The sequence below is a fragment of the Bos taurus genome, chromosome 4 (assembly GCF_002263795.3).
Source record: "Bos taurus isolate L1 Dominette 01449 registration number 42190680 breed Hereford chromosome 4, ARS-UCD2.0, whole genome shotgun sequence".
NCBI lineage: Eukaryota > Metazoa > Chordata > Mammalia > Artiodactyla > Bovidae > Bos > Bos taurus.
In genome coordinates this window covers 61191341-61304593 of record NC_037331.1, presented here as the reverse complement: position 1 = coordinate 61304593, position 113253 = coordinate 61191341, and the positions used below count along the sequence as shown (strand labels likewise).

Genomic DNA, 113253 nt, shown 5'->3' with positions numbered 1-113253 from the left:
AAATGGAGACTTAAGAAACAGTATCAAGATACAAAATGAGCTGTTTTCTTAGATAAAATTTTTATTAAATTACTTGGAAACATTTCAACTATAGAAAAGAGTACAGAAAATAATTACAATTTAACATTCATGTATCCTTTGCCCACCTTTAAGGTTTTGCCACATTTTCTGCAAATTATTTTTGGTAGAAAAAACATTCTATGAAGTGAAACCTATCACATTCTCTTCTCCTCCTCTCTGGAACTAATCGCTATTCTGAATTTGGTATCTATAATTTCCTTATATGATCTTCACAGTTTCTTATTGTTAAATTTTTATGATACACCGTATACATCTTTCTGTAAGTTATTTTCCTCAATATTATATTAATGAACTCTAAATTAATACTAGTAGCTTTAGTTTATTAATTTCCGTTTTTTAGCATTCTGTATATTTATTTCAGTTTGTCCAGTAATGTCACTTGTTTATCCATTCTCCTGTAAGTGAATATTTAAATTGTTGCACTAATATGAGTAATGCTATGAACATTTTTGTGTTAGCTCACGATAATTACATAGGCATACAATTCCATAACATGCAGTTTAACAGGAAACAAAAAACGTGTACATGAACTATGAGATGGCTGGATGGCATCACTGACTCGATGGACGTGAGTCTGGGTGAACTCCGGGAGTTGGTGATGGACAGGGAGGCCTGGCGTGCAGCGATTCATGGGGTCGCAAAGAGTCGGACACGACTGAGCGACTGAACTGAACTGAACTATACAATGAAGACAGCGATTAAGTTTTATGAAAGGTACAAAAGATCACGTGTTGTTCTGAGCAAAAGGAGGCTACTTTCACTAGAAAATAGCTGGGGAAGGCGCCAACGACCGAGCAACATTCACTGCTAATTAATAGTAGGAGACCACACACTTTAACCCTTATTTGAGGACAAAACCGGGCCCCAACAGGCTGAGCCAATACGAGTGTGATCGTGAAGAGTCCGCAGTGGAAGCTGCAGCAGCCGACCTCTTCGCTGTGCCAGGCCACTGGAAAGTGACAGCGCGAGGGCAATGTCGAGGTAACCAGGGCCTAACCTCACTTTTCATTCCGAACGTGAAGGAAACTGAGGAACCGGGGTCGGATTCCCACCCGTATATACCCGATTCGGGTGTATAGACATCCGCCTCGAAGTGTCTTTCCACTTGCATTCACATTACTGCCAGGTCAGTAACCTGGAGCCAAGTCATACAGGGGACCCCTACCCAGAGCATTGCCTCCCAGTCTGGCCTCTTTTAGTGGCGCCTCTTTGCCTTACGCCGATTTCGTAAGTAAGCGCTGAGACCAACCCAGAGGCTCCTCCAGCTCCCAAACCTGACGTGAAAACGCGCGGGGCTGCACAAACGGCAGCCATCTTTGAGTAGGGCAAAACCACACCCTCGCACCCAACGGGCCACTCCCTCTCAGCGTCCCCAGGCTTTTCACCCACAAACGTAAGGCGTTAACCTTAGCGGCGGTGTTGAAGAAACACGCACAGAAGCCTGACTATCCATGACCCCGGAGGTGCCAATTCCCGCCAATGTTAACATGGCGGCTAAACCCGAGCGGCAAAAGAGCGCTGACGCCAATGAAGTCATGCTCGAAAAACGAGCAAGTCGGCGGGGCAGCAATGAAGTAATCTCGCGAGATCGAAGCAAGCCTCCGCTCGGCCCGGAAGCCTCGTCTGAGGGGGCGGAGGGGCGGAGGAGGGAGCGGGAGTCCGGCGAGAACCAGTGGAGGAGTCCGCCCGCTGTTGCCTGCGTAAGCGGAGCAGCGACTCCGGGCGGCTACGCCGCGGAATCGGCGTAGGCGGCTTTGGAGAATAGGCGGGCTGCGCTGCACCCGGGCTGGTCGCGGAGGGGGGAGGGGATGTCGGTCAGTGCGAGATCCGCTGCTGCTGAAGAGAGGAGCGTCAACAGCAGCACCATGGGTGAGTCTCAGCTTTGGGCCGTCGCGACTCGGGTCGGCGGCTCGGGACGTTGTGGGGTTCTGCGGCCCCCCGATCGGGTGGTGGTGGGGGTAACGCCCTGAGGCGAGGCGAGGCGCGGCGCTGGGGCGAAAGCAGGTGAGGTGGGGGGCGACGGCGGGCCCGGGGCGCGGCGGTGGCGGCGGACCCGGGGGGAGGGGAGACGGCGGCAGTGACAGTTTGAATTGAATGTGCGGAGAACCGAGGCGGCGGCATTTCCTGTGCCGCGGCGGGCGGGCCCGGGGAGTGGAGAGACGTGAGCCACGGCCTCCGCCGCCGGACCCCGAGCAGGGTCTCCTTTGCCGGGCCTCCGGCTCCGCGGCCCTGCTTCTTCGCGTCGGCGGCCGCAGCTCCCGCGGCGGAGCTCCCCTCGTGGGGGAGTGGGCCTGGCGAGGAGGGTGGGAATGTGTGTGCGCGTCCGGGTGAGGGTGCTGTGTGGGCCGGCCCCGGGAGGGCGGCGGCGGGGAGAGAGGAAGAGGGATGCACCAGGCTGAGGCTGCGGTGCAGGCGGCGGCGGCTGCTGCAGCGGCCCCAGCGACCGTGTCGCCTCCTCGCTCCCCCTCCCCGCCTCTGGGGCTTCCTTTCCCCAGGCGCGGCCCCAAAGGCCGGTGGATGGCGGGCAAAGCTTGAATAAGGAGGATAAGGAGCCTGGTTTGGGCTTAATTTTTAAGGAAAGGGGAAAAGAGGACGTTTTGTAAGGGCGCCCTCCGGAGGAACCGAAGGGCTGGGAAGGGTCTTTGGAAAAGGGAGGGAGTTGGAGATACGGACTGGCGATGTGTAAGGAAATTAAGTTTTGAAAATATTTAAGTATTCTCATTTATTCCCTTAAACCCTTTCATTTCCTTTTCTCCTCCACGTATTGGAAAAAGAACGAGGCCATTTCATTCACATTTTCCACTCCCAAGTTCCCATTTCATACTGTGTATATAGTAGGAAATAGCAACTGAAGTTTTTCTAACACATTTCCATTTGCTGAGTTACATTTTGAGAGTACACTGTTTCATATCTGGGTTGTGAGATCCAGGTGTTTGTTTAGATACTGAATTAGTTTATTCTTGCGACTTTATTGTTCTAGTTCAACTTTATGGTTTCTCTTGGTGTTGTTACTTTGATGAAATGGAAGGATATTTTTCTGAGTACCCTTGGTAATCGAAATCAACAGGTAATCTAGATTCTAAAGCATTTTACATATTTATTAAGGTGATGAATAAAGTCAATTCCCTACCCTTTATAAAAACTTGTTTATAAGCAAGTTTAGGAGGGAAGTTTTTTGGCATTAGGTGCACAGGTAGAGATGAAGTTTATGAAATCCTTATAGACTGAAGGATATTGCCTTAGCAGTGTATAAACAATTACGAATCTAGTTAATGCTTCTTGTATCTCTTATTCCTCCAAATAGCAGGGGAAGGGATGGGGAGCCTGGTGGGCTTCCGTCTATGGGGTCGTACAGAGTCGGACACGACTGAAGTGACTTAGCAGCAGCAGCAGCAGCAGGGGAAGGAGCAGGGAGGAGGGGGATATGGGGTCAGGAAACAATCTTTCATCCCACCCAGCTGTTCAGTGGGTGGGGCTAGAGGAGATAGGGTTGAGTGGAACTATGAAATAAATGTGGAAGCCCCGTAGATGGTTGTATGGTAGCATTGTGTCCTGTGTTTGGACAGCATGACGTAGCCAGGTCTTCTCAATACAGTTATTAAAAATATCACGTGCTCTTAGGCTCACAGAATTGAAGCTCATAACTGAAAAATTTATTTTGTGTTTATGGCAAGTAGATTTTACTTTGCAGAAACTTATTATAATTGTGTAAAGTAAAAGTGTCTGGTTTCTGATTTTGATTTCAAGATATTGGATACATAACTACAGAAAAGGTTATTTATGTATCAGATACATATCAGTTACCGATAGCTTGTTTCAAAACTTTGTTATATAATTGATTCTTTGGATTTGCATATTTTCCCACAGAAATAATCTTAAATAACTACATGTCAGGACTTTTGAGCTGTTCTGAAACAAAATAGAACCCCTGAAAGACCTTAGAGCAGTTGTAGAGGAAATGGCAACCCACTCCAGTGTTCTTGCCTGGAGAATCCCAGGGACGGGGGAGCCTGGTGGGCTGCCGTCTACGGGGTCGCACAGAGTCAGACATGACTGAAGTGACTTAGCAGCAGCAGAGCAGCAGCAGCAGAGGGTTAAAATTGACAATTCACATGGTAAAGAATCCTCCTGAGATAGGGAAGAGGAGGGTTTGATCCCTGGGTCAGGAATATCCCGTGCAGAAGGAAATGGCAATCCACTCCAGTATTCTTGCCTGGGAAATCCCATGGACAGAGGAGCCTGGTGGGCTACAGTCCATGGGATTGCAAAAGAGTTGGACATGGATTAGTTGGACTAAACAGCAACAAAAAATGATAAGGAAGGAGGAAGAGTTAGATTTCCAAGATCTCAATAATGGGGAGTGGTCAGATGAGTAGACTACTTGGTGTGAAAATAGTGGGTTGAGCAAGTTGGTTTCAGACTTGTTATAAATTGATGGTATATGTATTCACTATAGACTCTATTCTTGTATTTGCCAATAGAGTATTATTATCTAATTATCAGCTGAGAGCATGTTTCACATTTTAAGCTAATAAACTATCTGTAGTTGTTGATTAGAAGTAGAAACTTAATTTAACATTTATACATTTTACTAAATTTTGAGACAAAACTTATTTTTCTATACAGAGTTTGGACTCTAAATGACAAGATCTATTGCACAATGAAACTGATGTAGAAAAAATGTGTTTTTTAGGAGTAGAATTTTAAGGTAGTGTGATTATAGGTTAGGCTTGCCAGATGAGAGCACAGTGTTAAATGTAGACCTACATTTGGTCTCTACAGCAGTGTTTTGCAGACTGTGAGTTGAGACCAGTGGATGTTGAAATCAGTTTTGTGGATTTCTACCAAAACTTTACAAAGTAGTACAGAAATAAAAAATAGCAGTACATTGTAAAAATTTGGAGTGGTAAATTTTGTTGTGTAAGTATTGTGTATTGTGTTGAGATATAACTTTTTTTTTTTAATTGAGAACTGTAATCAAAAAAGTTTGTAAAAACATTTAGGGGGATGTGCAGTATGGATTGGTGAAGTTGAAGATCTTTAAACTTTATGATAGAGGTCTTAATGTGAGGATGTTAGACTAAATGAAATTAAGTCTTATTTTTGATTCATTTATTGTGTACTTTATGTAGCTGGTGTGGTTAGAAAGATCTGAGATCTACTTTTCCTTGAGAGGAGGTCATCTCCCACAGTTATATAGAAAGCAGGGTGGGTCGCAAAAGAAGATAGTATTATATCATTAAATGTCTCTGCTCTTGACTTTGAGGAGAAAAAAATGTTTTTGGTCTTGTCCTTTTGCATTATGGAAGATGCGGAGAGCCAGATTTTGAGCATGAGCTTGGGTAAAGGGACCAAAAAATGCAGCTTGGTTAGCATTCAGTGTTGAAGGCCTTAGGTGAGACACACAAAAGGTCCTTGTAATTCATATTTGGTGCAATGTAACTCTGCAGAGTTAGGGATTACAGATAGGGATTTGAGTTCAAAGTATTAATAATAACAAATATAGTATAAGGACTAAGAAAAAAGACTTTGGTGTCAGACAGACATGCAGTCAAATCCTGGCTTTGCCACTTACTAGATGTATCAGTCAGTGATAGGTTTAGGTTACTGCTTCTCAAACTGATGAAGGGTGTTTTTTTAATTTTATTTTTTAAAATTTCCAATTCACTATTGACTGACACAATTGTAAAGTACAAGTTATTGCAAGTTATTTTTACTAATGCAGATGAAATTTAAAAAGGCAAAAATACAAGCCCCAATTTTTAAAGATCCAGTAGACATAAAGTTATTCTGGTATAAAAATTTTCATTTCTGTGTTCTACATTTGTACTTCTCTGGTGTAAACCATTGAACAATCAGACTGGTCCCTCCATAGACTATCCTTGGAATAGTTCTGGGTTAAACCATGATGCAGTAATAAATAGCCCTAAAAATCTTAGTGGCAGTAGTTTAAAGATGAGGTCGTGCCTGTCCTGAAGTTCGTGTATTTTATTTTAAGCAATTGTTTTTTAATTTCAGAAGTACTTTGAAGATTGAGGAGAGTACCTAAGTATCCCCTGAGGTTGGGGAGTAAAGCCTAATCTTGCTTACATTATTCTGAAGTGTATTTTAGGTATTTATGTGACATTTATTTTAGATATTCCTGTGACATTTGGATTTTATCTGTATTTGTTTGACTTGTATACAAGTGAAACTCACTCAGACGTGTCCAACTCTTTTGTGACTCCATGGACTGTTTCCCGCCAGGCTCCTCTGTCCATGGGATTCTCCATACAGGAATACTGGAGTGGGTTGCCATTTTCCTTCTCCAGGGGATCTTCCAAGCCCAGAGATTGAACCTGGGTCTCCTGCATTGCAAGTGGACTCGTTACCATCTGAGCCACCAGGGAAGACCCATATACAATATAAAGATAATCCCCCCCTCTTTCTTCCTCACCAATGTGGGATTAAAAATTGACTTTCCTGAAGATATGTTAATTCTATTGTTTTGTTTACCTCTGGGGTCACAGCTAAGTACTTTTGATAGCCTCATTTGAGATGGGGCTCAGATCAAGGTTTCTCAGACTGGGCAAGAGTGCAGTTTGGTGTTTTTAATTTGGAGGGAGTGGGCTGTCTTGTGCATTGTACAGTGTTGACCAGCATCCCTGGCCTCTGCTAACTAGATACCAGTAGCAGTTCATCCTCCCCAGTGATGACAGTGAAAAAAAATGTCTCCAGACATTGCCAAATGTCACCTGGGAGAGCCAGTTTGAGAACCACCATACTAGGTGATGAAGAACCCTTGAAAGATTATAGAGATGGAGAAGGAAAAAACTCTTTGTTAAACATCTGGTTCATAATTCTTCCTCCTAGAACTCCTACCACTTGGTATTTCTCAAACTTAGAAATCAGAATCACCTAGGTAGCTGGTGCTCATTTCACATGCTAGCAAGGTAATTCTCAAAATCCTTCAAGCTAGTATTCAGCAGTACCTGAACGGAGAACTTCCAGATGTACAAGCTGGGTTTCGAAAAGGCAAAGGAACCAGAGATCAAATTGCCAACATTCATTGGGTCTTAGAAAAACAAGGGAATTCCAGGAAAAAGCTGCTTTTGCTTCATTGATTATGTTGAATTCTTTGTGTGGATACTAGAATAGCAGACCACCTTACCTGTCTCCCAATAAACCTATTTGCAGGTTAATAAGCAACAGTTAAAACCAGTTATAGAATGACAGATTAGTTCAAAATTGGGAAATGGGTATGTCAAGTCTGTATGTTGTCACCCTGCTTATTTAACTTGCATGCAGAGTACATTCTGCAAAATGCCTGGCTGGAATCAAGATTGCCAGGAGAAATATCAACAACCTCAGATATGCAGATGATACCCCTCTAATGGCAGAAAGTGAAGAGGAACAAAAGAGCCTCTTGATGAAAGTGAAAAAGGAGAGTGAAAACCTGGCTTAAAATTCGTAATTCAAAAAACTAAGATCATGGCATCTGGTCCCATCATTTCATGGCAAATAGATAGGGGGAAAGTGGAAACAGTGACGGACTTTATTTTCTTGGGCTCCAAAATCATTGTGGGTGGTGACTGCAGCCATGAAATTAAAAGACTGTTGCTCCTTGGAAGAAAAACTATGACAAACCTGGACAGCATATTAAAAAGCAGAGATATCACTTTGCTGACAAAGGTCTGTATAGTCAAAGTTGTGGTTTTTCTAGTAGTTCTTGTGGATGTGAGAGTTGGACCATAAGGAAGGCTGTGCACCAGAGAATTGATGCTTCAAAATTGTGATGCTGGAGAAAACTCTTGAGAGTCCCTTGGATAGAGAGGAGTAGGTATCATTTCTTGAAATAGGTAATTTAAAACATGAAATTGAGAGGCCTGTGGGACAGCTAAATGAGCATAGTAGAGTCTCAGTAATGCTAGGAGAGACATCTAGGATGGAAAATAAGCATTTTAAGGTTTTTGTAAATTTATTCATTTGTGCTTTGAATTTTTATGTTTAGTAATTGAATGTCTGTATTGAAGAAAAGCCATACTCTAGTTAGGTGAATAAATTTTTTAATATTTTTATAAGACTTGGTAATTTTAGTTTGGTGAGCAAACTTGAAGGAAATTGGAATAAAGTGATTTGTGTGAAACTTATGTGTTCCTCACAGCTACACAGACTGAGGTTAATAATTTCCTAAAATGTCTAGTTATTAAAAATTTTTACTGGTACTTTCAAAGCGGTAGCTGTTTCAAACTCTTTGCTAGTGTTTCTTTATATGAGTGACATTTTTTTATCCTTATATGTTCAGATTGTTCATTCAGATTATAATCAGAGTTCTTCCTTTTTTGAGGAAGATTTTGGTATATATTGTCAATCAGTTTTCAAAAATACTAGAAATATTTTGAGTGAGGTAATTGTGCAAGAGGAGGCAGAATCTTCATAGCAACCTTGGTGCTTTCTGGTTATTCTATTACAATGACTAGGGTACTACCTCATTTGTTACATGTTTTTGGGTCTATACAAGGAAAATTTTTTTCAGTAACTAGTCTACCTTAAAGCATCAACATTTTAAACCATTTTTAATTTTTAAAAGTTTAATAGATATATTTAGTTCCTTTTGTGATTAAATACATTAACCAAGAGGGGAAAAAAAGCCACTAAATTATTAACATTTCAATCACTGAAGTTTGATTTGTTTTCTTAATTGCATACTTTTTTTCATGGTTGTGATTAGTGGTATATTAGTGGTTAGTGGTTCTCAACCCTGGTTAGGCATTGGAAACACTTTCAATTTTTAGTGTACTTGGAGGCTTGTTAATTCACTGGGTGTGAGGTGGGGCTCAGAAATTTACATTTCTTAGTATTTTAGGTAGTTTTGATGAGCAACCAGGGTTGATAACTTCTGATGTGAATTATGTGAGGTAATATATGTAAAAGTGCTCTGTAAACTCTTTAAAATATATACAAAACCAAGGTGTTATTATCTTAATATTTAATAATATTTTTGGTGTATTAATCTATATATAGATTATTTTAAGTATGTATATGGTGTTTCTAATATTTATATTCTAATTGTCTAGCCATTTTATTATTTCAAGATGTTCAGTGTCATTATTTTAGAACTATAAATAGTATGAAAAGAGTATTGTTAAGCCTCTTCTGCCTTCCCCAATTATTTTCCTAGGGCATTTGTTAGTTTAGTATCTTAAACTTGTTTTTAATTTATATTTTTAATATTACTGGAGAGAGACATTTGTTATGTATAATCCAGTTAGCTTCTCTACTTTCATAAGAATATACTGAACTTGTTAAAATCACTGTCAGGAATATTTGGTTTTGTGCTGTGACTTATATATGGGGCTATTAAATAATGAAATATGAGAGTCATTTTTGTTTTTAAATTATACATAGTTTTTCACATTTTTGTGCTCTCAGGAATGTACCTAACTTCTCCTATCCTTGAAGTTTGTAGCTGTTCAGCTTGCTGTTAGCTGCTCAGTCATTATTTCCTGGTTCATTTCTTTATTGAAGTTCTGCTCTCTGTTAAGTATTGGGTTAGATTTCCATTTTAATTCCCAGCTACATTCTGTTTTTGTTTGTTTTTTTAATTAAAAAAAAAAACCAACATGGCAGCCCAGACATGGTGACTAACAGGTCAGGCATGACAGCAAGATGGAGAGCAGTGTCAGGTTTGAAACACATGCGATAGTTCCCTAGAGGCAGCTCTGAACCTACAGCTTGTATTTCATTTTTACCTCAGCTAGTGCTTTTGTTGCAGGAAGGGGAACCCCTTTCAGGGCCGAAGAGTGGGCTCATGCCTAACACTCGGAAATGAATGCATACGTGCTGACAAAGCAAGAGACTTTACTGGGAAAGGGCGCCCAGGTGCAGAGCAGTAGGGTAAGGGAACCCAGGAGAACTGCTCTGCTTCCTGGCTGTCAGTCTCAGGGTTTATGGTAATGGAATGAGTTTCCAGATTGTCTTTGGCCAGTCATTCTGACTCGAGTCCTTCCTGGTAGCCCTCCCATTGCTCAGCCAAGATGGATGCCAGCGAAAATTATTCTGGGAAGTTAATTCCCAGCTATATTCTGTACAATATATTCTGACAGCTGAGTGAAAAGGGAAGAAATTTAAGTAGAAATGATTTTTGTTTTATGGATGTATAAAATAATGTGCAAATAGAAAACAACTAAGGAAACCAAAATATGAACTCATTGTGTAATTTGCAAAACCAAATTTGCTCTGAGTACAACTTGTAGTCTGTTTTCTGATTGCTGAGAAGGGCAAATTGAGTAAACATGAGAACTTGGCATGAAAGAATGAAATTATTGCCATTTCCTTCTCTAGGGGATCTTCCCTACCCAGGGGTCAAACCTGGGTCTCCTGCATTGCAGGCAGATCTTTATTAACTAAGCCACCAGGGAAGCCCCAATCTTAGAACTGTAGTCAATCCTGTCATGTTTTGTATTAGAATATAAAAGTTGATCTAATACAGAAAATTAAGAGTTACTTAACCAGTTGCTTAATTCAGGTGTGAGCTTAAAAAATAACTAGAATGACTTATCTGATAAGTTGTTGTTTTTTAGTCTTTAAGTTGTGCCCAACTCTGTAACCTCATGGACTGTGTAGCACACCAGGCTCCTCTGTCCTCTAACTATCTCCCAGAGTTTGTTCAAATTCATGTCCATTGAGTTGGTGGTGCTGTCTAACCAACTCATCTGCTGCCGCTCCTTTCTCCTTTTGCCTTCAGTCTTTCACAGTATCAGGGTCTTTTCCAAAGAATTGGCTGTTCGCATCAAGTGGCCAAAGTATTGGAGCTTCAGCTTCAGCAACAGTCCTTCCAATAGGAACCACTCAACGATTGATTTCCTTTAGGATGGACTGGTTGGATCTCCTTGCAATCCAGGGAACTCTCAAGAGTCTTCTCCAGCACCACAGTTCAAAAGCATCAATTCTTTGGCACTCAGCCTTCTTTATGGTCCAACTCTCACATCCATGCATGACCACTGGAAAAACCATAGGTTTGACTATGTGGACCTTTGTCGGCAAAGTGACGTCTCTGCTTTTTAATACGCTGTCTAGGTTTGTTGTAGCATTCTTTCTAAGGAGCAAGGATCTTAATTTCATGGCTGCATTCACCATCCACAGTGATTTTGGAGCCCACAAAATCAAATCTGTCCCTGCTTCCACTTTTCCCTCTTATATTTGCCATGGAGTGATGGGACCGTATACCATGATCTTAGTTGTTTTTTTAATTTATCTATTTTTAATTGAATGATAATTGCTTTACAGAATTTTGTTGTTCTCTGTCAAACATCAACATGAATCAGCTAGATCTTAGTTTTTTTTAATGTTGAATTTCACAGCAGCGTTTTCATTCTCCTCTTTCACCCTCATCAGGAGACTCTCTAGATCTTTTTCACTTTCTGCCATTAGAGTGATGTCATCTGTGTATCTGAGGTTGTTGATATTTTTCCCGGCAATTTGGCAAGTAGACCCACCAAAAATACTTGTTTGTGTTTGATCATGGTGCTGTGCTGTTAAAAAGATAATTACACAGATGTAGTTCCTTTTTTTACATTTCTGAAAGTTTGAAATAATCGTAGACTTGCTGAAAAGTTGCAGCCTCTATCCTTTTGAAACTTAAGTATTTGGTGAACATGGAGGAAATGCAAAGATAATACCAAAAACATGCATGTACAATGTGTTATATGAGATAAATATGCCATCAACATTAGTACTGGCTAGGAACAAGTGAAAAGGGAAAAGTTTTATGCTTGATGGAGACACCTTTTACTTGAAATTATGTTTAAGGGTTTTGGGTAGGGCTAGGAGATTCCAGTGCTTTTTAATTGAAGGACGAGTGGATTCCGTTTAACTAGTGTCACTAGTAGATGCCGTTTAACAAATTAGAATCTAACTAGGGTGAATAAAAGACTGTTCGCATTTCATTTAATGAGTCTGTAATACAGATTATTGTACTAAAATATTACTTTCATAAAATAATTGACCTGTTGTAGAACTTTAAATATCTATTTACTTATAATACAGGCTTCTAAGGTCCTTGTTTAAAAAAAAACAAAAAACTTATTTCCTAGGCCCTACCAGAACATTCTAATTCCCTACTTCTAGGCTTAGGACCTAGGTATTTGTTTTTATCAAGCTTCCCAGATGTTTCTGATTATAGCCAGATTTGGAAATCATTTAACTGCAAGATAAAAGTCCAGAGGCCTTGATAATAGCTGTTGTCTATTGCACAACCACTGTAACAACTGTCATTTATTGTGCTTATTATATCTGAAGTGCCAAATATTTCAAATATTTCATATATATCTTATGATAACCTCATAAATACATTGTCCCAGTCTAACGCTTAGAAAGGTTATGTAGCTTACCCATGCAGAGTATAGCTCCAAGTTACAGAAGATACTAGATTTCAGATTTCTAGCTATATTTTTAGTGGTCCACACCCTTATCTATGGAGGATATATTCCAAGGTCCCCAGTGGATGCTTGAAACCACAGATAGTAATACCGAACCCTGTCTGTACTGTTTTTTCCTATACATACATACTTAGTATAAAGTTAAACTTATAAATTAGACACAGTAATAGATGGACAACAATAGCTAATAATAAAGCAGAACAATTGTAACAAAATACTGTAATAAAGGTTGTTATAAAAATGTGGTCTCTCTCTCAAGTTCAACTCTGCCAGAAATGTGGCAGTGGCTTCTTCATTGGCAGACTCAGCCTCTCCAATAATTTTTATATTTTTCAGTTGAAATCTATTGAGTCTGTGTAACCGTTTCATATTGGAGTAAATGACTTGGTGTCGTTTTAGGGGATCCCTTGCTTGCTAAAGTTGTCATACAGGCTCCATGCTTTGTGGTGTGACCTGTTGCCATCATTTGTAACATGTTTTATGTTCATGTCTTCCACCCATAGATTTAATGCCTTTTCCATCCTGACTTTTCCATTTATCTTGCACTGTGACTTTTCCTTTTCCATTTATCAGGCACTGTGGCTGTAACTTTGCAGTTTGAGGTGTATCAGCAAAAGTAGCATAAATTTTTTTTCCTTTTTCTCAATTTCATGGATAGAAGATTCCTTTTAAGGTACAATTTCTTTTTCCTTATTAAATCAAGACCTTCACCTTTTCATTTATGGGAAGTACTTTATAGCTTCTCTTTCATATATGCAAATTGCCAGAATTTCAACTCTTGTTCTTTGGGGCCATTATTAAGTAAAATTATGAAGTGAGGGTTACTTGAACACAAGCATTGCAATATCACAATGGGTGATCTGATTATACTGAGAAGGCTAAGTGACCAATGGGCAGGATATACAGAACAGAGGGATGAATCACATCACAGGCTGGACAGAGCAGGACAGCACAGGAAGGTGTGAGATTTCATCATGCTATTCAGAACAGCACACAATTTAAAACTGATGAATTGCTTATTTCTGGAATTTTCCATTTAATATTTTCAGACCTCAGTTAACAGCTGGTAGCTGAAACCTTGGAAAGCAAAACTTGAGGTGAAGGGGGACTCTTATTGATGTAATTTGGGTAGTCATTTTAGGGTCTCTTTGCTTGGCTTTTTCCTTCTGTTTAGATCAAATCATGTTTTGTAGTCTTTCTTTGCTTATGCTGTTCTTACCTATCTTGAAGTCACATCCATCCATTAATGAAGGCCCACCTCAAAACTACTCATTCTAGGAAGCTTTTCCCATCTTTGATCCTTTCCCTAACTTAAACTCCATGAAGACTACTCCTAGTAGGTAACAACATTGTCAATTTGTAAAAATATATTTTCAGTTATCGTTTATGCTAATATTACAAATATTGTGGGTGGCATAGTTAGTTGCAGTATTGTGATGGGTAGCATGCTTTTCTGAGCCCTTTACTGATCTCTGGCATTACTACGTATAGTACTCCTCTTGAGTAGAATGTTGTGTGTGCGTGCGTGCGTGTGTGTGTGTGTGTGTATCTGTGGTTAGCAAAACACAAGAGAACAAATCCATACTTTTATTTATTTGCTTTTCAATGAGTTTAAATCCTCAAAGGGTACAGCATCACAGAGTCTGTGTCCAGCAGCCTTAGCAAGAAGGCTGCTTTGGAATTTGGCATAAACCATGACACTGTTTACCTGAGCGTGAGTTGTCTTTCCCCAGATTATTCTGGTTTTGTTAGGTTTGCTGCTAAGAGTTACCGTTGTTCTTTGCTTTGTACACATAAGTACGTCTCTTACCTAGATAGGATTCAGTTTCATCTCAAACATATATACCTTCGATTTTCAGGAGAGCTGTGTACTCCCTCTTGGTTCCATAGACCCCTCTTATAGCCAGCAAAAATGGCCTTGGGCCACAGCCTTCCAGACATATTTGTTGTTTTAGAAGTCCTGTTCCCAGCAGGCCTCCACAGGGTCCAAGATGGCTGAAAGAGAGACCATTATTTTTATAATGAAATAAATTAACAGACCTTGGTTATGTGAAAAGTTAGAATTTTCTGTTTTGAGGTTTCAGATTACTTTGGCTGCTTCAGTAGCTCAACAAGGCAGGCTTTTCAAATCTTCTGTTGTAGAGTAAATTTATAAACATACAGAAACATTTATCATAATAAATTAATAATTTCAGTAGTAATGTAATTTAGTTTGCAGTACAATTTTTTAACTAGTATTTTCTTAGAACTTTATTAGTCTGCTAGGACTGCCATTACAGAAAACCACAGATGAGGTGGCTTAAACAACAGACATTTTTTTTCTCACAGTTCTGGAGGCTGGAAGTCCAGTACTAAGGTGCCAGTAGATTTGGTTTTTGGTGAAGGGTCTTCCTGAATTACATATGGCCACATTCTGTCTGTGTCCTCACGTGGCCTTTGTGCAACCTCTGGAGGAGAAAGGGTTATCTCCAGTGTATCTTCCTCTTCTTGTAAGGATACCAGCTCCACATGATGGGCCCTAATCTTATGACCTCCTTTAACCTTAGTTACCCCCTTTAAGGCCCTGTCTCCCAGATACAATTACACTGGGATTAGGGCTTCATCATAAGAATTTTGGGTGTATGCAGTTTGGCCTGTAACAGAATTGAATTTCTGTTCTCCTGTGTATGGTGGTGTAATAGCTATAGGAAATTTTTTTAAAAATCAGATAATAAATACTTTGTTTCTACCTACCTTTTTATTAGGCAAGTAATGTTAAGATGAATATCAGTTGAACATTTTATGAGTCATGGGAGTCAATATTTTGGCAGGAAATGGCTTTAGTATCTTTTAGAAGCGGGCTTGAGAGGTATATGCTGGAAATAATCTGAACTCTTTGATAAAACTGCTGTGTTATGTACAGAATGCATATATATCATGAGTACACAAGGTATGGTAGTGACTGATTCAAATGGACTAAAGTTAATTCTTTAAAAATTTTGCCTATGTTCTTAAAACTTGTTTTTTCATCCTTCTGTTTTCACAAGGTCTCAGGATTGGAAGATGTATTGTCATTTAACCTAATTATGCAAATGGTACTCTTAATTCCCCCTGCAGCATGCCTGTGACTAACTCTGACTAGTATTGTAGCCACAAGTGTATATGGCTGTTGAGCACTTGAAATGCTGCTAGTCTAAATTGACATTTAGTGTAAGTGTAAAATGCACAGAAGATTTTGCCAAGACTTAAAGGATATAAAATATCTAATTCATTTTTATGTTGATTACATGTTGAAATAATGTCTTAGATATATTGAGTTAAAGAAAATATATTATTACAATAGAGTTTTTGTTGTTGTTCAGTTGCTAAGTCGTGTCTGACTCTTTGTGACATGGTGAACTGCAGCACACCAGGCTTCCATGTCCTTCATTGTCTCCCGGAGTTTGCTCAGACACATGTCCATTGAATTGGTGATGCCATCCAATTGAGTTTACTTGTTTGTTTTTACTTTTTTAAATGTGGCTTCTAGAAAGTTTAAAATTACATGTATGACTTGTATTATATTTCTAACAGAGCTGATTTAGTCTGCTAAAAACTCAGCTGCCTTCTGAGATAACACATTTCATCTTTGAATAGATGTCACTATTAATTTTTTTCTTCCTATTTTTATATGTATCTGTCTTTGATATTTGCATTCAGATATTCTCATTTACTCCCTAGCAGCAAAAAGATAAGTCTGATTTCTCTTTTTAATATTATTGCTTCGTAGTTTGAAGACAGCTATCTTTTGTTGTGACTTTTAGTCTTTCCATTTTCTTTAACAGTGTTTATACGGTAGGGAGTCATATCCCTCCAGCCATTTTTACTCCCCTTTGAACTTCATTTGGTACATAGCCCTGCTAATACCAGGACTGAAATGAGGACTGAAATGAATATCTTGTGATCTTAAAATTGCACATTGAATCTATCTTTTGTGTCCTTCTATGTACTATATAAATCTGTTAATGAGGCCTAAAGTTAAGTTACATTTTCAGTTCAGTTCAGTCGCTCAGTCGTGTCCGGCTCTGCGACCCCATGAATTGCAGCACGCCGGGCCTCCCTGTCCATCACCAACTCCCGGAGTTCTCTCAAACTCAAGTCCATTGAGTCAGTGATGCCATCCAGCCATCTCATCCTCTGTCGTCCCCTTCTCCTCCTGCCCCCAATCCCTCCCAGCATCAGAGTCTTTTCCAATGAGTCAACTCTTCACATGAGGTGGCCAAAGTACTGGAGTTTTAGCTTTACCATCATTCCTTCCAAAGAAATCCCAGGGCTGATCGCCTTCAGAATGGACTGGTTGGATGTCCTTGCAGTCCAAGGGACTCTTAAGAGTCTTCTCCAACACCACAGTTCAAAAGCATTAATTCTTCGGCGCTCAGCCTTCTTCACAGTCCAACTCTCATGTCCATACATGATCACAGGAAAAACCATAGCCCTGACTAGACGAACCTTTGTTGGCAAAGTAATGTCTCTGCTTTTGAATATGCTATCCAGGTTGGTCATAACTTTCCTTCCAAGGAGTAAGCGTCTTTTAATTTCATGGCTGCAGTCACCATCTGCAGTGATTTTGGAGCCCAAAAAAATAAAGTCTGACACTGTTTCCACTGTTCCACCATCTATTTCCCATGAAGTGATGGGACAAGATGCCATGATCTTCGTTTTCTGAATGTTGAGCTTTAAGCCAACTTTTTCAATCTCCACTTCACTTTCATCAAGAGGCTTTTGAGTTCCTCTTCACTTTCTGCCATAAGGGTGGTGTCATCTGCATATCTGAGGTTATTGATATTTCTCCCGGCAATCTTGATTCCAGCTTGTGCTTCTTCCAGTCCAGCGTTTCTCATGATATACTCTGCATAGAAGTTAAATAAGCAGGGTGACAATATACAGCCTTGACATACTCCTTTTCCTATTTGGAACCAGTCTGTTGTTCCATGTCCAGTTCTAACTGTTGCTTCCTGACCTGCATACGGATTTCTCAAGAGGCAGGTCAGGTGGTCTGGTATTCCCATCTCTTTCAGAATTTTCCACAGTTTATTGTGATCCACACAGTCAAAGGCTTTGGCATAGTCAATAAAGCAGAAATAGATATTTTTCTGGAACTCTCTTGCCTTTTCCATGATCCAGCAGACGTTGGCAATTTGATCTCTGGTTCCTCTGCCTTTTCTAAAACCAGCTTGAACATCTGGAAGTTCACGGTTCACGTATTGCTGAAGCCTGGCTTGGAGAATTTTGAGCATTACTTTACTAGCATGTGCTGCTGCTGCTGCTAAGTCACTTCAGTCATGTCCGACTCTGTGTGACCCCATAGACGGCAGCCCACCAGGCTCCCCCATCCCTGGGATTCTCCAGGCAAGAACACTGGAGTGGGTTACCATTTCCTTCTCCAATGCAGGAAGGTGAAAAGTGAAAGGGAAGTCTCTCAGTCATGTCCGACTCTTCGCGACCCCATGGACTGCAGCCTACCAGGCTCTTCTGTCCATGGGATTTTTCAGGCGAGAGTACTGGAGTGGGGTGCCATATGAGATGAGTGCAATTGTGTAGTAGTTTGAGCATTCTTTGGCATTGCCTTTCTTTGAGATTGGAATGAAAACTGACCTTTTCCAGTCCTGTGGCCACTGCTGAGTTTTCCAAATTTGCTGGCATATTGAGTGCAGCACTTTCACAGCATCATCTTTCAGGATTTGGAATAGCTCAACTGGAATTCCATCACTGCCACTAGCTTTGTTCGTAGTGATGCTTTCTAAGGCCCACTTGACTTCACATTCCAAGATGTCTGGCTCTAGGTCAGTGATCACACCATCGTGATTATCTGGGTCGTGAAGATCCTTTTTGTACAGTTCTTCTGTGTATTCTTGCCACCTCTTCTTAATATCTTCTGCTTCTGTTAGGTCCATACCATTTCTGTCCTTTATCGAGCCCATCTTTGCATGAAATGTTCCCTTGGTATGTCTAATTTTCTTGAAGAGATCTCTAGTCTTTCCCATTCTGTTGTTTTCCTCTATTTCTTTGCATTAATGACTGAGGAAGGCTTTCTTATCTCTCCTTGCTATTCTTTGGAACTCTGCATTCAGATGCTTATATCTTTCCTTTTCTCCTTTGCTTTTTGCTTCCCTTCTTTTCACAGCTATTTGTAAGGCCTCCCCAGACAGCCATTTTGCTTTTTTGCATTTCATTTCCATGGGGATGGTCTTGATCCCTGTCTCCTGTACAGTGTCACGAACCTCATTCCATAGTTCATCAGGCACTCTATCAGATCTAGGCCCTTAAATCTATTTCTCACTTCCACTGTATAATCATAAGGGATTTGATTTAGGTCATACCTGAATGGTCTAGTGGTTTTCCCTATTCGTTCAATTTAAGTCTGAATTTGGTAATAAGGAGTTCATGATCTGAGCCACAGTCAGCTCCTGGTCTTGTTTTTGTTGACTGTATAGAGCTTCTCCATCTTTGGCTGCAAAGAATATAATCAATCTGATTTCAGTTTGACCATCTGGTGATGTCCATGTGTATGTTACAAGTTACCTTTTAGGGAAACCTTATTTCTTATACTGACATAGAGAGTATAGTGTCAACTCAGATGTCTCTATCTTTTCCCTTTGTGCTGCCATTATTTTATCTTGCTTCTTCAGGATTGTTACATATTTTTTTTTAATTAGACGTACTTGATTGGGTAAAATGTGTCTCTCCTCCTCATTTGCAGTCCCATTTTATAGTTGTATCCTTAACTGAAACTTTACCTTTTAGATTGTGGTTTGAGGGTGGGAAAAAGGACACGATTTGGATCCATATATTTCCATAGCAGATTTCATTTGGGTTCTGAATATGTCATATAAAGTATTTATTACCTTTTTCAGCTTTTATCATGTGTATACTTAAAGTGTATCTTTTGTTTTCATCACAACATTAAATAATGTTCAGTTCAGTTGCTCAGTCGTGTCCGACTCTCTGCGACCCCATGGACTGCAGCACACCAGGCCTCCCTGTCCATCACCAACTCCTGGGGTTTACTCAAACTCGTGAGTCGGTGATGCCATCCAGCCATCTCATCCTCTGTCGTCCCATTCTCCTCCTGCCTTCAATCTTTCCCAGCATCTGGGCTTAATTAAGGATGGATTCTTGTGGTATATAATTTTGCTGAAGTTGATATACAACTAATCAGCTATTAATTCATCTTATTTTATTAGTCCTCCAGTTTTTATATCTCTGCCTTGCCCCTTTTCACATCATGATTGAAATCTTGTCTGAATTACCTCGTATAATTTCTTTCTTTGCAGTCTAATGAATATGTCAGAAATGGAAAATAAGATCTGATTTGTAAAGAAAAAAACCCACACTAACTTGTGAATGACTTCATTTTCTTTCTGTTTGATTTTTTTTTTAATGTAAATGCCTTAGGTTTCTTAATAATAACTTTGGAAAATAGAAATAATATAAAAGTGAATTACCCCCAAATCCAGTTAGCAAAATATAACCAGTGTTAAAATTTGTATGTATTTTCTTTTTGGCTTTTTTCTTTGTCAGCTTAAAAAATTTTGATAGTGGTGTATGGTTACACTTCTCTTGGGTAAATAGTTAGCCTAAGTTATAGGTAGGTGTACATGTAACTTCTTAAGAAATTGCCAAACCATTTTGTAACATAAATGTTAACATTTATGTTCCCATGAAGAGTGTGTAAAAACTTTTAGTAGTTTCACATACTAACTCCTGGGATGGCCACGCTTACTAATATTAGCCATTCTAGTGGAGTACCTAGTGGATAGAACATTGTGATTATAATTGTCATTTTACTAATGAGTAATGATGTTGAGGATCTTACTATGTGCTTGTTTGCCATCTATTTGTCTTTGATGGTTGAAATATTTGGTCCATTTTTAAGTTGTATTGTCTAATTGAGTTGTATATTTTAGATGCTAGTTCTTTGTTGAATTATGAAAATAACTTATTTCTCATCATATCTTTATCTGCTATCAATAATTCTTATCTGCCACAAATATTACTGTACTGCTTGCCTTAGTAGTGATTTTCTGGGGTTATTTTGGCTGCTCTGCATGGTTTGCAGGATCTTAGTTCCCTGTCCAGGGATTGAACCCATGGAATTCTTTTATAAGAAATAATTGTTCTATCTCACACATTCATTCATTCAGTTATTTATTAATACTGGTAGGACACGTGAATATTAATTTTGTCATTGTTTATTGCTCAGATTATCCTGAATCTGACTATTGGGAACTCTTTGCTGTTAACTCATATTCATCTTTCTACATGCCTCATCATTTATTTTGGAGCACTTGTTTATTTTCTGGTTTGTCTTTTATTTTTCATCCTCAGGCCTGGAATTGATTATTTTTCAAGGAGTTCGGGTTCCTTTTATCTCAGAATAGTGTTTAGAAACCAAGGTCTCAGCTCTAAAAGTGCTCGTTGCTCCTACTTCTAGGTGTTTTGAACAAACAGATATAAGAACTTGTGTTTTTTGTGTACATTCACACATCTGTATTTCTGTACCTATCTCTGTGTAAATATATTTGTTTATATATATTAAAAACCATGAATTCATACTGATAAACCAGTTCTAATCTACTGACACCAGATTCAGTATAGCCTTTCTTTTTTCCTTATTTGTAACTCCTTTCTCCAACAGTGGAAAACTTGGCTCTCATCTACAATTTATTTATTATTTGTTCAGTTCTGGTGTACATGTAAATGTAATTTCAGAATTACTATTATAAATATATTTACTTCCTAGAGTGTAGATTGTGTACACCTCTTTCTGTCTTTAGTCTTTTTTTTTTTTTGTCTTTAGTCTTATACTATGTAGGCTACATACTGTTTTCCAGTGTTCTGTTCTGTTCTTACCCATTTTGTTCATCGCTGTTATGTTACTCATTTGAAATATAGATTTGTTACTGCTTCTAGTCCACTTTGAGTTCTTCTCACATTCTGGCAGGTTTTGGTTCTTTTTTTTCATTGGGATATATGAAATGTTGTTCAGTTGCTAGCTCATGTCTGACTCTTTGTGACCCCTGAACTGTAGCTCACCAGGCTTCTCTGTCCTCCACTATGTCTGGGAGTTTGCTCAAATTCATGTCTGTTGAGTTCGTGAGGCTGTCTAACTGTCTCATCCTCTGCTGCCCCCTTCTCCTTTTGCCTTTAGTCTTTCCCAGCATCAGGGTCTTTTCCAGTGATCAGCTCTTTGCATCAGGTGGCCAAAGTATTGGAGCTTCAGCTACAGCCTCAGTCCATCCAATGAACATTCAAGGTTGATTTCCTTTAGAATTGACTACTTTGGTCTCCTTGCTGTCCAAGGGACTCAAAAGTTTTCTCCAGCACAACAATTCGAAAGCATCAATTCTTAGATGCTTAGCCTTCTTTATGGTCCAGCACTCATATGCACACATGGAAAAAAGCTATGGAAAAACCATAGCTTTGACTGTATGAACCTTTGTTGGCCAAGTATTACGTCTCTGCTTTTTAATACGCTGTCTAGGTTAGTCGTAGCTTTACTTCCAAGGAGCAAGTGTCTTTTAATTTCATGGCTGCAGTCATTGTCTGCAGTGATTTTGGAGCCCAAGAAAATAAAGTCTGTCACTGTTACTCCACTTTTGCCCCATCTGTGGCTTCCCAGGAGGTGCTGTTGTTAAAAGAACTTGCCTGCCAGTGCAGGAGACATAAGTGACAAGGGTTCGATCCATGGGTCAAGAAGATCTCCTGGAGAAGGGAATGGTAACCCACTCCAGTATTCTTGCCTGGAGATTCCCACGGACAGGGGAGCCTGGTGGGGCTACTAGAGTTCATGGGGTTGCAAAGAGTCAGACATGACTGAAGGGACTTAGCACGCACACATTTGCCAAGAAATGATAGGACCAGATGATCTTCATTTTTTGAATATTGAGTTTTAAGTTAACATTTTCACTCTCCTCTTTCACCTTCATCAAGAGGCTCTTTAGTTCCTCTTTGGTTCCTATTATTAGAGTGGTATTATGTGCATATCTGCAGAGAAGGCAATGGCACCCCACTCCAGTACTCTTGCCTGGAAAATCCCATGGACGGAGGAGCCTAGTAGGCTGTAGTCCATGAGGTCTTTAAGAGTCGGACACAACGGAGCGAATTCACTTTCACTTTTCACTTTCACGCATTGGAGAAAGAAATGGCAACCCACTCCAGTGTTCTTGCCTGGAGAATCCCAGGGACAGGGGAGCCTGGTGGGCTGCCGTCTATGGGGTTGCACAGAGTCGGACATGACTGAAGCGACTTAGCAGCAGCAGCAGCAGCAGCAGCAGCAGCAGCAGCATGTATGTATCTGAGGTTGTTGATATTTCTCCCGGCATTCTTGATTCCAGCTTGTGATTCACCCAGCCAGGCATTTTAGATGATGTACTCTGCATATAAGTTAAATAAGCAGGGTGACAATATACAGCCTTGATGTACTCCCTCCCACCGTCTTGCTGGGGCTTCTCCTTTGCCCTTGGATGTGGGGTAACTTTTTTTGGCAGGATCCAACATTCTCCTGTTGATGGTTGTTCAGCAGTGAGTTGTATTTGTAGTTCTCACAATAGTTAGAATTGGACATAGAATGACAGAAATAGGGGAAAACAATAGAATGGAAAAGACTAGAGATCTATTCAAGAAAATTAGACATACCAAGGGAACATTTCATGCAAAGATGGGCTCGATAAAGGACAGAAATGGTATGGACCTAACAGAAGCAGAAGATATTAAGAAGAGGTGGCAAGAATACACAGAAGAACTGTACAAAAAGGATCTTCACGACCCAGATAATCACGATGGTGTGATCACTGACCTAGAGCCAGACATCTTGGAATGTGAAGTCAAGTGGGCCTTAGAAAGCATCACTACGAACAAAGCTAGTGGCAGTGATGGAATTCCAGTTGAGCTATTCCAAATCCTGAAAGATGATGCTGTGAAAGTGCTGCACTCAATATGCCAGCAAATTTGGAAAACTCAGCAGTGGCCACAGGACTGGAAAAGGTCAGTTTTCATTCCAATCTCAAAGAAAGGCAATGCCAAAGAATGCTCAATAATTGCACTCATCTCACACGCTAGTAAAGTAATGCTCAAAATTCTCCAAGCCAGGCTTCAACAGTACGCGAACTGTGAACTTCCAGGTGTTCAAGCTGGCTTTAGAAAAGGCAGAGGAACCAGAGATCAAATTGCCAACATCTGTTGGATCATTGAAAAAGCAAGAGAGTTCCAGAAAAACATCTACCAGCTGGAAAATTCTTAAAGAGATGGGCATACCAGACCATCTGACCTGCCTCCTGAGAAATTTGTATGCAGGTCAAGAAGCAACAGTTAGAACTGTACATGGAACAACAGAGTGATTCCAAATTGGGAAAGGAGTACGTCAAGACTGTATTCTGTCACCCTCTTATTTAACTTATATGCAGAGTACATCATGAGAAATGCTGGGCTGGAGGAAGCACAAGCTGAAATCTAGATTGCTGGGAGAAATATCAATAACTTCAGATATGCAGGTGACACCACCCTTATGGCAGAAAGTGAAGAAGAACTAAAGAGCCTGTTGATGAAAGTGAAAGAGGAGAGTAAAAAAGTTGGCTTAAAACTCGACATTCCAGAAAACTAAGATCATGGCATCCGGTCCCATCACTTCATGGCAAATAGATGGGGAAGTAATGGAAACAGTGACTGATTTTTTTTTTGGGGGCTCCAGAATCACTGCAGATGGTGATTGCAGCCATGAAATTAAAAGATTCTTACTCCTTGGAAGAAAAGCTATGACCAACCTAGACAGCATATTGAAAAGTAGAGACATTACTTTGCCAACAAAGGTCCATCTAGTCAAAGCTTTGATTTTTCCAGTAGTCATGTATGGTTGTGAGAGTTGGACTGTAAAGAAAGCTGAGTGCTGAAGAATTGATGCTTTTGAACTGTGGTGCTGGAGAAAACTCTTGAGAGTCCCTTGGACTTCAAGGAGATCCAGCCAGTTCATCCTAAAGGAAATCAGTCCTGAATGTTCATTGGAAGGACTGATGCTGAAGCTGAAGCTCCAATATTATGGCCACTTGATGTGAAGAAGTAACTTGTAGTAAAGAAACTGATTCTGGGAACGATTGAAGGCAAGAGGAGAAGGGGATGACAGAAGATGAGACGGTTGGATGGCATCACCCACTCTATGAACATGAATTTGAGTAAGCTCCAGGAGTTGATGATGAACAGGGAAACCTGGCTTGCTGCAGTCCGTGGGGTCACAGAGTCAGACACAACTGAGCGACTGAACTGAACTGTATGGTAGTTTGAATATGTTTGGCACCTCCTTTCTTTTTTTTTTTTAAATTTTATTTTATTTTTAAACTTTACATAATTGTATTAGTTTTGCCAAATATCAAAATGAATCCATCACAGGTATACATGTGCTCCCCATCCTGAACCCTCCTCCCTCCTCCCTCCCCATACCATCCCTCTGGGTCGTCCCAGTGCACCAGCCCCAAGCATCCAGTATCGTGCATTGAACCTAGACTGGCATCTCGTTTCATACATGATATTTTACATGTTTCAATGCCATTCTCCCAAATCTTCCCACCCTCTCCCTCTCCCACAGAGTCCATAAGACTGTTCCATACATCAGTGTCTCTTTTGCTGTCTCGTACACAGGGTTATCGTTATCATCTTTCTAAATTCCATATATATGCGTTAGTATACTGTATTGGTGTTTTTCCTTCTGGCTTACTTCACTCTGTATAATAGGCTCCAGTTTCATCCACCTCATTAGAACTGATTCAAATGAATTCTTTTTAATGGCTGAGTAATACTCCATTGTGTATATGTACCACAGCTTTCTTATCCATTCATCTGCTGATGGACATCTAGGTTGCTTCCATGTCCTGGCTATTATAAACAGTGCTGTGATGAACATTGGGGTACACGTGTCTCTTTCCCTTCTGGTTTCCTCAGTGTGTATGCCCAGCAGTGGGATTGCTGGATCATAAGGCAGTTCTATTTCCAGTTTTTTAAGGAACCTCCACACTGTTCTCCATAGTGGCTGTACTAGTTTGCATTCCCACCAACAGTGTAAGAGGGTTCCCTTTTCTCCACACCCTCTCCAACATTTATTATTTGTAGACTTTTGGATCGCAGCCATTCTGACTGGTGTGAAATGGTACCTCATAGTGGTCTTGATTTGCATTTCTCTGATAATGAGTGATGTTGAGCATCTTTTCATGTGTTTGTTAGCCATCTGTATGTCTTTTTTGGAGAAATGTCTATTTAGTTCTTTGGCCCATTTTTTGATTGGGTCATTTATTTTTCTGGAGTTGAGCTGGAGGAGTGGCTTGTATATTTTTGAGATTAGTTGTTTGTCAGTTGCTTCATTTGCTATTATTTTCTCCCATTCTGAAGGCTGTCTTTTCACCTTGCTGATAGTTTCCTTTGATGTGCAGAAGCTTTTAAGGTTAATTAGGTCCCATTTGTTTATTTTTGCTTTTATTTCCAATATTCTGGGAGGTGGGTCATAGAGGATCCTGCTGTGATGTATGTCAGAGAGTGTTTTGCCTATGTTCTCCTCTAGGAGTTTTATAGTTTCTGGTCTTATGTTTAGATCTTTAATCCATTTTGAGTTTATTTTTGTGTATGGTGTTAGAAAGTGTTCTAGTTTCATTCTTTTACAAGTGGTTGACCAGTTTTCCCAGCACCACTTGTTAAAGAGATTGTCTTTAATCCATTGTATATTCTTGCCTCCTTTGTCAAAGACAAGGTGTCCATATGTGTGTGGATTTATCTCTGGGCTTTCTATTTTGTTCCATTGATCTATATTTCTGTCTTTGTGCCAGTACCATAACCCTAAAGACTCCACCAGAAAATTACTAGAACTAATCAATGACTACAGTAAAGTTTCAGGATATAAAATCAACACACAGAAATCCCTTGCATTCCTATACACTAATAATGAGAAAACAGAAAGAGAAATTAAGGCACCTCCTTTCTTTAAGATTGGAGTGAAAACTGGCTTTGCCAGTCCTTTGGCCACTGCTGAGTTTTCCAAATTTGCTCACATGTTGAGTGCAGCCCTTTAACAGCATCATCTTTTAGTATTTTAAATAGCTCTTTTGGAATTCTATCACCTCCACTAGCTTTGTTTGTAGTAACGTTCTTAAGGCCCACTTGACTTCACACTCCGTAATGTCCAACTCTAGGTAAAACATTACTGTGGTATTAATCGTCAGTTCTGTAAAGCAGTATGTCTGGAAGTGTCCCTTCCATGTCTTATCTCTTTTACACTTTTACCCATCTCATTTTCCTTTTCTACCATTTAACCACCCGTCTGTTTGGGTAACCAATTTTAATAGTTTCTTGCTTAGTTTTTAATTTCTTCCTATCATCTTACACAGATGAGAAGATACACGTAGGAAAGCAGATATAAAAATTATATTGAGTTGGCCAAAAAGTTCTTTTGGGTTTTTCTGTAAGCTGTTCTAGGAAAATGCAAATGAACTTTTTGGCCAACCCAATATATGAAAAGTAGTGTATTATAGACACTACATACTTGATTCTATGACAGCTTTATTAAGATAAATTCACATGCTGTAAAATTCATCCCTTTAAATTGAACAATTCTGTCATTTTTAGTATATTAACAGAGTTGTGCAACCATCGTTATGTCTAATTTGAGGACATTTTCATCAACTGCAATGCTGCTACTACTAAGTCATTTCAGTTGTGTCCGACTCTTCGCGACCCCATGGACCGCAGCCCACAGGCTCCTCCGTCCATGGGATTTTCCAGGCAAGACTACTGGAGTGGTTGCCATTGCCTTCTCTGAACCCCAATGAAACTGTGTATATTAACAGTTACTCCTGTTCCCTCCTGTTCCCACGTCTTGACAACAGCTAATCTACTTCTCATCTTTATAGAATTTCCTATTCTGAGCATTTCATATAAATGAAATCATAGAATTTTTTTTGTAATTAGCTTCTTTCACTTACCATGATGTTTTAAGGTTCGACCATATTGTAGCACCCATCAGTACTTCATACCTTTTTATTATTAAATAATATTTTATTGCATGGGTGTGCATGTACATGTGTGCTCAGTCATGTCTGACTCTTTGAGACCCTAAGGACTGCATCCTACCAGGCTGATCTGTCTATGGAATTTTCCAGGCACGAATACTGGAGTGGGTTGCCATTTCCTCCTCCAGGGGATCTTACAGCCCCAGGGATTGAACCAGTATCTCTTAACATCTCTTTCATTGGCAGGTGGGTTCTTTACTTCCAGCACCACCTGGGAAGCCCCTTTAGCCATTAGAGAATTGCAAGTGAAAACAACAGTGATACTATGACTCCAACAGTGATAGTTTAAAGGGACAGACTAATAACAAGTGTGAACATGGATGTGGAGAAACTGAAACCCTCTCATACTACGGGGGGAATGTAAATGTCACAGCTGCTTCAGCAAACAGTTTGGCAGTTTCTCATAAAGTTACCCTAAGATGCAGCAATTACATCCCTAGGTATATATATCCAAAAGAGGAAGCATAAGTCCATATGAAAACATTGTGAATCTATAAACAAAATTATGTGTTACTTATACAATAAGGCTTCCCTGGTGGCTCAGTGGTAAAGAATCTGCCTGCCAGTGTAGTATTCTTGCCCGAAGAATCCCATGGACAGAGGAGCTTGGCAGGCAGCAGTCCATAGGGTGGCAGAGTTGAATGTGACTGAAGTGATTTAGCACCCAAGCACACAATGGCTAATGATGCTCAACATCTTTACATGTGCCTGTTGGCAAGTTGTATATCTTCGGTGGAAAAGTCAAAGTGTTAGTTGCTCAATCGTGTCTGACTCTGTGACTCCATGGACTGTAGCCTGCCAGATTCCTCTGTCCATGGGATTCTCTAAGCAAGAATTCTGGAGTGGGTTCCCATTCACTTCTCCATGAGATCTTCGTGACCCGGGGATCAAACCCTGGTCTCCCAAATTGTCGGCAGATGCTTTACCATCTGAGCCATCAGGGAAGCCCATCGTCTGTGGGGCAATGTTTATTAAAGTGCTGTGCCCAATTTTTAGTTAGGTTATTTATCTTTTCATTTATTGCCCTAGAGATTACCTTAATAACTTATAACATTATAATTTGGGTTATTACCAGCTTAGTTTCAGTAAAATAACAGTAGTTTTGCTCCTGTGTACTTTTCATTTCCTTTTACCTCCTTTGTGCTCCTAGTGTCATACAAATTACTTCTTTCTAGTTTATAAACCCCAAAACAAAATTTAATGATTATTGCTTTGTAATTTCAGTCACTGAGTTGTGTCAAACTCTTTGCGACCCCATGGACTGCAGCACGCCAGGTTTCCCTGTCCCATTACCAACTCCAAGAGCTTGCTCAGACTCATGTCCATTGAGTTGGTGATGCCATCCAACCATCTCATCCTCCATCGTCCCCTTATCCTCCCGCCTTCACTCTTCCCAGCATCGGGGTCTTTTCCAGTGAGTCAGTTCTTCGCATCAGGTGGCCAAAGTATTGGAGCTCCAGCTTTAGCATCAGTTCTTCTGATGACTGTTCAGGACTGATTTCCTTTAGGATTGACTGGTTTGATCTCCTTGCAGTCCAAGGGACTCTCAAGAATCTTCTCCAACACCACAGTTCAAAAGCGTCAATTCTTCAGCTCTCAGCTTTCTTTATGGTCCAAGTCTCACATCCGTACATGACTACTGGAAAAACCATAGCCTTGACTAGATAGATCTTTGTTGACAAAATAATGTCTCTGCTTTTTAATATGCTGTCTAGGTTGGTCATAGCTTTTCTTCCCAGGAGCAGTCATCTTTTAATTTCATGGCTGCAGTCACCATCTGCAGTGATTTTGGAGCCCAAGAAAATAAAGTATGTCACTGTTTGCATTATTTCCCCATCTATTTGCCATGAAGTGATGGAACTTGATGCCGTGATCTTAGTTTTCTGATTGTTTAGTTTTAAGCCAACTTTTTCACTCTCCTCTTTCACTTTCATCAAGAGGATCTTTAGTTCCTCTTCACCTTCTGCCAAAAGGGTAATTGCTGTGTAAAGTGTGCCTTTAAATCAGATAGAGTTGCAAATAAAAATTATATTTGTGCTGTCTTTTGTGTTTACTTATTATGTAGGGTTTCTATCTGATTGTGAGGAATTTTCAATTTTTGCTTATCAGAGAATGTCTTAAGTTCACCTTTATGTTTGAAAGATGCCTTTGGTAGATACTGAATTCTTGGTTGACATTCATTTTGTTTTAATGTCTTCAGTATGTCATCCATCTACTTTCTGGCCTGTGTGGTTTCTGATGAGATGTTAGTCATTATTCATATTCAGTCACCTATATAGGGTCATTTAAGTCTCTTGCTGCTTTCCTGATTCTTTGTCTATTTTTTGGCAATTTGATTGTGATGAGTCTAGCTGTGGATCTCTGCTTTTTCTCTTTTTGAAGTTGCTGAGCTTTTATTGTGTTGACATGTTTTTCTTCAGATTTGGGATGTTGTCTGCCATTGTTTCTTCAAATATACTTCTTGCCTCATTCTCTTCTTGTCTCTTTGCCTATGTCCTTTTTTCCAGTACTTCATGGACTCCCATTCTGTTTATGTTGGTATGCTTGATTTTGTTCCATACTTTCTGGCTGTGTAGTTTTTTATTCCCTCTTATTATTTCTGTTCCTTAGCCTGGTAAATGTTATTTGACAATCTTATTTTGCTAGCTTGTATCAGTTTTTGAACCTCTTTGTCTCTAGTGGAATTTTATTTTCAGTTATTCTACTTTTTAAAAATAATTTTTTTTCTTTATTTTTCTTGTGCCGGGTCTTTGTTGCTGTGCGCTTTCTCTAGTGTTGGAGAGTGGGGGCTTTTCTTCCCCTGTGGTGTGCAGGCTTCTCACTGTGGTGGCTTCTCTTACTGTGGAGCGTGGACTCTGGGGTGCTTTGGCTTCGGTAGTTGCCACACGTGGGCTCAGTAGTTGCAGTTCCCAGTCTCTGAAGCGCAGGCTGAGGAGCTCTGACACACCAGCTTGTTTGCTTTGTGGCATGCGGGATCTTCCCAGACCAGGGATCCAACCTGTGTCCCCTGCATTGGCAGGCATTTTCTTTACCACTGAGCCACCAAGGTAGCCCTCTACTTTTCAACTTAAGGATTTTTATTTGGTTCTTTTTAATAATTTCTTTCTGTTTATTAATCATCTGTATTTGATGAATGTAGTTCATATACTTTCTTTTAGTTTTTTAGAAATGATTTCCTTTAGTTATTTGAATGTATTCAAAATAGCAGATTTAAAGTCTTTGTGTAATGTCTGAGTCTTCTCAAGGTTAGCTTCTGTTGATTGCTTTTTTCCCCCCATGAATGTGGGTTATATTTTTATACTTTCTTGGGTGGTTTTTTTTTTTTTTTTTTTGCATCTCATAATTTTTTGTTGAAAACTGGGCATTTTAAGCAAAACAGCGTGGCGGCTGTGGTCAAATTCTCCATCTCCCCTCTTTCCTCCACCCCAGGATTTATTATTGTTTTTTGTTGTTTAGTGACTTTGGGGGAACTAATTCTGTAAAGTCTGTTTTCTTTGTCTTGTTTTGTCACTGAAGTCTTTAGTTATCCTATTGGTTGTTTGTGGGGTCTTGCAAGGAGTCAGACAGGTCAAATAATCTTTTTTGGGAATGGAGCTTTGAAGAAGCCTATTCTCTTCCAGTTGCTGACTGGGTGCTGATTTTTGCCATGATTGCATGCTGTTGGTTTTCAAGGCTACTGTAAAACAAGTGAGGGAAGATAACGAATGGGCAAGTTAAAATACAACAAGAACTGCTGTTTTTACTGACATCCAGCCCTTTTTCTTGAGTAAGTGTTCTTTGAATTGCTGTAACCCTTTGTTCATTTCCAGAGATCAGAAGAAATTGATTTTGATAATTTTGCCTCTTACTGCTTTTAATGAAGGAGAGACTTTTCTTAAGTCTTTACTCTGTTAATTTCTTTAATGTCACTCCACTGTATATCCTTTTGTTTTCCAGTGTACACATAAGAGAATCTTTAAAAGTAAATATTACTGTGCCAGCTGTCTAATAATAGTTTTTCCATTCAGTATATTGCTATCTGTCATGTCTGTTCTTCTAAAAGTTTTAATTTCTGCATGGTGTTTTAACACATGGGAGTAACATATTATTTGTTTCACTTGTTTTTGAAACTTTGGTTTTTATGATTTTTCATTATCCTTAACAGTGCTTTGTTGAATGTTGTTTTATCTAAACCTTATAAATTTAAAAGGTATAAATTTGTGGAAGTGAAATTTATTGAGTGTGAGAGCATGAAGACTTAAGTTTTCGATGCATGTGGCCAAGTTGATCTTTAGGGAAGTGGTTTCATTTATATTCCACCAGTCATGTGTGAAAGTGCCTGTTTTCCCACATCCTCACACCCAGTAGTAATTTAGTTTAATTTAGTGCTCTCCAGTAGATCTTTTGGTAATTATGAAAATGTTCTCTATCTATGAAATTTCCATTTCTATATCGAGTAGGGTAATCACTACCAGCATGTGGCTCTTGAACACTTGAAATGTAGCTAGTCCTAAATAAGGTATGCTGTATTTCAAAGATTATTACAAAGCCAAAGCATGTAGAAAAATTAATAGTGTAAAGTGAGTCATAACTTTTTATATTGACTGCATGTTGAGATGTTGATATTGTATATACATTGGGTGAAATAAAATAATGTTTAACTTCACCTTTTTACTCTTCATGTGTCTACTGTAATATTTATTACATAGGTAATCCATCTTATATTTCTATCAGTGGTTGTCTAGACTGTAGACCATTCTTCCTTTAAAAAAAGCCCTGCTTCTTTAAAGCTTATGCTATTTAATAACAGTATTTTCTCACCCTTCTTAACTTTGTCAGATACTGTATCCCTGTTTTCTCTTTATTTGTTAAAGATGGCACCAAACAGATTTTCTTTCTACTCCACGCCCTGTTATCATTCTGGGGCATATTTAGTGACCATGTATAAAACTTGTTCAGTAATTTACTTACACATCTGGGATTATTGTTGAGCCATCATTTTAACGGCTCCATGTGGTCATCTGGAACTTCTGGTCCACCTCTGAAGACTTAAGTGTATGGCTTTTTCTGTCTACAACTTCATATTCTTTTAGCTGTCTCATTTCCTTACTTCCTCCCTTGGATCCTTGACCCTCTCCATTTTGTTCAGTGATTCACTTCAACCATACTTGTCAGCTCTCTTGATGCCTTGTAGTTTTTTTGCGCCCTTTCTGCAAAATAACAGCTTCAGATAACAGTCTTGGCTTACATTCAGTTACAGATTGCTACTGGAGTAAAAGATCACACGATTCAGTTCAGTCACTCAGTCATGTCCAATTCTTTGCAACCCCATGGACTGCAGCATGCCAGGCGTCCCTGTCCATCACAGATTTATCCTAAACTAGTGGACAGAATTGCTTGGATGCCTGCTGTGTATTCCTAGCCCTTCTTTTTGTTTTGATGGTTGATGATTCAAATCTTTTTCTCTTAAAATTCCCTGGTAAGTCCCTTTAGGATTAGTAAATGATTTTTCTCTCTGATGTTTAAAGAAAATCCTGTCTTTCACTCCAAAATGTTATCTGTATCCTAGTTTACCTTCCTTTCTTTAGCCACTTGTCTAGGTAATGCTTTTTTTAAAATTTATTTTTATTTTAAAAAATTGATTTGTTGAAGTATAGTAGATTTACAATGTTGTGTTAATTTCTGCTGTACAGCAAAGTGACTCATTTATATATACATATGCTTTCTTTTTTATATTCCTTTCCATTGTGGTTTATCCCAGGGTATTGAACATAGTTCTCTGTGCTATATGCTAGGACCTTGTTTATCCATTCTATATGTAATAACTTGCATCTACTGACCCCAAACTCCCAGCATTTAAGCATGCAACCATCCTTTTTTTTTTTTTTAATTCCTAAAACCCTGCCTTAACCCTTTGTTGTTCTCTAAATTCTACTTTATTGCTCTTCTGTTCACAGATAAGCATTCAGAAAGAATTGACTTGTTTACGCTCACTGTCTACAGTTACTCACTACTTATTTATTTCCATTATGCCTCCATCTATCTTTCTCTTATCTGTCCAGTGCTCTGACAATGGTCCCTGATAATTTTAAATAGATTCTTTTCTGTCTCTGTATTGACCACTCCAGAGCATTTGGTACAGTTGACCACTTCTCGAAGGAGGCCACTACAGTTGACCTCCTTGAACTGCTTCTAAAAACTGTTTTCCTCATTCTTCTTTTTTCACCTTTTCCTAGGTTGTGTAGGTCATAGAGTTGGGATTTTGTTGTTGGTTGTGGCCTGCTTCCTACTTTGAATACTGTATTTGGATTCATAACCCATGGCCTTCATACCATTTAAATGTTGATGACTTAAAATGTTAGTGTCTGCCTAACCTAGACATTTCTAGAACTTCTTTTATATATATAGCTGCCTACTAGATATTTGTTTTCCTAAAGCCCATTTTTTAGCACCTTAAACTCAAGTGAATTTTTCTTTTAGTGACTGGAACCACCATTAATCCAGCTCAATGTAAATTCATAAATTTAGAATTTATGTCTTGCTGTTCCCCCCACAAGTTACAGAGACTTGTCACTTCAGCTCATTAATATCTAACCCAGCATTGTTCATTAGAAGTTAATGTAAGTCACATATGTAAGCTTTTCTGGTAGCCTAGGCTTCCCTAGTAGCTCAGATGGTAAATAATCTGTCTGCAGTGCAGGAGACATGGGTTCAATCCCTGGGGCAGGAAGATCCCCTGGAGAAGTAAATGGCAAGCCACTGCAATATTCTTGCCTAGAGAATCCCATAGACAGAGGAGCCTGGCAGGCTGTAGTCCATAGGGTCGCACAGAGTTGAACATGACTGAAGTGACTTTGCACGCAGGCATGTTAAAAAGTTGAAAAAAATAAATTTAATTTTAGTATCATTTTTATATAGCCCAATATAGCTGAAATTTTATTTCAATATGTAATCAGTATAAAAATTGACATTTCATTCTTTTTTTTCATAATAAGTCTTTAAAACCTGATTTGTGGGACTTCCTACTGGTTCAGTGGCTGGTCCAGTGACTAAGGCTCCATGCTCCCAGAGCAGGGGGCGCGGGGTTCGATCCCTGGTCAGGGAACTAGATCCCATATGCTTCAACTAAGACCCGGCACAATCAAATAAATAAATAAATAAAAATAAGTATATATAAAAAAATCTGGCTTGTATTTTATGCTTAATGTGTGTGAGAGTGGCTCAGTTGTGTCTGACTCTTTGCAACTTCCTGGACTATATAGTCCATGGAATTCTCTAGGCCAGAATATTGGAGTAGGTAGCCATTCCCTTCTCCAGGGGATCTTCCCAACCCAGGAATTGAACCCAGGCCTCCTGCATTGCAGGTGGATTCTTTACCAATGGAGCCAGAGCATATCCCAATTCAGACTTGCTAAATTTCAAGTGATTGATAGCCACATGGAGCTAGTGACTACTGTAATGAACAGTAGTGTTCTAACTTAACTCTTAATCCTTGTTACTTCTGTCATGGTTCAGGTCCTAATTTCTTCCCTGGGCTACTGCAGCAGATCTTGAAATTGCTACCAGTATCTCCTCAATATTCTTATTAGTTGTAATTTTCTAAAATATGAATATGACTTGGCTTGTGAATTAATGTGATAGTGCAGTTTTCTGCTTAAAATCCTTTAATACTCTTCATAAGTTTTAAAGATGATGCCTCATCTGAGTTCTTTACTGTGGCCTATAAAGTCCTCTGTGATCTGGATTTTGCTTGACTTCCTACTCTGCGTCTCCTGGACCTTGATTATGAGGTGTACTGCACTATTTTTAGTTACCAAAAAGATCTGTACTTTCTTCTCTTGCTTTTGGGCCTTTACAGTTGCCAGTTTGCTTGCCCGTATTGTGCAGCACCTACCCAAATTTCTCATCAGACTAAGGCCTGCTAGTCCTTCAGAATCTGAAGGTTCTGACAACATAATGGGAGAAAACACCCTTCCTTTTTGTTCTCATAGCTGTCTTCCTGTGCTTGCTTCCATTATAGTGTTTATCACTGTATTAATAGAATTGCCTTCTAACTTCTCTGACCTCAGATTCTTAGTTTCATAAGCAGGGACCTTGTTTTCATTAGCTTCTGTATTCCTAATTGGTAATACATACATTATGTGAATCCAGTAGCTATGTTAAATGAATGAGTGTGGCCAGTAATTCTATAAGAAGAGATTTAAATTTCAAGTTCAGAACAAAGAAAAAAATTTATTTAAATTTTTAAGTTACCTCTTACATGTATTCATACAGATATTAAAATCTTTTAGGTAGAGTAACCAAGAATCCAGCACAAGATTAAGAAAGTAAAAGTTGGTTATGTTTGTACACAGTTGTTCATCTCAGTAAAAAGGGAAGAGCTGCTACTACTGCTGCTAAGTTGCTTCAGTAGTATCCAACTCTGTGCAGCCCCATAGACGGCAGCCCACCAGGCTCTCCGTCCCTGGGATTCTCCAGGCAAGAAACTATCGAGCACTTGAAATTCCTACCATCTCTTACATAACTCAAGGGGAAAGTTACAGAACTTCACTACTGAAAAGTCTTAAGTATTTTAAATATAACTGGTGCAGAAGTACCTAGATTCTAGATTTAATATAACAACACTACGAAGATGTTACAGGATCACATAAGTGTTTCCTAAATATTACCTTTATTGTCCCCTCCTCAATTTTCTTTAAAGGTCATACGTTAGTTTGCATGCCCCTAGCTCTTGCCTTTTTGCAGAAGGCAATGGCAACCCACTCCAGTACTCTTGCCTGGAAAATCCCATGGATAGAGGAGCCCTGCAGGCTTGACTAGACGGACCTTTGTTGGCAAAGTAATGTCTCTGCTTTTTAATATGCTATCTAGGTTGGTCATAACTTTCCTTCCAAGGAGTAAGCGTCTTTTAATTTTATGGCTGCAATCACCATCTGCAGTGATTTTGGAGCCCCAAAAAGTAAAGTTTGACACTGTTTCCACTGTTTCCCCATCTATTTCCCATGAAGTGATGGGACTGGATGCCATGATCTTCATTTTCTGAATGTTGAGCTTTAAGCCAACTTTTCCACTCTCCTCTTTCACCTTCATCAAGAGGCTTTTTAGTTTCTCTTCACTTTCTGCCATAAGGGTGGTGTCATCTGCATATCTGAGGTTGTTGTTATTTCTCCTGGCAATCTTGATTCCAGCTTGTGCTTCATCCACGCCGGCATTTCTCATGATGTTCTCTGCATATAAGTTAAATAAGCAGGATGCCAGTATACAGCCTTGACGTACTCCTTTCCCAATTTTGAACCAGTCTGTTGTTCCATGTCTGGTTCTAACTGTTGCTTCTTGACCTGCATACACATTTCTCAGGCAGATAAGGTGGTTATGGTATTCCTATCTCTTTTAAGAATTTTCCACAGTTGTTGTCTTATACACAGTCAAAGGCTTTGGCATAATCAATAAAGCAGATGTTTTTCTGGAATTCTGTTGCTTTTTCTGTAATCCAACAGATGTTGGAATCTCTGGTTTCTCTGCCTTTTTCTAAATTCAACTTGAACATCTGGAAGTTCACAGTTCACACACTGTTGAAGCCTGGCTTGGAGAATTTTGAGCATTACTTTGCCAGTATGTGAGATGAGCAATTGTGTGGTAGTTTGAATATTCTTTGGCATTGCCCTTCCTTGGGATTGAGATGAAAAGTAACCTTTTCCAGCTCTTAGGCCACTGCTGAGTTTTCCAAATTTGCTGGCATATTGAGTGCAGCACTTAAACAGTGCTTTTTCACTCTCAATTTCAATCTTTTAGGATTTGAAATAGCTCAGCTGGAATTCCGTCACCTCCACTAGCTTTGTTCATAGTAACGCTTCCTAAGGCCCACTTGACTTTGCATTCCAGGATGTCTGGCTCTACATGAGTGATTGAGAGAGTTGAAGGTTTATAGTAGATCCTATAAAAATGTTTTAATTTTCCCTCAAATTCTCACTTTTATTGCTTCCAACCTATTACAACTCAGTTTTATTGTTGTTCCCCAAAAGCATATTTAGCAATTTTCAAAATAAGGTGCTGTTTTTCTCCTTGGAAAATATATGTTAATTTATAAATATTAATATTCAAAATTTAAAAATTATAATGGGTTTTCAGATGCCAAGGTTTTGATAACTTTACTTTGAAATAAGAACAAATGGTAGAGAATATAAACAAATCTTAAGAGTTCCAATAATCTATTATTGAAACCTTTTTGAGGCATCTTTTTCTTTGAATATAATTGATTTCTAGAAGTAAGTTTAAGTAAATTAATGACTGCAGTTACTGGGTATTGTATTTAAGTTGATTTTCCCACAGGTAGTGAAATAGCAAGCAATGGAATTGTAGTTTGATTTTCTTAAATGTGAATTTGACATAGAGATTTGCCATATCTTTTAGATAGTTACCGAAAGATTTAACATGTGCTTTTAGAAAAGATGATTTGATAACTGTTTCTTCTTACATAACTGATGATTGAAATCAAGTAATACTTTTAAGGTATTTTGGGTGAAGCCTGGGTGAATATACTTTTATCTATATTTGCATGCTTATAAGTGTCACAGTTACGTCACTCGGGTCTATAAATAATGTTTCTTTATCCAGAGATTATATTTCACACTGGCACTGTGAGCATTATATTTGTCCAGAAAAAGAATCAGTGGGTGGTTAAATCTTCTGAATTACAGACTGTGGTTGATTTTAGAATTTGGGAAAGGCAAGATTCTTATGAAATGTGAAAAGTTTATGTGTTTTAGTCAGCCAGTGTTATATTTTAGTATATTCCCTAAATCTGTCTTTTGTGTTTAGACACAGTTTCTTTCTCAGGAGAAATTTTCCTGAAAGTGTATTTTTGTTTATTTTTTTAAAACAACTCCTGTGTATCAGCACTCTGTTAGGAATGTAGAGATGAATATGACATGATTTTCTTCCTCTGGGAAATCAGTCATATGGGGAAACTGGCAAATGACATGCTTAATTTTAAAATAATTTGTAACATATATTTATTTTAAGAATTATATTAGTTAACGTATACAGAGAATTATCTACTCTCAAACTAGTAAGTCTTCTTCCTCACTGTGTTACTGAGACTGCTCTTGTGTAGAATTATCAGTAATCTTATTTCCAAATTTTATGGTCACATCTCTGGTATTTTTCATTTGACTTTTCAGTAGCATTTAACACAGTTGAATAACCTTCAGCCCTTCTAGTTTTCTTTCCTCCTCACTGACTGATCTTTCTTACTCATTTTCTGCCTAACATTTTAGTGTTGGAGTGCTCCAGGAAACTGCCTGTGTGATGTGCTGTGCTTAGTCGCTCAGCAAAGTGTCTGACTCTTTGTGACCCCATGGACTATAGCCCACTAGGCTCCTCTTTCCATGGGGATTCTGCAGGCAAGAATACTGGAGTGGGTTGCCATGTCCTCCCCCGCAGCCCAGGGATCGAACCCTCTGGTCTCTTGCATTGCAGGCGGATTCTTAAGCCAGCAGGGAAGCCCCAGGAAACTGCCTAGAATCCCTTTCATCTATAATCTCTCTTTGAGAATATAATCCTCTCTCAGTACTATCTATATGCTTATGTTTCCTAAATCTGTATTTTCAGGAACAACCAACCCTGGAATTTCTGAATTCATATGTTTAACTGCCTATGACCAGTTCTTCTTGAAATAGTAATATGTAATAGAGTCTTCAACACATTCAAAGCTTTTTTTGATTTTGGTGATTTTGGCCCTCACCGCTCACTCTTTTCCTTTGTTCCCTCTTTCCGTGGAGATATCACTAGCCATTGAGTTGTTCAAGTCAAGTAGTGAGAGTTATCTTTTGTCTCTTTTACTGATCTCATGTAATGCACCAGAAGTGTCCTGACCATTCTTCCTTCAAAACCTGTTCTGAATCTTTCTCTTTCCTACATCGACACCATCTAAATTCAGTATACCCTTTCTTTCTTAAACTATTATAGTAGGCTTCTTAGCAGTTTTCTTATTTCCATTTCTTCTCTTAACAGTAAGAACTATCTTTAAAACACAAATCAGGTCAGGTCACTTGCCTGTGTGAAACCCTCCAGTGGCTTCCCATCATGCCTAAAATAACACTCAGATTTCCTGCTTTGACTAGGTCCCACATTATCTGGCCCCTGCCTGCCTCCCTGACCTATTTTCTACCACTTGTCCCCTGGTCTACTACCTTACTTCTGTGGAGTTCATATACTTTATTTTTGTCCCTGAAAGTACCAGGTTCACCCCCACTTCAGGGCCCACCGCTTGCCCTAAAATGCTTTTCCCTGTTTTCTTACCTCAGTCTCCCAGTTGTCCCTAAGACTGTTCTGTGACTTGAGGATAAAGCAGTGAATAAGACACAGGGGTAGACTGAGGCATTTTTCTTACACCTTTTGTATGGTGGGTTTCTTGAACATGTAACCTAAAATATTTTCTCGGAAACTTCTTCAGTTCTCTCAGATGGTCAGATGGCTTCCTCTTTTTGATGTCACAACTTCTGTAACTCCTTTAATCTGTACCTTGATGGAGTTTACGTTCTAGTTGGAGGTAGAGTGAGTGGAGATCACCATAAACAAGATTTGTATGTATGTTAAATGGTGATAGGTGCTAAAGGGAAAAAAAAACATAAAGCAACAAAGTGCTGAGATGAGGAGTAGGTTGTAGTTTTAGTAAGGGTATTCAGAGCAGTCCTCTCTGGAGGTGACATTTGAATAATCATTGTCTTTTCTAGGTTGTGATATAACTCAGATTTGTTCAATATAGAAAAAAAGACATACCCTTTTTACGGACATTTTGTCCAAAGATAGTCTTATTTTCTCCTCTGTGCTCTGTTGGTTGCCTTTCAGTTTTCATAGGTCACATTTACTTCATCTTTCCATTTGTTATTGCTTGCAGTCTTTAGCTTCCTTTCCTATATCCCCAAGTTTGCATTTCTTCCAATTCTGAACTTTAGTTTAATTACTTGAAATATAGTAATACTATATAAAGATCCTAGGGAAAATATTGGCATTTATCTGATCTGATCTGTCTTAATCCAGTGACTGACAAAGCAAAATTGTATGAAATTTACATTTTTTTTTCCTCTTGGAATTTAAAGTTGGTCCCTGTATATCTTCTTGAAATTTCATACTTTACACTTTTTTCATCATTTCTTGTAAGACTTCAGGTGCAAGGCATAGTGATTGTCCTTTCTGAAAAGATAGGAGGTGTTTGATTCTGTGTTTTATCAGGAAAGCTGCTAAAATGGACTCACTGGGCCTTATATCCAACAAAAAAATATTTCCTTGATGTGAGTAGAAAAAAGTCTACTTTCAGTATATTTGTAATTTACCTCTAATTTGTTGAGTTACACGTAAGTAACTTTCATTTTCCCCCCTCTTCATTTTACTATGTTCCAATGGATTTCTCTGCCCTGTTTGGACTGAATGTGCCATGAATGATTTTTGGAATTCCTCATTTACTGTTCCTCTGTGGATCTGTTCTGTTGGAACCTGGAACACTGGAATGATGGAAATATGTTCTTTACAAAGTAGCTGTGAGTATACTACATAATTAATACAGAGGCTTTTTTCTGGTCTAAGTTAAATTTCAGTTACAATTGGATGAAATATGAATCAAGGAAGCTTTAAATTTAATACATAGTCTTAGCTCTGCACATAGTAGGCTTTCAAATATTTGACTTTAAAATATTCTGATCAGTGTCTTAACTAGTATATTTAAAATTAGCCTCTAATTTAATTGGCTTACTTATCTGCTCAACATTTGTCTTAAAATTAATTTATATGAATTTTTAAAAAGGGTAAAAGATTATGGATGGAATATTTATTATATATGTGATACTAGTAAGGAATGCAGGGTGCTGTTCTTTGTTAAATCCAAATGTATTGAATTATTACTTTGATCCCATATAAGTGTTTTTGGATGAGAATTTAAATGTGGCAAAAACCTTTAAGAGAAATGTGTATCTCTTAGGAATGTTATTTTTAAATGATGAATGGCATTATGTTTTAATGATGAATAAGACCTACCTCTAAGTAAATTAATCTGTAAGACTACTCACTCAGATGGTCTGAACTATGGACAGTATTTGTCACCAATGGGTAAGTTGAGAGTCACACTGATTTTCTATGCCAATTTAGAAGTAGGTTTGTATGAACTAATCATGAAATTATTGGTGAGGTCATCAAAGCTATACAGAAGCTATACATCAAAAGCTATACAAAAAACGGAATTAAAGTTTACTTTAAAACCAGGATAAATCTGATGTCCAGTAAAAGCATTGAGGTGACATCACTGGACCTAGTGTAAGAGTTTGAAAGATAATGTTTACTGATTGACATTGATCATGAGAGCTTTCAAGAGTTTATGAAAAATTTTAAACTCCACATTTTGATTTTATTTCATGAACAAGAAGGTGAATTTCAAGAAAATCCTGCCTGTGGTTTTTAGTATGAGCAAAGGGAATAATTAAAAGAATCCTTAATATAATCATATAAGATTATATATGTAATATAACAGGGAATATGTTATATAACATAATATATTATTAATACAAAATATATAATTAATTATATAATATATAGTATAGCAGGGAAGCCTGGCATCCTGCAGTCCATGGGGTCACAAAGAGTCGAACATGACTGAGTGACTGAACTGAATATAATCTTAAGGGGATTTGAATTTTTTTATTGTAAAAAATCCTTTGTTGTTTTTTTAGTTGCTTGATCAGAATCTTAGTAACTTACTATAAATTGAAATCTTTGCTCTGAGGCAGGTTTTTAAAAATTTTTATTTTATTCCCTTGGGTTTTTATAATTGACTCAGTTGAGTTCAGTTCAGTTGCTCAGTTATGTCCGACTCTTTGCAACCCCATGGATTGCAGCACGCCAGGCTTCCCTGTTCATCACCAACTCCCGGAGCTTGCTCAGACTCATGCCCATCGAGTCAGTGATGTCATCTGACAATCTCATTGACTTTTATAATTGACTACTGTTAATCACTTGTGCTCAATTTACTTTGTCCATTTTTTCGATTAACTAATACTTTTATTGGTCATACTATAAAATCAGTTTGATTTACCATGAATAAGAGTTTGTATGATTTTCTAAAAATAGGTTAATGAAGAGAATTTGAAATGTATGATAGAAGCATTTTGTTGATGTATAAATAATTGACCCTCTTTTACTTTTCTCAGCAACAGAAGAACCTTGAAGGCTATGTGGGATTTGCAAATCTCCCAAATCAAGTATACAGAAAATCAGTGAAGAGAGGTTTTGAATTCACACTTATGGTTGTCGGTAAGATATGATTTCTCACTAAAGTTGAATTTTGATGAACTATTAATGAACTATTAATAACTATTTAATGAACTCAGAATGTTTTAAGAAAACAATAGCCCAAATAACTGCAGCAATCAATGTTGTATGTTTTTTGTTATGCAGATACACTTTAAAATTTAACTTAGTAGCATAATGGGATTTAAGTATTTTCTTGCCTGTTTTTTTGTAGGTGGCGCAGTTTTGAAAACTGCGGGAAAGGGAAGTAGAAGTTGAAAAGCAGTGGGAGGTGGGTAGTGGAACAGAAAACTGGAGAAGTTCTCTTCAGTTGATGCTACAAAAGGAAATAGCATCTGGTGGTTACTTATTACTCCAGGATAGTTTTATTCTTTGGCTCATGTAGTGCACTGAAGCCATATCATCCAAGTGTTTAACTTAAACATATGTTCTCTAAATCTGAAAAAGGAGGATGGGGTAGAGGATCATAATCATGCAGTGATTACCCTGGGAGTTCATTCATTGAGTGTAAGCCCTGGAATAAGTGAAATATGACTCTCCTTCTTTGGTTCACTCTTACTTTTCTCTTGGGTGTGTTTCATCCTGTGAACACCTTTCCCTGCCTGATTTGATTTTAAGAGATTGTCAGGGTTGTTTTAACTGTAGTTTAGTAACATCATCATATATGAAAAGACACTTTACCATGTGTAAGATTAGTTTTCTTAAATGACAGTCTTAAATGTCTTTATAATATTTTCATTTCATATAGTCTGACTTTATAACCTGGCTTCTCAGTTTGATGCAATGTATTGTATTTCTCTATTTAAGAAGATGGAAGGCAGAATTATTGGATTAACTATCCTTGACAAAATTGAGTTGATGCTGGATCTTTATATATTGTGCATTAAATTTTGCTAATTATATTCCACACCTGGTATTTTATTTTGGTGTTATTATTGAATTAGGTATGAAATACTCCTTCACTGAAGGGAAGAATATTTTTATCAACTGACCAGAATATTTTGCCTGAGGGTCAGTTTGTGGCTGTTTGGAAGTATCTGCATTGTAATAATTCATAGTTAAAACGTGGTACAAAATCTGCAAACTTGATACTTGTCTGCCTCTGGTTGAATAAAAAGTATGGTATACCTGGCTTGCAAATTGCTGCTGTAGAGCAGAGGTGTGGGTCTAGATAGGTGAATAAAATATGCAGGACACACCTCTTCCTAGGTTGGTAACACAGATGTTATACTTGAAGAAATGCTGCATCTTATATTTACATTTACTGTGTAAGGTTAGTGATCTTAAATGACAAACTGTAGACAAATAAAAGATCATTTTTTAATTTGTAAAAAAACCTCCTAGGTCCATTAGGAGAACCATAACAGTTTTCAAAAATTTTTATTATTAAAACTTAAAGAGTGACTTTTTGAGTGTCTGCTTAGTAATGTCTGGGAGTCAAGACCAGATATTTGGTTTGAATTGCTGTGGCATTTTTCCAGGTGAAAGATATATAATAATCAGCTGATCTTGACTGTTAAAGGAAATATGGAATCTCTGAATGTAACTTACTAGTTTTTTTGTTGTTGTTGCCACATGTAACACTTGAACATTTTATATTTAACATGTACATTTTATTTAATTAAATCAGCCGTTGTACATGTTGCAGCTACGTATTGTTAGTGTTTTATTTTTTCCCCTTAACTAATACATGCCCTCATAGATATATTCAATCAGTGTTAACCACCATGGGAACACGATGCTGATTCTTACTAGTTTTTTTGGTTAGACCTTTTGTCAAGTATAGCTTGTTTTTTCTCTTTGATAAGACTTAAAATGAGAATAAAAGAGAATGGGTATCAATATTATTATTCTGTCCTCCTGCCCATATCTTGAACATTACTGTTTAATTAGCTGTCTTTGTGTAGACTAGAGTACAAGGTCTGAATCTTTTCATCTACATAGTTGCAGTGTGTGACACATAAAAGTCACTTTTTAAGTATTTTATACATTGTTTTTCAGACTGCAGGCCATATCTGACAGCACTGTGTGTATATTATAGAAAGCTAAAGCTAACCTTGCTGTAACATTCTTTTTTTTTTTTACCCATGTCTGGAATATTTTATTTTTTTTTAATTTTATTTTATTTTTAAACTTTACATAATTGTATTAGTTTTGCCAAATATCAAAATGAATCCATCACAAAAAATATGGAATGCTTCACGAATTTGCGTGTCATCCTTGTGCAGGGGCCATGCTAATCTTCTCTGTATCGTTCTAATTTTAGTATATGTGCTGCCGAAGCTAGCACTTGCTATAACATTCTTGACTTACAATAGAGACTACAAGCTATTCCTTATAAACTGAGTCCTCATTTTTGTGATTTATGCTCAGAGCAACTTCGACTCTTAAAACAGTTTTTGGTTTGAGATTTATACATTGATACAAACTGAGAATCTATATTTAACAGTTGATTTCTTAATCTCTTCACCCTTTGTTGGGAAACCTTTATCCAGTAACCTTGCTTCATAAGCAATATTTATTATTTACCTGAGGGACTTTTTTTGTATAAAAGAGGCATATTGGTATTCCTGTATTTTCTTGCCTAAAGGATCTTATAATTTACATAATGATATAAAATATACATAAAAAGATAACGTTTTCAGGAAGTAAATACAAGTTAGTAGAGTCATATAGAAATTAAGAACAGATGTTTAAAGGTATAGGAGAGCTTATCCCTGGTTGGACATTATTAACTACCTTATTTGAGGAAGAGGTATTAGGGCAGATTTTTGAAGAATATAATTGGGATAGACATTGAGTGGGCAGTCCAGTTGGAAAAACAATAGCCAACAAAAATCAGCACCTATGCGTCAGGCAATATTTCAAGTACATAAAGTATTGACACTTTATTTCTGTAACTCATACAGTCCTTAACAGTAACCTTATGATATGAGTATTATTGTTTTCTGCATTTTAAAGATGCAAAAACTGAGGCATGGAGATATTAGTTACTTGCCCATGGCCACACTGCTGTCAGATGCCAGAACCAAACCCAGTCTCTCTCTGTCTGGTGTGTTCTTAAGCACTATGCTGCTGCTGCTGCTAAGTCGCTTCAGTCGTGTCCGACTGTGTGCGACCCCGTAGACAGCAGCCCACCAGGCTCCTCTGTCCCTGGGATTCTCCAGGCAAGAACACTGGAGTGGGTTGCCATTTCCTCCTCCAATGCATGCATGCTAAGTCGCTTCAGTTGTGTCCGACTATGTGTAACCCCATGGACAGCAGCCCACCAGGCTCCTCTGTCCACGGGATTTTCTAGGCAAGATGCAGAGGCTCATTTGGAAATACTGGATATAGTGCATCCATTATGATTTGAACTTGCATGATTTCAACTAGATATTCTGTTTTCCCTAAAAAAATTAAAGAGACGAGGGACAGACGGAAAAAGGAATGAGAATTGTAGATAACTTAAATAGTACAAGCAGTTTTTTCTGCCATTCTACTGAAATGAGTAGTTTCTGTCCTAGGGTCAGCATGAAGTGGGAGAGGTGAATTTTCTATTCCCCTAGTCATTTCCTTCCACATACTTTCATAGTGTATGCCGCTCACCTTGCTCAGTTAGTCTAGGTGCCTTAATATAAACTAGTTACTTCTTAAGTGCTCAAGAAAAAGGTATCTGTTTCAGTGCAGGAAGAAAACAAGTTGTCAGGTTATATGTAATTGTGCTTTATGGATGATATGGAGGAGCAGAGGGAGTTTTAAGATTAATTGGCATTATACATCGATTTTAGGATCCCACCCTGAAGAGTTCACTTTGTAATAGTTGGAAATACGGCTGGAAGTGTAGGGTAGCGTAGATTTTAAAGACCTTGATTGCCTCCAGGATGAAGAGATTGGAATTCTTGATTTTGAATCTTTATTTGAAAATTTAGTTTAAAACCCAGTGTCAGCAATATTAAATAATGAAGACAGTTAGGTCTTTAATGGAACAAAGCGTCAAACCTGTTTGGGCTTGGAACTTGACAATTCTTTGTGTGCTTCTTAATTAGACTTGCCTATGCTCTGAGATGGAAATGGCAACCCACTCCAGTATTCTTGCCTGGAAAATCCCATAGATGAAGGAGCCTGGAATGTTGCAATCCATGGGGTCGCAAAGAGTCGGACATGACTGAGCGATTTCACTTAAAAAAAAAAGCATGCTCTGAGAATAAAATGTTAATTGTAAATTCCTGATTTTACTAGAATCTTTCAAAGAGGTAGAACTAACATAGATTGCTTTATCTGACCAGAAAATATTTTGAAAAGCAAGTGGCATTAAATCTGTTACTTTGGATTTTTTGAAGATAAAATTCAGATTAATCGTTTTTATAAGACTAAGCTTTGGCTTTGCAAAATTTTTATAGCAGAGGGGTTTTTTTTTTTTTTTGATCATAATTTAGTTGACCTATATCAAATGTCTTTAGTAGCACTGGCCTTTTTGTTGGCAGAAGGAGCTTAGAATTAGAACATGGTGGTTTAGCCATTTTGGGGATTCAGAGTTTATTATAATGTATATTTTGTGTATGACTTATTAGTAAAGTTTCAGTTCAGTTCAGTTGCTCAGTCGTGTCCGACTCTTTGCGACCCCATGAATTGCAGCACACCAGGCCTCCCTGTCCATCACCAACTCCCAGAGTTCACCCAGACTCACGTCCATCGAGTCAGTGATGCCATCCAGCCATCTCATCCTCTGTCATCCCCTTCTCTTCCTGCCCCCAATCCCTCCCAGCATCAGAGTCTTTTCCAATGAGTCAACTCTTCGCATGAGGTGGCCAAAGTACTGGAGTTTCAGCTTTAGCATCATTCCTTCCAAAGAAATCCCAGGGCTGATCTCCTTCAGAATGGACTAGTTGGATCTCCTTGCAGTCCAAGAGACTCTCAAGAGTCTTCTCCAACACCACAGTTCAAAAGCATCAATTCTTCGGCGCTCAGCCTTCTTCACAGTCCAACTCTCACATCCATACATGATCACAGGAAAAACCATAGCCTTTACTAGAGGGACCTTTGTTGGCAAAGTATTTATTGTCTCTGCTTTTGAATATGCTATCCAGGTTGGTCATAACTTTCCTTCCAAGGAGTAAGTGTCTTTTAATTTCATGGCTGCAGTCACCATCTGCACTGATTTTGGAGCCCCCAAAATAAAGGCTGACACTGTTTCCACTGTTTCCCCATCTATTTCCCATGAAGTGATGGGACCAGATGCCATGATCTTCATTTTCTGAATGTTGAGCTTTAAGCCAACTGTTTCACTCTCCACTTTCACGTTTATCAAGAGGCTTTTTAGTTCCTCTTCACTTTTTGCCATAAGGGTGGTGTCATCTGCATATCTGAGGTTATTGATATTTCTCCCAGCAATCTTGATTCCAGCTTGTGCTTCTTCCAGTCCAGCGTTTCTCATGATGTACTCTGCATAGAAGTTAAATAAGCAGGGTGACAATATACAGCCTTGACGTACTCCTTTTCCTATTTGGAACCAGTCTGTTGTTCCATGTCCAGTTCTAACTGTTGCTTCCTGACCTGCATATAGGTTTCTCAAGAGGCAGGTCAGGTGGTCTGGTATTCCCATCTCTTTCAGAATTTTCCACAGTTTATTGTGATCCACACAGTCAAAGGCTTTGGCATAGTCAATAAAGCAGAAATAGATGTTTTTCTGGAACTCTCTTGCTTTTTCGATGATCCAGCGGATGTTGGCAATTTGGTCTCTGGTTCCTCTGCCTTTTCTAAAACCAGCTTGAACATTAGGAAGTTCACAGTTCACATATTGCTAAAGCCTGGTTTGGAGAATTTTGAGCATTACTTTACTAGCGTGTGAGATGAGTGCAATTGTGCGGTAGTTTGAGCATTCTTTGGCATTGCTTTTCTTTGGGATTGGAATGAAAACTGACCTTTTCCAGTGCTGTGGCTGCTGCTGAGTTTTCCAAATTTGTTGGCTTATTGAGTGCAGCACTTTCACAGCATCATCTTTCAGGATTTGGAATAGCTCAACTGGAATTCCATCACCTCCACTAGCTTTGTTTGTAGTGATGCTTTCTAAGGCCCACTTGACTTCACATTCCAGGATGTCAGGCTCTAGGTCAGTGATCACATCATCGTGATTATCTGGGTCGTGAAGATCTTTTTTGTACAGTTCTTCTGTGTATTCTTGCCACCTCTTCTTAATATCTTCTGCTTCTATTAGGTCCATACCATTTCTGTCCTTTATCGAGCCCTTTATCGAGCAAATGTATAACATTTGCATGAAATGTTGCCTGGTGTCTCTAATTTTCTTGAAGAGATCTCTAGTCTTTCCCATTCTGTTGTTTTCCTCTATTTCTTTGCATTGATCACCGAGGAAGGCTTTCTTATCTCTTCTTGCTATTCTTTGGAACTCTGCATTCAGATGCTTATATCTTTCCTTTTCTCCTTTGCTTTTCACTTCTCTTCTTTTCACAGCTATTTGTAAGGCCTCCCCAGACAGCCATTTTGCTTTTTTGCATTTCTTTTCCATTGGGATGGGAGGCATTTAATGAGTGACAGAATAAACAATGACTGTCATAGATAATTTTCCCCCACCTTCTTGTTGGTGTTTATATTAATGTAGTTAGTTAGTTGATGAAATTGAAAAGTAGTATTGGCCATTTTGTATCTAGGTTATTGGGCATTTAGTGGAATTACGCTTAATTCTGACATTATGATAGGTTGAATATTTGAAATGCTTTAATACTTCAGAATTTTCTGCCCTGAGCTTTGTATTTTTATTTTGCTTTTAGTAATAAAAGTAATTTAACCAATGATCATTGCATAACGTTGTGAATACAGAAAAACCACTGAGTTGTACACTTTAAAATAGTGCATTTTTGTTATATGAATTTTATTTCAAAAAACTAATTTAGCCAAAGCAGAGAAAGTTTTAGGGAGAAAAAACTCACCTACTATTTAGATTTTTGTATTCCTTCTAGGGGTCAGCTACATATTTTAAAAAGTGCTTTTGTAATAAAGTTAATGCGTTTCATTGTAGAAATCGGGAAAAGCAGAAAAGCAAAATGAAAATAAATATTACCATAATCTGTCATCCAGTGGTAACTCTTAAGCATAGAAACATACAGTGTTTTTGTTTATATGTATCTGTAATGTCTGTAAGACATTACAATTTGTAATTACAATCTGTAGTTGTCTTATAAAATTTAGCAGTAAATTATGATCATCTTTTAATAATAGATATTTTTTGATAATCTAGCTATGGTTGAGTTGCAGATTTCATTGGCTTTGTAGGTTGGGTATACCAAAATTTGCCTTGTCCAGTATCAATATAGTTAGAGTAAACATGGTTGTAGTTATATCTGTACTTGAATTTTTATTTACTTCTTTAGGATAAAGCTTTGTAAGTTTGAATTGGTATTTTTTTCTGAAGGCTTATGAGTTGTTTTAAGGGTTTTAATATTAATACCAAATTGACCTAAGATAGATTGTATACCACTTTGCACACTAACCAGGTGTTGATAGCATACTGCCATCAGTGGATATTACAGTGTTTCTTTGCCAATTTAATACCTAAAATTGATGTCTTATTTTCTTTCTACATAATATTGTTGCTGGTTAACTTTTTAATTATTTCTGTTTATCTTTGGTTTTATAAATCGTATATTCTAGATTAATTTTAAAAGCTGTATTCCTTTTTTTCCTTATATAGATGCTCTAAGGGTATTGTTGTTGTGGTTGTGGTTTGGTATTGACTCTGTCAGAATTTTTCTTGTGTCATGTTATATATTAACCTGATTTTTATATTGTCCGTGTAGTCTTTTTTTTTTCTTTTGGCTTGTGTCTTTGATACCTGCCTGCTTGATTCAGTCTTATTAGGGATTCCACTGTATATAAGTATATAGACTAAGGTTTACTTTTTTTATTTTGCAACTTAGATTCATGTGAATTTTTTGATGTGAAATGTGAGACAAGAATTTGATGTTTATTTTACCTTATTTTTTAAATGGTTAATCAGTCTTCCTAAAACCATTTATTACAAGCTGAAACATATATGTGCTTCGTTGGTTCTCTTACTCAACCTTTGGTTTAGTTCATTCTAGTTCTTCCTATATAAATACTATATTACATTATTATAGTTATAAATTACAGTAATTATGTTGTTTCTTCTATGAGAAGATCACTGGAGTTTATGCTTATTTAGGGAGATAGACATAGAAGTAAACAATATGTAAAATAATTATACTGTATTATTTTCTAGGAAGGAAGTAAACATGGTGGGATCTTTTTAGGGCCTCAGTAAGATGCACCTCTCAGAAAGGAGACTTTTCCATAATGATACTTGAAATTTGTGAAAATTAAGAAATACTAAAAAATGAAATGACTTACCAGCAAGAGATAATTATCATGAACATTTTGCTATGTTTATCCTCAATGTTTTACTTTTAACAGCTGCATATTTCCAACTGTGGCTATATCAAATTTTAGACTCTCATTTGACTTTTGAATGATTTGTGTGTTTAATTTTGTAAGAACGCTGCAGTAAAAATTTTAGAGAATGGAAATTTTGGTCAACATTTTAACTGAGATGTTTAATGAGTACATTGTATTCTAATTTGTGACTGAATATATGATAGTTTTTATAGCTTATTTCTCCATTAATAGACTTTAAGTTTTTTTTTACCCTTGTTACAAATGATAGGGCAATGGAGATCTTTAAGCACATAAGACTTGTGTATATGTATTGGGAGCAGGGGGCAGTATCACTGTTTAAAGTCCCTGAAGTTGGATTTTTGCAGCAAAGTGTTTGAATATTTTGTGGCTCTGGAAACATTAGCAAATTATTTTCTTAAAAGCTTGTGCTACTAAATATTTTTTTTAAAGATAAAATAAATTTTTCCTGAATTTTAGGAGATTTATGGTATGTTGAGGATATCCCATTCCATGTATGCTCTAACTGTTACAGATGCTTAACGGGAAAATGTAAAGATAGGTGAAAACACTGTAAGGGAATATAGTGAAAGTGAAGTCACTCAGTTGTGTCTGACTCTGCGACCCCGTCGACTGCAGCCCACCAGGCTCCTCTGTCCATGGGATTCTCCAGGCAATAATACTGGAGTGGGTTGCCATTTCCTTCTCCAGAAGATCTTCCCGACCAAGGAATCGAACCCAGGTCTCCCGCATTGCAGGCAGATGCAGGCAGACACTTTAACTTCTGAGCCACCAGGAAGCCCAAGAGACAAGGGAATGTAGTAGAGAAGAACAAAAGTCCAAGTTAACTACACTGCGAATCATTGAAGTGATATTATCCACCTTACCTGCCTCCTGAGAAACCTGTATGTTGGTTAAGAAGCAACACTTAGAACCGGACATGGAACAACCAACTGGTTCCAAATTGGGCAAGGAATATGTCAAGGTTGTATATTGTCATCTTGCCTATTTGACTTATATGCAAAGTACATCATAAGAAGTGCCGGGCTGGATGAAGCTCAAGCTGGAATCAAGATTGCTGGGAGAAATATCAATAACCTCAGATATACAGATGATATCACCCTAATGGCAGAAAGTGAAGAGGAGCTAAGAGCCTCTTGATGAAGATGAAAGAGAGTGAAAAAGCTACTTAAAACTCAACATTCAGAAAACTAAGATCATGACTTCTGGTCCTATCACATCATGGCAAATAGGGAAAAAATGGAAAAAGTTTACAGACTTATTTTCTTGAGCTCCAAATTCACTGCAGATGGTGACTGCAGCCATGAAATTAAAAGATGCTTGCTCCTTGGAAGAAAAGCTGTGACAAACCTAGACAGCATATATTAAAAAGCAGAAATAACACTTTGCCGACAAAGGTCCGTCTAGTCAAAACTATGGTTTTTCCAGTAGTCACATATGGATGTGAGAGTTGGACCATAAAAAATGCTGAGCGCCGAAGAATTGATGCTTTTGAACTGTGGTGTTGGAGAAGAGTCTTGAGAGTCTCCTGGACTGCAAGGAGATCCAGCCAGTCCATCCTAAAGGAAATCAGTCCTGAATATTCATTGGAAGGACTGATGGTGAAGCTGAAACTCCAATACTTTGGCCACCTGATGTGAAGAACTGATTCACTGGAAAAGACCCTGATGTTGGGAAAGATTAAGCGCAGAAGGAGAAAGGGGAGACAGAGGATGAGATAGTTGGATTGCATCATCGACTAAATGGACATGCATTTGAGCAAATTCCAGAAGATAGTGAAGGACAGGGACACCTTGCATGCTGCAGACCATGGGTGGCAAAGAGTTACTTAACAACTCAACAACAACAAAAATACTAAAGATTATGGAGCTGACTTTTTAAGGGGAAAATAGGGGTGACTGGGGCTTCCCCGGTAGCTCAGCAGTGAAGAATCTGCCTGCAATGCAGGAGACGCAGGAGATGTGGGTTTGATTTCTGGGTCAGAAAGATCCCCTGGAGGAGGAAATAGCAACTCACTAGAGTATTCTTGCCTGGAGAATCCCATGGACAGAGGAGCCTGGTGGGCTACAGTCCATAGGGTTGAAAAGTGTCAAACACAACTGAGTTTGGGTTCACTGACTGAGCTTCCTGAAATACAGTTGAGATATTTATCATTTATTTTCAGGGAGAGATTGTGTATTTGGATTTTCAGAGAGGTTGTTAATTCAGCTAAAAATTGAGAACTATAGGTACAAAGTATTTTGCATAATTGAAAGTGTGTGACACTGATTTATTGTGGTTCTTGCTGAGATAATGTTTTAATTAATTTTGTAACATTTGTAAAGACAAAAATTACAAGTACAGTACACAGGTTTTTGCCCTCTGTAACATTTGCAATGCACAATGCCTCATTGCCACTTAAATACTTGTGTATTTCTCTTCCTCAAGGATCTTCTACTGCATAGCCATTAATATACCATCAAAATCAGAAAACAGCAAATGTATGTTTGTATACATACATATATAGAGAAAGTGAAAGTGTTAGTCTCTCATTTGTGTCCAGCTCTTTGCAACCCCATGAGCTATAGCCTGCCAAGCTCCTCTGTCCATGGAATTCTCCAGGCAAGTATACTGGAGTGGATAGCCATTCCTTTCTTCAGGGGATCTTCCCAACCCAGGGATTGAACTTGGTCTCCTGCATTGCAGTCAGATTCTTTACTGTCTGAGCCACCAGGAACTACTACTGCTAAGTCACTTCAGTCGTGTCTGACTCTGTGTGACTCCATAGACGGCAGCCCACCAGGCTTCCCCGTCCCTGGGATTCTCCAGGCAAAAACACTGGAGTGGGTTGCCATTTCCTCCTCCAGTGCATGGAAGTGAAAAGTGAAAGTGAAGTTTCTCAGTCGTGTCCGACTGTAGCAACCCCATGGACTGCAGCCCACTAGGCTCCTCCATCCATGGGACTCTCCAGGCAAAAGTACTGGAGTGGGGTGCCATTGCCTTCTCCGAGCCACCAGGAAGGCCCCACCTATATATGGACACAAAAACATAAATACTTTTGTATCTATAGTGTATCTGCATCTATTATATTTGTTGAAAATCATCAAGTTTACACTAGTATTTCCAGTTTCAGTTCATTATCACAGCATATGTTTACTTTTTTAAAAAATTGAATTATAGTTGCTGTACAATATTATATAAGTTATAGGTATACAATATAGTGATTCATTGGAGAAGGCAATGGCACCCCACTCCAGTACTCTTGCCTTGAGAATCCCATGGACGGAGGAGCCTGGTGGGCTGCAGTACATGGGGTCGCTCAGAGTCAGACACGACTGAGCGACTTCACTTTCACTTTTCACTTTCATGCACTGGAGAAGGAAATGGCAACCCACTCCAGTGTTCTTGCCTGGAGAATCCCAGGGACGGGGGAGCCTGGTGGGCTGCCGTCTGTGGGGTTGCGCAGAGTCGGGCACGACTGAAGTGACGAAGCAGGAGCATAGTGATTCATAATTTTTTAACTGTGCTTATTTGATCAGTTTTCCTGTATGAAAGTAATCTTCTGTCCAGGCTTTTCTCTTCCTCTGTGTGGTGGAGTATCGCTACTCACTCCTCTCAAGTGCTGTGACACCCTGTGGCAAGCCACTCTTCACGCCTTCCTCATCGTTTTTGAGTTCAGGCCTTCTCCCAGACTCCTTGGGAAGTGGTCTTTATCTTGTAGACGCCTATTAGCCTTCCCTGGGCCACTGTGTCTTCCCTCCAGCATGTTCACCTGATGTCCTCAGCCTCAGATAATGATTTCTGGACTGAATTTTTAGGAAGAAAGTGGAAGGGAAAGAGCTGAAATAAGTTTGAAGGGTTTAAAAACTAATATTTAACTGTTATAGAGTTAACTGGCATATGAATAGGAGAAATTATTTTTTTATTCTTATGTAACACAGGTTAAAAAAATTGATAAAATTGTAGTTTGGGGCTGCCATAGGAAAAAAGTGACTAAAAGGATATAAAAGTGTGGAAAAAATTTAGTTTGGAAATGAAACTTACTTGCAGAGGTATATAGCGTTTCAGTGGTTACATTTACATGTATTTTGACAAACAGAGTTTGTAAAAACTTTGAATGGCCTCCAAATTTATTAATGGTTGAAACTAACAGATTAATATTTAGAAGGGAGAAAGCTTTAGATTTTGGGGCTCTGTTCTTACTCTGCCCAGAACCCTCAAGTAAGTGGATGATATGAAGATGTTTTCTTCATTAAGCCCAAATAATAACTTCTTGACTCTTTACATGGCACACTGAATGTGTACTACTGAAACACTTATTAAATTAAATTGTAGTTAGTAGTGTGTATTACCCTAGAAATGCCTTTGAGAATTGAAGTAGTCATTTTCATTTTTATATCATTAGCTTAGTCCATAACTCCTAGTACTTTACTGCTAATCAGTGTATGTCACCTAAATTACTGATCATTCAATTAAAATCTGTTCTCAGGACTAGGATAGAAATACCGTGGAAATCTCATTTTATGTTATCACTGTAAATGTTACCACCTGTAACAAAATTAACAATTCATAGTCTTCTATCATAAAAATTTGAGTTAGTTAAGAATGAACCACCAATCATGTCACACTTTCGATTCCTTGGTATCCACTTGGATATTTTGACAAAATCTTTACTTTTTATGATTCACGTATTTTAAAACTAGCTGTTTCCCTCCAGAGGAAAACTCTTTATTTTCGTTAGTGAATGCTAGCCACAGTTGAAAATTAGAGGGAAAAGTTTAATCCTTCCCCCACCATATGAAAGACTGATAGTATTCATAAAAAACTTGCAATATCAGTTATATAGGATAAAGATGCCTATTAAACTAACTGAACTACTAGCAACTGGTGCCATGTTAATTGATAATTATTATTATGGTTGTTAATTTATTTTGACTTTATATTACATATATTCTAAAGTTGTTGATGTTAGTAAAAATTAGCTGTACATTTGATATGGTCTCTTACACTTGACATGAAGGGTTAGAGACGAGTATGTGAATCTTAGTGGAAATCGTTTTACCTCCCTCCGTTTTCGGTTTAGACAGAAGCATTTTTATAAAAAGTATATAGAAATATGAAAAGTACGACTTTTTGGAATCTAGTTTATAGAGCATACTTAAATTGATTGGTATATGGGTAAATTAGAAGTGGGTTTTTTTTTGTGGTTTGCTTTTAACATACATTGTGATTAATTTTTCTTCTTTTTTTGTCAGCAGACCTCTTACTTTTTTGTACTTACCTGATTTCTTGCCTTGGTCATTCATTAATTGTCTGAATAAGCGTTTGTACTTCTCTTATGCTTTATTGCACTGAAGCAGCAGTATATAATCCAAGTGGGATGTTTCCTTCATGACTTTCATCTTTAGGAATATATCACTGTTTAAAAAAAAAACTGGTGACTATTGTATCAGATACATTACTTTTTTTTTTTAACATTACTTTTAAAAAACAGATTGTAGAATTATGACGCTAAAAATCCTTTCCAAATACGAGTCTGACTTGATAGGTAAGAAAATTAGGGCTAAGAACTTATTGTAATAGGGAGTCTTTATAGTGTATTTTGTAATGTCACTTGCTTCTCCTCCAAGAAGTAATTGGATGAAAGCAAGTTTGATTATAACACTGGTTGAATATTTAAGCTTGATAAGTTGACTGAGTTTTGAGAGATTTCCCCCTTTGTTTCTTTTAGGTGAATCTGGACTGGGAAAGTCAACATTAATCAACTCATTATTCCTCACAGATTTATATTCTCCAGAGTATCCAGGTCCTTCCCATAGAATAAAAAAGACTGTACAGGTATGTGTATTGTTAATTGATGATAAGATGGGGTAATATTAACAGATACAAAACACAGTCTATAAATTATTTTTTATAGATACTTTGTTATACAGTCCATCTGCTTTGTCACGAACATGGTTAAGATCTCTATTAATATGTTCTCTGTGTTATTGTTCTTTTCGTCTCTTAAGTCATGTCCAGCTCTGGAGACCCCATAGATGGTAGCCTGCCAGGCTCCTCTGTCCATGGGATTTCCCAGGCAATAATACTGGAGTGGGTTGCCATTTCTTATGCCAAGAGATCTTCCTGACCTAGGGATCCGATAACCTGCATCTCCTGCATTGGCAGGCGGATTCTTTATTACTGAGCCACCTGTACTTCCCCACAAAACATATTTTGTGACTTGTATTATATTTATATATAGGTAGATTTCAAATTTGACCTTAGCCAGTGTAAAGTGTTAGTAAAAATGGTTGTTGTTGAAAAAGAGAGAGAGTAATTGATTGAGAAGTGCATGTAATTAGAGGGACTTTCTTGATTTAGAACCTTAATGAATTTGTCTTAAAGATCCTCCTAGAGATTTTACTGTGATACAGTAAATGATAACATTCAGAGTTATGCTGCAATATGGTAACTACTTGCCATATGTAGCTATTAAAGTTTAAATGAGTTAAAAGTCATTGAAGCAAAAAATTCTGTTTCTCAGTTGTGCTGGGTACATTTCAAGTAGTAATATGTGGCAAGTAGCTACCATTTGGAGCAGTGCAGATTATTTCCACCATTGCAGAAAATTCTGTTGGACAGGGTACAGAAAACATGACTTGTGTAAAGCCATTAGTATTTGTTTTAGTGAGTGGCATGATACCACATGATAGTTAAATGGCAGTAACAATTTGTTAATACTTTATGTGTGGTCTAATTTAGTACTTCTCAATCTTTAATGTGCATTCAGATCATCTGAGGAGCTCGTTAAACTTAGTTCCTGTTCTAGTAAGTCTGAAGTGAGCTGAGATTCAATCCAAGGTGATGCTAATGCTGCTAGCAAAGTGCTAGACTCTCTAGTCCTAGTGATATGTTGTCCAGGACAATAGCTGGTAGCCACATGTGGCTGTTGAGGTCTTAAAATGTGAGATGTCTATGTTAAGATGCAAGTATAAAATATACCCCAGATTTTGAAGTCTTAGTTTGTTTAAAAAAAAAAAATTATTTTATTTAAATTTTTCTATTGATTACATTTTATAATAATGATTGGTTATATTGGGTTAAGTAAAATTCATTAATTTCATCTGTTGCTACTTTCTAAAGTGGCTACTGAAATTTTTAAAATTATTTATGTAGTTCACATTACATTTTTGTTAGGCAGCACTGCTCTAAACTATTGATTGAAAGATTTGTTGGTAGATTGATGCAGTAATACACAGCACATAAGCAGAAAAGGAGTGGAGTGAACAGTTCTAGCAGAAGCATGTCTTATTGAGGCAGTGATGCTGGAGCTGGATATTTTATTTCTTCTTCTTAAAGTTTTCTCTGTTTCAGGAATTTTTAAAATATCCTTTATGGAATTTGAGATTTCAAATTACCTGCAAAAAAAACGTGTCCTAAAAACTCGATACTATACTATATTGCTTATTTATTTTGTGATATATTGGATATTTTAACCCTAAGCAAGAAGATAAACTTTAAATTTTCTTAATTTAAGTATTTAAATCCAGAATTAGTAACTGCTGCTGCTAAGTCATTTCAGTCGTGTCCGACTCTGTGCGACCCCACAGACAGCAGCCCACCAGGCTCGCCCGTCCCTGGGATTTGCCAGGCAAGAGTACTGGAGTGGGGTGCCATTGCCTTCTCCAGACTTAGTAACTAGTTATATAGAAATGTTAAGGAAACCCCACAGTGTAGATTCCTAAGTTCAGGAATATTTAGTGTAAAATGTCTGTTAAATATTAATATATCTACCAAAGGTGTTCTTGGCTGTTAGTGCTGGTGAGGAAATTTTCTGAGTCCTTTTTGTAGTTTTTAGCACCTGGCATAATGCAAGGTCGACATTAATAATAAAACAACACTTAGTCAATCATTAACATCTTCCAGGTACTATTCCAAACACTTTAGATGCATTTATTTAATTCTTGCAGTAACTTTTTCAGGTAAATGGTGTTATTATCCCTATTTTACAGATGTGGAAATTGTGGCACAAAGATGATGATATACCTGAGGATCATGTAGTTAGCGTGCCAGAACTAGGATACAAATCTAAGCACTATGGTTTAGTCTGTATTGTATAAAACTATGCTATCTCTATACTTTAGAAACTTAATAAGTATTAGTTTAGTAGATTAAAGAGTTCTTAATAAATGGATTAACTTTACTTTTTAATGATGTTTGGTCCAGAAAATTGTCATTTTTCTTTTATTTATATTTCCTTTTCCTTGAAAAATGTTATGTATGGAGATAGATTTTCCAGTTAGGCAGTTTAAACAAACTGAATTGATCAGTGAGGTTATTTCTTCATAGTTATGTAATATATGAGTTTAGTTTTAAAAAATGGGAAATTAGGTCGTAAGGTAAAAAATGGAATTAAGTCTTAAGGCTGATCTATCTGATGCTGCCGCTAAGTCACATCAGTCGTGTCTGACTCTGGGACCCCATAGATGGCAGTCCACCAGGCTCCCCCGTCCCTGGGATTCTCCAGGCAAGAACACTGGAGTGGGTTGCCATTTCCTTCTCCAGTAAATAAAAGTGAAAAGTGAAAGTGAAGTTGCTCAGTTGTGTCCGACTCTTCGCGACCCCATGGACTGTAGCCTACCAGGCTCCTCCGTCCATGGGATTTCCCAGGCAAGAGTATTGGAGTGGGGTGCCATTGCCTTCTCCTATCTGATGCTACCTAGTAAGGAATACCTAGTGTTGTTTTGTTTTTACTTTTAAATGGTACACACATGATGTTCATTATTGCTTATTATATTTGAATTTTCAAGCTGGACTCTGGAGGGTATTGACTGACCATTATGTACTAGGTTTGAAATTCCAGTAAACTTCTTGGTGGATGATGGAAGCCAGTTAATCATAAAAGTTTCATACCTTACCATGTTTTATTTTATTTAAACAAAATAGGCAAGTTGACAGTATTTTTAGCTCTTTGGATTCACCCAGTACAGTGATTTTTGCTAGTGTCTGAACAGATGAAGTGTATTGGCACTTGCAGTCTAAGGAATTCAACACATGGAAATCTAGTTTAACATACTTTGCAACAAAGTATTTGGTCAAACAAGGAGAGTTTACTTTACCCCCATCCCTCCTCCCCCTCCCCACCTCCCCTACCTGCAGGGTGCCCTTAACCTAGTTCTTATACTTTTGGCTTATCCTGCTTTGGCCAAAACAACCTCTTTGCTGTCCTTTGAGCAGGCCGATCGATCTCTTCCACTCCAGGGGCCTTCCACTTTGTTTCTCTGCTTGCAGTGGTTTTCCTTGGGATATCCTCATGGCTTGCTTCCTAATTTTCATCAGTTCTCTGCTTAAAAGTTACTTTCTTAATGAAGACTTTCTTGACCACTCATAAACTCTGTTAGGGTAGGGACTCCTTTTTATTCACCCTTAACAAGCTAAGTTTCTAGCACAGCATCTGTTACATGTTAGCATCCAATATTTGTTGACTGACTGAACAATTTTTTAAAATTTGTTTGAGGATCTTTGAAGTTTTGTTTCTACTTTTTTTTTGGTCTGTGAAATTTTATAAAACACTATCATAGATTAAGTGAAATGATTTCCAATTTGAGAATCTTTGAAATTTTAAATTTGATCATTTTTTGAAATTTTGTTGATTATTTTTGTCTTAAGCAGAATTTTTTTGCATTTAATTTTTAAGTTGCTGTGTAGTTTATATATTAAAAGGGCACAAATTTAAGCATAGAACTTGGTGAGTTTTATATAAGTATTCATATATCTGGGTTTCCCTGGTGGTCAGTGGTAAAGAATCTGCCTGCCGAAGTAGGAGACATGGGTGTGATTCCTGCAGAAGGAAATGATGACCCACTCCAGTATTCTTACCTGGGAAATCCCGTGGACAGAGGAGCCTGGTGGGTTACAGTCCATGGAGTCGCAAAAAGTTGGACACAACTTAGTGACTAAACAACAGCAGCGATTCATATATCCAAGTAACCACTTCCCAGATTAAGATACAGTATTTTTCTAGGAACCTGGAAGGCTTCCTTGTGTCTCCTCTCACTCAGTATTACACCCACCCCCACTTATAAACACCTTTCTGACATCTCCATAGATTAATTTTGTCTGTTCTTGAACTTCATTTAGATATATTCTTAAGTCTGGTTTCTTTCACTGAGGATTATGTGTGTGGCATTTATTCATGTTGTATAGCTGTAGTTCTTTTCATTGTTTTATAATATTCTACTGTATGACTATATCACAGCCTGTTCATTGTAGATAAGCATATGGGTTTTCAGTTTTTGACTGACATAAATGTTCTTGTATATATCTTTTGATGGACATAAGTACTCATTTCTGTTGTGTATGTGTGTGTACGTGCACCTGTGTGTATACATAAAGACATTTCATTTTTTCCCCTTTGATTTCTTATAAGATTGAACATGTCTTTTATACTCATAAATTGTTCAGATTTCATGAAGTGTTTTGACCAACTCAATATTTCCTATTTTTTCCTTCTTGAGGTTTGCAGACGTTTCTTATTGAGATAACAGTCCCTTACATTTCAGTTACTGCAGGTAGTTTCTCCTAGGCTGGTATCTGTTAAAAGATGGGAGAAGCTCTCAATTTGTCAGAATTCTATTGATATTGGTTTGTCTCCAGAATAATGCTGTCTTAAACTCACTTTACCTTCGTTGAAGGTAACACTTCAAAGGTGTCCTCTTCTGTTGTAAATGTTTCCCCAGCTCCCTTTTTTGAAAACAAAGGCATAATTAGACTAAGGCTATCTCTAGTAACATTTTTAAGACAAAGGCCTGTGTACCACTATTAAATCTCCTCCTTTTACCAAAAGTGAGACCTTTAACATTTGAGAACTAGATTGATCCTTATTAAAATCCCAGAGAAGTCCTCTTTCCTGATGTACCATGGAGGTATTCCTTGATATACTGGAAACAAGATGAAGGTCATCTTAACTCTTTTCTCCTCTTACCTAGGAGAGAACATGATGTATTCCTAGTCATTCAGTTGTTAGAGAATAGAATGTAATTTTCTTTTACAGTTGAGTGGTTTTTCACCAGTTCAGTAATCTAGCAGATGATCTGCCCTTGGGAGCTCTTAAATTCTCTCAGTGAAGAGTAATCCAGGAAAAACATACAATCCTGAGTTTCAAAAAACAAATGTCTGCAATTTCCCTGACCTGAAGGCTTTCTGGAACACTTCCAACTGTCAAAAAGAAGAAGAGAAGTAACATCCTGTGATGTGGTCAAATAGGGAGTGAAACTTCTATAAAGACCACAATCTTATAATCTCTCCGAGCATTATTTGTTTACAAGAGGCTTGTATCTTAAAGAAGAAATTCCTTCACATTCACAGTCTTGGGAGAAAGGAGAAACTATCTACTCTGAGCAGGCAAATGATTCTGAGTTTCCAGTGGTTCTGATCTGAGTGAACTTTTCAGTAATAGTTAGAAGGCATCTGAGATTAATTCTCAACATCCTGTCTTTGGCCTTAGAAACCTAAGCTGTGTACTTCCGAATGTAAGCTGACATTCTGGTCCTGTAGTTCTTTATACTAGTCTTCTCAAAGTATACTGTGCTTCACAATCACTTGGAAGCCTTGCTCAGTCTGTCAAGTCCCCCTCCCCATATTTGAGGCAGAGCCCAAAGAATTTGGCATTTCTTTTAAGTTTCCAAGCTATTCAACTGCCAGTCTGGGTACTATACTTTGTGGACCACTCCTTGTGTTTCTGGCCTGCTGTGGACTGATTTCATCCTGTCTTTGTCAAAGAAAGTAAGAGGGTGAACTGTTTTTCCTGAGTTCTTCCAGAATATTTCTAATTGAATGAAATGGCACCATGTTACTTCCACTTTCATTCATATATGTATTTTCCCAATAGACTGATTAAAGTTATAGAAAAAATTTGAACACTTAAGCTCTACTTCATATTCTAATCTCAAACATAGATGCTTAGATTAACAATTTTCAAGAAAAATATTAATACAATGTTATATACATGGTAGCAAGTTTTATGATCTTATATTTGAAAATTTTTATATCATTTTTCATTTCAGCAAAAGTTTGCCAGCTATCTCCTAGGGAAAGGAGATAGTTGGTAACCTTCCTGTTTCTTTTGTGAAATGACAGTGCTAGATTTGTTTTTTCTTTCAGATTTTTTTTTTTGAAAAATTTTATTTTTTTTATTTGGCTTTGCCAGTTCTTAGTTGGAGCATGTGGGATCTATTTCCCCAGCCAGGGATTGAACCCAGGCCTTTTACATTAGGAGTGTGGAGTCTTAGCCACTGGACCTCCAGGGAAGTCCTTTTTATTTTTTTTTTCCCCCAGATTTTTAGTTGGCAGCCTTATGTTGGTCATTTTAAAACTTTTCTTGGTTTATGAAGTTCAGTAAATCACTATTTTAGATTATATGGGTACAAAAGTTTTGGAGGTGAGAAGAAGTGAAAGCAATGAATCCTATCCCTAAGATAACTTCTTATGACTCCTTGAAACATCTTTATAGAGTCCAGTTAGGAAACTCTGCTGTTAATGTTGGTCAGGTTTTGATAATTTTTTTGAAGTAGTCATACACAGAGCAGGTATTTGAATACTTGTCTTTTACCAGGTTTGGGGGCTACAAGGATGATGGACATATGAGTTCTCAAGATTGTCACAGTCATGTGAAGGATATAGCAAACAGTCATGATATAGTGAGAAAGATGTTGCTCTAGGGTGGTATAGAGGTGACTTTGGCAAGGTATATTTTAGTGAAATCATAGGAATAGAGGGCAGGATGATAGTGAGTTGGGAAGTGACTTTGTGAGTCAGTGAAGATGGAAATAGCTATGAAGGAAGGGATGAGAGGGAATACCTAGAGGTCCAGTGTAGGGGACAGAGACAATGGTTTGGTTTTTATTTCTAAAAAAGACCTGAAAATGTTTGTATCCTTTGGAGAATCAGTTCCTAAGAGATGAGAGATTGAAGATAACAGGGGAACTAGTCTAAATAGTTGTCAAGATGACTTTGAAATGGAAATTGGTCAAATCCCCACCATAGATTGAGAAATTAGTCTCAGGGAAAAAAGAAATCTATTCCACTAAACAGGAGAGAACATTCAAAAAAGCTTCAGAAAAATTGGGGATGCTCTTGAGAACCCTCCTACACTGTTGGTGGGGATGTGAATTGGTGCAGCTACTATGGAGAACACTATGGAGCTTCCTTTAAAACAGGTACCATATCATCCAGCAGTCCCATTCCTTAGCATATACCTGGAGAAAACTCAAATTCAACAGGACAGATGCACCCCAGTGTTCATGGCAGTACTGTGTACAATTATCAAGACGTGGAAGTAACTTAAATTCCACTGACAGATGGATAAAGAAGATTGTGTGTTTGTGTGTGTGCGCCCGCTCGTAATAGAATATTACTTTTCAGCAGCAGATATTACACTAAGTGAAGTAAGTCAGGAGAATGACAAATACCATATGATATCACTTAATATGTGAAATCTAAAAACATGATACAAATGAATTTTATTTATAAAACAGAAGCAGACTCATAGAAAACAAACTTATGGTTACCAAAGGGGAAAGGAGGGGGGATTAATTAGGAATTTGGGATTAACAGATACATACCACATTATATGTATGGATGTGAGACTTGGACTGTGAAGAAAGCTGAGCGCCAAAGAATTGATGCTTTTGAACTGTGGTGTTGGAGAAGACTCTTGAGAGTCCCTTGGACTGCAAGGAGATCCAACCAGTCCATCCTAAAGGAGATCAGTCCTGGGTGTTCATTGGAAGGACTGATGCTGAAGCTGAAACTCCAATACTTTGGCCTCCTCATGCGAAGAGTTGACCCTGATGCTGGGAGGGATTGGGGGCAGGAGGAGAAGGGGACAACAGAGGATGAGATGGCTGAATGGCATCACCGACTTGATGGACACGAATTTGAGTGAACTCCGGGAGTTGGTGATGGACAGAGAGGCCTGGCGTGCTGCGATCATGGGGTCACAAAGAGTTGGACACGACTGAGCGACTGAACTGAACTGAACCACATTATATAAAATAGATAAGCAACAAGGACCTACTATATAGCACAGGGAGCTATATTCAATATCTTGTAATAACTTAAAATGGAAAAAGAACTGAAAAAGAATGTATATATCCATTTGAATGTAAATAAAAAGGATTGTATATTTACATACTTTGCCATGCAACTGAAACATTGTAAGTCACCTGTACTTGAGTTTAAAAAATTTAAAAAATAAATAGCAACAACAAATTGGGGATGTTCTTGTTTTGCAGTGAAGATCAAGGACTTTGCTGAGCATGGTGGCAGAGATTGTAAGGTAGAGGTTGTGTGCATGTGTGCGTGCTCAGACACTTCAGTCATGTCCAGCTCTTTGTGACCCTGTGGACTATAGCCCACCAGGCTTCTCTGTTCATGGGATTCTCCAGGCAAGAAGACTGGAGTGGGTTGCCAATCCCTTCCTCCAGGGGATCTTCCTGACCCAGGGACTGAACCCACAATAGTCTCCTGCATTGCAGGCAGGTTCTTTATCTGCTGAGCCACCTGGGAAGCCCCAAGATAGAACTTGGGAAGAGTCATACTAGAAGAGACATGAGGTGAAGGAGCAAATAAAAAGATTATCAGATGACCTGGAAATTCCTGTCAAAGTTGAAGTTTATGAAATTTATGGAAAAGTATCTTAGCTGGAAAGGAAAAGAAAGGATTTGGAAGGGGTTTGCTAATAGAAAATGAAAGGGACATGGGAATTAAGATTTCAGTGTAAGGAGAGAGGGGAATGAGGTATATAGTGGTTCAGAGAGTAGAAGGCAGAATTAGTGTTTGGATCAAGTTTCTTCTTAGTTCGTTTTCAGTCTTGGTGAGAAGGAAGTAGTCTTTAAGCATAACTATTCTGTTGGTCATTGCCTCTCTAAGTATCTTATTGAACATAATGAAGTATGTATGATGATGCTTATCTTTTGAGTTATTAAATAATCTAGAATAGATTTTGTGTTTGAGCCAAGTGGAATATCGCAGACTGTTCAAGTTTCTACTAGTCAAGTCTGCAGAGCTTTGGCTGTAATGTTATCTCCTGAGCAAGTATAGGTGGAGGTAAGCTCTTGACAAAAATTTTAGCCCTCTCCTCAAATGTTAATATAGTTATAATACTTTATCTTAAAAAATGACTCAAACATTGTTAGAATAGTGTAGTGTGTTTAATAGTCTTTCAGAAATGGAAGAAGTGAAGCTGTATGAACAGTGAAAGTTTGACTTTTTCTCAGATTGAAAAACTGTAAATATTAGAAAAAGTGTGAGTTTCTGGAATCCAGGAATCCAAAATAGCCCTTAATTATTATACATAAACAATATAATAGGCTTTAATTTTATTTTTCAGAGAAAAGCTCATTTCAAAGTGCCCTTGATTCATTCATTCCTTTGGTATTGAATTATGTGTTTAATCTTTGAGAACTCTTGAGTGATGCCATAAAATATGCTGATGTGACCTGCTTAAGTAAAGTGCATGGGAAAGTGGCCATTTGGAATAGATTTCTTAAGAAAAGTTTGAAATTCCTGGACTTGGACTAATTTGTTTACCATGGATCCCATGAGGATACTTGCAAAACCAGATGATAGGATACAGTTGAATCCTGTGAATGGCACTAGTTTACAGTTGTTTTCTGGATTTCTTCCATATGTTGCTGTCTTCTATGTATTTGACCATGTATGGATACACAGAATTTCATAGGCCAAAGAAGAAAAGAAGCTTCCGTATGAAAAGCAGATCTTCATTTATATTATCACTCCAATAAACAATTAAGTTGTTGAACTAATTTTTTTTTAAACAAAGAAGCAAAAATCTTAAAATTTAAGCTGTTGTGGTGTGTGATTAGTATACAGCCTAGTACTAGAGGTAGAAATGTTCTTTGTTTGGTAATGAGAGAACCAGAAATGGTTTGGAGTAAAATCAGGAGATGATTCATGTAGAACAGTTAGATTTTTACATCAGTTCTAATACATGATACTGTGTCATTTAAAATAATTTTTGAGAATTTTTAGGTGAAGGGATGGTTACTTTGGATATTTCTGCTTCAGTGACAGTTACCATAAATGGATAACTTATTTTTATGAAGGAGATGGAGGCAAATGAGATATATATTGAGATCTGTTAGATTTGAATAGATTGTTCTTTTTTGACATATGACATTTGACATATTCTTAATTGACATATAACCAGATTGTCCTTTTTAACTATAGACAACTACTAGATATATAGAATGTGAATTTCTAAGCCACAGGAAGTAATATCACTCAATTTTTTTTAGTTTTGATAATTTACACTGATGAATCTGATTATTTCCACAGTTATTTTGCCTCCCTCATATTATTAGAGTAACTCAATATCAGACAGACTGTATTACCTTAGCCGTGTGGTATGAAACAGTATTCTCCCAAGGAGTGTGCAACCATCGTTGATATTGAAGGTGACCAGAAAATATTAGAACCTGTATCTATTGATGTTTAACTTTTTTAATTTACAGAGAAATTGACACTTCCTGCTGTTTAATGTTCAGATAACCAATTTTATATGTTCGGTAGATAAATAAATGTACTTACATTTGGGATATCTAAAATTTTCACTGACAGTTTACATTAGGGTCAAAGCAGTTCAAAAACCATTGGTCTAAAAGATAAGAACTTTGTCTCTTATTTGTCTAAAAGATTGGAAGCCTTTCTGTGAATATGCATGTCCAAATTTCAGTTTCAGCAAGTTTCTTTTTTGATAATGCTCTTTTAACAAAATAATTTCTGGTTGCTATCAATCTTCACTATCGAATTCAGTAGTCACTAAGCCACATGTGGATTGGGAGGATCCCCTGGAGAAGGAAATGGCAATCCACTCCAGTATTCTTGCTTGGAAAAACCCATGGACAGAGGGGCCTGGCAGGCTATAGTCCATGGGGTCACCAAAGAGTCAGACATGACTTAGTGACTAAACAACAACAACAACAACAACAACAACAACAAAGCCACGTGTAGCTGTTTCAGTTTAAGTTAAATAAAATTGAACATTCAGTTCCTCAGTTGCTCTAGTCAGATTTCAAGAACTTGTTGCTTGCATGGGCAAGCAGCTAGTATGTATTGGATAGTGTAGATATAGAACCATTTCCATCATCTCAGAAAGTTCTATTGAGCAATGCTGCTATACACTTTTTGCTCAGCAGTCTTAGTTTCAGCTCTTCAGTCTCTGCATCCATCAGCTAGCATCTGTAAGAAAATGTCAGAGGGTAATGGAAAGACATCATCAATTTTTTAACCTGTAAAGGTAAACCGAACTTTTCTTACCCAGAAATTAGTCGCTTTTCCTTTCCCAATTCTGTTAATCAACATGGATAGTTGAAATTGTTTTTCATGTGATTACATTTCCCTCTTAAAGTCTAGTAGTACTTAATTGGTACCATCCTATGGCATGTAACATTCAAAGATTAATTCGTGCCTCTTAAGTTAGCCTGTCAGCATACTTGGAACCTCTTAGTCTTACTAAACACTATATATAAATTAAATGAAAGCCTATCTTTTTCTGGGAGAATGATTCTCCTTTTCTGTTTGAATGAATGTTTGCTTTAAGCAGCATATGTCCAATATGAATGATTTTTACATTCTAAAATGGAATTTGGGGTTACAGAATATCTTAGATTGTAGGAAGAACTGCTGTTACTGTTTAAGTCCAATTCCCTTTCTTAAATAGAACATTTTTTACAAACTCTAAAGAGAACTGAAGATTTTAATCAGAGTTAGTAGGGTTTTACCCTACCAGAATGCATTTTTTCCCAATGCCTGGGTTTTGCTGATTGCTTTGACCTGAATGGACAATGACACATTTGAGAAGAAAGTTGGCTCTTAGTCATGATGTAAGCACAAGTGTAAATAATTATAGCCATGCTGAGAAAGATTTGGGAATGGTAATAAGTTCACTTGAGTAATTGGTTGGGACCAAAGTAGATGGAGATAATCCAGAAAACATTTACTGCAAATGGTAGATTAAATGTACTTTCTGATAAATCATATTTGATCTCTGTGAATTACTTGATCATTGAAGCACATTGTTTATTTGTATTATTAGATGTGCATTTATGTTGTTTAAGTTTTATATGGCTTTAGTAATTAATAATATTTTATCAGTTCCTATTTTCCTTCTCTATACCAACTGTGAGCCGTAAACCCATTATTTATATATATACTTTTCTTTTAAGTAACCTGGACTCTCAACATCTATAGTAATTGATTCTAAAGAAAGTGGCTGGGTGGGTAGATTTACTTTATAAAAAGCTTCCTATTTAGTTTTGATTAACACTCGTCTCCCTACATCTTACCTTGTAGGAAACCACAGATATAATGTATGTTATTAATATCTGTACACAATGACTCTTACAGGTGGAACAATCCAAAGTTTTAATCAAAGAAGGTGGTGTTCAGTTGCTGCTCACAATAGTCGATACCCCAGGATTCGGAGATGCAGTGGATAATAGTAATTGGTAAGAAGGGTTTGTCCCTGCTGCTTTCCATTGCATTTGGGAGTAGGGCTGGTTAGATTTTTTTAACATTTTAAATCTTCTCACCTGTGGTTACTGAAATTTAAGTAATATGGTTTGGGTTCATATATCAACTTTGCCACTTACTTGTCATTATTGCTTAACTTCTTTGAACTGATTTCCTTTTCTATAAAATGATGATAACACTTTTCATAGAATTATTTTGAAGATAGACTCTAAAACATAGATAAAAGAATTCTCATTATTATAAGAAACTTTTCATTCTCTGCTATTAATTTTATCTGTTTTCTGTCACACCCTAATTTAAATATGATTTTAGACCTTCAGTTTTTCCGTAAGTTGTAAGTGAAGAAAATATCCATGACTTTCTATTTGGAAATAAGATATTAGGAGCTTATAAAAATATTTTAATTTTTCCTTGAGTTCTGCATTATTTTTGAAGTAAATTTCTTCAACTTTTGAAATACCTAAATAAATTCATCATGAGGCTTCTGTGTTGTTTAATCTTTTCATTTGAAATCTAAAACTCTTTGGATGTAATTTTTCATGTTGTAAAGTGTGTTTTTCGTTATTTAATCACTTAGTTATGTCTGACTCTTTAGTGACCCTATGGACAGTCTGCCAGGCTGCTCTGTCCATAGAATTTCCCAGGCAAGAATACTGGAAAGGGTTGCCATTTTCTTCTCCAGAAGGTCTCCCTGACCCAGGGATCTTGGTGGATTCTTAACCACTGAGCCATCTGGGAAGCACCGTGCATAAGTGGAATCTCAACTTAATTATTTTATTTATTTGCATTCTACAGCTGGCAGCCTGTTATCGACTACATTGATAGTAAGTTCGAGGACTACCTAAATGCAGAATCTAGAGTGAACAGACGTCAGATGCCTGATAACAGAGTGCAATGTTGTTTATACTTCATTGCTCCTTCAGGACATGGGTAAGTGCCTGAATACTTCTGATAACCTTTTTGTTGTTTCATTATTACTCATCTTTGGGTGCATGTGTTAGTAATCCTCATCTCTGTGGAGTATGTTTATACAACTTGTGAAGTTCCAAATTCCATATAAAAATGATTTATAAAAAATTAAGTCCTAGCCACGCTAAAAATGATTTTACTTCTTAGTTTCTCATGTGTAAGACTGTGCTTCATGGAGAGGAATATTGTTTTCATCATGGTTTGGTGTCTCAGTGTGGCTAATTTAGCTTTCCTGTTGACCAGTCTGCCACAGATTGAACAATCAAATAAGGAGAAACAACCATAACGATTAGCTTAGACATATTCTAAGAAACTGCAAAGATATTATTTATTATACATCTGGTAGAGAACATTGCAAAAAACTTAAATACCAACTTTTTAATGTGCTGTTTCTTTCTTCACTAAATCTGTTTTACTAATCTATTTCACCTTAGCTGTCACAGTCAAATTATTTAAGTATCCTATCATCAGTACTAACCTTCTACTTATTAGCAGTTAAAATTAAGATCTGAGTATTTAGACTTGTATCTGATTGGATTGTTTGTTTGTATGGCCAGCCTGTACTCCTGGTTTTGGTCGTTTGTGTTTCTTTGTCATTTTGAGGAGATGAGCGTGTCATCGTCAACTGCAGATGTTTATATTTACTCTTCTTTAAAGTGAAAGTGAAGTCGCTCAGTTGTGACTGACTCTTTGCGACCCCATGAACTGTAGCTTACCAGGCTCCTCCGTCCAGGGATTTTCCAGGCAAGAGTACTGGAATGGGCTGCCATTGCCTTCTCCAGGGGATCTTCCTGACCCAGGGATCGAACCTGAGTCTCCCACATTTCAGGCAGACGCTTTACCATCCAAGCCACCTGGGAAGCCCTCTCCTTTAGTCTTTGGTTAAATGACTCAGGATAACTCCGCCCCCTGATGATTGTAACTCCACCATCTCTCCACCAAAAGGGACTGGACTGTTTTATAGCATTAGACTAAATAGTGTTGTCATCTAACACCAAAATTACAGTGGTGTAAACCAGTTCCTTCAAGTGAAAGTCGCTCAGTCGTGTCCAACTCTTTCTGACCCCATGGACTATCGAGTCCATGGAATTTTCCAGGCCACAGTACTGGAGTGGGTACCTTTTCCCTTCTCCAGGGGATCTTCCCAACCCAGGAATCAAACCCAGGTCTCCTGCATTGCGGGCAGATTCTTTACCAGCTGAGCCACAACGGGAGCCCAGGAATACTGAAGAGGATAGCTTATCCCTTCTCTAGCAGATCGTCCTGACCCAGGAATTGAACCAGATTCTCTTGCATTGCAGGCAGATTCTTTACCAACTGAGCTATCAGGGAAGTCCACTTTCAAAAGTGTGCCTTTCTCTTTTGTTTTCTGCTTTTTTCTTTACCTTTTGCCTAGATAGGCTAGTGCCCATTATCACCATCTTGGTTGAGCAGAAAGCCTTAATTTTAAAGTTTACCATTTTTGTACTATCTGATTGTAGTGGTGCAACTGTTTCTTTTTCATTTCTAATATTCTTCTATAGTATTCTCAGAAAATTATATATTCAAAGCCCAAAATTGACTTATCTACTTAAAAGGCTAAAAAAAAAACACCTCAAAATACCATACTGTATCGTTTTTTTCTGAGAACTTGTTAGTTTCTTCTTGAATTTTCATGTGTGTGTGTATGTGTGTGTATGTATATATATATATATATATCATGGTAATATAACTTGTTAGGGCTTTTTCCTGAAAGCCAGCAAAGTAAAATCTTAACCTATAGTTAAGTCAATAGAAATTTGTCAGTTTATATCCACTTTTTATTATTTTAGATCTTTTGGACTGTCTCCAACATTTAGTAATTCTCATGAAATCACATTTCTCTTATCCCCTGAGGGAAAATATAGTCCTTAAAATTGCGTGGGAAATAAAATTTTTTTTAAAGAAAAAATTTTGATATTATGTGTAGTGGCTTGGGACCATTTCTTGTTTGTCACAAGGGATGAGAGTTCCAGATTTTAATTTCTTAGTATAACAATGTGCTTTTGAGTAGTTTGTCAGCTTAACTATTTTTAGAAATGGAACAAAGTTTTGCCCACTGATATATGCTGCTGCGGATTAAGTGACATAATATGACATTGAGTTTTCTGTAGAGAGTTCCAAATTCCATGCTCACTAAAGAGTGAAATTCCAGGCAGCATAGTAGAGGAATTACGACCGTTCTACCTGGGTAGTCCCTGGATTCCCTTTTTAGAGGTTCTGTTTTTGGAGTAATTATATATTGGTCCAGCAGTGTATTTTCTGTGTCCCTTACCCCACCAGGTGTCATCACTGAACAAAGGGTTACTTTGTGATTTCAGCTGTTGTTGCTTCATTTCCTTTGTTCAGTGGTTGGTAACTGACTTGGAACTTGAATTTTTAAATGGTGTTTTTACAAACCTTTGGAATTTTTATTGCCATTTTGAAAAAAGTGTTAGTTTTATATAGATTTTTTTTCCCTTAGAAATGTGTATACCTATGTATGTTTAATAAATATTTGTCATTTGCCCTCTATTCATTTTACTTATTTTGTTGTAGGCTTTGAGGTGTTAAATAGTTTTTTCTCTTTGTGTTTCATCGCTCAGTCGTGTCCGACTCTGCGACCCCATGGACTGTAGCTCCTTTGTCTCTGGGATTTCCCAGGCAAGAATATGAAGTGGGTTTCCATTTCCTTCTGTAAGGTATCTTCCCGACCCAGGGATCGAACCTGGGTCTCTGCATTGCAAGTGGATTGTTCAGTGTCTGAGTCACCAGAGAAGGGTTTATCTATTAGAAATTCTATAAAGGAGTTTCCTTTGTGTTAAAAAAAAAAAAAAAAACTTAAAAATTAGATTTCTTGGAAAATATGATCTGAAATAAAATTAAATGGATAGAGGAAAAATTTCAACCAGTATGTAATCTCTTGTGAAATAAGTGTTTTCTGTGGGCATTTTGTAAGGTTTTAAATTTTGTTTTCTAGTTTAAAAGGGCAGAGGGTTTTATCAGGGCTTTTATAAAGGTTATATCTAAAGTTTAATTTTGTAAAAACTGTTTTAATATTCTTCAGCCCTGTCATTTTATGTTTGAGAAGTTGACTTCCCTGATTTCCTTGTCATGGCTATTTTCAAGTATCTTCCTCTTGGAAAGTTGAAATAATAAATGTTCTATAAATGTTGTTTTACTTTAAGTGTAAAATCTTGTTAACTTAGATTACAATTTAATATTTTATATTCAGTTCAGTTCAGTTGCTCAGTCGTGTCCGACTCTTTGTGATCCCATGAATTGCAGCACACCAGGCCTCCCTGTCCATTACCAACTCCTGGAGTTTACTCAAACTCATGTCCATCGAGTTGGTAATGCCATCCAGCCATCTCATCCTCTGTCGGCCCCTTCTCCTCCTGTCCCCAATCCCTCCCAGCATCAGAGTCTTTTCCAATGAGTCAACTCTTCGCATGAGGTGGCCAAAGTATTGGAGTTTCAGCTTTAGCATCAGTCCTTCCAATGAACACCCGGGACTGATCTCCTTTAGAATGGACTGGTTGGATCTCCTTGCAAGATTCATTAAAATTATAGATTAACTGAATTCTTTTCTGTTACCAGTTTAATGAGGTGGTAGTGGTAGTAATTTAACTTTGTCCTGCATATAATCTGGAAGGTAAACTCTAAAAATTTACAAAGGTGAGATTTAAAAAATATATATATAGTGGAAAGAATTAAGTTTATTTTATGTGCTCCATATTTCTCTCTTTAAATTTATTTATTTTTTGGCTCTGCTGGGTCTTCAGTGCTGTGTGTGGGCTTTCTCTAGTTGTGGTAAGCAGGGGCTACTCTAGTTGAGGTGCTTGGCCTTCTTATTGCAGTGCCTTCTCTTGCAGAGCATGGGCTCTAGGGTGTGCAGGCTTCGGTAGTTGCTGCACATGGGCTAAGTAGTTGTGGCACAGGGGCTTAGTTGCTGTACAGCATGTGGAGTCTTCCCAAACCAAGGATCAAACCCGTGTCCCCTGCATTGGCAGGCAGATTCTTAACCACTGAAACACCAGGGCAGTCCCAAATCCGAGATCAATTGACTGAGCCATGGCTTTTATATTTAGTGTTGTTATGTAATGATTGATGAAAAACAGGCAAAAACTTAAATATTTTCCCAAAATCAAAAGGTTTTTCAGTTACCACTAGTGAGATAAGGGTGCTGTTTATAGATAAATACGGTCTTATTCCAGCCACACACTCTTTCTGTAGTGTTCTCTGAATGCTAATATCAAAATTTAAAGGATTTAAGATGAGAATTAGAATTGAAGCTGTCTCATTTCTCCATATCTGCCTTCCTGCCTTCTTACCCTGTCTTTCTGCAAGTCAGTGGGTCACTACCACAAAGAAGTATAGTATTATTCATCAGTAAAAAAGGAGTATCTCATTAGTCTCTGCTGCTGCTGCTGCTAAGTCACTTCACTCATGTCCGACTCTGCTCAGCCCCATAGATGGCAGCCCACCAGGCTCCCCCGTCCCTGGGATTCTCCAGGCAAGAACACTGGAGTGGGTTGCCATTGCCTTCTCCCATTAGTCTCTGGACACACCGCCAATACACCCACCAATATATATATTAAATTATAGTATGCTAAGAGAACTCAAACAAGGGCTTTCTGTTTATTTTAAAATATTAGTCCATAAAATTTATAATGAAATTAGACCTTTATTCCATTTTCCTCATGTTTTATCAAAGCTAAGGAATACTGTATTTCTATGCAAAATACTGCTGTTATCTTCATTTATTTTGTTAAATACTAATTTTTAGTCTAGTGTATTCTGCATGTGAGGAATAGGTGATTTTCATTTACAGTTATTCAAAGATGTAAGGAAAATTACAGCAGCTTAGTTTTTTAGTCACATATTTGAACACCTTCTCAAGTGTTGGCACTGTACTAGATATTACAGAAGAGATGAATGAGACAAAGGCTTTTGCTCTTAGGGATCTTCTAGTGAGAAGATGGGAAGAACAAATACACAAGTAGGTGGTTACTATATGACAGATTAAGTGTTGTGATCCTTGAGGCTTCTAGTTTTAGGTTGGAGAAGAATTCTCAGAGGAGCATAGTAAGCTAGGTCCTAAAGGACAAATAGGAATTAGGCAAGCCAGCTAGAACGGGGATGGGAAAGTATGGTGATTTCACGATATTGTGAGAAGTTCAAAAAGGCTGGCATATTGGAAGTCAAAAGTAGTAAAAATGCTAAGGGATGCTGAGAGATGAGGTCAGCTAAAGAGGTTATGTTTTCACAGGCTTCGTAGGCCACACTCACTTCAGGAATCTGGCTTTAATAAGGTTTTCAGTCTGGGAATGACTTGATCAGAATTGGATTTTAGAAACATCATACTGACTGCAGTGTGCATGGTTTTGAGGGAAACCAGACAGATTGTTGTCATTATCAAAGTTTGGTGGCCTGAACCAAAGTAATGGAAAGGAGATAAATATATAAATATTTTTATTTGTTCAGCAGGTTCTGGTGAATCTTTGGAATGGATAAATAGAGGAAGTTTATCCAGTCTGAGTCCTGGATTTCAGCTTTGAGTAACTGGGTAGATTGAAGTGTTACTTGCTGAGATAGAAAGTATAGAAGGGGAGGGGGTATTTGGGGGTTCAGATGAACTTATGATTTTGAGGTGCCAAAATGGAATGTCCGAGTAGTATTTCCATCAGGTGAACACAAGCCTGGAACATAAGAATGAGGTCTGGGCTAGGTATAAAGACTTGGGAGTTATTAAGCCATAAAGGATATTGAAGTTGTTGTAGTTAATGATAAGCTTATAGAATGTAGAGAAGAAAAGACCTAATAGAGAATTCTGAGGCATGTACCTTTTAAGGGACTAACTTACAAAGAGGATCCTGGAACTTACTTTAAGTAAACAGCTTGTGAGAGAGTAATGTCCGTGCTGCATAATGGGCAAATTAAAAATACCATTAAACACCACAGTGTTTCTGAGTTGGCTGCTGCTGACTAATTATATTAGCAGCCTGAAAGTATTTGGTGACCTTAAAAGTATGGCCAAGTGGAGGCAATAGTTAGAGTGTAATGAATAAAAGGGATGATGAAGAAGATGTTCTTTTGAGCCCCTTCACTGAGAAATGTACTGGGTAACAAGAAGTAAAAGAGGATTATAATTTTTCATTTAAAAACAAGACAGATTTCCCAAATTTGAGTGGTAAGTAGAGTCTCTTGTAGGAAAGCTTATTAGGAGCCTTTCTGGATTTTCTCATTCTACTTTTGGGCCCACATACTGTGACCAGGGTATTAAAACACAGGAGTCAAATCTTTCTTAGGCATTCCAGTGCTTCTTGAAATCCTGTTCTTCCTAACTGTTACTGGCCCAATATACATCTTTAGAGAGTGTTTCTGATGAGGAAATTAAGTAGTTCCAGTGTATGTAATTTTAGCATTGGAATGTGAAAAATCTGTTCTCCCAAATTGGTCAATCCAGTCATATTAAATATTGTATATTTCAGACTTAAACCATTGGATATTGAGTTTATGAAGCGTTTGCATGAAAAAGTGAATATCATTCCACTTATTGCCAAAGCAGACACACTCACACCAGAGGAATGCCAACAGTTTAAGAAACAGGTAAGTAAAATGAGTTTGGAAATTCTTAGGATTCTAATACTATTCATGTAATTTGCAGTTTTGCATATTTTCATTATAATGTGTTACAGTGTGTTCCTCCTGCTACTTTACTGTGTGTGTGTGGTTGTTTACACTATATTAAAAATAACTGTTGAAAATAGTCTCCTGCTTTAGTTTTCTCCTAGGAGCCCGTAAGTATTATCATGCCCTTCAGTGTGTGTGCTCAGTTGTTTAGTTGTATCCAACTCTTTGTGATCCCATGGACTGTAGCCCACCAGGCTCCTCGGTCCATGGAATTTTCCAGGCAAGAATACTGGAGTGGGTTGCCATTTCCTGCTTCAGGGGATCTTCTGACCCAGGGATCGAATCTCTGTCTCTTGTGCCTCCTCTTTTGGCAGGTGGATTCTCTGCCACTGAGCCACCTGGGAAACCATAATGCCCTTATCCTTTGTCAATTTAAATAAGGCTATTTTAGATGTTTCTGTATAGCTTCCACCACCACCCGTCCCCACAGGCAGTCTCCCACATTGCAGGCGGATTCTTTACTAGCTGAGCCACAAGGGAAGCTCCATTTTAGATTTTCTGTATAGCTTGTGCCACTGCCTCTCCCCACACCCTTTATAGAAGTATTACTTTCCTAGACTGAGTTTCTGGGGAGAGGATTACTTTTTAAAGGGTATAATTATTTTATTACCCTCCCCCCCCATTTTGTCTTGGTGCTTTCTCAATAAAACAGTCAAAATTCCTTTTATGACAGGTATGTTTGTTGCAGTGCCTTGCTAGCATTGTCATTATTTTTTTTTAAACTTTTTTGGATTAAGGTGATGCCTAATAATGTCTTTAACTTTCAGTTTTCCAGAAAAGCTGAACATTTTAAAGCAGGGGTTTAGTTTTCCCTCAGTGTTATGTTTTTGGTTTATTATATATTGTATCTTATGAAATGGTAGGATCAGTTTCTAGAACTACTTTCCTATTCTAGTAGCCTATTTTTAAATTTTAGGCCCGTGTTATGTCTTTTAAGAGCTTCCCTGGTAGCTCAGACAGTAAAGAATCTGCCTGCAGTGCAGGAAACCTGGGTTTGATCCCTGGGTCACGAAGATCTCCTTGACAAGGGAATGACTATCCACTCCAGTATTCTTGAGAATTCCATGGACAGAGGAGCCTGCAGGCTACAGTCCATGGGGTTGCAAAGACTTGGACACAACTGAGCATCTAGCACTATATGTCTTTTAAATTGAAGCTAAGTTGTATAATATTTTAAAATAGATTTTAGAGTTTATTATCTCTTACTGTCCTTCTAGTTTTTTGTAACAAAGTACTTTGGTTCTTCATCTTTTTCAGTATGAATTTTAGAATAACTTGAAAACTATTGGAAAAACAAAAACCTGTGGAAATTTGCTTTGAAATTGTGTTAAATCTGTATAAATTTTTAGAATGTTTTACTACATCATTTTTACTGTATCTGATATTTCTACCAGGAAATTTTTTATTTTACATTTATTAGCTCCATTTTTATTTTGTAATTTTCTGTTTCTAAGTTCAGATACTAATCATATAGTATTAGTAATATTTCTCTTTTATCTTAATTTGGAATTGTACTAAAAATGAAGAAATAAAAAAGGTGAATAAGCAGTGATCTCTACTTCCAAATTGGTCACTTGCAATGGTTGTCAATTTACTTTTTCTTTATTTATTCTTTAAAAAAAAGCAGGGGGGCAGGGACAGGTAGTGTTTAACCAGAGGTGTTTATCCGACTCATGTAGAGAACTTTTTCAAAATGAGTTATTGGACCACAGCTCTACTAGTTGGTTTTGTAGGTTAAGATACAGCTTTGTATTTGTTATCGTGAAGAAGCTCACTTGGGCTATTTTAATATACAACCTCTGACTAAAAGCCATTGCTCTTAGAGCTAGCTACTAGTCTTTGTTTTTTCTTCTAGGCATGTATCAGGTTGGCCAAAAAGTGTGTTCAGAAAGCTTACCAAAAAACCTAAATGAACTTTTTGGCCAACATTAGGTTGGCACATAATCTGACACCTCATCATTTATTCTTAGGTTTTTTTTTTCTAACTAGATACATAACCCAGTTATAAAAGATACGTGGTCTTGTTTATTTCCACGGCAATTCTGTCTGCTTTGGTAGCCGTGTAGCACATTTTGTTTCAGGTCCCTTTACTGCTGCTGGGGACCCTGGTAGTGAGTGTAACATTAAACCACCAGTACAGGCAGGGAGCTAGTTTTAGGTTTATTAGCCATCAGTTTGTTTGTTATAAGTTTGAATAGGGTAGGTAATTCAACACTATTTGGATGTCTGTATTCTTATTTGAATTTAGAGTGACTTTGGACAAAATAAATTAATTTGAGGTCACTTCTGATGTTACTAGTAAGTTGTCTTTCTTTTTTTCTGTATTCTCATTGATTATTATTATAAATTCATTAGCTTCTTAATTTCCAGGGCGTGTTTTCTCCCTGTGTGCTTGCCTGATCTTTTATCTGTTGCTCCTTGATGTGTGTGTATCCACACGTACATGCAAGGATATTTTCTGATAAGTACATATTTTTTCCCCTAGAGCCAGTGTTATACTTAATTTTATTTACCTTTGCTCAATTCTGCTAAAAACTTTAGGTGAGTTTAAGCTCTGTTGATTCAGCTGAATAAAATAGTTGGTAAGAATTTGTCTAAAGGTATCTCAGGCATTATAAATAAATGACCCAAAACCACTAGAGTAGAAATCAACTAGTGAAGCTGTTTCTGGACTCTTACTTCATTTTTAGAACTCTTTGGGTATTGTAACCTTATAAGTTTAACATTTCTGAAGCAATTGGATTTAGAGAATGGTACTTATATATAAACTTTATAGAAAAAAAACACCAGCATACTATTTTGGTTTTAAATTACATTTTGCATTGTTGAAAAACAGTAAAGGAACTGGAGCTAAAGACTCAGAAATTTAAGAAGAGTATAATAAAAATAAAGCTAATGTCTAAAATTATATGTGGTGCTCTTTTATTGACTTCCTCTTTCATCTTAGATAATGAAAGAAATCCAAGAACATAAAATTAAAATATATGAATTCCCAGAGACAGATGATGAAGAAGAAAATAAGCTTGTTAAAAAGATAAAGGTAGGTTCATTCCCATACATATACTAACATATTTTAGGGCCTTAGCAATACTATCTCGGAGAAGGCGATGGCACCCCACTCCAGTACTCTTGCCTAGAAAATCCTGTGGACAGAGGACCCTGGTGGGCTGCAGTCTGTGGGGTCGGACACGGCTGAGCGACTTCACTTTCACTTTTCACTTTCATGCATTGGAGAAGGAAATGGCAACCCACTCCAGGGTTCTTGCCTTGAGAATCCCAGGGACAGAGCAACCTGGTGGGCTGCCGTCTATGGGGTCACAAAGAGTCAGATACGACTGAAGCGACTTAGCAGCAGCAGCAGCAGCAATACTATCTATAATAGCTGCTGTAAAGACTAGAAATAGCAGTGTTTATAGCGACTTCCTGATGGTCCAGCGGTTAAGACTGTACTTCCACTTCAGGGGCCCCAACTTCAATCCTTGGTCAGGGAACTAAGAATCCCACATGCCATGTGGCATATACATATATAAATGTTTTTAAACAATTGATTTAACAAAATAAATGAGATTATTGACTGTTTAGTTCACCTTTATGATTAACTTTGTTGTTTGACTGTTATGTATAATAAAGTATTATATGGAATAGAGAGATAAGTAACAGTTCTTATTTTCAGATGGTTTTCAATTAACTGATTTCGTATTTTATAATTTTCCCCTTAGAAACAAACAGGTAATGGGAATGAAAGGGGAAGCATAATGAGAAGACAAAGGATTTGCTCTTAAGCACTATTATGCTTATTCTTTAAGAGCCAAACATATGTTTTATTTTGTTCTTTTATAAAAATCAATCAAAAATCTATTCTGACATAATTTTCTGTATTTTTAACTTATAGTGGTTTCCTAAGTACCCTGGATCTAAAAATGATATATTGATTAATAACATTGTCTGCTTCTAGAGCTATTAAGGTTGATTTATGATCAAGTAGGCAAACTAGCCACAAGTCTCATTATTTTCCTTCTAGCTGCCAATGTATTTTTTACCCTTTTAAAATTTTCCATTATGGAACACTTCTTTTTGGAATGATGCTTTAACAAATAATCTGATCAGTATATGCCTTAGTATTCTTAAATTTTAGTGAAAGTATAATTTTGTTTATTGTTTACATTGGTAACAATGCCATACAATGGCAATTTACTAATAGTAATTGAATGACCAATGAAAGTGAATGCAAAAACTGTTGGGGTAATAATGTTTTTTGCTTACCTGTTGAGTAATGTAACTTCTTTATTCTTGAATTTGTGAGGACTACAGAGATGTATTTGAATAAGAATACTTTGTTTTATAGGACCGTTTACCTCTTGCTGTGGTAGGTAGTAATACTATCATTGAAGTTAATGGAAAAAGGGTCAGAGGAAGGCAGTATCCTTGGGGTGTTGCAGAAGGTAAGGTTTTCTTCAGTGAATGGCTTTCTATAAGATCTCACAAATGTTATAAAAATTTGTATTTTGTAAGTAGTATAATATGCATACTGCATTGATATAGTCTAGATTTTCAAAGATCTGAATTCAGTTTCGTTGAGTCTCATCTCCTTATTAAATACATTCTTTCATTTCTCAGACCTTATGTCCTGTTGTGTCAGGCAAGTATGTGTTAAATCTTAACATTGTAGTACTTTAGAAGCCACTTGTCAGTATTCATCCTCCCACCTCTGCCTCACCATTAAGCCTATTCCTGTTTTCTTGTTTGAAAACACACTTACAATGCAGGGGTTCTTTACCTGGGGCCCAAAAATTGCTCCAAGGGATCTAATAAACCTTCTGAAATTGAAAACAGTTTTGGAGAAAAGGCCTGTCATTTTTATTTGAGTCTCAGTTGGGTCTAGAACCTTAAAGAATGAGAACAACTGTCAGAAGCCCAATTAAAACGTTTGCGTTTTGCTTTCTTCAGGGCAGAAGTCAACTTCTTGGCATCACATTTTTAGAGCAAGAAAGTTTGTTATTAAGAGATCCTCTATACTAATTTTTTAAAGGAGTTTTAAACAGCAATATAATCTTAGTTATAGAGTCAATTCTTGGAAGCCTTCTTGGCATTAGACAGTTTCGCAAACTTTGTGTTCATTATACTGGTTTATACTAATAATTAATCTTCAGTGTTATAGTAACTTGGAATGAAGTTTGAGTCATGATTATAATTTGTTGATATTACTTTAAAAACATACATAATTTTTAGGATATTTTCCAAGTTAATGTTCTTACGAGTGACTTTCCCAACTAGAGATACTGTGCTCACTCTCAGCTTTTTTCATCACCATGTAACCTTCAGTTTCTGAGCTGAGACTTTAAAACTAGTATAGACCTTAGAAAACTGCACAGAGGAAATTGCTTTGTATCTTTAGTTTTAGGTTATCCCCCTTTTAGTGATACATTAAAAAAAAAAAGGAACATTAAAGTTTCTTGGCTTTTAGGTTTTCATTTTGGTTAACTTGTGGTTTTTCTAAAGTGATTCCTCACCCACCCTTGACCCCCAACATTAAGTACTATTTTATAGTGTTAAAGTCTTAATGAAACATTGACCTAAGGTATTTAATATTTTGTATATTCTCTCATTGTTAACACCCAGTTTCCTTTGAAAAGAATGGGTTTAGTGAAAGTAATACATATGGTCTGATTTTTTTTTTTTTGTAGTTGAAAATGGTGAACATTGTGATTTTACAATTCTAAGAAATATGTTGATAAGGTAAGTGTAAACAGTGATGAAAATAACACAGATTTTACTTTCCCTAAATAAAATTAGTCTCAGATTTAGTTTTTTGTCTTCTATAAATTTAGCTAATTTAAATTGGTATCTTCATTCTAGCACTGAAGCAAGCACTGCCTAGAGACAAATTTGGATTATTTTGCCCAGGTTTTAAACTCTAGAGGAAAAATACAAAATAGGCTGTGTGGCTAGGGATATATAGGAAAGTGGGTCTTTCAATCATTGTAGTTTGTGTTGCGGTTTAATACTGAAAGAAATATGAAAGTAGAAAGGAACAGGCTTTTGCTCCTCTTTAATGTGAAAAGCTTGTGGAAACTGGAAGAGAAGGCTTAAGTTTTAGGTCAGAAGCTGGACTTCAAATATTTAAAAGATACACAGCTTAGTAGCTGGTGAGTGGAGCATTTTTGTTACTGAAACACTGTGAAAAACTGATCTTCCTCCCAGGAGGGAAAAACATTAGTCCTAAATTGTACCTTGTACGTCTGATGAAAGAGAAGGAAATCATGTGAAAACAGGACATTGAGTTAATTCTGGTTAGAGGAACCAGGACCTGAATTAGAAAATTAACAGCAGAGAGGAAATTCTGAAGAAAAAGTTGAAAAGACCCAGAGACGGAACAAAAAGAGGATCAAAATGAACCTCATTGTTTTCATGGAGAGATAAATTCCTTCTTTATGCTATTTCATACCCTTTTGCTCTTTTTTCCCTCTCTCATCATGCTTGCTTCTCCAGACCCTCAATACCTACTATTCTTTTCAGCCTCCAGTTTTAGATGTCCATCTTAAGTTGATGTCTCTTCATTTTCATACTACTCTCCACTTTCCCAGTGTACAAGAATTTCTTTAGCTATGTAGAAGTAACAGGAATATTGATGATAATTGGAAATCATGGAACAGCAACAAGATCATTCTTAAAAGTGAGGGGGACAATTTGAGTCCAACTGCTACCTCAAGAGGAAAAGGCGATGGTACCCCACTCTAGTACTCTTGCCTGGAAAATCCTATGGACGGAGGAGCCTGGTAGGCTGCAGTCCATGGGGTCGCGAAGAGTCGGACACGACTGAGCGACTTCCCTTTTACTTTTCACTTTTCATGCGTTGGAGAAGGAAATGGCAACCCACTTCAGTGTTCTTGCCTTGAGAATCCCAGGGACGTGTGAGCCTGGTGGGCTGCCGTCTCTGGGGTTGCACAGAGTCGGACACAACTGAACCGACTTAGCAGCAGCAGCTACCTCAAGAAATATAAAAGAGATGGGAGTGAATTTTGAAATTGAGATTGCCATGTAATTGATTTTTCTCAAAAGAACTCATGACTAGATGCTCTGATAGAAAGTAGATGATGGTGTTAATTCAGCTGCAGCGGTTGCCAGGCCTCACCGTGGGAGAAGAGCAAATGCACATGAAAGGATCTTCATCTTCCTTGGTTTTGAGAAAACAGTGCTTCAGGTTCTACTACGATCTCTTTGCTTTCTCTTCCATTTTGAAAATGTGACTTCAGAAGAACTAATAATCTCTGATGATTTTATATATGTAAAAAATGTTTCATAAATATTAATTGCCAGTGCATTCCCTTTGATTTTATTATTTTCCTCAATTTTAAATCTATGCTACTTTCCTAGTGCTTGAAGCAATGATAATCTTTAACTTTGTCTTACGTGTTTTTTATATATGCAGTCAGTAATTCCCTATGTACCTAAAATACTGTAGAAAGGAAGGCTAGTTACTAGCCAGACTTTGAACATTTGAAGGTATGCAGCCTCCTCTCTGATGAGTGGGACTCAGTAGTATACAAGCATTACAAGCAAATGGACCATTCCTACAGGAAAGCAACAAGACATCATACATGTGTGGAAATATTAAAAATTCTAAAATTATGTAATATTACATAATTTTTATATATGATATATATAAATAGATATATGCTATGATGATAACATTTACATTTATTAAAGAAATTCAGAGTAAGTATTAAGTAGTATATTTTCATGGAGCGGAACCAGATAGAGAAGGATTTATGAAAATAGTTACCTTAAGATGGATTAAGATAAATAGAGTCATCAGATGTTTAACTGTGGGATTGGGAGTTATCCTACTTAACATTTTTATCAAGTAGAATGAAGATATTGTCTTCAACTTCTTGAGGTAGATGGTTATGCAATTTTGCTTAATAAAAATTTCATTTATTTGTTAAATTTGTTTTAGCACACTTGTTTTTTCTTTCCTAAGGCATAAGTGTTCACTTAAACTTCTGCTAGATGTTTACTTTGCCTCTTAACATAATTTTTCATTTATAGTCTTTGAAACGTGTAAAACATCCTTGATAAATATACTTCGAAAATAAGTTTAGGAATATTTTACTTTATTGCTTTTCCTTCTAAGTTCAGAGGAGAGGTAAGGTATATGGTATGTAGCTCATGTCTTTATGATAAAGGTACCTAGTAGATATTTAATAAATACTTGAAGGAAATATCAATACCAATATTCCATATGTCTATGAGTTCCAATTAAGTGAAATCCTATAGGTTAAAGTCAGGAGTAGTGATTGCTTCTAAGAAAGACCCAAGTTCAAAGCTATGTCATTTTGCTAATTTAGAGAACTGACTGTTGCAGACAAAGCAAGGAAGACAATGGAAAAGAGGAAAACTTGATAAAAATAATTTCAGGATGTGGCAGTAGATAGTGCCAAAATCAAATAGAGAAGGAAAACAAAAGGAGAGAAGAGAATGGTATAGTATCAGCAATCAGGAAATGGAAAAGATAAATACATTCAAGAAACTGTGGAGAGAATACTGATTATTTTAAGTGTGGAAGAATGAGTTGATTTTTAAGAGTAAAATAAAATGTGTTTAATTAAGTGGAAATAGATACTTTTATAACCTGAAAAATACCAGAACCAAGTCATCATAAAAAAAGGTTATTTTAGTGAAAGGGAAAAATCTTTCATTATCTAAAGTGTTCAATGACATTAACAAAAATAGTTTAATAGCTAGTTAATAAGTCCACCTTATTTTATATATGTTGTATTTCAGCTACTAAGTACTTTATATCAGGTCCTTTAATGATTTTTTTAATGATGCATTGATGAGGTAATATATGATATTTAAAATTACAAAAAGATTGTTTTATTCTGGCATGGTTATTTGTTTTATTATTCTCTACTTAGAGAAATTGAAAACAGTTATGTGTCCTAGAAAATCAACAAGTTTATCACATCTCAGCTCCAAATAAGTTTTTTGCAGGGGCCATTATATGCTGTATGGCAAGAGTGCAAAAGGTGGTGGCACGTGTTTTGTAAAAGGGGATGTTTATAGTTGACGAGGTTATATGCTGTCACCTGTCACATATACTGGTACCATAGAAAAGACTGGCAGCCAAGGAGAAGGTTGTCTTGGGTTAGAGTGGCTTGACTTCGACTGCCAGGAGAGCTCCCAAAGCAGAATGGAAGAACTCTGAAGTAAGTTTGAGAGTCAGTGACAAATTCAGTCCCAATCATTGGATATGCTCGGAGTAAGAAACTGTCTGACTTGACAGAAGTAGAGAAGGATAGAGCTTTAGATAATTCCAGTGGCCATAGAAAGTGTATATTCATTAAGGGGCAGAGTATAAAGGACAATGAGACTTGTGGAAAACCCAGTCTTAGAAATAGGAGTAAACTATCAGAGAACTGCACAAAAATGTTCAGTAGAGGATGAATTATAGTAATTGGCCATCACAAAAGGGAAAAGTAATAGTAAATGTTTCTTGGCTGTCAGGCAGAATAAAAACAGAATAACACCTTTATGTTTGTCTCTCATAAGGGAGTTTTGGTAAAGTGATAGAGATGAAAGATAGGGGATTAGAAATGCAGGAATGGATGATGACAAAAAGGAAGATAGAATGATACAGAGTACTGCCACACCGTGTATATCCAAGAATATTGCATTGGTAAAGGATACAATAGAGCAGCTCACAGGAGTCTTTTAGCATCTTGAAACACTAGGGAATGGTAAAATTGTCTCATGTATAGGTATCTCCTATATATTGATTTTATGTATCATAGATAATGTCTGCTATGAGCAGACATTCATTAACCAAAATACCACATTTACCAGACAATTGGAATAAACAGAAATTTATTCAAAATTAAAATTTCCCAGTTTGAATCCAACTTGATATGTAATCTATGTGTTCCTATATATTAACCTGAATAAAAACTCAAATATTAGTAATATTAAGGAAATATTAAGGAAAGCAATTTCTTTTAGGTTTCTGAACTTCAGTAGGAACTAATCTACCTTTCCTTCTCTAGTAAAATAAAATATATACTGTAAAGGTAAATACTCTTCTCTAGCATTGTCATTGTTTAGTAAATGTTTTGAGAGAATTTATGGCTTCTAAACTTTAATTTGGAACTTAAATGTCCATTAATGTCAAGTTAGCTCATTGTATCTTGCTTCCCCTTACATGTAAGTGAAGACAGATAAATGCTGTCTTCCTTGAAAAGTTTCATCTGAATTTTTTGTTTGCTAAAATTTTGAATTTACACCAAAGCTTTTTTAATAGAAGCAAATTATTTATGTGTCTTTTATTTATGACAGAACACATATGCAGGACTTGAAAGATGTCACTAATAATGTACACTATGAGAACTACCGGAGCAGAAAACTGGCAGCTGTGACTTATAATGGAGTTGATAATAACAAGAATAAAGGGCAACTTACTAAGTAAGTATATATCAATTCCTGCCATGAATGGCATTATTTATTTAGTAAAAAATCATATTATTTCGTTGCCATCAAATTCCTCTTGGCTACTCAATAGAAAATTGGAATAGTGTTCTTTATGGGCTTCCCTAGTGGCTCAGATGATAAAGAATCTGCCTGCAATGCAGGAGTCCCAGGTTTGATCCCTGTGTTGGGAAGGTCCCCTGGAGAAGGGAATGGCTACCCACTCCAGTATTCTTGTCTGGAGAATTCCATAGAGGAGCCTGGTGAGCTACAGTCCGTGGGTCACAAGGAGTCGGATATAACCGAGTGACTAACACTTTTACTTTTTCATACATTATTTTTTTTTAGACATAATGCTATTGCACATCTAATAAAGTATAGTATAAACATAACTTACATGCCCTGGGAAGCCAAAAAACTTGTGTGATTCACTCTATTTCTGTATTTGTTTTGCTTTATTGAGATGGTTAAGTTGTGGTTACCTTTTTCCCATATGTTAATTTTATTTTTGTTTTCTATAGCCTTCTCCATCTGTATCAATAACTGAATTCATAGAAATGGCTGAAAATACAGGTTTCCAAAGGGTAATCCTCATAACTCCTTTGGTACATGACAAAGTTTTCATTGATCTAAAGATACATAAAGACAGTTTTCTGAAATCCCCTCCCCTTTTTTTTTAAATTACATCTTTTATTCATGTGTCCTTTCATGAAAATATGATGATGGTATTGTTTTATTTATGTTTAGTTTTAACACTCTCACTTGGCAAAATAAAATGTTAGTAACTATTGTTTCCCAAAATGTTTGGAAACTTTTGTTGCTCTTTGAAATCCTTAATTTAACTGAAATTCTGTTGGATAATGCTGTATGAAAATTGCTACATGTTTATATACATAGTGACCTGCCAAACCACCAAACTAAGAAGCAAAAGTATGTAAATGTACTTGCTTAATGAGTTCTTCAGGAAAGACCACATATAATTTAAATGAAATTTGGTTCTTTTCGTTTGCTCAAAATGTAATACATTTGAGCATTTATACGTTTATACAACCAAAATGTAGGTTGTATAACACAACCACAGTAGGGTCTTAGGTCAGCCTTAAATGTGGTCCTTGCTGTGATTCTGTTATTGGTCACATGAAAAGGGTAAGTCATTTATCAGGATCTCCTTGAAAAGATCCCTAAAAGAAGCTAAGTTGCATCTTTGAGGATTTAATATGATGTTCAGGTTATGTTGGCCTGTTTTTTTAAAAATCTTTTACCGGGTCTTTTTATTTTTTTGATTGAGTTACATTGAATTTCTCTAACAAGTTTAAGTTTATAAGCTTTAGCTGGTTTATGTGTGTCAACAAGCATTTTCATTAAAAAGTGGGCAGACAATGAAATAATTTAAATGGTTTTTCTAGCTATCTAATGAAGTTTCATTTGAAAAAAAGTGATGACAAAAAGTTATCCTTTTTCCTGTTTTCTGCATTATAAACACATTTTTGTATTACGGTTTTCTAAATAGCACTTTAATAAAGATGACTAGATTGAGATGCTAATTAATTTAACAATTAGATTTACAAAATCATTTTGACTGGTAAGAGTCTTCAAAAAATTAATTTTTTATATGTGTGACTATTTTCTTATAACACTGAAATATCACTCTTAGTTAGAGGCAAGTATTTTTACAAGGTTGAAAGACAAAGTACAAAGTACCTCAAGTGTGAAATATTGAACATCTTTTTAAAAGTATGCATATGTAAATAGGTTTAGAAATTTGAGCAGACTGTCAGAAGATAGTTGCATAGCATATTTACTTTGATAATGATTTGGTATAGGGATTAGTAACAGAATTTGGAAAAGAAATTAACTATCTTCAACAAATTTGGCCATAAACTTTTGTTTTAGGAACATGAAAGTGAAAGTTGCTCAGTTGTGACCGACTCTTTGCGACCCCACAGACTATAGTCCATGGAATTCTCCAGGCCACAGTCCTGGAGTGGGTAGGATCCTTTCCCTTTCCCTTCTCCAGGGGATCATCCCAACCCGGGGATTGAACCCAGGTCTCCTGCATTGCAGGTGGATTCTTTACCAGCTGAGCCCCTTAATTGTAAAATCTGTGGATTTGCTTTTAATTGCTGTTTTTATTGTGGTTTACTGTAAGTGCGTTTTGTTGATGTTTAGTCACTTAAGTTATGTCCCACTTCTGTGACCACATGGACTGTAGCCCTCCAGGCTCTTCTGTCCATGAGATTTCCCAGGCAAGAATACTGGAGAGGGTTACCTTTTTCTTCTCCATTTATGTGTGCTAATAAGTCTCTGTATTTTTTGTTCTTTTAGATATGGCACACTTGAAGACATTTCATTTGTTTTTCCAAAGACATAAGCAGTTTTAGTATGTAAAGATTTTTAATATTTAAAAACAAATTTTAAAACATCAAAGCTCTACAGTCTTCTGTTTTCCTCCAAGAGTTATTTAAATGATAATTTAGGTGACAGTGTTCCACTCTTAGTAAGGTGGTAGGTAGCCTTTTCATGTGCAAAGTATACTACAAATTCTTTACATTTATATGGATTGGCTTATTCCTCCCAAGGATGAAATTAAAGAGTATTATATAGATAGGTTATTATTAGTGAGAATATATATTTAACTTTAAAATCACAATTCCATCTGAATTTTAATTTTTTAAAATTTTAGTGTTTACTTATAATTTATTTAATGTTTACAATATATTTTCAAGTTGCAACAGTGTTGTTGGGTAGTCTTAAGTTGCTTAATATATTCAGTTATTTAAGATGGCCAATTCAAAAATCGTTTTTATGAGTATTTTTTTCCTAGAGCCTAAAAGTGTTTTGGAGAATGGCAGAAGTGAGTTTTATAGAAATCAAACAAAAGCTTTGAACCCTATTACTAGAAAAAATGCTTGTATGAACACACAACACACACACACACACACGTTTGTTGTATGATTTCAGGACATTCATTGACACTCTGCCCAAGAGATCTGAGGCACCTATATTAAAAATACCTGCCATAAGTATATCAGCTTTTAGTGAAATAATGATATTTACACTTTAAAATTTGTTCCAGTTTACCTGGCTTTTTGAATGTTGATTCTCCTAAGTTAATGTTTGGTTTATTTTCGTTTTCAGAACTTCTGATTAATTGTTTAATTATTAAAACATACTGCAGGTTTGTTATTTTGATGAAGAAATATCCTTTAGTTAAGTAACATTTTGTTCTAACTTACACTAATTGCAAAAACAAATCCTCTTGGTCACAATGGTACATCACATTTTTGTCTTTCCTTTTTGCTAAGAAAAATCAGTAAGGCAGTGTTCTTTCTGTCCTGTTGTTCATTTAATACATTCCATCTTGGTCTCTTGTTCTCCTCCTTGATAGGGAAGAATAGTGCTATGATGGTCAGAAATATTCAGCCTCATAAGGAGAGAAGTCACCATAATCAGAGTGTGTCAAATCAAGATTAAAGTGACTAGCTTTGAAGTTATAGATGAAATACAAAGCCTGATTTTGTTTTTAAGCCACAATTTAACTTTTTTAACCACTTTATTCATTTAGGTTTGCAATTAAATGGTCAAAGTTTGTTTTTTTGGAAGCACAATATATGTGTTTTATCAACAAAGTCAGAAAAGGAAGGGCCTGCCTCTTTTAAGCTGTCCCAGTGTATTGGAATAGGTTTTTAGAGATCCTGAAGGCTACAGAGCCCACTTTTCTCTCTTCTCTGGGACTGTAGTAGGTTGCTGCTACTTTGCCATTCTCTTTTCTCTAAAAGTATACTAGCTTTCACATAAAGCATATTTGTAGTATTTTTCAACATAAAATTTTGGAAAACATTGTGCAGAGATTTGAGTCTGTGGACTTTAATAGAGTGAACTACTTTTTAATGTCTGTTTTCTGGCATTTCAGAAATGTCAGGATATCATTTGCTTCTGATGCTCTCTTTTTCTGCCTCCCTTCCTCCTCCTCCATTAACTCAATACCATTTTTTCATATTAAAATTTTGTTTAAAAATTAATTTTCTTCTAGTTTTTCTTTTTGAGAATGTATTTAGGAAATGTGTCTTTTCCATTTCCCTTATACAGTCTGTTTTATGTGTTTTCTTTAGATTTGATATGCATTAGGTTTGGGGAGACTTCAGGTTATGAAACTTCATGGAAGGAAGTTCTAGATTGTAAATATTTATTCATTTTAAAAGTTTCTGAAGAATTTTTTCATATGTTCATACATAAAACTTCAAATCTGTGTTCTATGTTATTTAAGGTGGTGTCAGAATAATTAAAAGCTTCTTTTGAAGCTTGTTTTCAAAAAACAGAAAGCAGAGAATTTAGTAATGGCATACAGCAGCTCATTTGTTTTCATCACTTTCAGAGTTTTATATTACACTTTTCATTTTTAGACATTTAATGATTATCTTTAATGTTCATAATAGGAGCCCTCTTGCACAAATGGAAGAAGAAAGAAGGGAACATGTAGCTAAAATGAAGAAGATGGAGATGGAGATGGAACAGGTGTTTGAGATGAAGGTCAAAGAAAAAGTTCAAAAACTGAAGGACTCTGAAGCTGAGGTAATTAACCATATATTTTCACCTTTGACAGAGTACTCCTTTTCAAAATAATGTCTTGAATAAAATTGATAGATAATGTAACCGCCCTATAGATTTTTTCACATGTAATATGCAAATGTAATGTGTCTCTGTGTGTTCAGTCGAACTCTTTGCAACCCCATGGATTGTAACCTGCCAGGCTCCTCTGTCCATGGGGTTTCCCAGACGAGAATGTTGGACTGAGTTGCCATTTCCTCCTCCAAGGGAGCTTCCCAACCCAGGGATTGAACCCACATCTCCTTGTCTCCTGCATTGGCAGGCAGAGTCTTACATCTGAGCCACCTGGGAAGTCAGTCAGTTTAGTCACTCAGTCCTGTCCGACTCATTGCGACCTCATGAACCACAGTACGCCAGGCCTCCCTGTCCCTCACCAACTCCCGGAATTTACCCAAACTCATGTCCATTGAGTCAGTGATGCCATCCAACCATCCCATCTTATGTCGTCCCCTTCTCCTCCTGCCCTCAATCTTTCCCAGCATCAGGGTCTTTTCAAATGAGTCAGCTCTTCGCATCAGGTGGCCACAGTATTGGAGTTTCAGCTTCAACATCAGTCCTTCCAAAGAACATCCAGGACTGATCTCCTTTAGGATGGACTGGTTGGATCTCCTTGCAGTCCAAGGGACTCTCAAGAGTCTTCTCCAACACCACAGTTCAAAAGCATCAATTCTTCGGCACATAGCTTTCTTTATGTCCAACTCTCACATCCATACATGACCACTGGAAAAACCATAGCCTTGAATAGATAGACATTTGTTGGCAAAGTAATGTCTCTGCTTTTTAATATGCTGTCTAGGTTGATCATAACTTTGCTTCCAAGCAGTAAGCATCTTTTAATTTCCTGGTTGCAGTCACCATCTGCAGTGATTTTGGAGCCCAGAAAAATAAAGTTAGCCACTGTTTCCACTGTTTGCCCATCTGTTTGCCATGAAGTGATGGGACCGGATGCCATGATCTTCGTTTTCTGAATGTTGAGCTTTAAGCCAACTTTTTCACTCTCCTCTTTCACCTTCATCAAGAGGCTTCTTAGTTCCTCTTCACTTTCTGCCATAAGGGTGGGGTCATCTGTATATCTGAGATTATTGAGATTTCTCCCGGCAATCTTGATTCCAGCTTGTGCTTCTTCCAGCCCAGCGTTTCTCATGATGTACTCTGCATAGAAGTTAAATAAGCAGGGTGAAAATATACAGCCTTGATGAACTCCTTTTCCTATTTGGAACCGGTCTGTTGTTCCATGTCCAGTTCTAACTGTTACTTCCTGACCTGCATATAGATTTCTACAAGAGGCAGGTCAGGTGATCTGGTAGTCCCATCTCTTTCAGAATTTTCCACAGTTTATTATGAGCCACACAGTCAAAGGCTTTGGCATAGTCAATAAAGCAGAAATAGATGTTTTTTTGGAACTCTCTTGCTTTTTCGATGATCCAGCAGATGCTGGCAATTTGGTCTCTGGTTCCTCTGCCTTTTCTAAAACCAGCTTGAACATCTGGAAGTTCATGGTTCACGTATTGCTAAAGCCTGGCTTGGAGAGTTTTAAGCATCACCTTACTGGCATGTGATTTACAATAATATATATTTTAATAATCTGTTTAGATACAAGTATACTTGGTAGGAAGACATAGTAGAATACCTAAAATAAATTTTATTAGCTATAGTTTAAAAATTATGAGAAATGAAATTTTAAGCCTTTCCATGTAGTCGATATAAGAAAGTAACAGAGTTTTGGGTAGATACAAAAATAAAAACTAATTTTAGGATAGTAATAATTGACCAGACTTACTTGCATTTGAATGGAGAAAGAAAGAACCTTATTTAAACTATGGGCATGCTGTGATAAATTACAGACAAAAAAAATGAAGGAATGTGATTTTTGTAGATGAGTCGGGCCTTATGTAACCCTAGTGTCAGTGTAATTCAGTTGCAAAAATCAGGTAGGGTAGTGACAAAGCATTCCATCAAGCTGTTCTGCTACCTTAGAATCCCTCTACGTGTTGAAGCATATGTTTAGTTTCTATTAATCAAAAAGATCATGAAGACATCTGTAAGTGATAATAAATAAAAGATGGAGGAAAAAGAACACTTAACACAAGAATCTATAAAGTATATTTGGCTTGATGTCCAAGAACAGTAGAAGAAACTATAGGTAAACACAAATCAACAATTTCAATATAGTGTTTTCTTAGCATAGATTTATTATCATTGTGCTGAAAATTACTTTTAAATATGTAGGATGACATGAATATGAAATACTTTAAAATTTTTTTAATTGGAGGATAGTTGCTTTACAGTATTGTGTTTCTGCCATTCGTCAACATGAATCAGTCATACAATATGAAATATTTTAAAAATTACTTTTAATGACAAAATTCAGTGGTTAAATGTGGATCCACTAATATAATAATACTGGTATTTAAACATATTAAGAAGAGACGCAGGTTAGTTTGTTACATCCTTACAGTTGGTCTCTTTGCTTTTGTAATTAATTACTGCATAAAATACATAAGCTTTCTTTGACTAAATATATGTTTGCTAAGTCACTTCAGTCGTGTCCAACTTCGTGCGACCCCATAGACAGCAGCCCACCAGGCTCCCCTGTCCCTGGGATTCTCCAGGCAAGAACACTGGAGTGGGTTGCCATTTCCTTCTCCAATGCATGAAAGTGAAAAGTGAAAGTGAAGTCGCTCAGTCGTGTCCGACCCTCAGCGACCCCATGGACTGCAGCCTTCCAGGCTCCTCCGTCCGTGGGATTTTCCAGGCAAGAGTACTGGAGTGGGGTGCCATTGCCTTCTCCAAAATATATGTTTAGTCATACTCTAATAGTATGACAAAAGTACTCTAATCCATTGAGTAGACAGAATGCAGAGTATTCAATAGTTTTGAGGAAGTGTTTCTATTCCACATTAGATTTCTCAAATTACTGAGCTTTTCATGTAATCTCTTATCACAAAAAAGTTACTTACTATTGTTGCATTTATAATATGTGTTTAATTGAGTGGGGATACAGAATAGCTTCTCCAGGTTTAAGATTGCCAACTCTGCAGAACTAGTATCCTGGGCACCTGTTATTAAGATGACATTTAGGAGATTAAGTTTTTTTTATTAATTAGGTTTTTATTAAATCTATCCATTTGAGTCTCTACCCTTTCACCAATTAATAAGTAATCTGGAGAATCCCTTTCAGAAGGTAAATAAAAACAGGAATAATCAAGAGTCTGCAGTATCTCCACACTTAGGTTTCAATGAAAATCTAAAAGGAGTTGAATTTACATTTGAAATAGACATATTTTAGGGTCTCCTCCTAAGAGTAAATGTCATAAGCAATTATGATACTGTAGTTATAGAACCTTTGAGAGTTTTAATGATTACTGTGAATGGTGAAAAGAGTTTTGTAACACTTAATTACTCTTTGAAGAATAGTCTTCATTAGCATTGAAAGAAACTGTAAAGCCATGTGGGCCAAGTTTCCCCTAATTCTGTAAGCCATTTGAAATCTATTTAACCTTGTATAATATGTTTTCTCAAGTGCTAGATATATTTGGGGCATAGCTGCTAATATCCTGCAGCACAGCGTATTAGACACAGTACTAAGCATCTTTCATAGATTATGTTATTTAGTCCACACCACAGCCCTACAAGGTGGATATTATTATCTCATTTCCATTTTTTATATGAGAGAAAAGATAAATTAACTTGGTCAGTGCTGCATATCTGTAAGTCATTATTTGAATGCACTTAACTGTGCTCTCAATCCTAGACAAGTCCACAATCATGTAGCCACAATTTCGAATCTTTAAAAGCTTTGAAAACTGCAAAGCCAGAAACAGAACTAACAGTTTTATCCCCACTTGATGTGAATATTTATATACCTTGCTGCAAAAATAAAAAATGTGTTTTTATAGATGCTACCTTAGACAGCCCAGGTGTTGTTTTGTAAATATAGTAAATAGACCTTTCTAAGTAGAATTGGCTTTCGGAAATCTGAAAAATCCTGAACTGTGTAATACATCTAACCCTAAGAATTTCTAGAAAGTGAAGGATTTGTGACCTGCACTTTTAACCTACAGCAGTTAACACAAAAGAAAATGTATATGTGATAGAAAGGTCCAGATAAAGAATGATGAGCACTTGTAACCCTACGGCCCAGTTTAAAAAATAAGGCATCATCAGTTCATTTGAGGCAGCTCTGTTTCTCTCCCCTATTGTATCCTCTCTCTCTTTCTCAGAAGTAACTATGCTGGATTGTGTGTATATAATTCCTTTGCACTTTCTCTTAATAATTAAAGGCATTTCCCTATGTTCCTATTTTCTGACATTTTTTTAGTAATGTGTTTGCTATCATCAGGAAGATGTTACTTCAAATTTGATTCATATTTGCTTAAATATATCTTAGATGGTTTCATTTTGTAGGAATTGCATGAAATATTTGGAATAGAAATGAATATGAAGTCACTTTTTTGGGTTTATGAAGTAACGAAGAAAACAGATTGTATGCAAAATTATAATCCAAATTCAAGATGTTAACTCATTGATGTAATACAGTCTTTAACAGAACATAATTCCTGGACATCTGAAAGTTTTTAATAAATAGTTGTTATTTGATGTAGTTAGATAGTTAGATTTATTTATTTTCTGCTGTGATTGTTTTCCACAGAAATGTATTGACTAGTACCTAAATGGACTATGTAATGAACCACTAGATAAGCTCTTTGTTTCTTCAGTTACTTTGCATGTGTGTTTTTTATCTTTCAGCCAGCATTCTTTGCAGCATTAATTCTCAATATAGAAAGAACCATCTGTTTCAGAATCATGGGGGCTTGTTGAAAATGTGGATTTCTAGACTTAAAAACCCAGAAATTCTAATTCAGTATTTCTGGTTAGGTCCCGGATTCTATATTTTTAACAAGCGTTTAGGTGGTTCATATGAAGACTGACGTTTGAGAACCGCTGCTTTATAAGAACCCAGGGACCTTATCTCCTCATCTTGTAACTCTTGTATTCTTACCTATTTGCTTTCTTTTCACTTGTCTCGCTTTCTTAAACTTGGAATTACGAGACAGGTTCAGATCCTGGTTCTGCCACTTTGGCTAATGACTTTGGACAAGTCACGTAAACTCTGCCGCTGCAACTGTTTGCTCATCTAGGAGTGGGAACAGTGGTGTCTGCTCTGCCCAACTTCCTACATGTTTGTGAGTAGGGAAAAATGAGATGATAAAGATATGAATATGCCCATTATAAAGTGCTACACAACTGTAGCTTATTGTACTTTTTTTTTTTAAACCCCTTGTTTGCCAAGATGATTCTCTTTGGTCCTTGGCATTTTGGGTGGTAAGTCCTATAGAAAGAGGATTTTTAGACAGTGCTTTCCACGTGGTACTCTGAATTTATAGCATAAGAACTGAATGCTCAGCTTTTAACATTAGACTGCATGGATGAAATGTATTTCTGATTTCTCAAACAGTTTTATTTTATGTATTGTGCTTTGAACTAGCTCCAACGGCGCCATGAGCAAATGAAAAAGAATTTGGAAGCACAGCACAAAGAATTAGAGGAAAAACGTCGTCAGTTTGAAGATGAGAAAGCAAACTGGGAAGCCCAACAACGTATTTTAGAACAACAGAACTCTTCAAGGTATATCAGATTCCCAAGAAATATGTGTATTAGCTTTAAAGAATTATTTTCCTATTTATTTTAAAAACATTAATATTTTAAGACATTGTCCACTATCATACATCCCAAGCACAAGTTATTTTCATGGATGAATATTTTATATAGATTGATGCACTCTATTATAATAGTATTTTTTCCACTGTATACATTTTCATGACTTAATAATCTTCATAATTATAATTTAGTACCTTCATAACATTCTCTTCAGTTGACTCACCATAATTAGTTGTTTACCTCTTCCTGTCAAATATTGAACATAATGGTTGTGTGTAATTTTTGACAAACAGAGAGAGCATTGTGCAATGTTCTCTTTTATACATTTAGAGGTATATTTTTATTCTGTTGGATTATTTCATCAAGATAAAGTTTTAGATACCTAGTTTCTAATGAGGCTAATTAGTTACTCATAATTTACTCAAAAATCGGGTAGTCTTTGTACTTTGGTCTTCTTCTTTCCTCATTAGTCCCATTTAAAACTGAAAAGTTGCTTCCCTGTAAGGATTCTGTAATTTACCCTCACTGCTAAACATTTACAAGTTTAGACATTTGTTTGGTAACACAATGTGTCTATTAACTTTTCCCCTAAGAAAGACAAAAATTTATTTGTGAGAAAAAAAGCATTTCAGAATGCAGATGGCTGTAGGAGAAGAGGATCCCTTACTTGATGTCAGTTGACCTTTTTTGATTTGTACTATTTCATTTAGGAAAAATTGATTTTGTATAAAAAAATGGGTTTTTTGTCATATTTCTTACTGTTTGTCTTAGAATTTTGTCAAATATTTGTCCAAGAAAATATTATAGATTAGCATTGTCCTTATTGTTAACTTCTAAATCTTCTGATTTTAAAATAAAAATGTAACACAGTTGAAAATCCAACACAGTTGTAGTTGGTTTAGCTATTGCTACCATATGTTATCTATGTTTGTAAAGTAGTTACTCATTTTGATTGTTTTCGTTTACTCATTTAGAACCTTGGAAAAGAACAAGAAAAAAGGGAAGATCTTTTAAACCCTCTATTGACCACCAGTTACGTATTAGTTGCCAATATGCCAGCTTGGACATCAGTGTTTGTTGGATCCGTTTGACCAATTTGCACCGGTTTTATCCTTAATGATGGATTTAACAGCATGACAAAAATTATTATTATTATTTTTTTGTTCTTGATGGAGATTAAGATGCCTTGAATTGTCTAGGGTTGTTGTGTACTTAGAAACTAACAGCTCTAAGTACCTTTCCTACATTTTTCTTTTCTTTTTTTATTAAACAGATGTCTTCAATTTAATGCAAGAAAACATTTTACTGTTGTACAATCATGTTCTGGTGGTTTGATTGTTTACAGGATATTCCAAAATAAAAGGACTCTGAAAGGTTTCATTGAGGATAAATTGCCATAATATGATGCAAACTATGCTTCTTTATGATAATTATAATACAGAGGTTCCATTCAATGCAGCGTATACAATAATGTAATTTAGTCTAACACAGTTGACCCTATTTTTTGACACTTCCATTGTTTAAAAATACACATGGAAAAAAAACCTATATGCTTACAATGCACCTAGAGCTTTTTTATAACAACCTTTTTTTTGTTTGTTTGTTTTGAATTCTTTAAATATATATTATTTTCATTTAGTACCCTCTTTAGCCAGAATCTCATTACTGCTTCATTTTTGTAATAACATTTAATTTAGGTATTTTCCATATATTGGCCCTGCTAAAAAATAGAATATAGCATCTTTCATATGATAGGAACCAACAAGGAAACTTTCCTTTAATTCCCTTTTTACACTTTATGGTAAGTAGCAGGGGGGAAAATGCATTTATAGATCATTTCTAGGCAAAATTGTGAAGCTAACAACCAACCTATTTCTACCTATGTGCAGTCTCTTTTATTTTACTAGAAATGGGAATCATGGCCTCTTGAAAAGAAAAAAAAGTCACCATTCTGCATTTAGCTGTATTCATATATTGCATTTCTGTAATTTTTTGTTTGTATTGTAAAAAATTCACATAATAAACAATGTTGTGATGTAATTGAGTGTGGGGTCTTAAATATTCTGCAGTTGATAGAAAAGACTAGAATGTGTTTGAGAAGAAACTTTTCAATTTGAATTTGCCTTCTCCATGTTTGTAACTTTTCTTCTGTTTGTTTCATTTAGAATGCATTTGTGCTGATTTTCTAATTTATGGAATATAGTATCTGTCTACTTACTACTGTCTCCTATTAACACATTTCTCTGAGAACAAATTTCAGCTCACCAGCTCAAGTCCTTGGACTGAAATGTTTTAACTGGAAAAGAGTGGTATAATTTCTTTTCACTAAAGTCAAATGATAAGAGATTTTAACAAAATGCTTTGTGACATTTTAATGATTAATGCAACACAGTTTATTACTTTAAAAAGTTTCACTGTATCTTTTGATGGTCCTGTCAAAAGGAAGTAACTGATTATTATGATTACCCAATATTTTTGTTGACACTAGAAGCTGAAGGGTTTAAATAAAACAGGATGCTTAAAAGAGCCTTGTTGCTTTTCAAAGATACATAAAGTGTAGAGCATATTAGGAATATCATTCACTTTACAGAAAATCTTGACTTCACGTGTAAGTTCATTCTGGGATACTATTTTTAAAGCAGATCTTATGAGGCATTAAAAACATGATTTAAGATTACTGCAATAACAATTTATCCTTATTTGTTGGCCATCACTAGTTAAAGATTGTCTTTGAAAATACAATGCTTTCTGCTGTGTGTGTGTGTGTGTGTGTGTGTGTGTGTGTGTTTAAATTGGCTATTACTCCAAGACCAGAATCAGACATTCAGGAATAATTGTAAGTTAAATATGCAGAGATATTTTTTTGTTTGGTTTGGTTCTTATAATAGAGATTTGGTTAACGCCCCTAACCATAAAAGTCTGGTTTTAGGAAAAATAACTTACTGAATTGGAGACTACAAAATCAGAAAGTTTATATTGACCACCTTGTCTAACTGGTAAGTACTACTGCTTCTAGAAACAAGTTCTCATAGGTGCCGTTTAAAAATTCTATATGCATTGTGATAACTTTGTAAAGTCACCTTTATTCTATTACCCTAGTAAAAACTTTTATAAGTTTTTGTCTGTGTCACGGCGAATGTTTATCTGAATCTGATGTAGGACCCGTGCAGAACTTGACCGACCAGGTCGTTTGATGGTTGGCTTTGTTTTTCAGGCTTATCAAGGGCTTTTTTGTTATATGTCCTGTAGATTTTTGAGAACTGCTATGTGATTATTCACAATACATATAACATTCAGGAAGCATAAGGAAAGGCTAGCTTGCAAAATGGACAATACCTAGTCTCCATTGTGAGAGACATAAATTGGAGTAACTCTTTAAGCACTGCGCTATTTAAGTGAGACCTGCTGCTAAGTCACTTCAGTGGTGTCCGACTCTGTGCGACCCAGTAGACGGCAGCCCGCCAGGCTCCCCCATCCCTGGGATTCTCCAGGCAAGAACACTGGAGTGGGTTGCCATTTCCTTCTCTAATGCATGAAAGTGAAAAGTGAAAGTGAAGTCACTCAGTCGTGTCCGACCCTTGGCATGGACTGCAGCGCACCGGGCTCCTCCGTCCATGGGATTTTCCAGGCAAGAGTACTGGAGTGGGGTGCCATTTCCTTCTCTGTAAGTGAGACCAGAGAAGCACTAATCCAAGTGCACATCTCATGGCAGAGTTGTGCTGCCACCTAGTGGAAGTGAGATCTAATTGTTTTTATCAAGTTCACATTGAAGCTGAGACTTATTTCTGTGGTGCTCAGGTTCTAATTTTGAAAGCTAAGGAGATATAGACTTCTGCTTCTCGGACTCATTAGCTTAGTGTCACACCACCACCCACATATTCTGACATATTCTGCACCTTTCATGCCTTTTATCCTCTTGAAAAAGACCTAGGAATGTGGAGGTCAGGGTATAGTAGGTGAGCAAAAGGGTAGAAAGAATGTAAGATTGCAACAATAGCAAAGTGTTGACTTAGCAAGTCATTTAGATCACTGTCTCCAAACCTGATACTGTTTCTTTGTGAAAATATTTTTGAACATGTATGTGTGATTATACCTATATAGTAAATTATATATAGGTAGCACTCCAGTGTTCTTGCCTGGAGAATCCCAGGGAGGGCGGGGCCCGGTGGGCTGCCGTCTACGGGGTCGCACAGAGTTGGACACGACTGAAGCGACTTAGCAGCAGCAGCAGCAGCACTATGTTAGGGCTTCCCAGGTGGTGCTACTGGTGAAGAACCCACCTGCCAATGCGGGAGACACAAGAGACATGAATTTGATTCCTGGGTAGGGAAGATACCCTGGAGAAGGAAATAGCGACCCACTCTAGTATTCTTGCCTGGGAAATCCCATAGACAGAGGAGCCTGGCAGCCTTTGGTCCATGAGGTTACAAAGGGTTGGACACAACTGAAGCAAAGCAAGCAAGCAGTATGTTAATATGAACATTATGAAACAATCTTTAAAACTCAAAAAAACTTTAGCGCTTCCCAAGCCGCAATAAATTATCTAATATATTCTACTTTGGAAGCCCTTGGTTTAATATGGTAGTATGTAGATCCTTATACTGTTGAATCCCTAAGGAAGTCCTGCCATGGTATCCTACTTGATGTAAAAGGAAAAATTATTGTCTGTCTGGTAAATTGAAATCCTTTCTAATAGTTTGCAAATAAAAAAGCAAAAGTTTGTGTACTTCATTCAGGATATTTACCCTACCCCAGACAGTCAACTAGTTTGTGTACATTATCTTCATTTAATCCTTAATAGATACCAGTGTCATCCTTTTCATAGATGTGGAAACAGCTTTGGAGGTGGTTAGTGACTTATCCATTAGAGAGGTGGTAACTGGTGAAGTTGGAGTGTGAACTGGTCTTGGCAACAGCAGGACCTGTGTGCTTCAATCTTATGCCATATGATTACCTGGTGTGTGCCAGAAAACACTAAATCCACTGACTAATCATCTCGGTTCAAATCCCATCTGTATAAATTAGGCATGTTACTTTTTGTTTCTGAATATTTGTTTCTTCAGCCCTAAAATAAGGCCCATACCTCCCTTGCTAGATCAGAGTGCAGATTACATTGTGACTGCACACGTGAAGTTGCCTAGACCTTGAGAGATTTTTCTTGAATTTTAAGAAATTCAATTTAACTGAAAAACTGTTCAACACCTTCCTCTCCTCCCAGAATTTTGATAGATGTGGTGATGCCAGGGCCATGACAACCAAGAATTTTGTTTTTTCCTGCTTTAGGTAAGTTTGCATGGTGCCATGGTAAGCCTCCAGACATGCTTCTTTGTACACAAAGCCTTTTTGGAATTACTAAATGAAGTATGTTTCAAGAAATAAGCTGATTTTGGTTAAGAGCAGGTTTTCTACAGTGCTAGTAACAAGAGTTAAAAAATACGTCCTCCTTAATAAGTAATGCTGAGCTGGTTTATCAGTTTCTCATCTCTGATGAAAATATTGCTGCTTTTCAAGCAAACTTGGTTCCCATGATTTGGGATTAACCCATAGAATGTTCAGAGTTTAGTGTCAGCCATTTTCAACAAAAAAATAGGGACTGACAATTTCCTGTGTTCTTTAGAAGACTTTCAAAGCTTCACAGGAAGAATGAAGACTATTCTTGGCCTGAACAATTTGCCCCATGGGGTGTTGGGCCCGGCCAAACAGCATTGTATTAGCAAAGGAGGGTCAAGTGAAAGGAGACCTTGTTCTGTGCCAGGCTCTCAAAGGGTAGCCTGAGACCACACTGGCCACCCAGACCCAATTTTAGATGCAGTGTTCGTGGACCTGCTGAAACCTCATGCCATTCAGGCTTTTTGAAATCCTTTGGGATGGAGAGAGGGAGTAGTAGTTGACACCTCTGAGAATAGGGATCCGTGAGAACTTGGCAGAAGGGGAGAGGCTAATTGGGGGAAATGGTAAGACTCTGCCAACAAGTGTCTGTTTTTTGTTCTCTTCCTCTTCAAAGTGAGTCCTTCTTAGCTTACAGGTGTGTTGCAAGGAATAATGTCTCACCCTGTATGTTTACAAGGAAACAGCAGACCACAGAGGCCCCATGAGCTGGCTCTCATCCAAGTGTGGAGTACTGAACTAGGTCTAGCAGGGGCTTACAACTTTTTTCCCCTCATTTAGTTCCATTGTTTTTGCATTTCACTGTGGAGTCTTTCATATTTAAATGTACGCTCCAGGCCCAGAAAAGTTCTGTTTTGTGTAAGCTAGTTATTTAAGCAACTTGGCAAATGGTGACACACACCCTGGAATTAATGTGAGTTTTCTCCCCTTGGTTTTTAGAAGTAAAGAACATATATTTTGTCTGATTGGGAGTAGGGGAGCTATCTTTTTTTTTTTTTTTAGCTAGGAATAAATCTCGTGATTATACAAATCTATAGCTTAACGTGGTTTGCTTTTCAGACCAAAAAAATGTTGTAATTAATGGAACACAGTTCTTTCTCTCAGACACCAAAATAAAATTCTCCTTAGACCTTTAGTTTGCCGGGTACAGGTAGAAGAAACTCAAGTTTTCACTTTCTTTCCCAAACCGCTACTTCATTAGTGCTTAATTAGGCCTCATCCTTTGTAGTCATACTTGGAAAAGGAGTAGAGGCTACTGAGGCAAGCTCACTTCTGCGGTGTCTTCATTCAGATGGAATTGGCCCAGGTATAACCCATGTCCAGAAGAGGAGATGGGCTTTCTCTCTAACTTGTGCTATGAGGACTGATGAACTCACCCTACCAAGTGGGAGCATTTCGACATTATTCAAACTGGGACGAATTCCTACTTACCAAAGGAGAAAAAACTCACTTGGAAATTGAAGCAAGGGAACAAAAATCAGCAAAAGGTAAAGCAACAAATGTTTGTTGAGTACCAACTATGTGCCAGATACAAACTTCACATAACTTTCAAAGATCAGTAGAATTCTATGACATGGCCATTTTAACCCCCCATTAAAAATAAGCATACTAGAATGGATTAAGAAGTGTGGTGTATGTTTATTCAATGGAATATTACTTAGCCATAAAAAATGAAATAATGCCATTTGTAGCAACGTGGATGGACCTGAGGACAATCGTACTAAGTGAAGAAAGTCATACAGGGAGAGACAGATATATCAATTCTGTGTGGAATCTTAAAAAATGATACAAATGAACATGTTTACAAAACAGATTCATAGACTATGGTTACCAAGGGGGAAAGAAGGGGGAGAAATAGGAGTTTGTGATTAACAGATTCACACTATATATAAAATAAGATAACAAGGACCTACTATACAGCTATATTGAACTATATTGAATATCTTGTAATCTATAAGGGAAAAGAGTCTGAGAAATATATATAAAATTGAATCATTTTGCTGTATGCCTGAAACAAGCACAACATTGTGAATCTGTGCTTCAATAAAAGAAGGAAAAGCAAAAGACTAAAATTTCATTGTAAAATTTAATGTTGGTATTAGTTATCCATTGCTGTATACAAAGCAATAACTACCTGCTAACCTTAGTAACGATAACATTTATAGTTTATTGGAGAAGGAAATGGTAGCCCAGTCCAGTATTCTTGCCTGGAAAATTCCATGGACTAAGGAGCCTGGTAGGCTACAGTCCATGGGTTCACAAAGAGTCAGACACGACTGAGCAACTTCACTTCACTTCACTTCACTTCACGGTTTAATAATAACATTTCTTAGTTTCTGCAGGTGAGAGATTAGTTGGGTGGTTCTGGCTGGGGACTGTCATTTAGATGTCCGGAGGGCTGGCATTCAAGATGGCTTAGTTGGATCACTGGTAAGTGGATTTTCAGGAGGCCTCAGTCCTTTACCACATGGACTTCTCCATAGGGCTCCTTGAATGTCCTTGTGACATGGTGACTGTTTTTTTTCCCAGAACAAATGCTCCAAGAGAGAGCAAGGTGTAAGCCATGATGCCTTTTATGATCTAGCTTTGAAGGTCACATAATACCCTTTCTGCAATATGCCATTTATTGCTGATGCAGCTCAGCCCTGTTCAGTGTGGGAGGCAGCTGTACAAAAGCTGAATGCCAGGAGGCCACTGCTTTTTCAAATTTTAGTTTAATAAAATTATTTAAATATTTTAATAAACTTTTACAAATAATGCTGTGAACATTTCTGTACACATCTTGCCCAAATATGGGAGTTTCTGTAGGCTTACGCATCATGAACAAAAGCAGCAAATCTGTGCCTTTAGGTTCACAAGCCTCTGTCAAATTTTCTGCAAATCGTCATGTAAAATGTTCAAACCACTGCCCCTATCCCCACTCAGATCAGATATCCCCATAGACCCAACCCAGTGCCTTAGTTAACTCCATCTTTACAGTTTGAACCAGAAAAGAGAGCAGGAGTTCTCCCCCTACCTGAAAGTGTGAAAAAGGGAAGATCTACAGCAGACCCAGTAGGCTGGGTGGCAGAGCCGTGGTCACAGAGATAACTGTGAGCCACACAGCACCACTGCTCCCCCACAGACTTCTAGGGATTATGGGTAAGTGAGTACAGATTCTTCAGCCAACCTGGGCATTTGCAGTCAACCATGCATATCCCACACTCCAGTTCTGGGTCTTTGCCTGATTTGGCTGTTGTGGGAGCTCCACCTGGCCTACAATCTTCTGACCCACACCCAAGCAGCCCCTGAACCTCGACCCTCATGAGACTTCAGCTCTCTCCCTCCCTCCTTGCTGCCCACCCTGGGCCAGGGTTTCCAGTGGCCCCTCCTCCCTGGGTCATGGATGCACCCAAAGCCCACATCTCAGCACTACCCCCCTTACAGGGTTGGCTTCCTATTGGTACTTCCAGCAGAGTCTCAAATAATTCTTTCCCATTTCTAGATTTCCAAGGAATTTTTTCCTGCTGATTTTCAGTTTTGGCAAAAAGTACTTTATTCTGAACCATCTTTGAATCATTTTCAGCCCTGTGCCCTTTGAATTAAGTTGTTAGGTGTGTATTTCCTAGAAACAAATCCTCATAATAATAAAACAATTTACACGGTTCGCCAGTGCTGTGGAAGGCAGGCTCCCTGCTGCCCCCTGGCGGCCGCAGACACCTGCACAGGGCCTGGCTCCTCAAGGCAGCACCGAGTCGATGCAGCCTCTTCCCTCTTGGGGGTTAGGGTCTGTGGGCACAGACCCTGCCTTCTTTCTCCCATTTGAGCATCAGTGGTGGATGGGGGCTGTTGGGACAGAACGTGGCAGTATGCCCACGCACGCTGAGACCCGTTCCAGGAGGTGGCTTTCCAGAGCGCCCGGCGCCCCTGAATTCCACACCACTCGATTGTTGGATTTTATATTGTTTTCAGAAATACTGCAAGACCTTTTATTATTTTTATTTGTTTAATGGGAAGAGTTTTAAGAATGTTACAAAAGTAACTCAGACTCTTGAACAAAACATTACAACCAAACATAAAGCATGAACAGTTTAAAAGGTTCCTTAAAATGTTAAATATAGAATTACCATTTGACCCAGAAATTCCACTTCTGGGTATATACCCAGAAGAGGTAAAAGCAGGGATGAGAGCAGATACTTGCAGATTTGTGTTCACAGCAGCATTATTCACAAATAGCCACAAGGAAGCAACCTGAGTGTCCATGGACAGATGTAAGGATAAACAGAACATGGTGTATATCTACACATACAGTGGACTATATTCATCGACCATAAAAAGGAAATTCTGACACAGGCTACAATATGGATGAACATGCTATATGAAAAAAAAAAAAAAAGACACCAAACACAATAAGACAAATGTAATTCCATTTATATGAAATATCTAGAATAGGAGAATTATAAGGATAGAAAGGCCAGATGTTATTGGGTCCTTGGGGGAGGGGATATGGGACTTACTGTTTAATGGGTGCAGAGTTTTGGTTTGGAGTATGGAAAATTTTTGAAAATGGTAGTGATGGCTGGACATTGTCAGTGTAATTCATGTCACTGAACTGTACACTTAAAAATGGTTTCAATGGAAGTTTTAATTATATATATGTATTTTATAATTTAAAAGATAGTTAAGAGAAAAAAGAAAACATTGGATTTACCTCTCTACTATTCTACCACCCTGAAGCAGGAGCAGTCAAGTAACTTAACTGGAGTTTGGAGTCATGTAAATGGAAGGGCTAGGATTTGAACTGATTGCAAACCTCGCAAGATTACAATGGACTGCCTGTCTCTAAGCAGCCAGCAGCCATGATCAGGTGCCTTCCGCAGCCTTGCATATCATCTCCCTGGGAGCACCAGTTGGTGAGTCATCACCACTTCATTCTTCTGTCTTTGATTTCCAGGGTGACTGACCTTGACCTGGACCTTTAGCATACTGGCTCCAAGTTTCCCAACACACAGAATGACTAAGACTGTTCTTGAATGCAGTGTAGCCCATTCAAAGCCCAGATTAGCACAGTGGGCAGGAGACCTTGGTGGCCTCCCAGAGACCCCTCTGTTCTCCTTAGGCCCCATGACTGGGGCTACCATAGCCGCCTCATCTCTAGAGCCCTTCCCCTCTCCTGCAGCTCTCTCCTCATGCCCTGGCCCTCTGAAATTTCAAGTTCCCTCTCTCCATCCCACCGCTGTCTCCACCCACTCCTGTTCTTACCTCAGAGACTCCACATTCTGCCTCACTTCCCTCCCTCCCCAACCCTGTGTGCACTGCCCAACAGGTATGGCAAACTTCTGCTTATGTCTCTAAAAAGTTGGAGAGGGGAAAATTTTGAAGTGATATTTTTTAAAAAGCCATCAAATTACTTTTCATGGGAAACCAAGGGTTTTTCAGAATCCTAAATTTTGTTTCACTGTTGACAGTTTTAAATTGTTTTTATTTTGAATTGGATAGATGAGTGGGGGGGGGGGGCATTAGGCTTTATGGGTTTACAACCTCTACGTATCTTGATTTGGCCCTGCCCAGTCTGCCTGATGGTGGGTCTTCTTTCTCTTGCTTATTCTCATGGGGACCTGAGCATCACAAAGAGGCCAGATCTGAGAAGAGCTGGGAGAGCAGGAGGTGGAAGGAACCTTCAGCCTGTACCAGAGGAGTTTGCTATTTTTGTGATGTGGTGTGGAGCAACTCGAGTACCCAGTGGAAATGCTTAGGAGGAATGGGAGTGGGCCAGGGAGAAGCTAGGCTCAGGGTAGGGTGATCACCCTAGGGGTGCCCGTTTTGGGTAGTGGTCCAGGACAGCAGGACATCAGCTTTCTGGTGGCTGGGGAAGGGAAGACACTGACCTCTACTTGGAGTATCAGCTTGGCCAGGTCGGAGTGGACACAGGACTAGGCGTCCCCAGTGGCCTTACCATGTTCTTGGTGGATGTAGGACCTCTCTAGAAAAGGAGTTAGACACACACTCATGTGCTCCTCCTGGGGCTGTGGCAGCACATAGTGGGCCCTCACGGGGTTTTGGCCACTTGAAAAGCCTGCTGACATTGGTTAGCAAGTGGTGAATTTATAGGAATGGATGTGTGGATGGAGGCTGATCTGCCCTCATCCAGTGCCCTGCCCACTTCTCTGGAGAAGATTAAGTGGGGACCAAGTACGCGCCAAGGATCCCCACCTAGGGAAATCTGGGAATACTCCCAGTAGGCACCAGGGGGCAGCACTGCTCCAGCATTAGGCTCCTACCGAGTAACCGTTCCTGGCCTCAGCAGCTGCAGTGGCACTAAGTTCTTGGGGCTATTAATTATTACTTTTGGATTTTAAGAAATAAAAGACATTTTAAGGGTCATAAACTTGGTGAGGGTCCTTACAGTAGCAGGTGGAAAAACGTAGTCTGAGGAAAAAAAATATGAAACACGTCTGCTCTCTAGCTCTGATGAGGAAACAAGCCCTTCGTCCTCTCTGCCTCAGTTTCTCCATCTGTCAGACTGGGACAATCTCTTCTGCACCTACAGCTTAAGAAACTTTTGCGCTAAAAGGTACAATTGATGAGAAACGATTTCCCCATGTTCGAGGTAGCTGGCACACAGTCATGGGCGTTCCTACAGTGAAGAAATGTGTCAGTGTCACACCTTTATAAGTAGATTCATGAGTCTGTCCTTTGGAATTAATTTTCCATAGTTGGAAACATGTGGCAGATGAATGATGCTTCCTGCTTCTGCATGTTGACATAACTAAGGGGCCATGCGTGGGCTGGCAGAGCAACAGACTTGTTTGAACTCAAAAGAAGGGAGAATCCACAAAGTCAAGGTCATACTTGGCCAGTGGAGACCTCACAGCAAGTGGAAGCCTCTCTTTGGGATGTGTGTTTGAGGGTTTGTGGTACCCACGATTGGACATCCAACTATAAGATCTTCCTTTTGCTGTCTTGTTTTCCCCAGATATAAACAATCCTCCTGAAAGTGAGAAGAGGGAGAATGAGTCGGAGGTCAGTTTCCTTGTGGCTGAACTTCTTATCAGCTTTTTGTGAAAGAACCTGGCCCAGCTCATCCCAGGAAGGCAGTGAAGCCAGGGCAGCGCAAGACATGACAGGATGAATTTCTGTGGCTGCCAGAGCCCAGGACGGGCAGGCAGAATGCGCAGCAGCCCAGCAAGGCATGCTCACCGTTAGGCGAAGGAAGGCTTAGCAAATGGCATGTAGTTTTCTAAAAGGCACAGAGTTTAAAAGTCCATTCAGCCCAAAGTATTTACACAAATCTGAACTGTGAGCATCAGGTAGGTGCCAGTCCTGACTCTGCTACCTGACCCTGAGCAAGTTCCCTGACATTTTTTTTTAAGTCTCACATTCATCATTTGGAGAACAGAGACTGTTATTTCTTCTTTGCTGCATTGCTGTGCAGATTAAATGAGCTGGCTTCTCTCAGAAGAATATCCAGAGTGCAGTAAGTGCTCAGTAAATGTCAATGTAGCAGGATTCGGAGTGAGAGGTTGAGAAATTTGGTTGTTTAGTTTCGTGGATATTTTGTTTAAGTATTTCTGTTCATCTTTGTGGGGTGGGTACAGAGTGGGTTTATGACTAATTAGGAAGAAACTAAAGCTATGTTTCTCCTTCCAGGAAGAGAACCAGACTTTGCTGTTCTTAAGATCTTGACCTCTCCTTCCATCCAGAAAACATTTGTGGTTTTAAGGCTGATGTCCTGTCATAGTGCAAAGGGGTAGAATGCAAGTAATTTGGAGATTTGAAAAGGGGACAGTGGCTTGAGTCTGCCTTCTATCTCTCAGGGTCTGGGAAGAAGCCCCTTGTGCTCACCTGTGAGGAGGAGCTGGGTGCAGGGCATGGTGGGCCCTTGTGGGGAGCCCTGAGCAGGCCCAGCAGAGAGATCATGGGGTTGCCCTGGGGACCCCTTCCTTTCAGGGTCCTGCCAGAGGAAGACAGGAGGCCAGGGGATGTGCTGTGGGGTGAGACAACAGCACTGCCCAGAGGTGGGAGCCACCCTGACCTGGACTCCTAGGGAACCTCTCTGGGGCTATGTAACGCCCCCAGCTCCACCCAGAGTCTTTGTGGGACCCAAAGGTGAAACCTGACTTTAAATGTCTTCCAGTCTTAGAGGGTGGTTTACAGTAAATTCGATGAGGGGAAATCTGATATTATTTGCCTCTTGAGATTAATTCCTTGTGAGTGAAGTCCAATGAGTTAATTCCTTGGCCAGGGAAGGAACCTGGGCCCCCTGCATTACGAGTGTGAAGAATCTTCACCACTGGGGCACCAGGGAAGTCCCAGACATTGTAATATTTTGCTTGGATACAAATGCTACTTTTGAACCATTCTTATTGACATGGGAAAATATTAATGTCACATCCATTCAAATAATAGGTGACTAAACTACAATAACACCACCTCTGTGGCAAAAGGGCATATGATTAGAGAGAGGAGCAGAAGCGGGAACAGACCACATAGAAATCTACTGGAAATAACTCTCTTTGGCAGAAAAAAAAAAAAAGCTGTTTTCCATCGCATAGCTAATTGACTTGCTTTTCAGACCTCTTGAGCCAGAAGAGATCACCCCAGGGTCATAAACTTCACTGTTGCAGATCGCAGGCACAGAAGAAGAGCTTCAGCCCTGCAAACCACTGAATGATCTGGGGTCCCAGTGGTGTCCTGCTCTGGGGACCACAGGTGTTTCCCCAGCAGGGTGTGCCTGAGGACTGTACCTTCCTGCCTCCTCTTGCTGTGGCCCTAATGCCCAGGTGCAGTCTCAGGACCCTCGCTTGTGGTAAAGAGAATCAGGAAAACTAGACATTTGGATAGATGAAAAAGCCAAAGAAATCCAAGTGGCCCCTGCAACTCATACACTCTTTCATAAATGCCATCCCCAAGAAAAATGCCACATCCTCTAGAGTAGGTAATGGCAACCCACTCCAGTATTCTTGCCTGGAAAATTCCATGGACAGAGGAGTCTTGTGGGCTATAGTCAATGGAGTTGCAAAGAGTGGGACATGACTAAGCACACATGTGCTGTGCTCAGCTCCTGTCCTGTCCTAAGGAAAGGATTGCAGGAATTAGTATGTATGTAAAGAAACTATTTCTAGTGACCTTTTCAATGCGGCTCCTCAAGTTGGGTCCACACTCTTGAATCAGTCTTCCTCTCTGCCAAGCCTTAAACAGGTCATGGGGGCCTGGCTGAGCCCAGGGCCACTCAGAGTGTACTCTGACTACAGTCCTGAGGACAAGTGAAATCAGATGAAAGTCATGTGTTGAGGGCTTCCTAAATGTTCATTCCACTCCTGGGCCACCCATTGCATCCTCTGGGACATTGACTATAAGTTGCCCTGATCAAATAAACAACCAAACATGTTTGTACAGAGATGTAGGGAAGAGGTGAACCACTGGGTTCAACCAACAAATTCATGGCCAAGAAGTGTTTTGTAAGGAAGAAATAGGTCAAATATTTTGTATGATGGTCCCGAGTGGCAGGGTAGGGGACAAACTATTGAGATACCAAAGTAATCACAGTCCCCTGGCTTATTAGCATATCTGCTCTAGAATGCAGGATTCCTCACAAGTGTGGTTTTAGTTCCAAATAATAGGGGTCAAAAGGCACACCTTTACTATAGGCAAACTTCTGTTCCCATTCTTAGGACTTGAGTGTTTATTATTGTTTGTTTATTTTTTAAAGA

At 37.7% G+C, this 113253-nt stretch overlaps 1 protein-coding gene, 1 non-coding gene and 1 pseudogene across 3 annotated transcripts; 1 reads left to right on the top strand and 2 right to left on the bottom strand.

The window, feature by feature from the left end:
• The first annotated feature begins 1864 nt into the window (after nt 1-1864).
• SEPTIN7 (septin 7) lies at nt 1865-100420 on the top strand. Of its 2 annotated transcripts, NM_001001168.1 has the most exon segments (14): nt 1865-1950; nt 41075-41079; nt 42739-42841; nt 56976-57082; nt 69656-69756; nt 70577-70711; nt 77242-77359; nt 80391-80483; nt 81789-81885; nt 83128-83179; nt 87776-87901; nt 92341-92476; nt 98001-98140; nt 99148-100420. In NM_001001168.1, coding segments are annotated over 14 exon segments (1257 nt in total). In that variant the 5' UTR covers nt 1865-1946; the 3' UTR covers nt 99188-100420.
• On the bottom strand, nt 14112-14506 carry LOC112446386 (large ribosomal subunit protein eL33-like; annotated as a pseudogene).
• On the bottom strand, nt 45022-45128 carry LOC112446521 (U6 spliceosomal RNA). The gene has a single exon (XR_003034526.1). It is a non-coding gene; the product is annotated as a U6 spliceosomal RNA (small nuclear RNA).
• Nucleotides 100421-113253: the final 12833 nt, after the last annotated feature.

Excerpts from the sequence above, each read along its gene's own strand:
- SEPTIN7 (XM_059885430.1), top strand. Across the intron at positions 77,360-80,390 it reads GCCAACAGTTTAAGAAACAG|ATAATGAAAGAAATCCAAGA; the intron begins GTAAGTAAAATG and ends CTTTCATCTTAG. Across the intron at positions 87,902-92,340 it reads AATAAAGGGCAACTTACTAA|GAGCCCTCTTGCACAAATGG; the intron begins GTAAGTATATAT and ends TGTTCATAATAG.